The 144179-nt window shown below is 39.7% G+C and overlaps 1 pseudogene; it reads left to right on the forward strand.

Annotated features, from left to right (window-relative positions):
• The first annotated feature begins 68277 nt into the window (after window positions 1-68277).
• On the forward strand, window positions 68278-117606 carry LOC112413130 (ribonuclease H1 pseudogene; annotated as a pseudogene).
• The last annotated feature ends 26573 nt before the right edge of the window (window positions 117607-144179 follow it).

Raw genomic sequence — 144179 nt, forward strand, 5'->3', positions numbered from 1 at the left:
CTCACTCAGACACTTAATACTCTTTCCACCCTGCAGGATTTTGATGCTACCTGTTTAATTTTTACTACTCCTCAATGAGATAGACATATTTGGCCTCATTTTTTAGAATAGAAATAAAAACTCAGTGTGCTGAATTAACTGAGACAAACCACTTAAAGTACCTAACTCAATGCCTGATCTATAAGGGTCAATAAGTGTTCTGCGATATTAATGACTATTATTTTCAAACAATTTAATTTGCCTAAGGTCACGTCACTTGTGAGTGACGGAGCCAAAATTTGAATGTAGATTTATTTAACAGCTAAGCTTCATATTTTTGCCCCTCTACCCCACTTCTTAAGTTAGAAGTGTATCTATTTTTAAGACAGGACTGATCTCAAAGTGAAAAGATGGAAGGAGGGTATCAGAAGGGACTTTCTAAGGAAGGGCTCAAGCAGTGGTACCCAGGGGCCTTTGGAATGATGGAAGGAGGCAGGGCAGAAGCTGCTGACTCTTGGGGCTTTTTGACAAGGTGGTGAGTAAGGTCTAGGAAGCAGGCAGGGAAAATTAGTTCCAAAATCTTAAAGATGATGGATTTCTAAGGTAAGAAACATTATTATATAGAAGTCTTCTTGTCACTAATACTCTATAACAATAGAGAGTGATTCTATGTGCTTTGCGTGAAGAAACCAATAATTGTCACAAAAATCAACTGAGACCACATCAGTAGAGCACCAGGCATCGTCCCTGTCCCATCATACTTGCTCCATAACATATAACTGCAGCCATAGAAACAGGAATAACACTGAGAGCAGTTCCTCGGCAGAACCGGAAGTGGAATTATCAGCATACTATAGGGAGGGGGATACTTTTGGGGGAATCTTTGTGCCTATAGAATAGGAACCTCACAGGAGAGAATGTGAAGCTTAGATTCCTGGAATATGTCTTCAAATATAATCAGTCTTCTCAACTTCCAGAAAAATTCTTCTTACCATAGTCAGTCCTCAATCCAGAGATTCCAAGGAGTTCCCAGAATGCTCTGAGAAATGGGCAATATTGTTAGAATAATTGTATGATACTCAAGATAACCATGCTACATGAAATTTTAATTTCACATTATTCTTTTATTTACAAGGATGGGAGAATATGTCTGAGTTCATTAAAACATTTGGGTGCTGTCCTCTGTCACAAATGTGCAGGAATATATTGCTATAAATACATTTGGTAAGTAAGTGAGAAAAGTATTAAATGAAAAGGCATCTCAGTAGGATTGTGTGCAGGGGTCAGGATGCCAAGAGAGAACATTTAAGGAGGGGAGGTCAGGATGCTGTAAGCCTGAGGCAACCATACAAAAATGGACCAGGTTTCTCACTGGTCAGCTAATTGGAGGTTGAGGGGTTGAGCGAATCAAGTTGGTCTAGGATCCGGGACCGAACTGGAAAAGGAAAGACGGAGCATTACATTAAATAGTATTACATTAAATAGTTACAGTGGAAAGAGCCCTGATTACGACTTTGGAGTTCTAGTCCAAGATGTGGGATTACTTATCTCTTTTAAAGGAAAAGGATGACCTTTTGCTTCCAGGGTTTTAGCGTTCTCATCTATAAAAGGAAGGGCTAACAGACATAGAAAACAAGCTCATGGTTACCAAAGGGGAAGTGGGGGGAGGGATAAATTGGGAGTACGGGATTAACAGATGCACACCACCATATATAAAATAGACAAACAACAAGGATTTATCATAGCACAGGGAACTATATTCGTTATCTTGTAATAAACTGTAATGGAAAAGAATCTGAAAGAGAATATATAGATATATATATATTTACACACACACACACAACTGAATCACTTTGCTGCACACCTGAAACATTGTAAATCAACTATACTTCAATAAAAATAAAATAAAATAAAATAAAATGAAGGGGCTAGATTAGATGTCACTTAGTAAGTAAACAGACTCTCTCTGAAGATCATTCCAGTTCTAAATCCCCTCACTGTGCATTAAGGTAAATCAAATTCAGTGAGCATCCTGTATGCAGAAAATACTCTTTTTTTCAAATAATGATAGTATTATTCGGTCAGATGGGTAGTAGCACCCATTCATCCAGCCCCTTCTCTGTACTAGTATTCATATGTACAGATGTTCTCTCTAATCCATTTAGCAACTCAATTTGAAGGAAGAGGCTCAGGTATTTTATAACTTAAGGTCAAAGTGGATTCAAACTCATCTTTAAAGACTTCATTCTTTCTATTTCACCCTGTAGCCTAAACTCCTTCATCCATTTGTTTTTAATAAACTTGGATCTTTCAAACAGCAGAAAGTCAAAATGAAGAGGGGGGACATTATCAGAAATCCAAGGAGAAATTGAGCAGTAACAGAATTGTCAGGGGAGGTTCATTAAATAAATAAGGACATAGCCTTCGGTGCTCACCAGATGGCTCCCACCCCCTCCCATTCAGATTAGCATTTCTTTACAGTGTTATTGGTCGGGGGCGGGGACTAAGATGCATATTGCAAAGTACAAAACATACCTACAGATATTCCATTTGAGCCTACAGAGTAGGTATTCTTACCCCATCCTAAAGATGAAGAGACCTAGGATCAGAAAAGTCAAGACTTACTCAAGGTCATAGAAATAGGACTTCAAAGAACATCATCTTCCAGCTATTCTGATGTCCTTTATACTATTTCAGCAACAGAAAACTGTGCATTTAAAAAAGATGGCGCAGTGGTTGGGAGTCAGCCTGCCGATGCAGGGGACACGGGTTTGTGCCCCGGTCCGCAAAGATCCCACATGCCGCGGAGCGGCTGGGCCCGTGAGCCATGGCCGCTGAGCCTGCGCGTCCGGAGCCTGGGCTCCGCAACGGGAGAGGCCACAGCAGTGAGAGGCCCGCGTACCTCAAAAAAAAAAAAAAAAAAAAAAAAAAAGATGAATGTGTACTAAATATATTTCATTAAGGATTGGTATGAGGGGAACTAAAGGACCTTCCTCAAGGTCAGGAAATTTGAAAGTAACCTCCTATTCCTCGCTCTCTGCACCACAATTTATCCCTTGATAACTCATGACTCATGTGGAAATTACCAGGGGCTTTTTTTTTTTTTTGTCCACAGGTGTTCATGGACACTTACTACCAATTTCCCCCCGTTCTCATTGCTATCTTTCCTTCCATATCTAGTCTCCAACTGTTTTGAGCATCAGCCCTGAAGTAGGCTAGAGAAGAGTCAAATAACTGTCCAGAAGTTAGAATTATAACTTCAGTAACCTTTTTTTTACCTTATTTGGGGTTTTTGAAGCTAAGAAGGTAAGTTGACTCAAGAAAAGACTTTAAGCAACGAATCTTTTTTGTTCTTTGATTTTAAAATATTATTATAAACATTAAATATTTAACAGGGGTAGTTTCTAAGTAGAGAATGTGTCTTATGATTTTTTTCATTAAGAAAAATATGTATAAGCCTTTGTTTCCAAATGTTTTTGTTTGTTTGTTTGTTTCTTACTAAATCCAAGTAGGCTGTACTTGGATCATCCATTGTATGTAAAATAACCACTTATAAACGAAATCTAGAAAGAAGGGTACTTCTCACTGGCTTGGTATCATGATTGATGGTGATTGATCTATAACCACAACGCTCTTATCAGAAAAGTCGATTCAAAACAATCCACCAAAAATGTAAATGTGATAAATTACAAAATGTAGGGAAAAACAGACCCACTTGGGTCCAAGGAAAAGTGATTAGAAAATGGATTTTCTGAAATAAAAAAAAGCAGCAGGTCACGTCAGTGTGTCCTTCCATCTACTAAGCCACAGAGATAAAGAATCCAATTGATGCTGAAAAAGATAACTGGATAGAAACAAAGATAAGTCCATCGATCTGAGTCAAACGGAAACAGAATTAGTGCTTGCGTGGAAATGGACAAGTCCTGAAGAGAACTAGCTGCTTGTATGTATATAGGCATAAATAGCTACCAGTTTTGGTGAATTCTGTAAAGAAGACCCAACGAGAGCAGGGAGATACTTGAGTTGCAAAAGGGTCCTAAAAGATTAACAGCAATTAAAAAAAAAAAAGATTAGCAGCAACATGGTGAAAAGTTACATACTGCATCAATAAACAAAGCAAGAATTCTAAAATAATTAAAACTATATTTTTTCTCTTTAAGATCCTGCTTATTAAAAATCAACAGACCCATTCCCAGTTACCACAGCTAGTAGATCTTTCCAAAGGGTGGTGAGAACTATTTTTAGATAGGTAGAGCAAACAGCTAGACTCTGACCTGGCTATAAAGAAGAAAACAGAATGTAAATGGACTAAAGGTCACGTGGCAAAGGAGGCAATTCTGTTTTGTGGTCTATATGTTGGAGCCAAGAGTAAGTTTCTGAAAGAATTTCACTGCTGAAAACTAAAGCTCAAATTTGTATATATGGAGATGCTAACTAGTGACAACTCAGGGACAGCTGCATGAATAGAATAATGGAGAACAGAAAAATTATTTTTCTGATGTGACTGCGAGTGGTTGGAAAAGTACATAAAAAGAACTTTCCCTAGAATGAATGAATGACTATATATGTGTGTGTGTGTGTGTGTACACACACACACAGACACACACACACACACACACATATATGCATATTTTTTAAGGAAGTAAGAGAGATTCAAGTTATTCAGAAAAATGCTAACAGCAGCTGTGAAAAGTTAAGCTAACCTGGATACTCAGGGCAAAATTGTAGGAAGGTTAATTTCTGGGTGATGAAACACTGAGAATGCAGCTATAAGTTAAGAGGGTTCAAGTAACTGACTGCAGGGATTTTTTATTTTTTAAGTCGGAGTCAAGATTTGGGGCCTGGAAGTATAGACTGAAAGGGTTTTCTCAAGAACCAACTAAAAGAATTAACGACAGCTGACCTCAGGTTACAAACAGACAAAAGCGAGGAAGAAGAACAAGCTTTATCCCTTAAAGGGAGGCAAAGCTGGACTCTCTAATTATCTTGTGTCCCCGTAACTTTCTGTCTCTAAGAGTGAGTGTCCCCCCACCGGCCCCCTTGCAGGCAGGTCATTTCTTGTGCTCTAATGGTTGGCTAAGTGTGATGCTCCCGACGAGACAATAAAGAGAAAAAGGACCAAGGGATTAGGAGGCAATCCGCGGAGCATGACATACTATTTAATGGGTTGTGTTTATTGCTTGCTTGTAGGTGGACGCCGGCGACACAACTTCCTGGAGGAGGCTTCTGGGCTGGGTCCAGATGTTTATCATTGGGATTGTCAAAGTACCTAAGAGGTACCATGCATTAGACTATTCCAAGCAGAGAAGGGAGATGGTCAGCAGTCCTGAAAGGCTGCCCTGTATGAAGAGCTGGGGTGGGCGAAGCCAGACCATAAAATCTTGGGGCCCCTTTCTAATGCCATTGACCTTTCACACCACACTGTTTCTGGCTTCCATAACCCTCTAACTGTATCTTTCCTGTGGCCCTTACTCACTTGTGACTTTATCATTATTCGTACGGAGTGTGTAGCTCTCCCCTACACTGCGTACTCTTTAATGGAAGGATCTCGATTTGGCTTATCTTTATATCCACCTTAGCACAATACATGGTCTCCATTGGGAACTCCATGAATGCTTTTTCAATGAATAAATGATTTCTATGAATTGAGGTCTTTGAAAAAATTTCTCGCTCAAGGGAAGAAATAGTCTTCTGCAGCGGCTGTGTGTTGGACTTGAGTATGCACTGGATTTCGCTCAGCATCTATTGTAGGATCCAGTCAAGGACAAACGATAAGAGATGCACACTACCAGATTCAGGGCAACAGCTCTGGTCTATAGCACACCTGATTTGGGCTCTAGGACTAAGAAGGAGGCTGTAAAAGAGGACAAGTTTTCTTCCTAATCATTTTGCCAAATAGCTGTTGAAATGCCAAGCAAACACCAAAAACTAAAATACAGTAAAATAGGGGCTTCCCTGGTGGCCCAGTGGTTGAGAGTACGCCTGCCGATGCAGGGGACACGGGTTCGTGCCCCGGGCTGGGAAGATCCCACATGCCGTGGAGTGGCTGGGCCGGTGAGCCATGGCCGCTGAGCCTGCGCGTCCGGAGCCTGTGCTCCGCAACGGGAGAGGCCACAACAGCGGGAGGCCCGCGTACCGCAAAAAACAAAAACAAAAACAAAAAAAACAGTAAAATAAAATTAAATTAAATTAAGATAAAATACAGAACCACATGGGCAATGCTCAAGCTTCTTTTCTCCATTCTTTTGTCTTTATATTGAATTCATTCTAAAAAGATACAGCATGTCCTTGTACATTTTATATCTGAAAGATTTGTGTCTTTATGTGAGGCAAGGTTAAAATTGTGCTAAGTTAAAAAACGATGAAGAGGATGGGAGTTGAAGGGCCTGGAGATGAAATCCTGAGGGGCTGCGTGTGTGCTTTTATTATTCATTACTTAGTTTTCCTATCTATTATTAGTTATTGCTTCAGATCAAATATTTGTGATTTAAAGAGAAAAACGTGTTGGGAAGAAAACGTTTCTGGGAAGAAAGAGCTGCAAGGCCCTTAAACACACTGACCAGGTGAAACTATCCATATCCTCAACGGTCCCACAGCAAACTAGATTCCACAAGGAAATGGAGGGGAAAGCACGCTGGTGATGTAAGGATGCTTTTCTGTAGGTCTTTAGACCTCATCGTCCAATGCTCTTGCGAAGAATTATCACATCACAATTTAGAGTTGGAAGAGATCTGAGGAATAATCCAGTTTAACTGTTTCACTTTACTTTTGAAGAAATGGAAGCCGAGTATTTAGATTATTTCTTTGTGTAACATGACCAGTGTCTATATTGGAATCAGAACTCAGGTATATATTCAGATGTAGTTTTCAATGCTACCAAGGGATCATCCAGCCATTGGATTTTTTTTTTAAATTGAAGCGACAATTTGTATCATTAGAGAAAATTTGGAATATATAGAAGTATAGAGAAAAGTAGTAGTTTGGGATTGACATGTACACACTGCTATGTTTAAAATAGACCTACTGTGTAGCACAGGGAACTGTGCTCAATATTCTGTAATAACCTAAATGGGAATGGAATTTGCAAAAGAATACATACATGTATACGTATAACTGCATCACTTTGCTGTACACCTGAAACTAACACAACGTTGTTAATCAACTATACTCCAATATAAAATAAAAAGTTAAAAACACATTACCTGAACGCCCATCACCCTAATTACTATTGTTATCAGTTCCTCCTTGCATTTATTTGTTTTGCTGACACACTTTTACATTTTTTTCTTTTTTCATTATTCTTTTCATATTGTGCTTTGTTATCCTAATACTTTCTCAGAAGTATTCCCCCCACCATGATTCCATGACTGCATAATATCAAAGGAGAGTATAGGCTATATTTTATATAACCATTTCCATAATGTTGGGCATCGCCTCCATCTTTTTATGTTCGTAAATAATAGTGCCCCAAAGACCCCTATTCAGAAAATGCTTTGTACGAAAAGATAATATTCTTAGAGAAGCTTTCCAGAATAGTAATTGCTAGATTAGGGGGTATAAACATTTTGAAAAATCATAATACATATGGCAAAAAAGCTCACTGTTATATATAGTTTTAAATTATTGTCTTTGTTGTAGTCATATCCTCTCAGAAACAAATAACATTAAAAAAAAAAAAAAATCCTTCCTTAACTGGCCTGCTCACCCGTTTGGGAAAGTTGACTGTCAGCAACAGGCCAGGTATGTGCCCAACAACTCTTTTCCTTAAAGAGGTAAATTTGGTCAAATTTACCTCTTTAAGGAAGTCGTGCCCATTAGCCTGAATCCTGCAGCTACTACATGGGCCTGAGGCCTCTCTCAAAAAACGAAAAAGGAAGCGGTAGGTTTAAGTTATTACGGCAGATATGACAGCAAGAACTGGCCTGTAAGACCACGTAACCAACTGCAGAGAGGCTGGTGGTCGTCCAGGAGAGCATCCTTTGCAATGATGCAGGACTTCGCCAGTGACGGCAGGCTTTTCCTTGCTTAGGGGACCACTTTACCTGGGATGAGATGGTTTGATAAAAAGAAAACAAAAACCAAACATGCAAGAACCTCAGGATTCTAAAATTTTACAGCTGGAAATGCCCTAGATATCAGCAAGCTCTGGTTCATCGACGATATTTAATAAAAACTAAGGCTTGGACAGATTTAATGGCTTGTATAAGTAATGCAACCAGTTAGTGCCAGAACCTCTTCAAAAAGGACATCTCAAACACTGTCTAAATGAAAAATGAAACTGTCTCCCAGATTCTATAGGAGCAGCATTAACATCTCTGTGTTCAGAAACTGTGTTTTCTGACAAGAACACAGTTTTCCTTTTGTATCATCACTTTAGATGATGTTTAGATTGGGGGTCATTCCAGGACTGCATAAAAGAGCAATGAACTGGGATTCTTACCCAAATGAAGCCCCAGTCTATGAGCCAGATACTTCAATCCCCTAATCTATAAAATAGTCCTGCTCTGGCTACACCATTAGGCCAAAACAAGTTTAAACTCGGGAATGTATGTGCAAGTAATTTGAAAACACCAAACTTTACTTGAATGTAAGGAATTCTAAGTATTGATATCATTTTCCCTATTCATAATGTACCAGCAAGGCTGGTCAATTTCAAGTTAAAAGAACTTCAGGTTGGGGCTTCCTTTTTAGAGGTGGCAGTGAAATTTAATTTTCATGTATATATTTCAGGGCTCCAGAATCCTGACTTCAGAATTTAATGATGGAACACAACTGAAAACTGGATTCTCCAAAATAAGCAAGTGAAAGAAAATGTTTTAAAAATCCACATCAGGGAAACAGGGTGCCAGGTACACACAGCTTCACTTCCTTTACTAGATTTTGGGGAATTTAGCATTTAAACATTTTCAAGTACAAGCCTCTTATTTTATAAAGAAGAAACAGAAGCCCGGAGAGGTGAAGTGTGATTTTACTTAGTTATTGGAGGTCTGTGGCTATTTTATTCAACTTCTCTGGTAGTTGAGGAGATTTAAAAATAATTGGCTAAATGACTAAATGTTAAAAGGGCACAGGAGGTGTTCTGGGTGATTGCTACTTGAAGTTAGATACAGAGATAGGTAAATAGTTGGAGGATAGCATCTCTAAGCGCTTCTATTGAATACAACACACACGAAGCTCTTTGCTTATAGACAAGTGGCTATCCTAGTATATTAGGCTGTTTTAGAAAGCACTTGTTTTGTTCCCTCTGTGGACTGTGGTTGAAATTAGATCAGAAGACATGTTGTTTTTGCAAACCCGTTTTCCATAATATGGAAGTTTCTTGTTTATACCTAACCTTTCTTTTAAAAGGAATTTTTTAGAAAAAGGGTCTTTAGCACTATTAAAACAGGAGACAAGCTGAGTCAACTTGAAGGATAAGAGCTTCATAGGTGTCATCCATGATATTTTTCCATTATCTACCCATCAGAGCCAGCATTTTGAGAAAGTTCTATTTTAATGAGAAAGGAGAAATAAGAAAAGCATCATTGAGCTCAAAAGGATTAATCACAGAGCCCTGTATTCAAAATTCAGCAATTCTTGCATCACTCGTGTATACACACACACACACACACACACATATATTCTGTTCTTTCCTTTTTAGCTCGATGAAAATTTACAGTCTGATAAGATATATCATCTGCTAACATCTAAACAGAGGTTTCATGCTGGGGTGTGTTTTGCCTATATGAATAGAATCATTGGCTTTTCTTTATTTCTTGGAGAATTCTTAAAGTGGAGACAAAAGACACAAAAAGAAAAGAGGAGGACAGTATATTATATTCTGTATTCAGATGGAGAACTGAGAATACCTCTTTTTATTACAGTATGCTCTTGAAAATTATTTAAAAGCAGAAACAGTGAAAAACAGGGTTTTTATTCCCCAAGCCTGCAGTGACCCCCTTTTTATTCACAGGCTGGCAGAGCAAAATGCTGACGGAGTTTATAAGTGGATTTAGAGAAAATGATGAATCAGGCCCTAAAACTAAAAGATCCAGCCAGCAGAAAGTGAAATCGAGGTGACTTTTTCAAGCATCAAATATTCCAGGTTGAAAGGCATTCAGGTTCACTTAGTCTGCTCCCAAATTGTAAGCTTTGACAGGTACTTAAAAGTCCATCCCAGAAAGTGTTTCAACAGATCATCTGCAGTTAGTTCGTCATGCTCACAGCCTAGACCAGCTGATGACCCACAGCTCACTTCAAGTTAAATGTTTAGTTACTTTCACAGACAGCCTGTTTGTTCATCAGCTCCATAAGGAGTGAGACAGCTGTATACGGATAAACAGTCTCCAAACTGTTACTAATCACCATGTGCAAGAAGTGAAATACATGGTCTGATTCATTTGAGATCATGTTTTCTGATGCTTTTCATTTGTTCACTCTATATGTTTATTGGGTCCCATCTATGTGTCAAGTACTCCTGCCGGGGCTGGAATTACTGCCATGAACAAGCAGGTGAAGTCCTTCTTTCACGGAGTTTACCTTCTATTTCAAGGGTTTTTTCAGCACCATTAAGAGAAGGGGCAGGAGACAGACAAAAGACAAATCAGTAAGAGCAGTGACAAACACTGCATAAAATTAACGTGAGGTGCTCTGAAGGTCAAGGACTGGTCGCCACACTAGGCTGAGGTCAGAGAAGCCCTCCCTAAGGGTGTGATATTTAATCTGAGATCTGATGACAGACGTCCCCTTCTGCAGATCTGAGGGGAAAGCATTCTAGCTATAGAAAATAACAAGTGCAGAGACCCTAAGGTATAACAGAGGAACAGCAACAAAGGCCAGTGATGTTGGAATACAGAAGACAAGAGGGTGAGTGATGGGGAATAAGACCAAATACGGGCAGGATAAGGAGTTTCGATTTTATTATAAAAGGAGGGAAAAGCCGTGAGACTTTAAGTAAGAGAGTAACGGAACTTAATTCATGTTTTAAAGAAATCATTCTGGCTGTTCTATGGAGGATTCATTGGAAGGCGCAAATGTAACATCAAAAAGATGAGTTTGAGAACCATTGTGAAACTAGGCAAGAGGTTATCATGGTTTGGGCTAAGGAGAAGAAGTAAAGATAGAAAAAACTGGAAGGATTCTGGGGATTTTGGGAATTAGAAATTATAGGATATGTGGATGGATTAGATGTGAGGGTGGGAAGGTGGTGAGGGAAAGAGGAATAACTCCCAGAGATCTGACTTGAGTAACTGCTATCTACCTAATCACTTGAGTAATTACTTGAGTAAATGGGTAGATAGCAGGGGTATTTACTGAAATGTACAAGACCAGCAAAAGAGCTGGTTGGGCGGAAAGTGGTGTTTTGACTGTGAAATTGGAGATGCCTAGTTGCACATGAACCTATGAGTCTTGGGGTTCTCAGAGGCAGGAGCTCGACCTATAGACCGTCAGTATGCACATGGTATCTGAAAACATTTGACTGGGTGTAATAAGTGAAGAGAAAGAGGCCCTGGAACACTTGGACATTTGGAAGTTCAGTAAAAGAGAAAGAATAAAGGACACTGAGAATGAGTGGTCGGTGACACGGAGGGAAAATCAGGAGAGAGATTTCCTAATGGAAGACCTGGCGGATCCTTCCCTCCCCCTTAGCTGTACTTACGGGGGAAACAAACAGAAACTCCAGAAGAAATGAGAGTTTCTTAGTAATGCCAGTCCTTACCAATAACATTACTCATTGGTTTCTCATGGATGGCATCTTCTGAGAGAAGGGAGAGGAAGCCGTGATATTAGGAAATGATTTCATCTGCAACGAAGATATAAAAGGTATGCATGATGAAAACATGCATATACACGATGGGAATATCACACCAAAATTCACAAAGCAAACCCTACAGGAAATCAAAGAAAACTGGGCAGAAATATGTTAGTGGTAGGAGCCTTTCATTCCCCTGCCTCAGCCTATGAGTAATCAAGATTTGGCTTCTGACATCTGAAACAATGGGCATGAAGTCTCTTGTTATTTTATTCTCCTTTGAGCTTTTGATCCATGCTTTAAAAGTTAAAGCTATGTAAGGTCAGAAAAAAACTGTCTGAACCTGGATCCAATGCACCTTTTAAATCCCCTACATTCTGAAGGCCAAACCTTCTGTAGCTAGGAATAGTGAACATTTGAATAATTTGCATATACCACATTAATTAACCATGAACCCGCACATATATTCCTTCTGTGTATGTATGAATACACTAACTACAAACCTCTCTCTCCTGCTCACTATGCCTTGTTTGGTTCAGACAGAATACAACAAAACAAGAATTTTTCCCCCAAAACCCTCCTGAATTTAGGGGTCCCTTAATCTGTATACCACATCCTGGTTGCAAAGTGATTTGGGTCAGTTACCATGCAAATGAATAAAGGAACACTGCAATTCGAAAGAAAAGATTAAAGTAGAAACATTTTCTTTTTTGCCAGGCGTTGTTTATTCTTTAACCTAAGAGGAGTCATATTACATACATATTTTAAAATTAAATTCACACAAAGGAAATCTGAAGAGAGATTTTTAAATTTCCTTTTAAATTAAGAGGGAGTCTTCTAGTCTAGTTTCTATTGTTTGGGCTGGAGAAAAAAAGACCAGCAATGAGGCTGAAATGATATACTTTCTTCAAGGATGCAAAAAGCAGGAGTGCTCCAGGAAAGGAACCACTGACAAATGCGAACGTACTTTGCAGAAAAGAGTTGAGAGCTATACACCACTAGATCCCATGTTCCATGCCATGTTTTTGCTTACCTCCGAATGTGGAACAGAGTCTGACAAACAGTAGATGCTCTAAAAGTAGCTCAGGAGTGAAAGAACAAACGTAACCCCTACGTAGGCTGCCCTGTGACAGACTGCAGTTGAGGAGAGAGACACTCTTCTTTCAGCAGCAAATAACAATAAGGAGGCATATATTTCTCAGGTGCTTTTAAGGAATAAAACCCATTCTCTTTGGGGAAGAAGAAGGGAATATGAGAAAACCACAGTGCAAGTTATGAAGACTAGAGGTCAGAACACAGTGCTGAATTTGTACGAAACAGAAAGATGCAAAAAGCACTGTTTTTCACTCAGAGAGTTTGTTTGTTGTTATGGAGAAGAAAATTCTGTTAAGCCTACATAGGAAATAATTCTAAAAATAACATAGCTCTATGAAAGAAAGCTTGAGACAATTTCTCCTTCAAGGACTGGCATCTGATAAAACAATTAGTAAAGATCAAGGGCATTAGTCATAAGTAGATCCCCCTATTCAGCTGTTGATGTGATCTTTTAAGGGTTTAAAGCAATACATTGTCATCTGGCTGATTGGGTTCCTCAGCTGTGATGATCAGGTTCCTCTGATTATTAACCTAATTGCTATCTAAATCAAGGAAAGCTATTCAGTGATTGCTTCTTGATTTTTTAAAAAATATTTTGACTCGTTAATGCAGTATCTTTTATTTATCTTGTGTCTTGAGCAATGCCTGCTCTGCTTTTGTTTTGATTCAACTTGGACATATAATTTATCAGTAAAAACCTTAAAATTAGCAGTACGTTATTATTTAAGGGTCAAATTGGGCTGTGATGAAATTCACAGAACTCAGAAAATCAACAAATCACCCATAGGGAGTTGATTCCGCGAGGGAAGGACTCTACTGTAATCGAATTTCAGAGAGAGAGAGAGGCTCTTGAGATAGTACACAGCCTTTATTTTATAGGTATAGAAAGAGTGGGTTAGCATTGAATGTGCACTTATTTGACAGATGTTCTTCTGGTTGTATTATGTATGGTACCTCATTTCGTGCTTACAGTAAATCAAATGAAAAAACTGAACATTCATAAAGGCAAGTGCTTTACTTATGGTCAATCATGTTGTCTAGTGAAGCTAAATCAGGGCCTCAATATATTTTCTCTGCCTTCTCCTATACTGTTCTTTCCACTACTGAGCACTGCCAGTGGCATTCTTTCTTGAATGGAAACCCGATCGAGGTCATGGGTGTTTTTAAAAAAGGAGTTTAGATCAAGAAAAAATCTTAAAACAGTGAAGTTTCTTCTATAGGAAAAGGTTTTCAGCGAAAAGGAGGGGGAAGGCTTCCCTGGTGGCGCAGTGGTTGACAGTCCGCCTGCCGATGCAGGGGACACGGGTTCGTGCCCCGGTCCGGGAGGATCCCACATGCCGCGCAGCGGCTGGGCCTGTGAGCCGTGGCCTCTGAGCCTGCACGTCCAGAGCCTGTGCTTCGCTGCGGGACAGGCCACAACAGTGAGAGGCCCGCATACCGCAAAAAAAAAAAAAAAAAAAAAAAAGAATGGGGGGGGTGAAATACATCCAGGTATTAAATAAGAATATAATAACAAAAATTAACCTTTCAATGATTATTTGTTCTGTGTTCCCTCCTATAGTTTTTGCCCCAAAGAGTCACTTGTGGTTCACAGGCTGAGGACAGCTTGTGGTCGATGCATCAGAAGAGAAACGGGAGGAAAGAGGGCAGGATTCAGAGTCCAAGACTTGGGTCGATGCCAATTCTTTCTCTTACTGAGATTGAGGTATTTGACAGGTTTTTAAATTTCCCTTGTAATTTGGTTTTCTTCTCTCTAAAATAAGGACCTATCTTACAGGGCTGTGGTGAAGATCAAATGAAATAATGTAGATTTTTTTTTCATAAATTTATTTATTTTTGGCCGCGTTGGGTCTTCGTTGCTGCACGCGGGCCTTCTCTAGTTGCGGTGAGCGGGGGCTATTCTTCATTGCGGTGCGCGGGCTTCTCATTGCAGTGGCTTCTCTTGTGGAGCACGGGCTCTAGGCACGCGGGTTTCAGAAGTTGTGGCACATGGGCTTCAGAAGTTGTGGCACATGGGCTTCAGCAGTTGTGGCTCATGGGCTCTAGAGCGCAGGCTCAGTAGTTGTGGCACAGGGGCTTATTTGCTCCGTGGCATGTGGGATCTTCCCAGACCAGGGCTCGAACCCGTGTTCCCTTCATTGACAGGCGGATTCTTAACCACTGAGCCACCAGGGAAGACCCTGTAGATTTTTTTTTTAAAGGCCATGCATTGGTGGTTCTTTACCCTATCAGACCGAATGTCCTCTTTTTATAACAGTTTGTAAAGCACTTTAACTATCTCAAAATGAAGTTTGTAGATGCTGTATCTTATCTACAAAGATACCTTTTTAAATAATCAAAATCATGCCTGTGACATAGAAGAGAAATAGGGGAAAATTTGTAATAAACAATACAATACATATCCATAATTCTTCCACAGGTCTACCACCCAAATGACTCAGAAATTCAAAAACATTTTGTGACTCGTTTGACAGCAAACCCTGACATAAACACACGTGAAACTGATGTGGTCTTTATTTGTCCCAGTTAATGTGAATAGCCAGAAGCTTTTTCTGCAGAAAAATTAATGTGTTTGATGATAGGTGCTCTCCTGGTTTTCACTAATAAGGTTACACAATATGCACAAGACATGCACCAGATTATCTGTAAAAACTATATAGAATTCTAAAGTGCATCTAGCCCCAAGAGTTTTAGAAAAGGAATGTGAACTATTGTTTTCAGCCTTCAAACCTTTTTAATATCTACGAGGTAAGTACTAGTCTTATTCCCACTTTACATATAAGGAAAATGAGACACAGAGAGGTTAAGTAACTGGCCCAAATTCACACAGCTAGTGTGTGGTAAGGAAGGATGGTAAGAGAATGCAGGCAGTATGTAGCCACCGTGCTTTTGCCACTGCATTATACTGTATTTCAATAGGTACATGCTCCAGAATGATTGCTCTGAAAGCCACAAAGAAGTAGTCAGATGCTCGCACCTCTACCTGTAAGACTTATACATTCTCACATTGTAGGGGTGACTTAAGTAAGAAGCTATTGGTGTGATATGATCCTCTGAAATGGTGAAATATGCAGTAAATTTCTTAGCAAAACAGAATACATTTTTATTTGATTTACATGTTAATTGCATGCCTAAAATTCAGTATAAATAATTTAAAATGATATATAAAACAGAGTTAGGCACTTAACATAAATGATTTTAAATAAGTTTAAAATCTGTTGGACAAGTATCTGTTGGACATCAAGCATTGGGTGGGATGCAGGACAATTCTTCATTGTGCCGTAGCTGTCTTGCCCACCCTTGGCCCTGCCCATCTAAGGCCAGAAGTCCTCCAATACTTGCCAATAAAATAAACCCAGAAATTGCCGAAAGATCCCTCATTGGTAGATACTTCCCAGTTTAGAACCACAGCTGTAAACCATAAGCCATTTTATAAGTACCAGTTACGGTTATAGTACTAATATTAATCAAACCATTCTTTCATTACAACTTTGAAGACTGGGTCAACTAAAATCTGCTAGTAGGACATTCAGACTTTCAATTCCATCATACTACAAAGAAAAACGCAAATTTTGACCACATAGATTTTATTGTCTGCTATCTTTGCTATTTTTATAGTTTTATATTTGATATTTGTTTTGTTTTCTAAAAGATTCTGCCTTTCTGACAAACAACTATAAATAATATGCACCACACTTTAAGTCATGGGCAAGAAAAACCCCAAAGGAAAAAATTATATCATTACTTTAGGTAGTCTACTTGTCTACATATATATGGAAAAGGATGAAGAAAGGAAGGAAGCAGAGAAGAAAGGAAGACATCCAAGAACATGAACAAGGTATTCTTTTGCTTGTTTTATTTATGAGCTCTCTGAGCATCACTTCCCTTCTTTTTACTTCTGGAAATCAAACTCATCCTAAAGACTACTCGAATGCCACCTCTTCATGAAGTCTTCAGTCTGATGTCCGCGCCCATCAGAATTATTCATTCTCTGGTCTTTGTGTTTCCACGGTACTTTTTCAGTACATACAGCGTAAATAAAATGTGTCACATTGAATATCTGTCATAGTTCTTTGTTGACACTGCTCTCTTATCTCTTGCATTGTAAATGTCTTGAATTTAAAACTTTCTTATTCATTTCTTTATCTATCTCATGACACCTTCTAATAGAAACATAGAGAAGAGAGGGTGAAGTGTCTGTTTCTGTGTGTATGTTGGGGTGGGGCGGGGGATCTTTCTGACTGAGATAGAAGAGAGGGGGCCAACTACCTAACTTCCTTAAGTTAAGGGGAAACTACAAAGGACTTATTTTTCATTGCTCTGGTCAATAAACGTTTGGCAAATAAATAAATACGTAAATTGAAATTGAGTTATTCTTAAGGGATTATACCACCAACATAATGTATGTTTAAAAATACACACAGGAGCACCTGTCTAAGATTTCTGTGCCACAGTGACTTTCTGAGGGTTTAACTAAGATAAGCTTTCACCTTATCAGTGTAAATGAAGTAGGAGACTCAGAGAACCTGGCAGAGGCCTTGGGACTAGGTCTGCCTCTTCTTTTGCTAATCTCATTCACTATGACTTGAATTTAGACAAACCAAGAAACCCTGTGTCTAAATTAATCTGAGGGCCACTTGCAAAGAGATGTTGCCTTCCTATCCACCTTACACCTAGTTAATGCCCAGGCTATATTCGAGATACTTTTCAGGGCATGACATGCTTTACGCATCAGGAATTAAACCCTTACCGAAGCCATTGAACATACAGGCTGTTTTCTTAGAGCAAGTTCAAATTTGCAAAGCCCTGACGTGGAAAACATGACGGTGGATTATATCCAGTGTTTGTTTTGAAGGTCAGCACGAGTTTCTCTGTAGCACACGCTGCAGGGCAGGGATGCAGGGGCTGGATCTGTAGCAGCCACAGCTGACCGGAGGATGGGTTGCACGGGTGCAGCTGGTTCCTAGCAGCTCTAGAATGAACCTCGTTTCTTAAGTTATTCTAAATGTTTTAGGTTGGTGTTATTTGTTTCAGGAGTTGAATATCAACAACAATGTTTGAAATGACAAATAATTGCTATGGAAGGACCATGTGTTGCCTAAAATTTAACCAAACATTGTATCACAGAAAAGCCTTCTGGGCCATATGGTCCTACCCACCTCCTGAAGGACATTTGTAGCTCTCTCTTTCCTATAAACAGTTTAAAGTAACCATGATAAACATTCTGGTGGAAAGCTAAACTTGCATTTGCTCCTCTCCTGTTGATTATTTGCGATAATAAGAAAATGTTTATGCACAAAGAGGCGAAGTTTACGTGGGCAGCCCTAATGCATATACTCCCTTATGCGGTGATTTACTGCTCGTTTATATTGAGAATGAGAAATGATGAACACAATTTTCTGTACTGACACAACATTTCAATAGCTCCTGTGTACTAAGCTCTAAGACTTAGCTCATAATAAGACATTAATTCCAAACAGAACATATTAAGGAGAACGACATATGTCACCTCAGTTATTTTTTTTTTCCTTCCATGGTTGACCACAATACTTTTTCCAAGGGGAAAAAAAATATCATGAACATTTTCTTTCCAGAAGCATTCTGAATTTTCAAGGAAAGACCTAGAACCTCAAGAAATTCTTCAAAGTCATGGCAATGTTTAACTGAGCTATAGGTACTGAATCTGGGTCTTAATACCTGAAAAACAGTACACACACACAATAGCATAATTTTCTTATAACTTTTTGGAAGGTTCTACTTAATAAAAGTAGACACCAGTGGAGAGTGGCATTCCAAAACTGGATATTCTGTGCAGATTCTACCTACTCTCTTCATTGTTACTAGCTATGGAGATACTGTCTATTTGGGATAAATTAAAGGGAAAGTAGTAGGAATTAGCTAAAAGAGATTTAAATATTGTATCAGAGAAAACACTATTATTTCTATCTTAAATGGTTCAAAAAGCATCAAAAGAATACCGGAAATGGGGCAAACATACTGTATACTCTTGGACTCACAGTAGCCTTTTACATATTGGAATATCATCATCTATATTTCTGTTCTTCCATCAGATCTTTTGAAACATGTGATGGTTCATCGTTGCCAGGGGATTGAACTCAAAACTTCTCAGGATGACATATAAAGATTTCTATAATAAAGCCCCAATCTGTCTTTCTAGGATTAGCTATTCCTACTTCCTCTAGCCTCCAACCTGTGCCCCCGAGACTCTAGTACCTGTCCTATTTATTATCCCTTGGATAAGACATACCCTTCCATGCCTCGTACCTTTACCTATACTGTCTTCTCATCTTAGAATGCCCTTCTCCCTTTTCTATATCAAGAAATACTATTTCTCAAAGTCCAACTCAAGTATCACCTCTTCTGTGAAGCCTTCTCCATCTCAAAGTCCCAAGCATCCCCTCTTCAGTTTACATCACGATGTGTTCCATTTCCATTGTAGCACCAAGCATAGCCCAGTTTTGATTGACAGTCCGTTCCATATGTGCCTTCCCTCCAGCTAGATTCAGAGCTCATTTAAGGCAAACACTGTCTTGTTATCACTGTGATAGGTGCTCAGTTAAATGTATATTTTCAGAATTCTCTTGACCAGAAAGAAGTCTGTTTGATAGGTGAACATCCAAACTTTAAATTCCCCCAATAAGCAAATGAAACAGAACAAGACACAAAACACAAGATTAAATTAGAATTTAAGGATATAAAAACTATTTCCCAATGACCCTGATCCAGAGTTAAAAGTTCAACCAAATAAACCTTAAGAGTCACTGAGGGTCAAGAAGCAAAGAGTTGCTATAAACAACTCAAACTATTTAATCTCTGTCTTAATGGAGCCAGAACCACAGTCCTCCCAAATTTCCTAGTTCAGTTGCCAGAGACATGAAATTTTGTTTGAGGCACAAAGAACCACTGGATAGAACATGAGTGTGCTAAAGGTAACTATCGAAGAGAGAAGGAAGAATCTATTCCCCCAGAAAAAAGAGACCTCTCCCTGCTCCTGTGCTGGGAAGGAGGGCTCTGCATCTGGGTTTCCATTCCCTTCTCAATGCCCTTCTGCCAGAAAGCAACAGCTGGGGGCAGTTCAGGTTTCTGGGTAGAAATGAATTGAGCCCATAACATGGTTTCTGGGGCAGGAGAGAGAATAGCAAGCTGGGCATAAAAACGGCGTAATCAAGCAAGGAACCAGATGGCCCTGGTGGTGAGATCTAAGGGCGAATTAGACAAGAGATTTCTGCAGCAAGTCAAACAGGAGTTCAAATGGACATCTTCCATGTCATTCCCTCAAGGTTCCACTTTGGGGACATTTGAGAAAATTATAATTACTATAATATCAAGATATAGAATGGTACTAAAACATGTCATGGTTTGAAAGGTCAAAAGAGATCTGTGCATTCCATTATGTTTTTTTAAAAAATCTGTTATTTTTGTTAAAAAGGAGCTGAGGGCAACCCCGAGATGTAAGGTTTCCCAATTTTTCTCCAAATAGTTCTGGGAGACCTCCTACCTTCTTCACTCACCAACCAACTCCTCTTTACTTCAGAAAGTGCACAGGTAACCCAGATAAGTGACTAAACCACTGCAACCTGCTATCACCCCATTTCTTTCCTGAAGTGCCCCTCCCTTTCCTGACACACAGCCTGAGACAAAGATCTAAGACACTATGCTTTCTCATTTGATCTTCATTGAACGCTACGTTTATTTACATCAAACTTTATCAACCTTAACTCACAAGGTTGTGGTGAGAGTTGAAGGAGACGAAATATGTAAAATAAGTGGTGTCCACCCCACATTAGGTACTCATACTCAACAAAATCATTCCATTTCTGCTTAGGCCCCCCGAAAGCCTAAATGGTCTATCTTTGCTCCTAGTCACATACCCAACATGTTGCCAGATTTCTTTTAGACATTATCCTATATAAAATTCAATCACAGCTCAGTTACTTTGGCTCAAATGATCCCTTCTTGTGCCAGCCCAATTCCCATCCCAGAACTTTACGTGCCAGCCATCTTGAACTGCCTGCCCTTCCGAATACACGGTGCTCTGGCGTGACCACACACTGCGGCACTGGTGGTTTCTTCCCAGAACTATTAGCTCCCCCTTCTGTTTTTACGTGGCACATTCCTCCTGAAGATTTAATGAAATATTCTTACTCAGTGATACCACTGTATCCAAATATATATTGCCACATATATTTCCACTCTTTGCTTTTATATCCCGTCTGTTAGACTGTGAATTCCAGCACATCTTTGTTGGTACACTGCCTGGTGTATAACAGGTGCTTAATGAATAAATGAATGAGGGAATTTTCCTATGATCTGGGCCAACAAAGTTACACTGTCTATGATTACACTGCTTTTTTTCAGTCTTATGCTTTTTATTTTACTTATTTTTTAAAATTTAGTTTATTGACGTATAGTTGATTTGCAATGTTGTTAATTTTTGCTGTACAGCAAAGTGATTCAGATATACATATACATATATCCTTTTTCATCATGGTTTATCACAGGATATTCAATATAGTGTCCTGTGCTATGCAGTAGGACATTGTTGTTTATGTATTCTGTATATAATAGTTTGCATCTGCTATATGATTATATTGTTTTTAACATCTTTAAAAAATGCCCCACACCTAAAGAAAGATAAGTGTCAGCAATTTTGGAATTAAGTTCTGTTGTTCTTGTCTTTTTTAAGGCTAGAGACACAACCAAGTCCTTACTGAGCTCTTGGCATTTTCGTTTTATCAGCAACTAATTGCATTTTGAACAATTTTAATTTTAAAACCACTTTCCTTAATACTCTTCTTTCAACTTGTTATTTAGAGACCCACCTCTCAATCCCACTTACGTCCTTCAAAAATACCATACACACACACACACACACACACACACACACACACACACACTCTTCTGAAGATTCTCCCAAAATAATTCAATGTGCTGATGACCTTCAAGGTGAAAGCAGAGTAAACAATGAGCACTGTTGGGGAAAACATGTTCTGTTGTCAGCTTAACTTGGGGTGGGGGGGATGAGGCGCCCCGTGGCAGAAGAACTCTCTGGGGAGGGCTGGAGGTACGGAGAGCATCTACCGTAAAAGCTATAACACCGCCACCCCCCATCACTTGTTTACAAAGAAAAATAAAATAGCTAATTGACGTAGGATGTGGGTGAGCTTGGTTTTCGTCTCCATCTGTTTTGCCTCATCTTGCGGTTGCCTTAGGAGCACATCAGAGCCAACCATCTCCAGTGCTTTAGGGGGTAAAAAGAAATAAAATCAAATAACTCAGAGACTCTGGATCCTCCTCTCAGACTCAGGCCAGCTAAAAGAGCAATTCCAATCCCCTGAAGCTACTATTACGTAAAAATTATGAAAGTGTCGAATTCAAGATCTTGAGAGATTACGCTAATTTAAGCCTTGGGTGTTTTATTCCCAGTGATTAAATAAATAACCTGGTTAGAAGTCCTCTTGAAAGCAAAATCTCAAGCGAGTGGCATCAAACATTAATCAATGGCAAAAGAAATCTAGAGTAGGAAAATTTCAAATTCTCTTGGTGGTTTATGTGTTTGATGTTTTTTTTGTCCAGGTGTGTACATCAACATCAACTGCTGAGAAAAATAAATTTATTTTCCTAGCTTAGACCCATGTAATATTGCATGACTAAATGTAGGAATGATTTAACAGTTGCTTCTGTGGTGTTAAACAAAATCATTTTGTTTTTTCATTCTAAAATATGGTAGAGACTCAAAGTGAAGAGAACATAACTAAGCTCTGAAAAGCCTGCCTCATATCATCTGATTAAATATCTAAATTTTAAAATAATGTTCTACTGAAGTTAATAATCACCCATAAAAATTTCAACCCCTGAGATTTACATTTTGGAAAAAGTCTTCATAAAGATTTACAGTAAGAAAGACATCCTTTCTTTTCTCATGCAATCCATTGTAAACCAACTGTCACCTTAAACTTTAGTTTTTCAGTTTCAGCAAAAATTGGAACTGACTGAGAGAATATGTGAGTGAAGCATAAGATGGATGTATCTCTTGGTATTCTTGTACATTGATATCCCAACATCATCTAGTTTCCTCTTTATACAACAAAGTATGATGGAAATGCTTCCCCACAGTGATTAGCACTGTTGTGATTTCATGCCTGCAGAAGGCGTGTGTCAGAGGATTTGATCAGATCATTTCCAACAAAAAGCCAAGAGTGCCTCATTTTTCTGGCAGCTGTAATTTCCTAGGGTCTTTTGGACTTTGGTGTTCCTATCATGAAGGATATAGATGAAACAATATTATTCAATAGGTATTTTTAGTTTACTGAGAACTAAGCGTCCTTGGGCATGAGTTAAGAGAAACTCTTTCCAAATTTTGCCCTGTGGTTTATTACAGTATACAACTTAAGTTCATCTTGCCTGATTGTCCCTCTCAACCCACACCTGGTCAGGGTGGAGAAGTTGGTCATACAAACGAGAAGGTTCCCAAGCCTTTTATTCATTTCTTTCCTCAAGTACTTTAATAAACCAAGAAGAGATACTATGAAATAGTCAAGAGGACAAGCTCAAAGTTTCGATTTTCATTGATGCTGCCAACATTGGCTTCTCTTTTGCCAACAAGAACAGTCTTTCTATAAACTCCGATCCTATCCAGATAATGCCCCTTCCTAGTCTATTCAAAGGAAACCTGACACTCAGCTACTTTTAAAGGCACATCCTACCCACATCAGAAAAAGACAAAATAAGTCCTGATACAAGAGTGAGAGTGAACAAACTATTATTTCAAATCTGATTCTGTGCATGGCAATTCCAATTTAAAAGTTTTGCCTGAACACTCTATGACATAAATCACAGTAAGATCCTATTTGACCCATCTCCAAAAGAAATGGAAATAAAAACAAAAATAAACAAATGGGACCTAATGAAAGTTAAAAGCTTTTGCACAGCAAAGGAAACCATAAACAAGATGAAAAGACAACCCTCAGAATGGGAGAAAATATTTGCAAATGAAGCAACTGACAAAGGATTAATCTCCAAAATATACATGCAGCTCATGCAATCAACATCACAAAAACGAACAACCCAGTCCAAAAATGGGCAGAAGACCTAAATAGACATTTCTCCAACAGAGGGGATATGGGGATATATGCATACGTATAGCTGAATCACTTTGCTATAAGGCAGAAACTAACACACCATTGCAAAGCAGTTATACTCCAATAAAGATGTTAAAAAATAAAAATAAAATAAAATAAAAGTTTTGCCTGACAGTAACAGTTCTGTATATGTGCCACGATCTCAATAAATATCTGGTAGTACGGAAACAAAGAAACAGAAGTTTAGTTCAGAATTCAACAAATTAGTCTGTTTATTTGAGATCTGGTTTCCTTTCAAGTCCCTATTCCGGGGATATGGAAACAAAAGAATAACACATTTGCCCAAACTGGATTTTATTTTATTTTTTTTATTATTATTTTTTTTTTTCGGTACGCGGGCCTCCCGCTGTTGTGGCCTCTCCCGTTGCGGAGCAACAGGCTCCCGACGCGCAGGCTCAGCGGCCATGGCTCACGGGCGCAGCCGCTCCGCGGCATGTGGGATCTTCCAGAACCGGGGCATGAACCCTTGTCCCCTGCATCGGCAGGCGGTCTCTCAACCACTGCGCCACCAGGGAAGCCCTTTATTTTATTTTTAATTGAAATATAGTTAATTTACAATATTAAATTAGTTTCAGGTGTACAGCATAGTGATTCACGATTTTTACAGATTATACTCCATTAAGAGGAACTAATAATAATACCATATTTGCCTTTTTAGCCATAGAAAGGGGTACTTCCAGGACCAAAGCAGTCTTCTTGGAGAGTAGATTCACCTGAGCCGTTCCTCGTCTCTAACAAAGCCTAGTCTCTGCGGAGCCCAGTGATTCTCAAGTGCGTGGAGCCAAATTTAAAGCAATTAGGGGGACTGGTTCAAGATGGCGGAGTAGAAGGACGTGCTCTCACTCCCTCTTGTGAGAGCACCAGAATCGTAACTAACTGGTGAACAATCATTGACAGGAAGACACTGGAACTCACCAAAAAAATACCCCACATCCAAGGACAAAGGAGAAGCCGCAATGAGACGGTAGGAGGGGCGCAATCACAATAAAATCAAATCCCACAACTGCTGGGTGGGTGATTCACAGACTGGAGAACACTTATACCACAGAAATCCACCCACTGGAGTGAAGGTTCTGAGCCCCACGTCAGGCTTCCCAACATGGGGGTCCGGCGATAGGAGGAGGAATTCCTAGAGAATCGGACTTTGAAGACTAGCGGGATTTGACTGAAGGACTTTGACAGGACTGGGGGAAACAGAGACTCCACTCTTGGAGGGCACACATGAAGTAGTGTGGGCATCGGGACCCAGGGGAAGGAGCAGTGACCCCACAGGAGACTGAACCAGACCTACCTGCTAGTACTGGAGAGTCTCCTGCAGAGGCAGGGGGTGGCTATGGCTCACTGTGGGGACAAGGACACTGGCAGAAGAAGTTCTGGGAAGTACTCCTTGGTGTGAGCCCTCCCAGAGTCCACCATAAGCCTCACCAAAGAGCTGGATAGGCTCCAACAGGGAGGGAACCCAGCCCCACCCATCAGAAGATAAGCAGATTAAAGTTTTACTGAGCTCGGCCCACCAGTGCAACACCCAGCTCTACCCATCAGGAAGCTTGCACAAGCCTCTTAGATAGCCTCATCCACCAGAGGGCAGACAGCAGAAGCAAGAAGAACTACAATTCTGCAGCCTGTGGAAGGAAAATCACATTCACAGAAAGATAGACAAAATGAAAAGGCAGAGGACTTTGTACCAGATGAAGGAACAAGATAAAACCCCAGAAAAACAACTAAATGAAGTGGAGATAGGCAACCTTCCAGAAAAAAAATTCAGAATAATGATAGTCAAGATGATCTTCACTATCGGAAAAAGAATGGAGGCAAAAGGACCTCGGAAAAAGAATGGAGGCAAAGACAGAGAAGATGCAAGAAATGTTTAACAAAGACCTAGAAGAAGTAAAGAACAAACACCTAGAAGAATTAAAGAACAAACAAACAGAGATGAACAATATAATAACTGAAATTAAAAATACTAGAAGGAATCAATAGCAGAATAACTGAGGCAGAACACTTTTTTCTCAAGTGCACACAGAACATTCTCCAGGATAGATCACATGTTGAGTCACAAATCAAGCATCAGTGAATTTAAGAAAATTGAAATCATATCAAGAATCTTTTGCAACCACAACACTGAGATGAAAAATGAATTACAGGGAAAAAAAGTTAAAAACACATACAAATGGAGGCTAAACAATACGTTACTAAATAACCAAGAGTTCACTGAAGAAATCAAAGAGGAAGTCAAAAAATACCTAGAGACAAATGACAATAAAAACACGAAGATCCAAAACCTATGGGATGCAATAAAAGCAGTTCTAAGAGGGAAGTTTGTAGCAATACAAGCCTACCTCAAGAAAGAAGAAAAATCTCAAATAAACAATCTAACCTTACACCTAAAGGAACTAGAGAAAGAAGAACAGACAAAACCCAGAGTTAGCAGAAGGAAAGAAATCATAAAGATCAGAGCAGAAATAAATGAAATAGAAACAAAGAAAACAATAACAAAGATCAATAAAACTAAAAGGTGGTTCTTTCAGAAGATAAACCTTTAGCCAGACTCATCAAGAAAAAGAGGGAGAGGACTGAAATCAATAAAATTAGAAATGAAAAAGGAGAAGTTACAACAGACACCGCAGAAATACAAAGCATCGTAAGAGACTACTATAAGCAACTTTATGCCAATAAAATGGACAACCTGGAAGAAATGGACAAATTCTTAGAAAGGTATAACCTTCCAAGTCTGAACCAGGAAGAAACAGAAAATATGAACAGACCAATCACAAGTAATGAAATTGAAACTGTGATTAAAAATTTTCCAAGAAACAGAAGTCCAAGACCAGATGGCTTCACAGATGAATTCTATCAGACATTTAGAGAAGAGCTAACACCCAAACTCTTCCAAAAAAGTGCAGAGGAAGGAATACTCCCAAACTCATTCTATGAGGCTACCATCACACTGACACCAAAACCAGACAAAGATACTACAAGAAAAGAAAATGATAGACCAATATCACTGATGAATACAGATGCAAAAATCCTCAACAAAATACTAGCAAACAAAATCCAACAATACATTAAAAGGATCATACACCATGATCAAGCGGGATTTATCCCAGGGATGCAAGGATTCTTCAATATACGCAAATCAATCAATGTGATACACCATACTAACAAACTGAAGAATAAAAACCATATGATCATCTCAATAGATACAGAAAAAGCTTTTGACAAAATTCAACACCAATTTATGATAAAAACTCTCCAGAAAGTAGGCATAGAGGGAACCTACATCAACATAATAAAGGCCATATACGACAAACCCAAAGCAAACATCATTCTCAGTGGTGAAAAACTGAAAGCATTTCCTCTAAGATCAGGAACAAGAAAAGAATGTCCACTCTCGCCACTATTATTCAACATAGTTTTTGAAGTCCTAGCCAGGGAAATCAGAGAAGAAAAAGGAATCCAAATCAGAAAAGAAGGAGTAAAACTGTCACTGTTTTCAGATGACATGTACTATACATAGAGAATCCTAAAGATGCCGCCAGAAAACTACTAGAGCTAATCAATGAATCTGGTAAAGTTGCAGGATACAAAATTAATGCACAGAAATCTCTTGCATTCCTATACACTAACAGTGAAAGATCAGAAAGAGAAATTAAGGAAACAATCCCATTCACAATTGCAACAAAAGGAATAAAATACCTAGGAATAAACCTACCTAAGGAGGTAAAAACCTGTACTCAGAAAACTATAAGACACTGATGAAAGAAATCAAAGATAACACAAACAGACGGAGAGATACACCATGTTCTTGGATTGGAAGAATCAATATTGTGAAAATTACTACACTACCCAAAGCAATCTACGGATTCAATGCAATTCCTATCAAATTACCAGTGCCATTTTTTACAGAACCAGAACAAAAAAATCTTAAAATTTTTATAGAGACACAAAAGACCCCCAATAGCTGAAGCAATCTGGAGGGGAAAAAATGGAGCAGGAGGAACAAACTCCCTGACTTCAGACTATACTACAAAGCTACAGTAATCAAGACAATATGGTACTGGCACAAAAACAGAAATATAGATCAATGGAACAGGATAGAAAGCCCAGAGATAAACCCACACACCTATGGTCAACTAATCTATGACAAAGGAGGCAAGGATATACAATGGAGAAAAGACAGTCTCTTCAATAAGTGGTGCTGGGAAACTGGACAGCTACATGTAAAAGAATGAAATTAGAACACTCCCTAACACAAAAATAAACTCAAAATGGATTAGAGACCTACATGTAAGACCAGAAAGTATAAAACTCTTAGAGGAAAACATAGGAAGAACACTCTTTGACATAAATCATAGCAAGATCTTTTTTGATCCACCTCCTAGAGTAATGGAAATAAAAACAAAAGTAAACAAATGGGACCTAATGAAACTTAAAAGCTTTTGCAAAGCAAAGGAAACTACAAACAAGAAAAAAAGACAACCCTCTGAATGGGAGAAAATATTTGCAAATGAATCAATGAACAAAGGATTAATCTCCAAAATATATAAACAGCTCATGCAGCTCGATATTAAAAAAACAAACAACCCAATCAAAAACTGGTTGGAAGACCTAAATAGACATTTCTCCAAAAAAGACATACAGATGGCCAAGAAGCACATGAAAAGCTGCTCAACATCACTAATTATTAGAGAAATGCAAATCAAAACTACAATGAAGTATCACCTCACACCATTCAGAATGGGCATCATCAGAAAATCTACAAAGAACAAATGCTGGAGAGGGTGTGGAGAAAAGGGAACCCTCTTGCACTGTTGGTGGGAATGTAAATTGATACAGCCACTATGGAGAACAGTATGGAGGTTCGTTAACTAACTCAAAATAGAACTACCATATGACACAGCAATCCTGCTACTGGGCATATACCCAGAGAAAACCATAATTCAAAAAGACACATGCACCCCAGTGTTCATTGCAGCATTATTTACAACAGGCAGGTCATGGAAGCAACCTAAATGCCCATGGACAAACGAATGGATAAAGAATATGTGGTACATATGTACAATGGAATATTACTTGGCCATAAAAAGGAATGAAATTGGGACATTTGTAGTGAGGTGGATGGATCTAGAGACTGTCATACAGAGTGAAGTAAGTCAGAAAGAGAAAAACAAATATTGTATATTAATGCATATATGTGGAACGTAGAAAAACAGTACAGATGAGCCGGTTTGCAGGGCAGAAATAGAGACACAGATGTAGAGGACAAACGTATGGACACCAAGGGGGAAAGTGGCAGGGGGGGTGGTGGTGGTGTGATGAATTGGGAGATTGGGATTGACATACATACACTAATATGTATTAAAACAGATAAGTAATAAGAACCTGCTGTATAAAAAATAAATAAAATAAAATTCAAAAAAGAATAAAATAAAGCATTTAGGAATCCATATGAAACACCCTCAATTTTGATGAATTCTGAGATGGTTTGTGACAGTCAACTAGGATTTCTCTAATTGATCTCAATAGATACTAATCCTGGACTTCATGGGAAGACAAGAAAAACGAATCTAGGCCATTCTAACCAAAATAAATGAATTAATGCAAAGCGAGGAGAGAAATTAGAAATCAATTGGGCAATGTCATTGCTGCCCACCATTTGGGGTTATGTTCATTTTCAATCAGGGCTAATATTTAGGCCTTCAATTGCACATTTGAAGTACACATGTCACCCAGAAGGTGAAGCAAACAGAGTGAGGTTGTAGAGAAGGGCCAATCAGGTGGTTCAGTAATCCTCAGAAACAAAGAGATGGACCAGCACACTGTTGGGGAGATTCTTTAGTAGACAGGGCACATGAACAGATGGCCTCTTTGTTGGCTATTCCTATGTGGTCGTCAGGTGATGATCCAACTTGTTACTGCCTTGCAAGAAACAGCCAGGGGTGGCTACTTCTTCTCTTTGAATCACCCACTATTATAACAGCAGCAGCTAGGAAGTGCTTCTTTGTTTGGCCTTGCTCCAGAAGTCAACTGTAGACATTTAAAGCTTCCAGGAATCTTTGAGGTGAGTTAGTCCCACCTCTTACTTTTGAGGCGAAGTGGACAAGGCCCAGAGGGGCAGAATGACTTTCTAATAGTGGCCTCATCTGTTAGATATGCTCTTTTTAATCACCGGATTTGCACTAGTCAATAGTATCTCTTCTACTTTTGACAAAATTGTCAGACTTCCAAAAAAATATGATGCTCCTTAACATGGCGTTGGGGAATAGACCGATGAAAGTACGTGGGATTACGCAAATATGGGTTCACCCTTTGGAAAACGCTTGAATTATGTCAATCCATTAACAAGTCAGCTGGTTTAATGACTTGGCTGATGTTGCATTGGCTGTTTTACAAAGTAGAAAAATAGAAGATGAAGATGTGTTTCATCTACTCAAAATACCGTGCAAGTAAAATTATTCATATGTGGAAAACATAAGGAAATTGTATTGTGTATCTAATTTAATCTCCAGGCAGTATGAAAGCATTTTGCCATTGATATGGCTCCAAGACAGGCACACACGGAGAGTCCACGATGTCAAAAATTACTAGGCTATTTTCTAGAGCCATACATTTTTTTTTCTTACTTTAAATTTAAGAAACGTCATAATGATGTGCATTCTGGAAAAGCATGACTTCCTAGCAAAGGCAGGACCAGGTTTATGTAAGTGACAAAGAATCATACATACTCCTGTCTAGGAAAGTTTGGTAAATGATATGTAGATTGCTAGTAGCTATTGTGGGAAAAAAATGTACATCAGCCCACAACACAATCTAGAATCCTTACAAGGAATTTGTGTTCATGCAGAGAAATCCTGGTACAAAATGGGAAACTTTGTAAAATCCGTCCTTGCGTTCTTTCTCCAGACATCGAACCATTGCTGTTTTGCTGTATTAGCTGCCACTTTTCCCAATTTCCCTCCTGTTCAAGCTCCCAAGTCGATTTCTTTTTTTTTTTTTTTTTTTTTTTTTTTTTTGGGTTAGGGCCCAGCCGCTCCGCGACATGTGGGATCTTCCCGGACCGGGACACGAACCCGTGTCCCCTGCATCGGCAGGCGGACTCGCAACCACTGCGCCACCAGGGAAGCCCCCAAGTCGATTTCTTAACCAGGTCCACCTGGTGGCATCTTTGCACATGTAACAATCCACCCATTCCTCTCTCCCACTATTCCTTCACTTATCCTTCTTATCGTTTACCAAACTACCATCGTAGTTTGTCACTAGAGGAAGTACATCATCAACTTAACCACTTAGTGTGATGGGAGTAGATACGTGAATGGCCTGGGAAATGTTGAGCCATGGGTTTACGAAGAGGTGAAAGGCAGAGAAAACCTTGACCATTTAGTATAAAGACAGACGTATGCTTTCCTGCTTTCTGAGATGCATTTAACATATTCAACAATCCTCCACCAAGTATTATTATACTTAACTGAATATAAAAGCTCACTTTATTTCAACTTTGGAATCCACCACCTACCTTCAATAGACTAGTTCAAGTTTAGCTTGGCAACCCTCTGAAAAGAGAGTAGGTTCAATAGAGCCTGTTTTCAATGGCATGTCCTCAATAAATCTATTTCTAATCTTTGTGTTTTCTTAATCGATGTATATACTCTTTTGGGTACACAGGGAAACAAGCCTTTTGGCCCAATCACAAGCTTTGTGATACACTGTTGAGGAGGATTTTGAAATTTTGCTAAGAATTTTTAAAAAGGTAAAAAATCCCATTTTGGAATCTCTCAGGGGCAACTTGGGTTTTACTCTGAAAGCTTTCCTTCCAGGGACTTGCACTATTCTGCAGGCCTGAGTGAGATATTTCCCCTTTTCCCTGCAGTTGAAAGAAGCAACAATAGGACTGCTTTGTGAGACAGAAAATGATGAAGCCTTTCCAAACGAGGAGGGCATGGAAAGTGCCAAAGAGCCAGAGGGCCAACGCAGCAGAAAGTGGATCTGACTTCCTTCAGCTCATAATGAATGCAGTTCTTTTGAGTTGAGGCTCAGGTAACCCAACACAAGGAAGACAGTCTTTGAATTGGTGCAAAGGGGGGGTGGGGAGGGTGTCAGAGTATAGTGGGGAGAAGCAGACGCTTTCCTCTCTTGTGTAGCTCTGTCTCTCCTGTTACACCAGCTGAGTAACAATTGTGTGTTCCACAGTGAGAGTGGGATGGAAATGGTGAAGAATTCACCTGCTGTACGCTTTGGGAATGGCAAAAGAAATTCATCCTTACTTGAGTGAAACATTAATGGGATCAGACCTTTCTGACATCTGTTGTGGAGAGGAAAAGTCACTACCATTTATTAAGCACTGACCTTATAATACCATGCACTGAACTAGGAGCTTTAAATATGCTTTACTTTGAATTCATACAACAATTCTGTGATACAGTCAAGGTTTTTACAGCTTAATTTTTAGGAGAAAATTAAGTATCAGAGTTGAAGGTCATACAGTCATAAAATATAGTCTATAACTCAAGGTCTTGGTGCCTTTTCCATTAGTCTAGGCTTTGAGGCCAACTGTCAGCATTCGATTTCTAATTTCTGGTTGAAAAACCAGTTGGCTGTTTGAACGTTCTCTCTCGAGACTCCAAAGGAAAAGCTGCTTTCTGAAATCCTTGAGCACCCTTGAAATCAAAGGAATTGTCTCGATATTGATATCAAAAAGTGAGAGGAAGGTTTGCAAATTCCCAGGTGGATAAGCTAAGTTGATTCATACACGAACCCGTGTCCCCTGCATCGGCAGGCGGACTCGCAACCACTGCGCCACCAGGGAAGCCCCCAAGTCGATTTCTTAACCAGGTCCACCTGGTGGCATCTTTGCACATGTAACAATCCACCCATTCCTCTCTCCCACTATTCCTTCACTTATCCTTCTTATCGTTTACCAAACTACCATCGTAGTTTGTCACTAGAGGAAGTACATCATCAACTTAACCACTTAGTGTGATGGGAGTAGATACGTGAATGGCCTGGGAAATGTTGAGCCATGGGTTTACGAAGAGGTGAAAGGCAGAGAAAACCTTGACCATTTAGTATAAAGACAGACGTATGCTTTCCTGCTTTCTGAGATGCATTTAACATATTCAACAATCCTCCACCAAGTATTATTATACTTAACTGAATATAAAAGCTCACTTTATTTCAACTTTGGAATCCACCACCTACCTTCAATAGACTAGTTCAAGTTTAGCTTGGCAACCCTCTGAAAAGAGAGTAGGTTCAATAGAGCCTGTTTTCAATGGCATGTCCTCAATAAATCTATTTCTAATCTTTGTGTTTTCTTAATCGATGTATATACTCTTTTGGGTACACAGGGAAACAAGCCTTTTGGCCCAATCACAAGCTTTGTGATACACTGTTGAGGAGGATTTTGAAATTTTGCTAAGAATTTTTAAAAAGGTAAAAAATCCCATTTTGGAATCTCTCAGGGGCAACTTGGGTTTTACTCTGAAAGCTTTCCTTCCAGGGACTTGCACTATTCTGCAGGCCTGAGTGAGATATTTCCCCTTTTCCCTGCAGTTGAAAGAAGCAACAATAGGACTGCTTTGTGAGACAGAAAATGATGAAGCCTTTCCAAACGAGGAGGGCATGGAAAGTGCCAAAGAGCCAGAGGGCCAACGCAGCAGAAAGTGGATCTGACTTCCTTCAGCTCATAATGAATGCAATTCTTTTGAGTTGAGGCTCAGGTAACCCAACACAAGGAAGACAGTCTTTGAATTGGTGCAAAGGGGGGGTGGGGAGGGTGTCAGAGTATAGTGGGGAGAAGCAGACGCTTTCCTCTCTTGTGTAGCTCTGTCTCTCCTGTTACACCAGCTGAGTAACAATTGTGTGTTCCACAGTGAGAGTGGGATGGAAATGGTGAAGAATTCACCTGCTGTACGCTTTGGGAATGGCAAAAGAAATTCATCCTTACTTGAGTGAAACATTAATGGGATCAGACCTTTCTGACATCTGTTGTGGAGAGGAAAAGTCACTACCATTTATTAAGCACTGACCTTATAATACCATGCACTGAACTAGGAGCTTTAAATATGCTTTACTTTGAATTCATACAACAATTCTGTGATACAGTCAAGGTTTTTACAGCTTAATTTTTAGGAGAAAATTAAGTATCAGAGTTGAAGGTCATACAGTCATAAAATATAGTCTATAACTCAAGGTCTTGGTGCCTTTTCCATTAGTCTAGGCTTTGAGGCCAACTGTCAGCATTCGATTTCTAATTTCTGGTTGAAAAACCAGTTGGCTGTTTGAACGTTCTCTCTCGAGACTCCAAAGGAAAAGCTGCTTTCTGAAATCCTTGAGCACCCTTGAAATCAAAGGAATTGTCTCGATATTGATATCAAAAAGTGAGAGGAAGGTTTGCAAATTCCCAGGTGGATAAGCTAAGTTGATTCATAACGCCAAGTATGTGCTTCTTGTAGCCTGGATGTTTGCTACCACGGAGGTGGTTACAAACAGCAAGCAGGCACCATCACTGCCAATTCATCTGCATCTGCTTTTGTCATAGAAACCTAGCCTAAAGCGTGTACCAGCCGTAACTGTCAGGGAAAGGGCCTAATTTTAAATCTAAAACTATGTGCTTAATCTCTGAGTCTGCGAGCACTAAGACCTTTTCTCTCTATTTACTCAAGGCCAATATTTTAAACTGAAAAACAAGACCATTAACTAATCAAAGAGTAAGTATACTGAAAAAAAAAAACTTGCCTGGATTTAACTGTGATTAATGAATGAGCGGCCTTTTCAGAATGTGAGAAGAAAGGGTCTTTTCTTATGAATACACACTTCGAAGTCAAATTCACCTTATGAATTTTTTTGGTGTTTGAAAAACCTTCCATTTAAAACTGGCATAGCCGTGTTCAGGCATGTCTGAATGCATGTAATATCTTTACATTATTTCACTAAGAGAAATACCCAGCCCTTTATTTTAATTAATAACATCAAATAAAGCAAAGATGGCATACATCCTGGTGAACTTCTACTTTTTATTATCCTCTGTCTAAATAGTCATTGAATCACAGTCTTAATGAGGTTGTAACATCACAGTTCCTCACCATGGAAACAACTATGATGACACATGTTATCCTGTGGCACTCTTAGTCATCATTCAATTCTCTCTGCTAAGCTCAGCCGAATCAAATTCACCTCCACCATCTCAAGTTAAGAGATGCTCTCTCTAGTAAAGATCATGGCAACCAAAAATAAGGACGGTTTTTAAGGTAATCAGACACTAGTAAAAATAAAAACATAGAAACAACCATTTATAGTCCTACCTTTTCACGTTTCAGTGGTTAAATCTAAGTATTGTCCAAATGTACATTTCATTTTCATGTATTTATAAACACGGCACAGTAAAAGAGCCTTTCAATTTTAATATAAGTAGTTTTCAACAGTGCTTACTTATCATGACTTTTTATTAAGTTCTGATGAATTTTGAAAGCAACCTTTTATGTCCTAAGAAATAGCATGGTTTGCTAAATAGGGTTTGAGAAGGAAAAGTCAAGATTGGGAGAACGTTCTGACTGTGTTTTGGGGAGGGACATACAAGTTATTTCATTTTATTTCTTCGCGTGCCACAGTCAAAAGCAAAGTTAAGTCCTTATTTCTCGTTTCATCATAAGGCAGGGAAGATTTAGAAAACAAAACGATCATGAGCTTCCTGGATGGAAATTACCAAATAAAATTTTAGATGTAATCAAGCAAACGTAAGTGCCTGAAGCAAATAAACCACAGATTGAGTTTTGTATCCTTATGACTCAACACAGAGTAGGTACTCAACAACTGTTATCGGAAGTGACTTTATAGCGAAAGATTGGAGCAAGAAAAACAATTAGCCGATTTATAATTTAGGATTCTGTTTTCATCGTTACTGTGAAGGTTAAATTTGCATGACATAAGGGGAGAGAGCTCTCTGAATACATATAAACGATTTTACGTTATCTTGGACAAGCTTTTCCATAGGTATCTGGTTGCCAACTAAGTGTAAAAAATTATTTTTATCCGAATCAAAAACCTTTGCTCTGGAAAAGACTTGGTAAAGAGAATAAGCTACGTACTGGGAGAAAATATGTGTAAACCACATCGGATGGAGGACTGCTCTCAAGAATATATAAAGAACTCTCAAAACTCAACTGTCAAAAACAATCCAATTAAAAAACGGGCAAAGGCAGGGAGAAACATTTCACAAAAGAGAACATACAGATGGCAAATAAGCACATGAAAAGAGGCTCAACATCAGTAGCCATTAGGGAAATGCAAATTAAACCCCAAATGAGATATCCCTATACACCTACCACAATGGCTAAAATAAAAAGGTGACACCACTAACTTCTGGGGGGAATGCAGAAACACTGAATCACTGTCACATTGCTGTTGGGGATATAAATTGGTACAGCCATGTTGGAAATTTTGGGGCAGTTTCTTTTAAAAAAACCCCACTAAACTAAACATGCAATTACCATATGACCCAGTAATCACACTCCTGGGCTTCTTCCCAGACAACTGAAAATTTATGTTCGTGCAAAAACCATAGTACATGAATATTGATAGCAACTTTATTTGTAATAGCCCCGAGTTGGAAATCACCCAGGTGTCCTTCAGTGGGTGAATGGTTAAACAGCCATCCTGTGAAATACTATTCGGCAATAAAAAGGAATGAACCATCATACAGAGTAAAGTAAGTCAGAAAGAGAAAAACAAATATCATATATTAACGCATATATGTGGAGTCTAGAAAAATGGTACAGATGATCTTATTTGCAAAGAAGAAATAGAGACACAGACATAGAGGACAAACCTATGGGTACCAAGGGGGAAGGGGGCGTGGTGGTGGGATGAACTGGGAGACTGGAATTGACATATGTACACTATATGTATAAAATAGATAACTAATGAGAACGTACCGTACAGCACAGGAAACTCTACTCAGTGCTCTGTGGTGACCTAAATGGGAAGGAAATCCAAAAAAGAGGGGATATATGTATATGTATAGCTGATTCACTTTGCTGTACAGCAGAAACTAACACAGCATTGTAAAGCAACTACACTCTAATAAAAATTAATAAAAAAAGGAATGAACTAGTGATATTCACACAATCTGGATAAACCTCCAGAGAATTATGCTAAGGGAAGATCTCCAAAGAGTTATGCTGAATGGAAAGAGCCAACTCCCCAAAGTTATAGACTGGATGATTCCATTTATATAACATTTTTGAAAGGACAATATGAATGTTTGCCAGGGTTTAAGGTGGGAATGGGCAAGGGAAAAAAAGCAGATGTGGCTATAAAAGGGCAACAGGAGGCATTCTCGCAGTGACGAAATGTTCTGTATCTTGACTGTAGGAGTGTTAATATCCTGCTTGTGATATTGTAAATAGTTCTGCAAGATGTTAACATTGGGGGAAACTGGGTAAAAGGTACACAGGATCTCTCTGTGTTATTTCTTATAACTGCAGTGAATCTATAATTATCCCAAGATACAAAGTTTAATTTAAAATGTAATTTTTAAGGAAGGTGCTATTTTAAAACTTACTAACTTAGAGTTTCTGCAAGCAACATAATATCTAAAAGAGTTAACTATCAAAAGTGCCTATCATGTTTCCAGAGTGGGATTTGCATGCTGAGAAAATATAGCTCATGAAGTGTAATAAAAATATCTAAAGAAAATGAATTTCAATCCTTTTCTTTTTTTCTGGTTGCTCCACGCAGATTGTGGGATCTCAGTTCCCTGACCAGAGATTGAACCCGGGCCATGGCAGTGAAAGCCCAGAATCCTAACCACTAGGACACCACAGAACTCCCCAAGAAAATGATTTCAATCAAATGTTTCCTTTTGAAAACAGTATTCAAAGCCATAACAATAGTATAAGAAATGATGATGTTACAATAGAGAATGTGAGTAGTTAAAATTCTGAAGTTTCGTCTTAAGGATAATCTTCACCGATAAGAACCCCCAAATTACAGGTTCTTGTTCACAGGGCAGTAGTAAGGTGTTTTACAAGCTAATGCTCTTCCATCCTCTTTCCCTAACCCTTGGCTTTGTGAAACACAACCAGATGAGATGAAGGGAGACTTCTGGTGCAAATAGAGAAGTCCCTGTGGGATTCTCAAAAATATATTTAACCACCCAGTGAAAGGTTCTTCAGAGTTTATTCTATAGCCAGGCTCTGTGCTGGGCATGGGGGAGACAAGATAAACTTGGCTCAGTCCTTCCTGTTAAGAAATCCACACATAAAGGAAGGAGAAATACTTCCCTAGTAACAGACTTTTCAATACAATGCAATAAGGGCAGTGACCAAAAAAATCACTAAGGGGAGCACACAGGAGTGACACTGAGTTCAGATCAGGAGCGGGGGCAGGCTGGGGAAACGGAAGACTTTCCCAGATGAGTTAGGTCATGAGCAATGCATCAGTGTTAGCCGGGTTAAACAAACACATACCCACGAGGAGTTCTAGAAAGAACCTGGAGCCTCGATTTGGATAAATTCCAAGTCTGAGTGAGCTTAAAAGGTAGAAGGTCCCCTGATATGACTAAAAAAGGAAGCTCAAATTTCTCCCATTTATTCCTGTACCCTATTATGCTTATTGGAGCACATCCATGAATATAGTTCCAAACATTTCTGCTACCTGCCTGGCTAGGACACACCGTGACAGAGTTGTAATGAGGGTGTTGGTGCTGGGGATGCCATAACACAACAGAATTTCTTTAAGTGTGTGTGTGTGTGTGTGTGTGTGTTTAATATTTGGTCATCTGAGGTCCAATGTTGGTACACCGTGACGTTGACACCCTCATGCATTTTTTTTTCGTAGTACTAAGCACACTATTAAGTCACTGGACTCTCCAATCAAAGAAATATACTATCCTTATATAATGATTTATGACGATTCACACAGACCCAATACTTCATCTTGACTCGACGATAGCCTAATCATTGGTGGTTTTCCATCCAAACAGACCTTGGCATAACTCTGTCCAAGAAAGAATATTATCTCAGTGATCAGACTCATGCTTCCTTGAGCAACGTAAGATGAAGATGGAAAAGATAAACTCTGAATCTAGAGGTTCCTTTATAAATCGTTGTTTGGAGAAAACAAAAGGTACTTGAAAACTGTCAAGCCAACTTCAGCTTCTAATCCTTTTACAAAGCAAATTATCTGTTGAAAACTTCAGAAATGAAGATTGAGAAATAAAATGAAAATAGACACACTTAGTGATAATATCAGGCTAGGACTTATTCCAGCACTCAAAGGATGGAAACTGATAGATAAATAAACATTACAAAAGGAATCTTCATTTTGGCAACAAAATAAACCATTTTGTCAATAAAAAATATTTTGCTGTAGAAGTAATGGTATGTGTCTATGAAAATAAATAACAGCTGGATTTTCCTGTTAGGATGTGCTGAAACATCCCAAAGTATATCCAGAATCATTAAAAATGAATTATTTGTGAGCTACCTTGACTACTAATTTCTTAGAACTTTGAAGTTACTTGATTTTATTTTATGCTTTTCAATTAAAAAAATATTGCCTGACTGTGTTTGTGCTGTGGAAAGAGAACTTTTCATCTGAATGGCAAATGTACAACACTGAGGTGTGTAGACTGTTCCTCAGACACATTGACCGAACTACATTCTAACAGCACGACTATAAATATAATAGTTCATGCTGCAACAGCACAAGGGACCTAAACGAAGTAGGTGGACTCTGCCAGGTGACAGAGAACTGTTTTGGTGAGTCATCTGGGGCTACCCCCAATAGCAATCCCACACAAAGCCATCCACTCATTGACTTGAGCTAATACCATATTTGTCAACTTTATTTTCCTTCAGTTTGGCTAAATAAAGGTGATTTTAAATCCAAGTCTCCCTGGTTATTGGGAAGAAATCTCTTCAGAATACCTTTGTGATGCATGGCTATCTTTGCTCACCCAGCCAACAGGAAATCAATGAGACTCTGGGTTTCCATGATGACAGCTCCCAGAACTGGGCCATAAGTGAAACCAGAAAGGGTCTGATTCAAGAGGCTTTTACTGACAGACCTGTCTCCCACCTTGCCTACATGCTGTTTCTTCAACCATCCCAATTAAAAAAAAAATTTTTTATTGAAGTATAGTTGATTTACAATGTTGTACCTTAGAATGGATAACAACAACATCCATCCCAATTTTTAACTTATCAGACAAAACGTAGGCTTAGCGTCTCCAGAAGGCCACTGTTAAAATGTACCTGGGAAAAAATGATTCCTGGAAGTCTACCTTGCCTTATCCCTTTAACTTATGTTGTCACATTAGGTCACTGTCACTTTGGGAGGCCGAGAGTATCAGGAACTGAGGCTCTGGGCTAAGTTTCAATGGTAAACAGGGAACAAACAGAATGAGGTAAAAACTCAAGGAGCCTGGGTACGAGGAAGGCTTGCTCCAGGACTGGATCCAGGAATATGTCCCGATCTGGGCTTCTGGAGGCTTTAAGAGTCCAGTATATTAGAGGACTCTCCATAGTTTCATTCCCATCTGTCACATGTTAACTGCATAACTTTGTGATCTTCACTTCTCTGAATTTCACATTTTTTTCATTTGTAAAATAGGTGGCCATACTCCTCTTTATGCTTTTTAATTAGGAGATAGCACCGTGCTCTTAGCATCTCAGGGTAGTGTCTGACACATCATGGTCGCTCAAGACTAATTCTTCTGAATGAATAAAATGTGGAAAATACCTAGCACAGTGCCTGATTTATAGAAGGTTCTCAGTAAAACATAGAAATCTAAGTTTTACCGATGAGAAACATTCTGAAAATGGAACCTAGCTACAATATGTGTAAAAGGCCACTCATCTCTAAGCCCGAGGAAGAAAAGGCATCTGTGCTATAGGAAATTTTTCTTACTCTTGACCAAGTTTACCACCCTTCATGATCCTAGTGCCATTAAGACTGAAAATGGGCCAGTCAGAAAGAGGGGTGAATTCTAACATTCATTGTGAGTTATATAGGTGAGAATTGTTCCTTCGCGTTGCCAGGAACCGGAACAATGCAGTTTACATGACAGAACATTTTCCACTTCTCTGCTACACGCATTGAGCATTTTCTATTTTGGTCCACTATGAATCTCTAATTATTCTCCTTTGCAGAGTTGAGAAATCATAGGAGGAGATGACATTGCTCAAAGAATGAACCCTTTCCTGAACAAGGACAATTGGAAAAAATACAAGCCCCAAAGGGAAAAATACCTTCCCATTTCCCAAGGCACACGAAGAAGGCTGAAATTAGCTCATTCTCTAATAGTTTCCACAGCTCTGCTACTGGACATATCTCATCTTTCCACCACGAGCCTGGTAAGAATTGCCTACATTGTTAATCTCTTTCCTACCCATTTGGTCCCTTATCAATCTTTCTTTTTTCTTATCATTCTTTAGCTTTTTTTTTTAAACATCTTTATTGGAGTATAATTGCTTTACAATGGTGTGTTAGTTTCTGCTTTATAACAAAGTGAATCAGTTATACATATACATATGTTCCAATATCTCTTCCCTCTTGCATCTCCCTCCCTTCCCTCTTGCATCACCCTCCGTATCCCACCCCTCTAGGTGGTCACAGACCACCGAGCTGATCTCCTTGTGCTATGCGGCTGCTTCCCACTAGCTATCTACCTTACGTTTGGTAGTGTATATATGTCCATGCCACTCTCTCACTTTGTCCCAGCTTACCCTTCCCCCTCCCCATGTCCTCAAGCCCATTCTCTAGTAGGTCTGTGTCTTTATTCCTGCCTTACCCCTAGGTTCTTCGTGACCTTTTTTTTTTTCTTAGATTCCATACATATGTGTTAGTATACCGTATTTGTTTTTCTCTTTCTGACTTACTTCACTCTGTATGACAGACTCTAGGTCCATCCACCTCACTACAAATATCTCAATTTCGTTTCTTTTTATGGCTGAGTAATATTCCATTGTATATATGTGCCACATCTTCTTTATCCATTCATCCAGTGATGGACACTTAGGTTGCTTCCAGGTCCTGGCTATTGTAAATAGAGCTGTAATGAACATTTTGGTACATGACTCTTTTTGAATTATGGTTTTCTCAGGGTATATGCCCAGTAGTGGGATTGCTGGGTTGTATGGTAGTTCTATTTTTAGTTTTTTAAGGAACCTCCATACTGTTCTCCATAGTGGCTGTATCAATTTACATTCCCAACAACAGTGTAAGAGGGTTCCCTTTTCTCCACGCCCTCTCCATCATTTATTGTTTGTAGATTTTTTGAAGATGGCCGTTCTGACCGGTGTGAGATGATACCTCATTGTAGTTTTGATTTGCATTTCTCTAATGATTAATGATGTTGAGCATTCTTTCATGTGTTTGTCGGCCGTCTGTATATCTTCTTTGGAGAAATGTCTACTTAGGTCTTCTGCCCATTTTTGGACTGGGTTGTTTGTTTTTTTGTTAATCAATCTTTCTTAATTGCAGGGGTTGGGGAATCTTTTCGAACCTCCTTTAGAGACTTGCATTTCTCTCGCGTTCTGACACCTCATCCCAAGACCCTTCCATTTGATGCCATCCTGCCTGGTCCTCAAATAAAGATGATAGGCAACAGAGTCCTAATATGTCTTTCCCAGCCCAGCAGAAGGAATTTTCACTCCCAGGGCCATGATTGCTCAAGTTGATACAGCTCTGAGGGCAGACGACATATACTTATGTGCTACCACACCTGCTCTGGCCTCACCTTCTGGCATCCCCTCAGGAGTACAGGCAGCGCTGTAGACTATGACCACAAATATAACAAATATTTCCCCCCAAACACAGTCTTCCCACTCTTCCCACTTCCCTTTGGCCTACGAACTGACAACCACTTAAAGCGCCTCCTCCCCTAAATGAGATTTGCCAAGAATATCCGGGGTCAGCCCAGGAAGGGCAGACGGCACAGCTGACGACTGTAATATTAAATATCGTGTGACACGGTGGAAAACACAAGGACTTTGATGTCAGGAAAAACCGGATCCAAATCCTTCATCTGCCTTTTCACTATATGGTCTTGAGCAAATCATATACGCTAAGGGTCTGTTTCCTTATTTGTAAAATGAGGATAATGAATGATACCTATTTAATAGAGTTGTTGAAAGGATTAAATAATAAACGTAAAACAAGATTAGAACCTGTTTAGTACATAATTGTTCTCTATCAATATATCAAGAAGTATCAATATATTGAATTGTTATCAATATGTGTTATCTGTTTTGATGCCTCTCCTCTTAGCCTCGAATATTCTATCACTATTTAGTGAGCTGGGCCCAGGGCTCCCTAATGAGAAGAGTTATACCAGGTGCATTTTAAGAAGCCCACCTTCCCCATATACAACCTGCCAAAATACATCTACCTTTCCTGGTAAGAGAAGAGGACAATTCCACAGTTAGAAATTCACTGCTTTAAACTGGGTTTGGTTACTTCACTGCCAAAACTGGGTTTGGCAACACATTCAGCTGATAAACGGTAACATCTACCATTTGTGAAGTAACACCTTCTAGGTACTTGTGGCATGTCCTATCTCAGCCTGCTTAATAATCCTATAGGGTAAACATTATCCCCACTGACAAAGTTCAGACGTTTAGGTTTGTGACGATAATCAGAGCAAAAATGGTAAGTCACCTAGTCAAGTTTCTTTTTCTTTTTTTAATAAAAGAAGTGATGGAATATAAACAATCTGAGATAATGATAGACAGGCTAAGAAAGTACAAAATAAGCCTAGATCGGGGTATATGGAGACCCCCTTTCCAAGGTGGGCTCTGACCTTGGAAACAGGTATTTCTGAGGAACTCTAGGAATATTAACTGTCCCGTGAGGTCTTGCCTCTTGAGAAGCAGTAAGGGGTGTGAGAGTTTTGGTAAATACGGACAAAAAGTTGTCACCAATGCAAAGGGATACACTGACAATTGAGTGGGGAGTGGGGTAGGGTTCATGTTCCCAGGTACATATTCCTGGGAATCCTGAGAAAAAGTGCCAAGCCAGGACATGGGGACTCTTGTTTATTGGCAATGAGGGAGTAGGACAGAATCCTGGTGAAAGTTATGGGCTCTACCCCAGGGCTCTGATGTCTATTTGCTAATCAGAGCATGTACTGCCTACCATCGTAATCATTGTTCAGTCATGTTTCCTGAGTGACTTTACGTATTCCACAGTCAGCTTGATATGGAATAGAAGCAGTAAGGGCTTGGTGGAAAAAAAACATAGGCTCCAGAATTAGAATGACCTGAGCTTAAATCACAACTCCGCTGTGACCATGTAACTCATTCTATGATCATGGGCAAGTTATTTAATTTCTCTGAGCCTCCCATTCATTACGTGTGTGTGTTACAATTTTGACTTCACAAGGTCGTGTGAAAGTTGAATGAGGTAATATACCTGAGGAGATACAGCTGATGCTCAGTCAATACTTGTGATTTTTATCATGGAGACATCTCTAAACTATGAGCTGCCGGAGGGCAGGAACCATGTCTTATTCATCTTCACATCCCTGATGCCTGTTGTAAAGTGATGCTCAATGAACAAATGTTGACTGATGTTTAATCAACCTTGGAAAAAGTGATTCTGATGTGCCAGAAAAAAGTTAAGAAGGACCTAGAGATGATCATAGTAAGTGAAGTAACTCAGAGAAAGACAATATCATATGATATCACTTTTATGTGGAATCTAATAAAAAATGATACAAATGATCTTATTTACAAAACAGAAACAGACTCAGAGATCTTGAAATCAAATTCATGGTTTCGAGAAGGGGAAACATGGGAGGAAGTGATAAATTAGGAGATTGGGATTAACATATACCCACTATTATATAAAAAATAGATAACTAATAAGGACCTACTGTATAGTACAGGGAACTCTACTCAATACTCTGTAATAATCTATATGGAAAAAGAACATGAAAAAGAATGGCTATATATATGTAACTGATTCACTTTGCTGTACACCTGAAACTAACACAACATTGTGAAGAAACTATACTCCAATAAAAAATTTAAAAAACAGAGTGTACCAAGATACAATCAGACCGTGCATGTCTAGAGTAGTAAATGATGCCTTTTCTAGTAAGCAGAATGCCTTCTTTAGTCAACGCCTCTGTAGCTGTTTTGCCATTAACTCATCATTTACAGAAAAAGAAAAGCACAGTCCCCATTTTCAGTGATGAAAATAATATGACAATGGAAGTTGCCAGATACTGTAAAAAAAAAAATGACTTGGGTTATTGGGAGGCACTTCAGCCCTGAGTTTGAAGGAAATTTTCCTATAGCAGACCCTCCACATACCCGTCTCTAACCTCACGCAGCACCTCCAAGCTCCCACCACTTGCCCAGGCTCTGCACATGCGTTCTTTAACCGTTTCCAGGTTTGTGCTTGGAAAAAGCAGAACATATCATTCATTGCCACTCACAGATATGTTATCGGATGTCTCCTTGGGCACGATGAAGCAGAGGGAATATTACAGCATTCCCTGTTTCCCTGGCAAGAGAAATAATTCTATCTTCAAGAAATTCAGAATTCTTAAGGGTATCTTGAAGAAGAGTCAGGCTCTCATCACTTGAATGAGAATTCACGTGGACTGGGAATCTGGTCTCTGGTGATTTTGTGCGGTTCATTGAATGAGTCAAGATCAGGTTGCAAAACCCACCAACAATAATAGTAGCACTGTCCTAGGGCTCGAGACACACTGATTGAAAATGCAAATTGTGATAGCACAGTCAAGAAGGGGACTATATGATTTCACTAAGCAACTTCCTTGCCCAATGGAACCTACAGTGCATTCAACTTCCATACATACACGTCACTCTCAGACTTAACCTGTTCGACCTGCAAGAAAAAGACTAGGAAAAGCAAAAATTATGCACAGACACTGTGTAGATATATATTTTAAAATAATAACCTTTAATTAATTTCCATTTATTCTTTTAAAATGTACATGGCATCCATAAAGAACAATGATAGGACACAGAATTCCGGACACGCAGGAAGTGGATGGATGGGAAACCAGATAACAGATGTAGTATGTCTGACGTCTGAGAAGAAATGGCCACATTGTTTGTAAGAACTTCTTGTATTGCAGTTTATGATATTTCATGCATGGGTATCAAAACAAACAAACAGAAGGAGAAAGAAAGGGAAAAAATGATTAAAATGAAGTTCTCATTTTCTTGTGTTGGAAAACAAAGCATTACTTCTGCCTGGATTATTAATTGTGCGTCTCTAGGCCAAGTCGTGTTCTAACAGTTTCCCTGGAATTAGAAACATACATATCCGCATAAGTTATTGCCCAAGTACCTAGGTATTTTACTGGCATTAGTAATCAGCAGATGGCAGGGGAAGCACTGCCAGTGGGCAGAAGGCTTCATCGTGTTTGAGCCAATGTGGGAAAAGGAGTCCATGACCGTGTATCATGAGGCAAATGCTCTGTCCTAGGGAACCAGAGTCTCAAAACATCTACCTTCACACTTTGGTCCACTTCACCAAGCCTGAAGCCACTGCTGCTTCTGACCAATTTCCCTGTTTGGGTTCCATCATTCTATAGAACAAAGAGAAGAGAAACTCTGGATAAATGTCCTTCTATATTGCTGATCCCATTCATATTGTAAAACATATAACTTGTTACTTTAGTTATTTGGGGAAAAAAACCCCACATTTCATTCCACCTTCATCCTCAGATCACTAAGGTCCAATATTACTCTGTGGACTTGTATAAAGTTGTGCCAATGCTCATTTGGGAAAAACTTAACCCCCTGAATGGAATAAATGAGCTTCCGTATGTAATACTAATCTATGCTTCCCAATAGTGGATGAAATATGACTAGGTCCTTTCCCCAAAGCAAAACAAAAACAATTAACTTACCTGGTATGAGAGAGTCTGTAGAAATTTCTCTAAGTCTTGAACCAGCTGCCCCATATACAGGGCAGATCCAACAAAAAGACATCTTCGGGTGAGGCCAGGGATCCAGGAAAACCCATTACTGTTGCTGAAACAAAAGCTGAGTTTCCATCAGGGAGGGATGTGGTCATCGGGAATTACCAGGGTGCTGTCACAGCACAGATTCTGTGGACCTGCTAAGTAGTAACACCTGATCCCTAGTTTTGGTAACTTACTGGAGGAAACCAGCAGCTAACAGAGCAGGAGGGAGCTCTAGTCCTTTTAGTGAAGCGGGTACTCTTTTCATGCATAACTGTGGAACCCTAGAGCAGGAAAACCTCTAATTCTGTGGGTGGTGAAAGTCCTAAAACGGGTCTAGGGTTGAAATCTGCATTTAAGCCTAGGGTTGAAATCTGCTAACAAGATCAGATAACATATCCCAACAATGAAACTCTTGCTTCAGAACTAGTGAAGCTGATTTCCATAAGCACTGTTTCCAGGTTGATGTTTTAAGAGGGATCTATAAGGGTTACAAAAAGAAATCACTCAAACAAAGAAATGATATTGGGCTTGATGGAGTGATGGGTTTTACTACCATTCTGCTCCCCTTTGTGGGAGTGGAATTATATTTACTCAAGACACTGAAGTCTGACTTGGATTGACCGTCATTTCTGCCGAAACAGTCACGGGAGTGGCAGTGATTCCCAGGTAGAAGTTTAAGTCATAGCTTGCAGTTCACCTTTGTCTTTGCTGTAATAAACATCAGTATTAAGAGACTCCTCCATCACTGTGGGTCCCTTAGAGAAAATGACGTGGAGTGGAGCTCCCAGCTAACAATCACTGGGCATGTAGCGTAACTGGAAAATAAACCTGAGTTGCTGCAAACTGCCAAAATTTTGGAGCACTTTGCTGTCATGGGACAATCTAGCTTACTCCAACTGAGACAGATAACAACTTGGAAGAAAACAACTGTGTGTCTGAATCTGTCTTCTTTCCTGTTGTGTATATAAGCTCATCAATATAATTAAACATTTCTCAATTTCCTTAATGTTGAGCATCTTTCCCCAATAGATGATTGAAAGAAAGATTACCCTGTCTCACACATTAGAAGTATCTCATAGTCAGTTGATAAATTGGGATTCATCAAAACCTCATTGCTCATTTTCTTTTCATCACTGCCGAAGGAGCTAGCAAATTGAAGGTAATCAAATGGATTAAAAACAGGTCTACCAATGTGCTGTTACCCCCAAAATGCACGTGCAAGAAAATCTAATCATGTATGTCATACAATCTTAAAGAATGGTAAATTGACAAGGTTGTTGGGCTGAACTGGCTTTGTCTCTTTCCCTCACTCACAGCTGTTTTGCTACAGAGATCTGCCCATGAGCCACTGGAAAGACATCTTTAAAGCTTTTTTGGTAAGAAGAAGCTCTCAGTGGCTGTGATCTCAGTGGAAGAAAAATCAGGGCTACAGAAAACCAGAAACAGCAGTAAGTGAAGGGAGAGAAGCCATTATACTTAATGCCATTTCTAAAGAAAAGGAAATATTTAATGACTTCCTTGTGATTTTTTTAGGAAAAACGATCTATTGGAAAACAGTGTGGTAGGAAAAAGTAGCTAATGTCACAATGCCTTTCCTAGTTTTTCCATCGGCTGAAATAGTTAAAGTTACCCCAGATGGGGAAGCACAGCAGATGGGGGCATTCCGATAACTTATAACCCTGGATAATAAAATGACCTAAGACTCTATTTAGAGAAATAGAACAGCTACACTTGGGCTGTTTACAGACTCAGAAATATCACGATAAGCAAATGCAGGCAGTTCAAAGGAATGATGAAAAAAAAGGATAAGTGGATAAATAATGACCCGATGTTGCGAAAAGGCAGTGTAACTCTTGCATTGTTAATATAAACACAGATGACCTTGCATTTGCTCAACTTTCGTCTTCAAGACAGGAAACAGCAACTGATCTTTATCGGGCAAGTAGAATCTTCCACTTGCTTCTGCTGGACTGACAGGGTGTATGTCAGAGCCCAGTAATGTCACTATCTCTTCAAAGCCCATGCTGAAAGCCTGATAGGGGCTTGAAAGGGAAGCTTATCCTGGGGATAGGCTTGTGTGTCCCAGAGACAGTATGGCCAGAGTCACAGGGCTGGAAGGCAGTGTGCACGTGTTGGGGGTGAGGGTGGTGATCAGAGAGAGAAGAGCCCCAGATTACAGTTCCGTGTACACAGTCACCAATTCATCATTTTCACAAACTTAAACATCCTCTAGGGTAATGTTTATTACTGAACAACAAATAAACACACCCCAAGAGCAATTGTTTTGTACATGAGGGTAGCTAGTGAGTCCTATATTCTGGACATACGATGAACTAAAACACTCACAAAGAATTGTTTATGAATTACACAATGTTTTGCGTCAGAAGGGTTTCAAACATCTGAACATCTTTTTCTCTGTTTCCGATAAAAATGAATCGGGTCTTTTTTCTTTTACAGTGTGCACATAAGCACCCACATATCCATCACTGACACACACACACAGGTAGTTCACGGCAACCTATGGCGACTGATGAACATTTTCTCCTAACTCTTCACGGGAAATCTGTCGCGTTGTTATTTCATAAACTTGCCCCCTAAATGAAGTCACCTAAATTGACCTTTCATTTCTGGATGTACGGTCCATTTGGTCTGGGCTCCAAAACAGATCCTCTCAATATGAAATACATTCTTACTGTTCTTACTAATTAAACATTTCTCACCTAGCATAATACTTGCAGAAAACACCTTTATTTTATGTTTCTCTGTAGCCATTATATAGTCTTACTCCTGTTTCCTTAGACATGTGAAGAACTGATTTTTCTCAGGTTGCACCCACTGTGACCTGGCCAGAGACACTGTTTCTCACGGAAGGGACTTCAGTCCCACATCTTCTAGCTCCCGGTCCTACCTCTGTGTATGTATCCACACAAGAATGATTTCTAATCAATACACGTGCATACACTTTTCCTTAAGCCTCCAGACTTTAAGTAGTATGAACTTTACATGCTGGTACCAGCCACTACCTATTCAATCAGAAACAATGCTACTATCATCTAAATTAAGGGTTGACAACTGTTTTCTGTAAAAGGACAGAGAGTACAAATTTTCAGCTTTGTGGGCGATACAGTTTCTGGGTCTCTGTTGCAATTAAGCAGCTCTGCCGTGGTAGCATGAAAGCAGCCATAGATGTAAATAAATGATTGTTTCCAATTAAACTTTATTTACAAAACCAGATGGAGGTGGGTGGTTTTGGTCTGTGGACTGTAGCGTGCTGACCCCTGATCTAAATCAGACACCCTTAGCCATGCTAACAACTGCAAGTCAGTTGTCATCCTGGTGAAATCACACTCATTAATGGTCTTCACATCCCCCCTGAGACTTATTTAAGAAATGTAAAACTTCAGTACAGTAGAGTTAAAAGTTGCTAAGACAGTAAATCTTAAAAGTTCTCTTCCCAAGGAAATAAACCCACATCCCCCTGGCTTCTCTTTGTTGTATCTATATAAGATGATGGATGTCAGCTAAACTTTACTGTGGTAATCACTTTGCAACATAAATTAAGTCATGCTGTACACTTTAAACTTACAGTGTGTGTCAATTACATCTCAATAAAGCTAAAAAAAAATCAATACGTAGATAGAATTACGACTCTCTAAATAGGTCCCTACCAAAACTATAATTCAAAAACATACATGAACCCCTATGTTCATAGCAGCACTAATGACAATGGCCAAGACACAGAAGCAAAACCTAAATGTCCATCGACAGAGGAATGCATAAGGAAGATGTGGTACATACATACACACACACACACGTATACACGTACACGCGCACACACACACAATGGAATACTACTCAGCCATAAAAAAGAATGAAATAATGCCATTTGCAGCGACATGGCTGGACCTAGAGATGATCATACTAAGTAAGAAAGAGAAAGAGAAAGACAAATACCATATGATATAACTTATATATGGAATCTAAAATATGACACAAATGAACTTATCTACGAAACAGAAACAGACATAGAAAACAGACTTGTGGTTGCCAAGGGAAAGGGGATGCAGGAGGGATGCACTGGGAGTTTGGGATTAGCAGATGCCAACTATTACATATAGAATGGATAAACAACAGAGTCCCACTATAGCACAGGGAACTATATTCAATATCCTGTGATAAACCATAATGAAAAAGAATGTGTGTGTGTGTATATATATATATGTAACTGAATCATTTTGTTCTACATTAGAAATTAACACAACATTGTAAATCAACTCTACTTCAATAAAATAAATTAAAATAAAAAATAGGTCCCTACTACAGCTATTAATCAAAATGACATTCCATCTTCTGCCCCAAAGCACTTATTCTGTACATATTGGCTACTGATGCAAACGACACCCAAAAGAGATGCATTTAGATGTTTTCTTTTAGCCTTTTCTTTGCAGCTCAGATAGTATCATTTCATTTAACGTCCTTCATATTCAGTAGTACCTGTCTAGTCAAGACGGGCAGAAATGCGATTGATATATAGTAAATCATAGCAATGTAAAGCTGTAGAGGGGTAAATCATAACAATAGCCACTTCTTAATAAGTATCTACGATGTGCCAAATATTACGCCAGGACAATCATACAGGACCTCGTTTATCTTCACTACATCTTACGGATGAAAAACCCAACACCCGAATATATGAATTGAATCACTCAAGATTCTAAAACTAGTAGGAGGCAGATCTGGGACCTAAACCTAGTCTCCTGACCCACTCTATGCGTCAAAATGAAGACGTCTCATCTTGATTTCCATCTACTTGATCTTCCTGATTCCTCACCACAAAATTGATGATCAGTGCTTCTGAAACCTAAAAAGAGTACCTTGCATTAACATTCAAGATGAGGGTATTTGGGGAAGCCATAGTGAAGTGGATTGGGCCAGTGGACCTGGGAAGGAATATGGCATCTTTTAAATGGTAATAATGACCCAGCACCTCCTGGCTGGTCTGGGACTTCTCAGCTCTAGAAGCCAGTGTGCACTACTCACACCGTCCTTCACTGTCAAGTTTATGTAATGTATTGCGGATGCCACAGGTGAGGAAATGAGAGGAAAACAAAGGACACAAAAGTTGAAGCAATAAACTGCAGAAGACAGTGCTCACTGTTAAGCACAGAAAAGAATTTCAGAAACAGAGTAGTGCATGTGGATGTACTGCCCAGACCCAACTAACCAAGTTAGCTGCGTGTACCAGGGTCACTGCTGGATGGTTATCTAGAAAGAGGGCTTAAGAACTGGGCAGAAGACATAAACTTCTAGAATTCCAAATACCAGGTTTCCCAATATTGGCTCAAGATAACGTCTCATTCCTCATTATTCTACTATCTTAAAGGGATTTGAGGAAAATACGTTATGGCAGGGTTCAGAACAGATTAGCTGACAGTCAATCAAAAAGCTTTGGGTAGATGGACTTACCAGAAGGTAATTCAGAGTAAACCAATCACAGGTGTCTTCATAAAAAAAATGAATCCAATATTTGAAAACAAAATTTTAAGCAAAGAAAAATGAAAACCATGGGTGTGTGTGTGTGTGTGTGTGTGTGTGTGTGTGTGTGTGTGTTGAGGGGTTGGCCTCTGGTGCAAGCAGAAGAGGGGAAAGTCCTAACTTTTGTATTAGAATAATGCTGACCCTATAGCTTTGAATATATTTGAATCTTTGCCCAAACATGTGTTTGCTTTCATGTCGACCAGACCTAGTAAATTTTGGCATAATCTGTCAGTGAAAAGAGAAACATGTTGCCTTGTGTGTGGCTGTGTGAAAAAGATGAAATGCTTCTGATGAAGTGTGAGGTCTCCTCAATTACCTGTCCTGGTCTTGAAGACAATAACCTTTAAAACATGTCAAAACTGTGAAACTATTACTGCCGAAGACAAAGGCCACCCGACGGAGCAGTCTTCTCGGTTGTAGAGTAGGGCTCCTTCCAAGATGCTTCTCTCGAGTGTGGTCTTTGGGTCAGAACAATCTCTCCTTCGTGAAGAGTGCCGCTAACAGCTTGTACTGGGTCATTCGGGGCATCTCCAAAGGGTTTCCCTGATAATCTAGCACATCAGGAGTGTGAATGAGTAAGTAATTTAAACCACGTGAAGTTTGGCTTCTTTTTCAAAACTACAGGAAAGCCTCATTATATCATAGTTGGTTATTACACAGATTCAAACAGTGTGCTATGAGTTAAACCAGGTCCCTGAAACATAACAACTGCATTCAGTTATAGTCTGATACGCCATGCCTAGAATGTAACATAAAATCATCAGACATTCCATTCCCCTATCAGTCCTGCGAAGATCAAAGACATTGACAATACCCAGTGTTGGCAAGGCTGGGGGAAGCCGGCAGTCTATTACAGTGTAGGTGGGAAGGAATCTGGTGTGACTGTTCTGGTGCGTAGATGGACAAAATGTTTAAAGATACATAATCTCCAAATCTTTTCACTCTCTAATTCAACCTCCAGGGACTTATCACAGTGGGAAAATTGGTCAAAAGCTCAAGGTTCATCAGAGCACTGTTAAGAGAGCAAAAATATTGTAAACACCCACAGGAGATTAAATGGTTTAACGAACAGTATATACCATCCATGAAATATTTTGCAGATAAAAACAATACTGATATCAGACATGAGAAATCACCCATGATATTGTTATTTATGAGGAGTAGAAGAGGAAAGGAACAAAGAACAAGGTTAATATGTAAGTGTGTAATGTACATAGCATATAAACACTAGCTGCTTCAGAGTAAAGGAATTTGGAGTAATGCTTTACTTCTTTCTACTTTTTATGTCTTGATTTTTCCATGTATCTGTATTAATCTTTGTAAATCAGTAAAAAACGAATGAAACAAACAATCAATTTAGTTGTTTTTCCCTCTCCAAGCACCTGCATGATAAAGATGCCCCACTGTGTATGTTAAATGATTTGCTTTTTCCCAAGGAAAAGCTCCATCACAAAATACAGGCGCACAGGAAGAGGAAAGGTTTTTTGTGTCTGTGGCCTGTTGGTAGGCACTTGCATTAGCTACTCTAAAGATAGAGGAATCAATAACTTGGCCCTAATAGCTTGTTAATCATCACGCTGAACTTAAGGTTCACTTTTATAAAATAATCTTGGAACGGTAATAGCCCTGCTGTTTCACGTTGCTTTTCTTTCCAAGGGCTTTATTAACGTGACCTCACTCACCATGCGGTGTAACTGTGAGCTCTAGCCCCCAGCAATTACCTTCCATTTTAAAGCTCCAGGCTCAGAGAAGGGCAGACGTTGGCCAGAACCCACAAAGGCTATAGCAGAGGTGGACAAGTAAACTTTATTCCTCTGCACTTTGGCCACTGTTCCATGGTCAGGGTTTTCCATTTGCTGATCCACTGACCAGGGACTCAGCGTTGGAGCATCTCACACTTGGCCCCTTCCCTGTATGACTCCTCACAAATAGTAATTTTGATTCAGATCGATCGATCTCTCTTTCTCTTTCTCTCTCAATTCTGGGAGGCCTATGGTAAAGGATTTAGATGGGTCTGGTTTGGTTTGGGAAAACTGTTATACTTCGCATAGTCAAAAGATGAGCAAAGGCATCTGGTAGCGTAACGGTATCAGAGAGCTCTATGGGGGTGAAAAACGTGACAAATTCCTACATGCCCGTAATGCCATTTTGAGTTGGGGTTAAAAAAAAGAAAGAGGAGTATGGCCACCCATCCATCAAGCATCAGAAACTCAAGGATGGAAGGTGCACCTAGAGAGCTTTTTGACGTTAAAGCTACAGCTAGAGATACCAACTCTTTGCCAGCAATTCCGGGCGAGCCCCCTGGGAAAGGCTGGTTGTAGAAAGTGCTGGATCTTCAAGAGGAAATATGAAAACGGAAGTGTTTAGAGTGTCTTCTTCTCTTGAAACATCGAAATAAAATGTTGATAAATGCTTCCTCTTCTACTGAGAGAACAATAAGCAAAAACAACCCCTCTCTCCCCAGGGCAAGTGGACCCACCACCTCCATGAAAACACAGGACAGCACAACCCTCCCCACGGGGAGCCAAACTCTCCTTGCCTCTCCCGGATGAATGTCCACACCTGAAGTTCTCTGCATGCATCCTGTTAGCTGGTCATAAAGAGGGAGCGTGAGGCAGTGACATGGATTCTGGACCCTGACCCTTATAAGAAGATCGCTTTCCGGTGGGAAGCGTCATCAGAATCAGGCGTCCTGAGTTCTCTGACGCCATTGACTTGACTACGTGAATGGTGTGCTTTCATGCTTCTATCTCTTTAGTACAAGAGAAGAAACTCAAGATTATCAGGGTGTGAGGACACAATGAGAATTTACTACACAGATTTCCTAGACGGTGGAGGGAGAGACCATGTTCAGTCTGTATATATATAAGAGAATAGATTCGAGGATTCTAATAAGGTAATTTAGCCAAGCTACATGTTGTAGTGATTCTAACCTCTTATTTACCATGGCATGCAATATTATTGGAATTGATGTTTTTAAAAAATGTTTTGAACGCTCCAAAAGACAAATGTGAGATGTATAAAAATTGAGTTGAACCATTACCCCAAAAGATGAATAGTCTTAAGTAATTCAATAGGCTTAGAACGAACTGTAAATTTGTCTCTCTATCCCAACCATCATCCTTGGCTCCTTTATCTCTCTCGCCTGAAGGGATTTAAGAACTTGGTCTAATAGAATAAGTCGACTGGGGGTCTAGTTCTGTTTTTACATGAATGTAGGCCAGCCACTCTCAATGCCTCTTGGAGGAAGGCAGTGGTACAGAAAACACATTGTATTAGCTGTTGTTTTGGTGTCTTTTTAGAGAATACATTCACCATCCAGAGATCCCTAGCTCTTCTACCATAAAAATGGGAAGCTCAGGTGCAGCAGCCTCTGCAGAAAAGTATGTAGATATTAACAAGGTCAAATACCACAAGATCTTACTCATTTATATTCCCTGGGACTGAAGTAGAGCTAAAGTTGAAAGCTGTTCTTTATCTCGCTCACCTCTGCTTATCCAAGGCAAGTACATTAATCACACTGTTTATTTATTTGTCTCTTCCCCCCTTTTAGTTCTGATCTTTCATAAAAACTCTAAGAAATTCATTTCTCAAGTGCTTAAACATATTCTCAAAAAGCACAACCACACAATGTCCAACAACTCCTTCTATGTTGGGAAGGACATAAAGTTTCAGGAAAAGAAGTACAACTATATCAATAGTCCACCTTCATTGTAAGATGTGTTCTGTGTTCAAATATGTTGAACTATGAACAGCATATATCAAAATCAAGGACATCTAGTGCTTGGGAAAGCTCATCAAATTTCAACACGGATGGCGCAAAAACATTTTACTTTTAAATATCTGTACTTGTCAACTGAACCGCAATGCGGTCCTTTAAGGACAGTTCTGGAGTAATAGGAATAACTGCTTCTTAACATACAGAATTACAGACAAATCAATAGCTTTACATTCAACACACTTCTCTTTTAGCGACAATTATTTTGGGTGTATATATTTCCATCTGATGATCTGTTATATTTGGGGGAACTTTATTTAAGAAGGCATCTTACATGGGATTTATCCCAGGGATGCAAGGATTCTTCAGTATACGCAAATCAATCAATGTGATACACCATATTAACAAATTGAAGGAGAAAAAACATACGATCATCTCAATAGATGCAGAAAACGCTTTTGACAAAATTTAACACCAATTTATGATAAGAACTCTCCAGAAAGTAGGCATGGTGGGAACCCACCTCAACATAATAGAGTCCATATACGACAAACCCACAGCAAACATCATTCTCAGTGGTGAAAAACTGAAGGCATTTCCTCTGAGATCAGGAACAAGACAAGGATGTCCACTCTCACCACTATTATTCAACATAGTTTTGGAAGTCCTAGCCACAGCAATCAGAGAAGAAAAAGAAATAAAAGGAATACAAATTGGAAAAGAAGGAGTGAAACTGTCACTGTTTGCAGATGACATGATACTATACATAGAGAATCCTAAGGATGCTGCCAGGGAACTGCTGGAGCTGATCAATGAATCTGGTGAAGTTGCAGGATGCCAGGTTAATGCTCGGAAGTCTCTTGCATTCCTATACACTAACGAGGAAGGATCTGGAAGAGAGATTGAGGAGGTACTCCCATTTGCCATTGCCACAGAAAGAAGAGAATGCCTAGGAATGGACCTACCTAGGGAGATGGAGGACCTGTATGCAAAAAACTGTAGGACACTGATAAGAGACATTAAAGATGATACCAACAGATGGAGAGATATGCTATGTTCTTGGACTGGAAGAATCAATATTGTGAAAATGACTATGCTACACAGGGCAATCTACAGATTCAATGCAATCCCTGTCAAATTACCAATGGCATTTTTTATGGAACTGGAACAAAAAAATCTTAAAATTTGTATGGAGACACAAAAGACCCCGAATAGCCAAAGCAGTCTTGAGGGAAAAGGGCGGAGTTGGAGGAATCAGACTCCCTGGCTTCAGACTGTACTACAAGGCTACAGTGATTGGGACAGTGTGGTACTGGCACAGGAACAGAAACGTAGATCGGTGGAACGGGATAGAAAGCCCAGAGATAAACCCATGCACCTGTGGTCAACTAATCTATGACAAAGGAGGCAAGGATATACAATGGAGAAAAGACAGTCTCTTCAATAAGTGGTGCTGGGAAAACTGGACAGCTACATGGAAAAGAATGAAATTAGAACACTCCCTAACACCATACACAAAAATAAACTCAAAATGGATTGGAGACCTAAATGTAAGACCGGACACAATAAAACTCTTGGAGGAAAACATAGAAAGAACGCTCTTTGACATAGATCACAGCAGGATCTTTTTTGATCCACCTCCTAGAGTAATGGAAATAAATTTTAAAAATGGACAAATGGGACCTGATGAAACTTCGGGGCTTTTGCACAGCAAAGGAAACCATAACAAGACGAGGGGACAGCCCTCAGAATGGGAGAAAATATTTGCAAATGAAGCAATGGACAAAGGATTAATCTCCAAAGTATACAAACAGCTCATGCAGCTCAATATTTAAAAAAAACAAACAACCCAATCCAAAAATGGGCAGAAGACCTACATAGACATTTCTCCAAGGAAGACATACAGACGGCCAAGAGGCACATGAAAAGCTGCTCAACATCACTAATCATTAGAGAAATGCAAGTCAAAACTACAATGAGGTATCACCTCACACCAGTTAGAATGGGCATCATCAAAAAATCTAGAAACAACAAATGCTGGAGAGGGTGTGGAGAAAAGGGAACCCTCTTGCACTGTTGGTGGGAATGTAAATTGATACAGCCACTATGGAGAACAGTATGGAGGTTCCTTAAAAAACTAAAAATAGAACTACCATATGATCCAGCAGTCCCACTACTGGGCAAATACCCAGAGAAAACCATAATTCAAAAAGACACATGCACCCCAATGTTCACTGCAGCACTATTTACAATAGGCAGGTCGTGGAAGCAACCTAAATGCCCATTGACAGACGAATAGATAAAGAAGATGTGGCACATATATACAATGGAATATTACTCAGCCATAAAAAGGAACGAAACTGGGTCATTTGTAGAGACGTGGATTCATCTAGAGACTGTTATACAGAGTGAAGTAAGTCAGAAAGAGAAAAACAAATATCGTATATTAACGCATATACGTGGAACCTAGAAAAATGGTACAGATGAACCAGTTCGCAGGGCAGAAATTGAGACACAGATGTAGAGAACAAACGTATGGACACCAAAGGGGGAAAGGGGCGTGGTGGTGGTGGTGGTGGGATGAATTGGGAGATTGGGATTGACATGTATACACTGATGAAAAAAGAAGGGTATCTTACAAACATCCTTTTAATGTCTAAAACTGCCCTGTCCCTGATCACAGGTGGCTACTGGCTACTGACAACTTGAATGCAGTTAGTCCAAACTGAAATGTGCTGTAAGTGTAAAATGCATATGGGGTTTCAAAGACTTAATGTGAAGAAAGAATGTAAAATCTCTCATTGATATTTTTTATATTGAAAATTATTTATATTTTTACATGTTGAAATACAATATTTTGGATACACTGGGTTAAGTAGACTGTATTATTAAAATTACGTTCACCTGTTTCTCTTTACCTTTTAAAATTTGGCTATTAAAATTTTTTAATTATATATGAAACTCGCACTATACTTTTATTGAACAGCACTAGGCTAGGAGAATTCAATTTGCATGGAGGTACTTACAGATGAGCAAATTTATCATTCTGATCCAATAACTGCAATATTGCTGAGCATTAAAAATAAATATTACAGTCATTTTAAAATGCTTCAAAAACATTTGGTTTGAGAAACTTAACTGTCAGCAATGATGCATATATCTCATTTTCTTGTATTCCCTCTGTTGGCTTCAGTGGCTGTGAGCTTATCACTAGGATTTATCTTAAAGTTATTATTTAAGTTCTTCAAGATAAGTACAATAGAGTTGATTTGGAAAAGGTGACAAGAAAAACACACCAATGACTAACAACAAATACCGTGGTGAATATACTTTCCAAAGCGTAAAAGGAAAAAAAATTCCTAAGAGGAATGGCATCAGAACTTCGCTACAAAGTATTTTAGTAAAAAATTAACCCTTTAGCTAAAGGATGTGTAGCTTCTTCCATTTTCTTTGCTGTGGCCAGAACAAATCTTGAGAATATACTAACAGGTTCTTCTCTGAAAAACCAAGAAAGGAAGTTCAGGTTTGACATAAATACACTACCATGTGTAAAACTGCTAGCGGGAACCTGCTGTATAGCACAGGGAGCTCAGCTTGGTGCTCTGTGATGACCTAGAGGGGTGGGATGAGGGGAGAGTGGAAGGGAGGTCCAAGAGGGAGGGGATATATGTATACATATAGCTGATTCGCTTCACTGTACAGCAGAAACTAACACAACATTGTAAAGCAATTCTGCTCCAATTTTAAAAAAGAATAATGTTCATATATCAGATAGAGACGTATGTGAGGGGTTGTATCCAACAGAGCGTTGTGTATAATCATTGAATACGAAAGGTTCACGGAGTCTTCTGTGTATCTGCATGTACGTTAATATTGTCATGGTTGTTATGATACCAGACAGGTCTCCTCCTAGGTCTCACCCTCAATGTACATTTCATTCGATAACATTCTCCGGAAAACCAAGAAATACACCCCTCAAGGAGGACTACAGAAGATCATCATTTAGTTGCTCCCTGTTAGTCACCAATTCTCGCAGTCTATTCTAATATTTATTAAACTGGGGAGAGTTCACACCTTCCACTGCCAATTACCCAGGAGCATGTTTGATCAACACTCCCAGGCTGTCTAGTTACCTGAGAGTGACTAAATAATTATGGAGCAGCTGACACTAGCGCTGTTTTTTTCCATCTCATTTACATCTTGAGCAGAATGCACACCCCGACAGACTGAGCTGCTCAAGACCCCGCTTTTCTAGTAATTCTAATAGTGTTTCCTCGTCCTGTCTTCCTGCCCAAAGACAGTGTAAGCCAAGGCCCTTCCCTTTTTACCTTAACTGGAGGCAGAGATTCATTTGCATGACTTAAAACCTCACACCAGAATATTCATACTCAGGATCATCTGGTAGGCTGGCTACAACACAGAGAGCTGGGCCCCAAACCCAGTGTTTCTGATTCAGGAGGTCTGGGGTCAGGCCAGAAGATCTGCAAGTCTAACAAGTTCCCAGGTGATGCTGCTGCTGGTTAAAAGACTACACTCGAAACCCACTGCCTTAGACACCTGTGCTGTTAGTGTTCTGCATATGTCCTCATGCAATGGGGGAGGGAAGGAAGGAAGGAGGGAGGGAGGGAGGGAGGAAAGAAGGAAGGAAGGAAGGAAGGAGGGAGGGAGGGAGAGAGGGAAGGAGGGAGGGAGGAAGAAAGGAAGGAAGGAGGAAAGGAAGGAAAGAAGGAAGGAAGGAAGGAAGGAGGGAAGGAGGGAGGGAGGAAGAAAGAAAGGAAGGAGGGAAGGAAGGAGGGAGGGAGGGAGAAAGGAAGAAAGGAAGAAAGGAGATAATTATCCAAGTCTTACTAGAGTCTGGTACCACATTTAACACCTTATATCCCAAGGTCATTTAATACTTCTGATAACATGAAGATAGGTATTATTATATACTTTTCCAGGTGATGGATATGAGGCTTAAAGTGGATAAGTAAGTACCCAAAAGGGTATATAGTCAGTAAGCAACAGTCATCACATGAACCCAAGCAGGTTGATTCCAGAGCCTTCACCATGATGCCGCGCTGATCTTCTGGCAAAACTTACTCGTGAAAGTGTCTAGAGCGTGTACCATCATCCTGATCCTTGCCCTGTCAGAGATCACAGTGTAGTCTCTCTGCTGCCAGGCTGATTATACAGCCACCACCAGAAACTGAAACTAAATAATGAGGTTATGTACAAGGGTCCGCCTAGAGTTCTGTTAACTTGTACTTGGCCAGCCATAGTTTTCAACAGGGCGGGCAATTTTAACACATCAGATGCACAAAGTGCAGATTGTGGTGATGTAGGGATTAAACTGAGTGAGAATGAACGCTGCAGGGGTTGGGGAGTGATGCAAGGAAAATTGAAAGGAAAAAAAGTTGTAGGATATTGGAATAAACATGGAAACTTGGGTACGTGTATAAAGGTAAAGGTTAGAGAATTTGCAGCTATTTCTATGAACTTTATATGGTTTTAAGTACCCATGCTCATGTATTATTTTCCTGTTAGAACTACCAGCAAGTCTACTAGAGAATGAACATAGGGCTAACTGTTCCCTTCATATAATAGACATGATGATTCAGATATAAGGAAGAAACTAGAAAAGAATCACTAAAGAGAATGTCAAATTCAAAACATTCAACTAAATGTAAACTGAGTGTGCATTTTGCGAATTCTTTCCCTTCACATTTCCTTTTATAAAGTAAAATCTGCCTTTTATAGAACATATTCCCCATAGAAATACACTACAGAAAACAGACCCAATAAAGTAGAGTTTTGTTCAAATACTTTCCTTCGATAGATGCTTTAATTTGCTGAGGAACATATGACTGACTGTAGTTTATCTGTTCTGGGAACCCACCAAGACTTTCTGCAAGGGCGTTTCTTCTTATTCTTCTCCTGCTATATAGCTGTTCTTTCCAATAATAAATGATGCCCAGGTTGTCATGGGATTCAGGAGAGAGAAAAGAGGGGGATTATTTATGCACCTGAAGGTTTTAGAGATTTGGCCTCAGCTCAGCTTGGATCCAGAGGGACTGCGAGGTAAGGCGTGGTCTGTTCTTATTGGCGGAAGTCCTAAGATGTTCTAACAGGCTCCCGGGCATCACTGCTTTGAGGGGCGCAGAGCGGCTGAATTAGTTTCAGGACCTCTGGAAGTGCTGTCACTGTTGGCTCAGTCCTTTGTTTGTCTGCATTAGGGTTAGAGCTGAAATGTCAGGAAAAACACAAGATCCCTCTGTTCCGCTCAAAGCTGACTCAACTGGTTCAGACCACCTCCATTCAAAAGGAGAGTAAGGCGTTCGTCCTCCTCGGCTTGTTAAGGCAATAAATCTCCCTAGCATATGTTTTCCTGTTTCTTGCCATTCTAAATACCTATTTCTCAGAACAGTTTGTAAAAGTTTTGGATTGTCTCTAACTTGGGCTGTCCTTCCAGTTTGCGAAGCAGAAGGATTGGGTTGAAGGTTTTCACAGGCAATGTGAGTCATAACAGAGTTGCCTGAAAACAAATGCCTTCCTACCTCACCTCTGACAGAGACAGAAAGGGATGTTTCAGAGACTCTCTTGGCAGGATATATTTTTTTTAATTTTTAAATTTTTAATTTTTTTCAAAAGAAATCATCTTTTTTTAAAAATTTAACATCTTTATTGGAGTATAATTGCTTTACAGGATATTTTATTTCTGAAACCACCTCAATCTGATTTTGCTTCTTTTGGTAGCAGTTTCCTCTCTTCTGAAAGTATTGATTTTTAACCTGGATTTCACTTTAAGCCATTTTTCAGAATCTGAGGATCACTGAATGCTCGAGTTCCACAAAATCCCTGCATTCAAACAGAACTGTATACAGAAGCCCGAGATGTAGGCCACGTTAAGTGTTAAGGTACTTTGGTTGAATCCAGGTAAGTTGTCCAGAGAATCTAATCCAAACCTGGCCTCTGGAGGACTTCCTAAGGAACTTCTAGGGCTTCGTAGGACACAGTGTGAAAACCAGTGATCTTGTCCAGGTTCTCCATTTTAGTGATGAGGTACCTAAACTTAGTGGGTTTTATTCCATGGTCACATGTTAAACGAGTGGCAGGTTGAAATTAGAAACTAAGGCTTTTACTTCTTTTTAGGCCTTTCCACAACACAGCACAGCAATGTCGTGAATAGGCAAGGTACGTTTACAGATCTAAGGTTGTCTGTGTTAAGAGAATTATTTTGGTAAAAAACGAAAAACAGGGCTTCCCTGGTGGCGCAGTGGTTGAGAGTCTGCCTGCCGATGCAGGGGACGCGGGTTTGTGCCCCGGTCCGGGAGGATCCCACGTGCCGCGGAGCGGCTGGGCCCGTGAGCCGTGGAAAAAAAAAAAAGAAAGAACAACAGCACTTCTTGCTGTCTTGGATCAAACTATGGGAAAACATCCCACCTAAGCAGAAATCACCCTGCACACCTTGATCACCTGTGTACAGGTAAAGAAAGGTGTCCTGCTCCCTGGGAGTCACTGAAGCCTTTAGCTGGGACAGGGACTGACAATGGTAGGTCCTGGCACATGGTCGGCCCTCTCCTCCCTTTCTGGTGTCCTTCTCCACAAACTCTCTGAAGACACTTTTGTCTGTTTTCCCATATGACAGTCAGTTTATTTGCCCAACTAATCCTTGCAAATGGAATAACACGGAATAAGGTTGTAAAGGGTTACTCTTCAGGGAACATATTTTCTAATCATTCTTAAATTAAGAGTATTTTAAGGGCCAGAGTTTCAGACACTATGGAAGGAAATGGGAGTGATCAATTTAAAGCAGCATTTATTATTTCTTTTAAAAGAGATAATCATATTCAATGTCAGAAACTTGGAAAACACAGAAAAACAAAAATTACCACATTCACCAATCCAAAATAATTCCTGTTAACATTTGATTTCTTCCCTTTCATTATTGCAATGTACCTACATACACATTCTTTTTCTTTACAAAGAGGGTCCCCTCCTGGATGTAATGCCTTGTAACTTTTTAAAAACAATTTTTAAACTTTAGAATAGTTTTGGATATACAAAAAAATTGTGATGGTAGTAGAAAGAATTCCCATATACCCGAAACCCATTTTTCCTTCTTATTAATATCTCGCATTTGTATAGTATATTTGTCACAATTAATGAACCAAGTTTGACACATTATCATTAACTAAAGTCTATAATTCATTCAGCTTCCTTTAGTTTTTACTACTTTAGTTTTCCTGTTCCAGCTTAAAAACATGTTACAAACCTAAGAAAACACGATAACTAAATGCAATTCCAGGATCCCATCCAAAATACCACATTACATTTAGTCATCCTGTTTCCTTAGGCTTGTAACATGCTTTTAAGAGTCATATATTGTGAACGATTACCCAGGTAAATAAACAGTCTTTGAAAGCACGGTTTGTAATGAATGCAGTATTTCACTGAGGAACACTATCATAGATCATTTAACCACTTACTTTCCAGCATTTAGGTTGTTTAAAAGTTTTTACTATTAGAAATGTTTAAAGATGTACCATTATACTTACACACTCATGCTTAACACTTAGGGTATATTCTTAGAATTGGATGGCTAGGTCAAAGGACGCTTACGTGCTTAAGGCTTTGGAGACACAGTAAGAGAGAGTGTGTCACGGACATGCAGCATGAGGACTCCGAGGGGAACGCGGGCTCCGTCCAGACACAGGGTGTAGCTCTGGGCAAGTGACTTAACCAGTCTGAGTGTAACTGCCTCATGTTTAAGATAGAGTAATAATAATAATGATAGCAACAACAACAGTATCTATTTCAGAGGGTCTTTGTGAGGATTAAGCCTGTGTGTATTAATCAGGGTTCTCCAGGCCAATAGAACCAATAGGATGTGTGTGTAAACATATTTTTAAATATCTAAACATTTAAATATATGTATTTTATGTATTATGTATTTAAATATAGAATATATATTTTAAATAAATAAATATATCTATATATATATGAAGAGATTCATTATAAGTCATTGGTTCATGTGATTATGAAGGCTGAAAAGTCCCAAGGTCTGCCATCAGCATGCTGGGGACCCAGGAGAGCAGGGGGTGTAGCTCTAGTCTGAATGCAAAGGCCTGAGAACCAAGCAAGCTGACGGTGTAAGTTCCAGTTCAAAAGCCAGCCGGCTCAAGATTCAAGAAGAGCCCATGTCTTAGTCTGAGTCCGAAAGCTGGAAAGGATGGATGTCCCAGCCGAAAGCCATCAGGCAGTGGGAGTTCCCTCCCACACAGCCTTTTTGTTCTATTTAAGTCTTCAATCGATTAGATGAGACCCACCCACATTGGGGAGGACAGTCTGCTTTACTCAATCCACCCATTCAAATGTTAATCTCATCCAAAGTCACCCTCACAGATACACCAGAATAATGTTTGTCCAAACGTCTGGGCACCCTGTGGCCCAGTCAAGTTGACACATAAAATTAACCATTACAGTATGTAAATAGCTTAGCATTTAGTAACTACCTGCTCACAATTCCCTAGCAAAGATCAACTATAGAGGCACACAATACATTGAGCCTTCGCTGAGTTACTGATAAAGAACATTCCTTTCTTTTATTTTAGAACTTACACTCCTTGGATACAAAAGTGGAATGAATCGAGGTACACAGCCCCAGCCTCCGAACTATGCAGAATAAGCTTTCGATACTCCAACAGTGGATCCTGGAGCACTATGAAACCTGGTACAAACATGATTTTTTTTTCTGCCTCATAAAGGTTCACCCTACAATGACTTCTCTCTACTTTATGTCCCACGTTGTTAAGCTTCCATAGCTAAAGAAAAGCCCAGATGGGAGTTACAGGCCCTGGGTTCTCATTCCTTCTGTGGCTTTGAATAGGTATGAACATGTGGGTAAGCCACTCGTTTTCTCAGGGTCTCAGATTCCTCATCTATAAATAGAAAGTGTAGACCACGATCACGCTAGCTTGTTCACGTGTACATTTCCATGACTCTGTGCAAATATATAGATTTCCTTGAATACGCCCACAACCAGAGAATAAGCAGACTGTGGAAGGCTGGTGTCCCATTACAAAGCAGATCCCTCAGCCCTATAGCAATTGGGTGGGCAGATGGGGTAATCAGCTGGTTGATTCAAAGTCCCAAAGTACTGAAATTCTCCCTTGAAGGCAATACACTCTGGAGTGAAGAACAGTGAACGAGAAGACCTGTGATGATGTGCTGAACATGGAATTCCTCAGGCAAGTGTCATGCACGTTTCTAAGAATTTTGAATGCCTGTGTTACTAAATTGTTCTCCAGAAAGTCTATAAAAGGTATACTCAGGAGGGCTTCCCTGGTGGCGCAGTGGTTGAGAGTCCGCCTGCCGATGCAGGGGACGCGGGTTCGCGCCCCGGTCTGGGAAGATCCCACATGCCGCGGAGCGGCTGGGCCCGTGAGCCATGGCCGCTGAGCCCGTGCGTCCGGAGCCTGTGCTCCGCAACGGGAAGAGGCCACAACAGTGAGAGGCCCGCGTACAACAACAACAACAACAAAAAAAAAAAGTATACTCAGGAAATAATATTCTTGAAAAGCTGCTCTCCTCAGGATGGGAACGGGAGGCATCACTGATAGCTTGGCCAACAGTCCTGTCTCCTGGATGTCTTTCCCCAGACAGAGGAAAATGAGTCCTACTGCTCTCGCCTGGGAGGGATGGTTGGAGGGCGGGGACAACCGAGCAATCATTTCAGTAAATAGTTCAAAGCTCCTCAGAGACAAGGGTTCAGGGGGGAAGGCTTGAGGAGCCCGCAGAGCTAGCGGTGGTCCATGGTGCTGGTGAGACCCGGATGAAAGGAGCATGGAAGGGCCCCGCCCCCTGGGAGACATCCGTCAACGATTTTATTGGGCATTTCCATCACCCTTGCAATTTGCTCTCATTACTTAGTTAATCCTCACTGAGTGCTTTCCTGTGAAGAGAGTCAATGTCATCACCCGGTTTGCACAAGAAGAAAACAGAGACAGAGGGAAGTTGGCTATAAAGCCCACCTCTTAGGAAAAAGCTAAGGGGGAAGGAGGTGAAACAGGGAGTTACCTGTGACCCGCTCTGTCTGCCTCCCCTTTGCGTTCTGGGAGACAGCTCAAGTGCTCAGACTGCTCTAAAGAAACAGCCTTCCACTCAGGGACTTTATGCTTTCTTAGTATGAATTAAGGATTAACAGCCCTATTTTTCCAGGAAGCTTAACTGAATCTCCTTCCCATCTTAGAGACCCTTTCCCCTTTCCCCATCCCCCATACACACACTTTCCCGAGGCTTTGGAGAAATTCCCCTCCTGCACAGACCACAGAAGCTAATTTAAGGTAATGAGCTCAGCAGGGATCTAAGTGCTTTCTCTCAGCCCTTCTTCAAGCAGCCACAGAGCTTCAGGGTGTCAACTAACAGCTCAGGGATGTTAAGGGTGACGACTTCCATTCGGAACCAGTCAACCTGGCTCTGTCTCACAGTTGTAAACTGTTCCTGAACCTCTGGACCGGACTCCACATCCCAGCCAGCTGGCTCACACTTCCCGATCACTGGGCTTGAAAGGAATGAGGCAAAGATGGTGAATGGTTCAGCACAAGGTCATCGTCAATGAGTTCAGTGAGAAACAGCCATCACCTTGCGAATGAGTCAGGGGTAGCATCATTTTTCTATCAATAAGAGAACACGTCATTACCTTCTCATAATAAGAGTCCTCCATTGCCCCTGGCCACCCCAAGTATTTTCAGTGACCTCCAAGTAACATCATCTCACAAATGACCTAAGTCCATGATGAGTTATGGCGGAACACCTCTGGGCTTCAGAGTCTAAGGAGCATTCACTGAGTTCCAATAAACATTTTGCTTTCAGGCACACAAAGGAAATGCACCAGGACGACTCCTTGTACTAAAATGAAGCATTTGAACGAGGTGATTCCTTTGATTCATCCATCCATCCTCACGCATTCTGCAAGACAGTTTTATCAGCTAGACTTCTCCTAGCAATGCGCTGAGACCCTTACGGTCAGATTCTTCTTCTTGGGGCTACTGGAATATTTTGATGAAAAAAACGTCTCATAGTGTTTCCAATTCCCCCATGATCAGAATTTAGAGGAACATACCTCATGGTTGTCACCAAGGCTGGAAGTAAGTACGCTCACCACTTCTCCCCTTGCCCTACACTTCGGACAAGGCTGCAGCTGGAGATATGGTTGGAGGTATGTTAGAAGGGATAGGGAGAGAGACAAAGAAGAGACTGGGTACATCAGCCTCCATCCTGAGGGCTAAACAAAATTAGGGTGACTGCATGAGAACACGGGGCAGGGCTAGTTCTTCCTCTGTGTTTAGCCTTCAGCTCCGCTGATGATACACATCCCTCTTACTCGAAGGGTAAGATTTTGGAATTAATTATTGACTCACCTAATAGATCCTTTATGCTAAAGGACTAATGAATTCTAGCCTGTACTTTTCAGAATGAATTCAGTAGATAAGATTAAGACCCATCCAGCTTAACAATGAACATGGATATATAGTTGGCAAGAAAAAGAGTTAGTGTCTTCTTTGGAATCTTTGGTTTGCCTCTCAGAATATCTGTAACGCTAATATTTGTACATTAATTTTATGGCTTACAAAGCATCTTCCTATATATTACCTCTGTTAACAGTTTTAAGCATCCCTGTGAAATAGGTAGAGGGGATATACGGTCCTCACATTACAGATGGGGAAGCAGAGATACCATGCAGTTACTCACCTGAGCTCATGCCCAAGGTGATGGGACTCCAAGACTAAGGACAAATCCCACATCCTTCCCTTTACATCACGGCACCTATGGATTTCAATTTTTGAATTTACACTGAACTCCATTTCTCTCCATGAATTCCCGTTACCGAATTCAGTTTTAAGATTGCTGTTCACCCCCTGCCACAATGATCTGAGCCTGTTCATTTGCTGCTAGAATTACTTCCAAAAATGGTTAACCAATTTCACAGTCAAGAAGTGTATTAAACACAAATACTTATTACCAGCAAGGAGGCCCTAAAGGAAGTGCCAAGAAGAAAGATAAGACTTGTGTATGAGTATGCTTAATAGTAAAACATAAATAAAATTGTAGGAAACATCAAAATTAGGCTCCTCTATACCTACTACGTATCCACTTGTTTTGTATTATGAAATCTGACTAAATCTGTATAAAATAATCCATTAAATAAATATATAAAATGGTGCACACAACCCAGATAATAGGTGATGACGTATATTAGGATTTATGCAATGCTGTCACATACCATATAATAGCTAATTTTTAGTGAGCATTTATTATGTGCCGGGAACCTAAGTGCTTTACAGTATTAAATCATTTTAACCCTCACAACAACTTTTGAGTAAGACCCTATAATTATCCCCATTTTACAGACGATGAAACAGAGGCATAGGTGTGTTTAATCTCTTGCCCAAACCACACAGTTCAAATCTACCCAGTCTGGCTCCTGAGCCTGTGCTCTTAAACATACAATATGCATTATCCCATTTAATTCTTGCACCAACCTAGGAGAGAAGCATTATTATGTCCTTAATTTTGTAACTAAGGGCACTGACGTTTAGAGGATTGGGGTTCCTGACCAAGAACGAACACAGAGCCAGTAAGCTGAGGAGCTGGAATCCAGGGTAGCCTTCTCTAAATCCTACAATTCAGGGCAGAGCATCTCAACCCAAAGACATAAGGCCCAATTGCCCTGGCTGCAGAAGGGCTATTTTATGATTACCTGAAATAGCTTATTCTCTATATGTCTCTTCCTTAACTCTAGACAATGACAAATTCACATTGTACCTACTACCTTTCAGATTATTCTTAGGAAGAATTCGTGAGGGTATTCCTCCCACTCAGAAATCAGATTCTCACATGAAAGTACATTTTAAAAAGCCTACTAATGAAATGAGAACTATAAAATGTTTAACCTAAATGCCAGTAAATTGAAACTCACATCCAGCAAATATAATCAAGAGGGCATTATGCAGATTAATATGTGATACTCATCACCGTAAAGTGAGATTAGAAAATTGTATAGTAATAGCTTCATAAATTATTGCCCACACAGGCAATAATTACATGGGGTACGTGGCATTACAAGCTATCGTTTTTGTCTTTACGTGAAGCTAAGTGCGAGCTTTGAGGAAGTAACTGGCTGCCGGGTGAAAAAGATGAAAGAAAATCCAGCATTTGTGTTAAAATAACCCTAAAAAGGACATGTGTTGTACACCCACCAGAGCAGCCAAATACTCAACTACCTACATACCAGACACAAAATCATTGCACAGCCTTTAGGGGCCTTCTTCTGCCTGCACTTTTGTACTTTTTGAATTGTGTACCATGGAAAGACAAAACAAGTTAAAAAGAAAAATCAAAGTCCCCCCTCATCATAATCCCCAAAGCTCCCTTCCCCCTTTCCTTAATGAACTCTAACTCTCTGAGATGTTGATCTGATTAAAATAATTTCCAGATCTGTGTAAATTATCCAACAACACAGAAGTGTTGTGGGTGGGTATGATCTATATCTCAGAAAAAAATCTGAAGTCTGTGGAATGTGAGAGTCTAAAAGAATTTTTGAGCCGGGAGTGATTCAAATACTCTATTCAAGATGAAGCTCTCCTTATCAGAGTCAGACAGACCTGGAGGTGAAACCTAGTTCTTACAAGTTTCTTAAGTTTTCTGAGACATGAGTTTGTTTGGAAGAGCAGGGATTGTAATTGCTACCTGGCGGGATTGTAAGGGGGAGTAAATGACGAGATGGATACAAAACACTCCGCACGGTGCCTCATACATGGTAGATGTTCAGTGCTTACTTGTCTCCTTTCCTTCTATGCCATTACTCTCCTCAAGACTAAGGAGAAGTAATGTAAGTAGCATCAGTAGTGTAAGGATATGCAGACGCGTGCTTTCCCTTAATTTTTGTGAATGGCGTTGCAAGAGATTGACAGTTGATGGGAGGGACTGACCTTTAAGACAGGCAAAGGACCACGAACGGCAGGGCCACAGTGTTCCCCTGTTAGTTTAGTTCAACATATTTTATTGAGTGCCCATAGTATGCTAAGCATTGTAAGACATAAGGGTGTAGCCGTGGACAGAACATATGAACATTTTTGCCCTCGTGAAGCTTATACTCTAGTGGAGGGAAACTGATAAGAAATAAAATAGATGAGTCGGATGTAGCATTGTACTATTGATAAGTGCCGAAGAGAACACTATAAAGCAGTGAAGGAGCATAAGGTATTCCAGAGAGTATGAAGAGTATTGCAGTTTTAAACGAGGTGGTCAGCTAAGGCCTCACCGATAGGGAGATGTTTAGCAAAGACCTGAGGGAAGTAAGGGAAATGAGCCATTGCATTTGACCTTGGAAGGGCAACGTTTTCATGATTCCTCAGTAATTCTTTGAATCATCTTTGCAGTACAGACACACAAAGATACTACCCACAAGCTCCTGATTTCACATCATGTGGTGATTTAGTCAGACGTGAGCACTGGAATGCAATGTCTCAAAAATTCCAATTTAACATGTTCCATGGCTCCAAACACATGTGTCAAAGGCCTCAATATGTCTGTTCTTCTCATCTCCATCGGCTTGGAGTTTCACCAGGGGTAGCCTAAACAGTATCACTGTTCTTGGAATTCTCCCAAGCTCCTAAGTTCAAGCCTGAAACTTGTTTTGTTATAGACCCCTTAAATCACTGGTGGCGGGGGGGAGAATCCCTGCAGTACTGTGAGAAAACTCTTCGGTATCCAAGAGGATATTACAGTCATCAGTAATACGTTCACGAGAGTTAGTCAACCTTAGTTTCAACACTTGTTGTGATGGCGCGATTGCTGCTTTTTTTGTTTGTTTAAGATTTTTTTTGACATAGACCGTTTTTTAAAAGTGTTTATTGAATTTGTTACAATATTGCTTCTGTTTTATGTTTTAGTTTTTTGGCCCCGAGGCATGTGGGATCTTAGCTCTCTGGCCAGGGATCGAACCCTCACCGCCTGCATTGGAAGGCAAAGGCTTAACCACTGGACCACCAGGGAAGTCCTGAGATTGCTGCTTCTGATGGCAGCTCATTCTGTTCTCTGACTGCTTTCATTATAAGAAATAATCACCTTTTTGAATAAAAGTCTGACTTACTCTACCTTTAAAATTTTACTCTTCTAGGTAATTAATGAATAGTTAAACATACAATATTTTTCATGTTGAATGTCCTCTATGTTGAGGGTTGAGGGCATATTTTGTTAAGTTTAAGGTGATTAATTATGGAGGAGACTGAGATCCTGGCCTCGACAAGCTTGCACTCCATTCACACATCAGGAACATGTGTCTACCTCTTCGTCTACATAATTGTTCATAAAATACTGAAGACAATGACCATGCTTCTTCCAAGTCTTCTCTCTTTTTTTTTTCTTTTTGCCATAAATATCTCCAGAGTCCTCAACCTTTCCGATTATCAACATTATACTTATATAGAGGAAACTCCCAAAGAATAGACAAAATGATATGCAAGAAATCAGAATTCAGAAATGATTCTCTTGACATTATTAACTTGCCACTGATCTATTATGCTTTCTATATAGACATTTGAAGCAATGCTACAAATTTATACTAAAACTAATATCCAGCATTTCGTTTTTCACAGAATGGCACTTTGAGTATTTATGCCCTTTAATAAGAATATGCCAGAGAGGTTGGCATTGGTTCTTACACACAGTTTATAGTGGTGCACTTCTATAAAACCCACACACATAATTGGAGTGTGTTAATGTGGCAGCAGGGAGGTGATGTGAGGAGGAGAAAAGAAGGCTGTCTACAAAGTAAAGTCTGCAATATACTTGAATGTACTTAACTTACAGAATGAATAGCTATTCTCTTTCCAAACCTTGTAATTCCAAATGCACAAGAGATGGAAAATGTAACACTTCTGGAAATGATATGAAGAATACTGACTTATAGCTTATAGTACCTGATGCCCAGTTATAAAATGAATTGCAGGAGAGGAAAACCTCTACAAAATCTTGTGACTTTTTTTGTCTTTTAATTGGCTCCAAAAACACTTTTAGAAATCACTTTGGAACAAAGATCAAAATAACAGATTATCAGTTAAATAGTGGAGAATTTTAACTATTTGCCCCAGAAATGACAAACAAGAGGTTCTAATTACATTTTTAGGGACACATTTAATTTATTTATTAACTTATTATTGAGATGTAATTTACATATAACTTTGTGTAAGTTTAAGGTGTACAATATGTTGGTTTGAAAAAGACATAATTAGCCTTTATAGTAACTTTATATCAGAGGTTTTAAACTCCTTTATATTTTCTCATTACACCCCCCCCCCAATATGTTTCTTCACATGCAAATACATCTCCTACAATACACAATAATATACAAACAATCAGGGCAAGATATATAAGATTTGTCCGTTTCTGTTATTGTTTTAGATTTCTGGCTTTACCTTCTTGAAGTCTCACTTCAGTCCACAAAAACAGCCAATAAGAACTACACCGCTTTACTTTTGTACATTTGTATTTTAGTAAGTGAAGACAGAAATAAAAAAGACTTCTAGCAACATAGAAAAAGCATTTCTACTATAATGCAATACATGTAACTCAAAAAACCTCCTTTTCTGCAAAATCACACACAAAATCACTAAAGACAGAACCTATGAGAAAAATCACAGCAAGCATAGATCACTTCAAACCTATGGAAATTTATAACCAGAGTACAAACGAAAAACAATTGGTAGCCAGGGAGATAATGTGGACTGCCCAGGCAAGCAGCTCAGCATGGCTGGTGGCAGCCACAGCGGATGCTATTTAAAAAATAGTACAGTGGAAATGCAGGTTACATGTAAAATAAAGCAGCACTAGTGGGTGCAGAGATAAGGGGTAGAAATGGAGTTTTCAGCCAGTGGGCCTGCTATCAAGGTGGGCACAGGAGGAAGTGAAATCTGCTAAACCTTCTGTACACTACAAACTGTACAAGGCTGAGCTGCAGTGCTCTGTAGAGAAGGCATTGAATGGAGAAACTTTTTATTTCTTTTTTTTGCTAAAGATTATAATTCTACTCTAGTAATCTGGCTTCTCTTGCCAAGAACAATCTATAAATAAACCAAAGGAAACTCTGTAGTTTACCTGTTTACCAATCCCATACCAACTAATTCTCACTGCAGAATCAGGTATTTGTGTGTTATGGCAGAATAAAATACATTAAAGAAACCAAACTTTATAGAAAAAAATTTTAAATGAAGGGACAATGATAAAGGTAAAAACAACATGACGAGTATGGAATTTGTAAGGCACTTGTCTTTAGTAAATTCATGCTTTTATTTCTAAACATATTTATATAAATGACACTTCAGTTGAACACATCAAAATAATAGTATTAAGGCCAATACCAAGAAAAAATATGAACTTGTTTTCACTGCAACTCAGAAAGAACATAAAGAAACTGCAATAGACATTACCACTGAGGTGAATGCCAGCCAGGGAGAGGAAGATGTATCTTAGGACCAGAATGCACTTGCTAACCAGTGGGTCATCCACTGATTTTAATAATGTTGGAAACTAATATAGTAGTAATATATACTATATACTGATATAGTAATATATTGATAGTAAACTAATATAGTTTCTAGAACAAAGAGTCAGAGGCTCCAAAACAAGATGGTACCAGTGTCCACAGAAACAAGTAGAGGAAAATGTCCTCCCATAGGCTGGTATTGGCTACACCTTACACATTAAATTATGACTTAAAAAAAAATAAGTTAAATTGGATCCAGCCATATGCTGTCTATAAGAGGCTTGCTTTAGATTCAAGGACACAATACACAAAATAAAAGGATGGGAAAAAATATACAGGGCAAACAGTAACCCAAGGAAAGCGGAAGGGGCTATGCCAATACCACAAATACACTTTAAGACAAAAATCATTACTAAAGATAAGAATATTTTTTAATGAAAAAACGATAAAACCATCTGCAATTATAAACATATACGCATCTAACAAAGAACTGAAAAATGCATGAAGCAAAAACAGACAAATCGAAGAGTGAAATAGACAATTCAAAAATAACTGTTGGAGACTTCAATACTCCACTTTCAACAACCAGGCAGAAGATGTCAAGGAAATAGAAGATCTGAACAACACTATAAACCAGATAGACTAACAGACATCAACAGAACACTCTACCTGACAACCATAGAATACACATTCTTCTCAAGCACACACAGAACATTATCTAGGGTAGACCATACGTTAGTCCATAAGATAAGCCTCGGTAAATTTAAGAGGGCTGAAATCACACACAGTATTTTTCTGGCCACAACAGAATAAAATTAGAAAATAATAACAGAATGAAATTTGGAAATTTTATAAATAGGTAGGAATTAAACACACACCTAAATAACCAATATGTCAAAAAAGAAATTTGAAGGGAAATTAGAAAATACTTTGAAATTAATAAAAGTGAAAACACAGTAAACCAAAACTTATGGGATACAGTCAACCTCAGAGGAAATCTCAAGCTATAAGCACCTTTATTAATAAGAAAGGAATGTCTCAAATTAATAAGTTATTCTTTCACTTTAAGAAACTAAAAAAGAAGTACAAAATTCAAACAAGTGGAAAGATAGGAAATCACAAATATTCGAGCACAAATAAATTAAACAGATACAGAAAAATAATAGAGAAAACCAACCAAACCAAAGATTGGTTCATTGAAAAGATCAACCTTTAGCTATACTGACCGAAAAAATAAAAGAGAAGACTCAGATTATAAAATCAAGAATGAAAGAGGGAACATTACTACCAATCTTACAGAGAAAAAAAAAGGCAGGGGGTGGGAGATTATAAGGTAGTACTCCGAAAATTGCATATCAACAAAATAGACAACCTAGATGAAATGAATAAATTCCTAGAAAGACACAAACCAGTGAAACTAACCCTAGAAGAAAAAGAAAAACTGAATACACCTACAAGTAAAGACAGTAAATTAATCATCAGAAAACTTTTCACAAAGAAGCCCAGTCCCACATGGCTTCATTGGTGAATTCTACCCAACCTTTAAAGTGGAATTAATATAAATTCTTCCCAAAAAGAGAAGAAGAGGAAACACTTCCCAACTCAATGAGGTCAGTATTACACTGGTACCAAAACCAGACAAAGACATCAGAAGAAAGAAAACTACCGAATAATATCCCTTTTGAAATAGATGCAGAAATTTTCAGTTAAAATACTAGCAAACCAAATCCAGCAAAACAGAAAAAGGATTATACACCATGATCAAGTGAGATTTATCCCAAGAATACAAGATTGGTTCAGCACACAAAGTCACCATATTAATACATAATACACCATATTGATGTAATACACCATATTAATAAAATTAAAGCCACAAACCACATGATCATCTCACTATATGCAGAGAAAGGATCTGTCAAAATCCTATATCCTTTCATAAGAAAGACACTCAACAAACTAGAAATAGAAAGGAACATCCACAACCGGATAAAGAGCGTTTACCAAAAAAATCTACAGCTAATACTTAATAGCAAAAGACTGAAAGCTATCTCCCTAAAATCAGAAATAAGACAAGGGTCTCTGTTCTCATCACTTCTATTCAACATTGTCCTGCAGGTTCTAGCCAGGAAAATTAGACAAGAAAAAGAAACAGAATACAACATTCAGGTTGGAAGGGAAGGACTAAAATTATATCTATTCACAGATGACATGATATTGTATATAGAAAATCCTATAGAAGCCACAAAAGTACTATTAGAACTAATACTTGAGTTCAGCTAGGTTAGAGGATATAAAATCAATATGCAAAAACTAACTGTATTTCTCTACATTTGTAATGAACAATCCAACAATGAAATTAAGTAAATAATTCCATTTATGATCGCATCAAAAAGAATGAAATATTTAGGAATATATTTTACAAAAGAGGTGTAAGCCTTATACACTGAACACTACAAAACACTGGTGTAAGAAATTAAAGAACACCTAAATAGACAGAAAGACATTTCATTTTCATGGATTGGTCAGTTGATTTTCAAAATGCTGCCAAAACAATAAAATGGGGAAACAATTGTCTTTTCATACATGGTACTATGTGTTTTTTTATCTTTTTGATATGACACCAAAAGTGTCACAAAAAAGATACATGTGACAAAATAGAAATAAATTAGACTTCAGCAAAAATTAAAAAGCTTTTGTCCTCAAAACATACAATCAACAAAGTAAAAGACATTCCACAGAATAAGAGAAAATGTTTACAAATCATATATCTGATAAGGTACTTGTATCCAGAAAATGTAAATAACTCACCACTCAGTAATGAAAAGACAACCCAATGTGGTGGGTTGAACTGTGTCCACCTAGAAGATGTTGAAGTACTAACCTCTGGTCCCCGATTTTATTTGTAAACAGGGTCTTTGCAGGTGTAATCAAATTAAGATGAGGTCATATTTGATTAAGGTGAGCCCTAAATCTAATAACTCGTGTCCTACAAAAAGGCCACGTTCAAGCCACACACATACATTCAAAGAGGGAGGGAAGGGGGGGGGAGAGAGAGAGAGAGAGAGAGAGAGAGAAGGGCCATGTGATAAAAGAAGCAGAAATTTGAGTGATGCAGCTGCACGCCAAAGAACACCGAGGATTGATGGCAATCACTAGAAGCAAGGAAAGAGGAAAGGAAGGATTCTTCCCCAGGGCCTTCAGATGGACCATGGTCCTGCCAGAATTATGATTTTGGACTTCTACTCTCCAGAACTGTGAGAGAAAGAATACATTTCTGTTGTATTAAGTCAGCCAGTTAGTGGTAATTTGTTGTGGCAGCCCCAAGAAGCTAATACAGATTCTGACACTGGGAAGTGAGAATACTCTACCAAGTACCTAAAAATGTGCAAGTGGCTTTGGAAGTGGGTAATAGGTAGAGGCTGGAAGAGTTTTGAAGTGCATTATAGAAAAAGCCTGATTGACTTGAAGAAACGGTTGGTAGAAATATGGACGTCAACGATGATTCTGGTAAAGGTTCAGAAAAAAGTGAGAAGGACTACAGCTTCCATTGTCTTAGAGAATATATATATCACCATGAACAGAAGGCTGCTAGAAATATGAATGTTCCAGGTGATTCTGGTGAGATGTCAGTCAGAAAGGAGGAAGATGTTATTGGACACCGGAGGAAAGGCATTCCTTGTAATAAAATGGCAGAGATCTTGGCAGAGTTGGGTTCTACTGTTGGGTAGAGGTAGAACTTGTAAGCAGTGAACTTGGGTATTTAGCTAAGGAGATTTCTAAGCAGTGTGGAAGGTCTGGCCTTGTTTCTCTTTGATGCTGATAGTAAAGTCATCTATGCAAAAAAAAAAAAAAAATTTATGTGATCTACAAAAAAGATACTAGAGCTAATGAGTGTGTTTAGCAAACTTTCAGAGTACAAGATAATCAAAAATCAAGTGGATTTTATATAATACAAATTTAAATGAATAAGTCAATACCATTTATAATAGCATCAAAAACATGTAATACTTGGGGTAACTGACAATATATGAGTAAGATGCATACATGAAAATCTAAAAAAAATACTGTTGAAAGAAGTTTTAAAAAACCAACATCCATTTGGAGATAAGACTCCATATTAACTTGCTGGTTCTCCCCTACTTGATCTTTAGATTCAGCAGACTTCCAATCAAAATCCCAGCAAAGGGTTTTTTGCAGAAATTGACAAGCTGATTCTAAATAAACATCTTCTGAAAATACTTCAGAACTAGAAGAGCCAAAACAGCTTTTAAAAAGAACAATGTTGGAGGACTTACTTTACCAGACTTCAAGATTTATTAGAAAGCTAAGGCAATCATGTCAGTGTGGTATTGGCATAAAGATAAGTAAATAGATCTGTGGAACAGAAAAGAGATACCAAAAATAGACCCACATGTAAATAGTCAATTGATTTTTTACAGATTCAAAGGCAATTCAGTGGGGAAAAGGTCATTTCACAAAAGATGCTGGAACAATTCAAGAGCCATATGTGGAAAAAAAAAAAAAAAAGAACTTTGACCTATATCTTGTATAATATATAAAAATTAACCTAAAATGGATCACAGACATAAAAGTAAAGCCTAAAACCATAACCCATCCAGGAAATAGGAGACAATCCTTGTTATCTTGGTAAGGCAAAGTTTTCTTAGATACAATACCAAAAGCACGATCCAAAGAAAAAACTTGACTTCATCAAATTTAACATTTTCTCTATAAAAAAATATTGTTAAGGAAATGAAAAAGTAAGCCACAGACTAGAAAAAACATATGTAAATCACATACCTGAAGAAAAAAAAACCTTGTATCTAGAATACATGAAAAACTTTTCCAGCTCAATAATAAGAAAACAACTCAATAAATGAGCAAAATACCTGCATAGCCACTTTACCAAAGAGTATACAAATAAGAGGTTCAACATCATGAGTCACTAGGAAATGAAAATTTAAACCACAATGAGATACTACAACACACACATTAAAATGTCAAAAATTACAAAGGCTGACCACACCAGGAGTTGGCAAGGATGTGGCTTTACTGGAATTCTTGTCCACTGCTGTTGGAAATGTAAAATAACTCAATACCTTGTAAAATAGTTTGGCAATATCTTAAGACGTTACATATACAACTACCATATGACTCAATCCCAGCTCCACCACTTCCTAGTTGATCTTACACGAGTAAGCAATTGGCCTACGTTTGCTATCATTATTACTAACAATAAAATATCCTGCCCTATTCCAGAAGCTCACCCAGGCTGTGGTACCCACATAACCCAGTACAGAAGCTTATACATACAGGTGGGAAAAGGGAAGAAAGTCAGTAGTAGGAAGCATTACGATTGGAAGGGAGGACAATCATAGTTTGAAATAAATATTCCCTAAACTCTCTACTGCTGAGAGTGACAGCAATTGTAGAGCCCATACTTCTTTTTTTTTAAATTTAGGTCATGGTGTTTTGTTTTGTTTTGTTCTGTTCTGTTTTGTTTTGTTTTGTTTTGGCTGCACCACAAGCAGCAAGTGGGATCTTAATTCACTGACCAGGGATTGAACCCGTGCCCTCTACAGTGGAAGCGCAGAGTCTTAATCACTGGACTGCCAGGGAATTCCCTGTAGAGCCCAAACTTTATAGCCCTTCTATTCATCTCTGATTTCATACCATCTTAAACCATCTTCTTAGCCCGACAATATTTCCTCTTGTGTAAGGAGCCGCTTCAGGGCTCACCCATAACAAAGCACAGCAGGGCAGAAACAACTCTCCTCATTGTTATGTCACCCAGTCAAAAACGGCACTTTTGTGGGGTTATATTGGTGCCAGACAGAATGGTCTAAATCTCTCAAGCTCACATGAAGGCTAAACTGAAGTCAGATTTTGTAAAGGAGAAGGAGAAGAGGGGGGAGGAGGGAGAGAAAGAAGAGGAGAGAAGAGGGGGAGGGAGAAGAAGTAAGTTCAAAATGTTCCATTAAGCTTAGTCTCTGGGAATTGACCATAAGGTGAAGGATATGTGATCCTTGAGGATTTGGAATGTTTTCTTGGTAAATCACTCTGTGAAAACATCCCCAAATTCCAAAAGAAGGAAAAGACTGAAACAAGAGAATATTCCACAATGCCAGATCTACTTTTTAGACTGCTGTCAAGGATGAGGCAAAATCTCACGGGACCTGTAAAATGTGGTTTATGTCAGAGACCTATTTTTCTCTGCCTGTCTCAAGTGACTAAAGGTTAGAGACACAGAGGACATAGATAAAACAGGGCTTAAGTGATATAAAGGAGTAAGTGGATCTGAGGACGGAGACTGCGGGAGGTGGATGACAGGAAAGAACTGCAACAAATTCAAGAATATTTGGGGAACATTCTATCCCCTGGTTTACAAACCACTTACCCAGCAACGAGGTAAGGGGCATGCTATACCTCTGTTTTCCCTGGAAGTACTGTCACCTAACAGATGTAGCTAAAAGCAGAAGCACATAGTTCATTCTAGACCATGATTAATTGATCACACTGTGTCTGACACATTGAAAGGGGTAGGAAAATAGAGGCAGGTAGAGTGCACCAGGAGCAATGAAAGGGATGTGGAAGCTTTAAGGGAGGCAGAATAAAAACTAAAGAAGGCAGACATTAGGACAAAGTAGCTGGTCGAATGGTAAAATAGTTGGATAAAGGAAATTAGGACGACATTGAAGACTGAGTGGATAACACACTACCACAAATTTCAGAGAAGAAGATGGTTTTCTCCCAGTGGGGTAGGAAATTGTGAATTTAAACAAAAGCAAATAGTCTTATACCCCATAAGAGTACAATGATATTCTGTGGACTATGGGAGAAGAAAACCATGACACATTTCAAGCATAAAGGATAAGAAAGTATAAGTATAGTTAGCTTAAAAAAAAAAAAGCAAAATACATCCTGAGCTGTAAGGTGTGTGGTCAGGGAAAATTACCATGTTTCCCAGAAATCCCTGATTCTCAGTAAAAACAATCAGTAATGAAATGGGCAGAGTGAAAGGAGAGCCTTGCTAGGCCAGTGCAAAAGGGCACCTCCCTTATAATCTCCAGACCCCTGGGGCTCTCTCTCTCTATCTCTCCACACAAGCATCATTCTGCACTTAAACCACAAGGACTTGCTGATGGACCTGTTTCCCGTAAAAGCTGATCCTTTGTTTGCTTTAATTAAAAGATTTTTACTTAAGACTCATTTTATCACTCTCAAATCACTGAAAACATGATGAGGTCAAGAACAAAATAACTGAACAACATGTAACATTAACAGGGAAAAAACTGTTATCAAATCTATATTACCAAGTAGATCCTAGGAATCCCCTCTGCTAGGGAATATCCAAAAGGAAAGAAATAACTTGAATAAAGATACAGGAATCTTTCACATAAAACAGGGCTTAATGCCTAAGGCAATTAAAAGGCTCTACTTTCGTAAATATATTGATGATGATGATTAATTGGACATATTAAAATAAATCAACATCAACAACAACTCCTTTATTTAAGTAAATAGAGGACAGAAAAATAGAGAAACGTTAGATTTGTCAAATTGGACAGAACATTCCAAAAGTACTCTACAACATGTTTGTACTCTTTTCATGTTGGTGAACTACACGTCACCATTCTTGCTTTTACGGAATGTAAGAATCTTTCAAAGTTCACATTTGCTTGTAAATGTTTCCAAAAAGGCTTTAACTAAATGAAAACTATTTAGAGTAAGAATGTGTTTCCAGTTTCAGGCTGTCAGGAGATGGGTTTACAATGACTCATAAAGTCACCATTCTGTTCTATATGGTTCCCTTGTATTCAGTACCTATTAATGCTGCAGCCTGCCAGCTTCCTAATGGCCACCACCAGCCTCCCAGCATTCCTAAATGTTATTTTAATTTTTTTTTTTCAAATGACCATCTCACTTCCATCATTAGCATAATGTTTTACTAAAGTGGCTCTTGGCAGCCAGGGCCCAATGGCTCTCTTCTCTTTTATAGACTATGGCTGGTTTTCAAGTCTTAGTACTTCCTAATGATCTGTGACCTGTGTCTTGACATCCACATATTCTGTCCACATTTTTAAATGACTATTTTAAGTTGGCCAGATTATCCTTTGAACTTGAGAAAATTATGTCTCAAGCATCAGCAGCTGGATCTCTCCCTTTCTTCGTCATTCTGTGGGCTATTGTTTTTGTCAACTAAAATGTGCACACACACAGACACACCAAGCTAATGGACTTATTTTAACAAGGGATTTATTTTAGAGTATTAGTAAAGAGAGATAAAATGGCTTTGTGTGTGTGCTTGTGTGTAAGAAATCTGTAATACTGAAAAAAATCTAATATCCAATTTTATTTCACATATTTGACATTTTGTAATAGTTATCAGAACATCTTGGTAAGGTATTTCTTTACAATTGATTAAGGGAGTATTAAATTCTCAGTTTCTGAAAATTCAACAAATACTTACTTAGCACCTACTAAATGCCAGTCACTTTGTGGGATGCTGGTGATACAAATGAGCACAAGATAAAAACAGGCCCTGCTCTTTAGGAGCTCCTAGTATAGGGAAGGAACTGGATAGATAAACAGGCAATGATCACAGTGCCATGACCATCAGTACCACGATGGAGGAAGTGGGCATTGTGGGAGCAGAAAGGTGGGTGCCTGATCTAAACACAGATGGTCAGAGAAGGTTCTATGGGAAAAGGACTGCCACCTAAAATGAAATCTCAAGAATAAATAGGACTTATCTGAAGGACGTTGGGTGGAGGGAGGAGGTAGTAAAGTACTTCTGGAATGAGGGATCCCAGGGACCCTCAGAAATTTTGCTTAATAATAATCAGTGACACATCCTCTCTTGGCTTTGGATGAAGGCATATATTGAGAAAGTGATTAGATCGGATCTTGGTCTAATAACCTAACTACTTATGACAAGAGTGAGGCTTTTCAAATGTACTTTATTCATTATAGATAACATTCATATCCCTTAAAAGTTCTGCAACTTATTCTAAGGAATAGATTTGCAATAGTTACGTAGTTGAAGCTGCTGCAGCAAATACATCAAGACGAACGATGTTGAGATGGTTCATGCTGATTGAGGCTGAGGAGAATGCTTATTGGAAATTTCATTTCGTATTTCTCATTCACTGGGTTATACCTGTCTTCCCAGGTCTATTGGGCATTAAAATCATCCTCTAGGAGTTTTTTTTTCCCCAAAAGTGGCTCAATCACAAGCTTGGAGAGAGAGTAGGCTTCCTAATGCCAGCTCAATGTAGATCTACGTAACGATGAATGTCACCAAGCTAACAGCTGCTGTTTGAGCACAAGAACACAAGTGGCAAATTCACTCTCCACTTTTTTTTTTTTTTTTTTTTTTGGACGTTGTGGCCTCTCCCGATGCAGAGCACAGGCTCCGGACGCGCAGGCTCAGCGGCCATGGCTCACGGGCCCAGCTGCTCCGCGGCATGTGGCATCTTCCCAGACCGGGGCACAAACCCACATCCCCTGCATCGGCAGGCAGACTCTCAACCACTGCGCCACCAGGGAAGCCCTTCATTCTCCACTTTTATTTCAATTTACACAGACCTATGCAGAAACACATCGAGACTCAGAAAGACCCCAGGATCTTTATCTTGGGAACTTTTCAAAGTCAACCATGACATCCAGCTCTTTTTTCTTTTCTTTTCAAACATTTGTTTCATCATGTGACCGTGGAAAGCACTGGCAAAATGAAAACAAAATTAATTGTAGTAGGAACAGTGTGTGGGTTGGGGCATGAACTTCCTTAGGGTTAAGAACCTGTAGGGACACTCTTCAGAATAGGCCTAGTAGGTAAATATCACTTAATCTGAGAGGTGCTTCCCAAAAGGATTCCTGGGAATCACACGTGGTCATAAGCATGGGCCTTGGTGTGGCTCAGAATATATCCAACCGCTACGGTAATCCAAGGAGCTTCTCTTTGAGATCAGATGGGCCCAGGTCCAAGGCACAGGGGTGCTGTGTACACCTTTTCAAACTTTTATCTTTTTTGTCAGCTGGACATTATTTAATAATACATTAGAAGGCCAATCATTGTTCTTAAAATACAGCATCTCAAGTCAATCTCAAGTCAATCCGATTAGCTCTTTCTCATGTTCTGTACTTCAAAGCCCTTGTTGATGACCTCACAATAGTCCCATCAATAAATCTTATCGATAAAGCCATGCTCTGCATACTTCATTGACAGAAGAATAAGAAACTTGTTTTGCTATATCCTCCTCTTATTTTGTGGACCATATCTTTTCTTGCATTTAGAGATAATTGATTTTTTAAATCTAGAAATTACCTGTATTCCTCAAATTTAAGCTCTACATGCGATAAAAAGTCTCCCTGAAGTCCATCCACTCTTAGTGAGGTCTCAGTTTCTAACTCATAGGGCATGTAACTGTCTGTGCCACTTCTCTGGCTCTTGGCCTGTGGTATTTTAAACTAGCATTTTCTTTTGTATGCATGAGTTTTGTTTCTACAATTAAATTGTCAGCTTCTTGAGGGCAGGCAGTACATACATCTGGATTTCCTTTGTGTCTTCTGCCCGCAGTACAGTTTAATCACAGGGAGATAACTATTTGCTGGTAGCAAAAATTGTAAAATTTTGAATCTGTGTTGTTCTAGGACTAGGTCAAGAGAAGCGAGTAAAGAGAGATGGTAAGGAAAAGACAAAATTATAATATGCCATGAATTCCATTGTCTTTATTCTTCCCTATTTCTGCTGGGCCCTGCAGAAGTCCTGTCTCTGTCAAAATCAGGAGGACACATTTTAAGTGTTCAAGTAGACACACTATTTTTTTTTCTTGTGTGATATTGTGATTTTTTTTCAGATATTGAATTTTATTTATTTTTTTATCCAGCAGGTTCTTATTAGTCATCAATTTTATACATATTAGTGTATACATGTCAATCCCAATCTCCCAGTTCATCCCACCACCATCCCCCCCACCCCCGCCACTTTCCCCCCTTGGTGTCCATACGTTTGTTCTCTACCTCTGTAGACATACTATTTTTATAGGCACTAGAATGTAAACTCCATGAGGGCTGGGGTCTTCTCAATTTATTCCTTGTTGTATCCACAATGCCTAGAACAGTGCCTGGTACATAGTAAGCCCTTAATGAATATTCGTTGAATAAATACAAAAGACTGAAATAAGACTCTTTCATTGAACCCCCAAAGAATCACTCAATGCAATACTTAACATCATAGAATGGCTGAGCATGTAGAGGTTTTAAAGATAATCTAGTCTTATTTCCTTAAATTACAAAGGCAGAAATTGAGGCAACGGAGGAAGGAGACTAGATTTCCTAACTCTTAGTTCAGGTCGCTGATTTAGTTTCCCTTTTACATAAACGTTAATGGACTAAAGAGACAGGTTTCTTATACCATCTTCTTCCAGTGGGAGCTACAATTGCCTGTGAAGACATGTGCCAGTATAGGTACAATGAGGTACTAGGCACGAGGAAAAAGGAAAGAAGAAAGGCGAGGAGGTTATTTTGGAGACAGAATTCAAACTTCCCATTAGGTAATATGAATCGGTGATCCTTTATTGTTCTTTTATTGTTTTCAATTAGCGACGTTTTGATTTACTGTATTATTTTCCTCTCTGACAACAGCAAGGTGGAAAAGACTGGTGTCAAGTAGCTGATTTCATTTGTGAACAGAGTGGGTGCTTTTCCCTGAAGGCGAACATGATCAGGCTGTTTATTCTTGGCTGTTTTGCTTCTTGTTATCTTGCTTAAAAAGAGACGATAAAAGCTATAGATAGATAGGCACCAAATGGTTTCCTCTACAACGAGGGTTATGTTCAGAAACCACTACACTCTAGACTTGGAATAACTATTGGAAATTACTCTCTAGAACGGGGTAACTTTCAAATCCCATCAAGGTGAAAAGGTAGGCAGAACAAAATAATCTAGATTCATAACAAGCCTAAGGTAAAAATGACTTAGGAAAAAAATGATGGTCTTCTTGGGTTTTCAGAAAGAGTGTCCTGTCCATCTTACATTTGAAAGCTAATTTTTTTCCCCAGGAAAGAGAATCAAAATGTGATAATGTATCTGCTTTAATCTCTACTCTCCAAGGTTAACATAGAGAGTTCAACTATTGGACAATGATGTTAATCGGTAGCACAGAGCTTGGTCCAAGAGCAAACTAAAATGGCAGATCTTCAGACCAGGCTTTGGACCTTGCATTAGTCCTACCAGGAGAAAACTCCCTGTGAAGTCTAGACTGAGCCATGGGCTGAGTAGTCCCCATTACCTCTGAGCGAAAGAATCCCTTCTAACTTTCACTATTATGACCAGTGCATTCATTGTATTGATTGTTTGTCATTGGTATTGCTCTCCTATACTCGTAGCATCACTTACAGTTTACAACGCACTTCATATACATCTCATCCCGTCGGTGAAAACAGAACAGGAATCATTATCCAATTTTCCAGACGAAGAAAGTGAGGCTATGCCTTCACATCGCACACCCAGCTCACGTGGTTGGTAAACAGCTGACTTCTAATCTGGAAATCTTTTTTCTACCCTTCACTGTCCCCAAGTACCATGGTTGATTCGGTAGGCTGATACCCTGTGATGGACCAATCCATTACCAGATCGTGTCTAAAACCACAAAGGGTGGTTTAGTGAAAAGGCACTGAGTCTAAGTTCTGACTTCGCAATTTTCTCTCTGTTGCCTCAGACAAATCACTCAATTCCTGCTTCCCCGTTTATGAAATGAGAGATTTCCACCAGCGGTGGTTCCCTAACCTGACTGTGTATCACAAACATCTCAAGGACTTTTGTAAAATGTAGATTCCTGGGTTCCATGTTAGCCTGTTGAATTTGCGGCTGAGACTTAGAAATCCATATATTCAAATGTTTTCAAAGGCTTCTCATGAAGCCAGTTGGGTGGCTGAAAATCACTAGATCCCTTTAGCTTTAACAGTCTGTTTTTGTGGGTTTATTATCCATTAGGTAGGTCTAGTTTGTAAGGGCCATCAGTCACAGATGAGGGAGCAATTCACCATCCTGGGAAGTGGATGGAGTCAGGAAGGAACTTTTAAGCTAAAGTTAAAGAAGAGAGTTCTGTCATATACACAAGGAGGGAAGGGAGAAACACCTCATGGCAAGCTGGGGGAAAATTAAGGAGTACGGTTTGACTAAAGCATGTGCTTTATCCAAGAAAATGACTGGAGTGAGAACAGAAAAGGACACTGATACATGTAAGATTACAATTTTACGAGTTTTAGGTCAAATCAAAAGGTCCTTTGTGCACATCTTTATCAGCTATCTTCTTCACTATGTCCATCTCTAAGTGAAAAACAAAAACAAACAATAAAATTTTAAAAGTCACCACCATTAACCATAAAAACCAGATCATGTCTGGTTCAGCCTGTGGACAAAAAAGGTGGAAACCTCATCTAAGACAATGGCAGGATTTTTTTTTTTTAATAACACTGAATACAATCTTTAGAACAACAGACAACTTTCCTTGGCAAAACTCAAAAAAAAAGAAAGAAAAGAAAAAGGTTGACAGTTACACCCATCTGACTCTGATTTATGGCTCTGGAGATAGTCTCAGTTCCTGCCTTGAAGTGGCTCAGGGGCAAAAATGATAACTTTATCTCCATTTGGATACATCCATTTAGATAATCTCCATGCTAAATCTCAGTGTGTTAAGTTCATGGGTGGGAAGAAGGAAGAGGTAGAAGTCTGGTGTCACACTACCTCACCAGGTACGACTAGGAAAGCCCTCTGGTGGCTACCCTCAGTGACTAGTCTAGGTGGAAAAAACATGTTTACCTGTTCCTCGCCCCCTCCCCTACTCGGATTTTATTTTTTTCTTTTAAATACATAAACTCTTTCATTCCACCAACGTGAGCTTCCTGAGGTGTTCGTTATCTACTCATTTATGGCTGAATATCCAGTGTCTAGAACAGTTGTATGGGATAGATTCAAGAAGTATTTGTTGAATGAATCAATTTGAGTCACAACTTGGAGCACTTCTCACCATGGTAGGGAGAGCTCTGTTGGTTTACAGAACTAGCTTTTCAGGTCAGGCTGTGGACATTCTGCAACCAAAACTTATTCCTTGGTAGCTTGGTATCTAAAACTTAGGTGGCAAACATTTACAAATAAGTCAGTTAAAATCTTCAGAGGAACTTTCTTAGGTGGATGTGCAAACCTTACTCTTATCTCCAAATAGGCTCTCCCAAGGGTGGGAGTTCTAAGAATTGTGGGTAATTGAATCACTCTGGCATTATATCCCAGTTAAAGAAACTCCACTTTTTCAGCCTAGTACCTTTCTTTAGATAAAATGCAAACTCTTTTGTTACAGAAGGCATTGTCTTCTGAATCAATTTTCAAACAAGCACAAAGGTATTTTGGCTTTACGCAGGTTGTATAATTTAGTTATGAAAAGTGAATTGTAAACTATTTTACAAATGTTCATTATTATAATTATCTACTCCCCAACTGATCCATCTTTCTCTTCTGTTTGTTTCTTCTGACAGAACTGGATTCTGCCACCTATTAACTTGGTCACCTTGGTGAGTTATCTGTTCTGTCTCAAATTTTCAGTATAAAAATGGAAATGATAATGATAATCCCCACCTGATAGGGCTGCTGTGAGGATGAAATGGCATAATTCATGCAAAGCTTCTAGAATGTCTTTCGAATTATAAGAACATAGAGTTAATTTATTGTTATTCAACACACCACCAGCCACCCCCCGCCACTTTCCCCCCTTGGTGTCCATACGTTTGTTCTCTACATCTGTGTCTCTATTTCTGCCCTGCAAACCGGTTCATCTATTTGCTGTTGAAATAGGAGGGTGGACCCAATTCATGTCTAGAATACAATTTCATCCAGGGAACCATCAAGAGCTAAGGTCATAATAGAAAAGACAGTGTGATCTTCACTGTTTTCAGGTCTTCAGAACAGTATCTGGCGTTAAGAGTCAAGTGATTTTAAGGCATCCCCGCTGCTCTTCTATTGACTGGTATTATATAGTCTCTTACTTTATAGAAAAAATATGTCAAGAAACACCTAAGAATGTTTGGAGATTTCATTGATCTTTCATTGGCTTTTCGACCCAGTAGGTGGCAAATAGCTATATGCCAAATGTAAAGGAGTAATGACACGTTCTCAACGATTAAAAGTCTTCAAAATCTATGTTCCTTCAAGGATCAGGATAAAACAGGAACAATCTCCTCCGTGCGGAAACACTCTCGGGTGGTATGCAATGGAGCTATGTTTTATTTCTTCTTCATTGGAGCTTTTATCCTAATGCTGGGTTATTGCTTTTAGGGTAAAATTTAGTGCCTACCACAGTGCCTACCAGTGTCACAGGGTAGGTATTTAATGCAGAAATGAAAGTGCCACTGCTATAGGGAACAGAGGCTGTTTCATCCTAAGAGCCGGCTTCATGAGCAAAAGTCCTGTACACATATAAAGGGCTCTGTGCTTACTTTAACGCTCTATCTCCATCTCGAAATTCTTAATAATTTTTGAATAAGGGACCTGGCATTTTCATTTTGCCCTGGGCACCTTATTTAGCTGCCCTGTTCATTCTTCTTTCTCCCTTATCTCTCCATGTCATCAATCGACCTCCTAAATATCTCTCAAATCAGCACAATTCTTTGAGTTTTCATTGTTGTTGCCTTCATTCAAGCCACAAGGGACCCTCATCTGGATTGGTATGAGACCCACTGGTTGTGCTGTTGTCCAATACAATTTCCAGAATCTACTCGTTTTAGAACATAAATCTGATTCTATCACTTGAATGATTAAGTTATTGTTCTAGGTATCACGCTAGGCACTAGAAGAGCAATGGTGATCAAAATCAGACACAACTAGAGGCAACTTCAAGAGAGGATTAGTACTGACTTCTTTCAGAAAGAATGGCTTGATATTAGCCATGATTAACTAAAATGCATTTCTCTCTGATTACATCACCTTGATAAATCCATTGGTTCAGATACTAGGTGGAATTGGGGAGGAGGGAAGAAGAGAAATAAACATTTAAAAAAGATTTCACTCTGAAGACTATACTAAGAAGCCAGGTCCCTCTGTGGCTGTTCTATATCACAGTGGGTAACTACAAATTCCTACTATGGAAAAAAATTCCAGGTCAAAACCATTTTGCTCTATGACTGTAGATCTAACTGATGAGTTGATGACTTGCTTTAGCGTTACAAACCCAAAGCTCATTCCTGAAGGAAAAAATCTGGATAATCTTATAGACATCCCCAAGGGCCACATGGGTCCCATCTGTGCAGAGGCAAAATGGTCTTCTATTTAGATAAAAGTACTGTAACCATTTACATTACTCTAATTTCACCCAGCCTCCAGAGCATTTAGCTCCATTTCTCACCCACAGAAAATGTCGGTCCTGGTTGGAAAGCAGAATCTCAGTATACTTGTTACACATCGCTTATCAGAAGCTTGGGTAAATGCAGAAAGAAAGGACACAGGGGAAGACTGTCAAAGTTAGAAAGTGTCCCTCTATTTCTTGAAACTCTACTGAACACACCGTGTACACTAGGCAAGTCCTTACAGAACTGCTTTAACTCAATTTTGCTTTAATGTTATGCCCTTGGCTTTTGTTCAAAGTTTATACTAGAAATCATCACATGAAATTCACTTCTGCATTTACTGTAAACGTGTGATTGAGGGCATTGTCCATTATATCACTCAATATGCGCTATTAAGTCCCATATGAGAAAACACTTTCAAAATTAATTTTAGGAAATAAAACGGGCTCCTTGTTAAACTGATATTCCAATTCCTTTCCAATAATGAAAGATGTATTAATTAGGATTTTTTTCTATTTTAAGTATCAGAGCCCTACTCAGACTTACTCATCAAAGAAGGGAATTTGCTCGCTCTCATTGATGGAATGACTCTTGGGCCATGGACAGAATCCAAGAGCTGCAGCCACCAGGCTTCAGGGCTCAGGGACAGGAGCCAGGACTCAGGACACGGGACTGGCTCTCTCTCCATTGGCCCGTCTTCTCTGCTTCATTTTATTTCTTTCTGTTAGAGACAGGCCTGTTCCTTGGGGCAGGGAAGATGGCCAATAGCTTATCCTGATTCATATTTTTCCAACTTAGTATCTAAACTTTCCCCCCACCAAAGTCTGTGTATCAACCTCTGGGAAGATTCTTATTGATGCCAACTCTCTGAGATGGCCTGATTCCCACTTCTGCATAATCACAGTGTCAAGAGGATGGGGTACCGTGCAGAAGGGTAGGTGATGCGGCATGCTGACTGACAGCCCCAGACAGAGAGTGGAGAAGAACCCCCATAGTCACCGCCAAAAGGAAAGAGGAAGTTGTTAACAGAAGAAGAGCATAAGAAAAAATGCAGGGCAGACAAAAGACAACAGCCAGAGCTGTCCATGAAAAGAGCTAGGTCATACAGTTTGTTTTCCTTTTTGCTCTGAGTACTAGGAAGCTTGCAGGCAAATATGAAGCCCAAACCAACAATTATACTGACGTTTCAGCTTAGATCAGTTTTATCTCTGATTTTCTATTTTATTTTATAGCTTTATTCTGTTTTTACAAGCCTTTACATGTCTTTTTGAAAAGAAATGACAAATAATTTCAACAAACCCTTGTGATTATCTCATGCAACAGTATTTTGTGTTAGTTTGCTGACTCTTAAGATGCAAATGTGAAAGCAGAAGTACCTTATTCTTGAAAATATAGCTAAGAATAAGGTTCATCGTAGGGTAGCATGTCTGTTAAAAGGGAAGGAAAAGAATTCCCTGGCAGTGCAGTGGTTAGGACACAGTGCTTTCACTGCCGGAGCCCAGGTTCAATCCCTGGTTGGGGAACTAAGATCCTGCAAGCCGTGCAGGCAGCCAAAAAAAAAAAAAGAGAAGAATAAGTAAAGCCTTGTCCTTAACGACTGACTGGACGACTGCTGCATCCCTAGGCCACGAAGGTACTTGGGGTGGAGGCTTCCTTACAATGAAAGGAGAAGCTGTTCCTTTAAAGAGTGTAAGGTACTTCATAAAAGAAGATGACAAAAATGTAAGAAGAAAATAAACTATAAGGTCTACAGTAAAGAGCTTTTTTTTTATGAAGTGCAACTGCAGAACTGCCTGAGGAGTTTTAGAAGAATTTCCACAAGTTCAGAGGCAGTGGATGGAGTCACCTGCCCCTGACCCTGGAGGTCTTTCCTTCCCAGGGGACACCCACCACCACTGCCCCCAATCCTAGGGTTTTCCCTTCTAAACTCTGGCCCACACAGGGGCAAAACCTCCCCTCCTGATCACAGCTGAAACAGGCTTGAATTTCCAGGAAACTTTAATAATAACTAAGCATAACAAAGAATGCTATTATCAAATATTGAACTAACTAAAGTTTTGCAAGAACACATTTTTGGCATGCGATCATTGAAAAAATGACACAGGCCCAGAGACATCTGTCCTTCCTTCCAGCCTTCCTCCTAACTCCAAGCTTTCCTCTTGAATTTTCTTCTCACCATAGGGGAATATCTGTCTGGAAATTCTGGTGGCATCCCTACACCTGAGTCAAACCACTCATTCCAACCCTGCCTCACACCCAGGGTTCTGCTGTTGAGCTCCTGGGTTCAGTCTCACTGAGGGACTAGGGGTGCTTGTTCCTTTGAGAAGATGCTCCGTTTTCCACTCTCCCGATCTTACAGAGACCCAGCCTCGTGGCTTACTAGCTTTGCCTTACAGCCTAAGATAAAATAACCCCTCAGCCATACGATACACATCATTCCGACCCCCCAAGAACTCTATCCGTTCTCTCAGTAAGGTTACTTTTCTTATTAGGACAGTGACGTCAGAGGAAACATGCCCAGTGTAAAGAAGGCCCTCTAGGCGGGACAGTGGGAAGCAGAGGTGGGGCATCACTCATTTCGTTCGGCTTTATTTGGTTTTCGAAGAGACTCCACGATCACGTATATGCTCCTCCTCCAAGCAACAGCGGGAACTAAACTGTCGCCATTTTCCTTGCATAAAACCTGAATAGTGAGTGGGACACAGGTTCTCGAGGAGAACGGTGTTTCTGCAACTCTTGGGTCGTCCGACAATCGAGTCTCCCCTCCTCTCTCTAAGGCGTCGCGGTGATGCTCTAGTCATTATGTGACGCGGTTAATATAGAATAACATTGGGTTGTGGGAAGTTGAAAGCAAGCAAGCTGGGGTATTTGAGAGCAACAGCTCAGATCACATTATCATGGCTTTTTTTTTTTTTTTTAAATGTTCTTTACTATTGGCCCCTGGAAAGTGACAGTACATCTAACAGGCACTTGGGAAACAGTATTTCTTACTGTTTCCAATGAAGTGAGCCTGTTCCATCACACAAAAGGTTTTATATTCAACTTGTTATCTATAAAATGAGAGGTTCAGACTGGTTGATTTCCACCTTCTTCCTTTTAGGCTCTTGCTTTATTTCACTTAAACAATGCATGCTTATTTTGGCAACAATAAGAGAACTTTAAAGTGAGGAAAAAGCGCTGCCCGTGATCTCACAATATCAAAAATATTTCTCCTAGAAAGTTTTTTGTTGTTCTCCACATGCAAGTACATGTTTGATGTCGTATAACTGATTTCGTTATATATTCTTTATCTTCTAAGCGTTTTCCATGCTTTTCTATCTTAAATATCATAATTGTCGTGCTGCACAGCATCCCATTAAATTAGCATAGATTGAATTACTTAATGGTCTCTCAACGTCAGACATTTGGCACTCATTTCTCTCTATTATACCTTGGGCATACAACTCAAAAAAATACAGTTTTCGAGTTATTTCCTTTAGATACATTTCTAAGAGCTGGGTCACTAGATAGATGGACGTGCATGTTTTCTGGCTCTTAAATCATACTGCCTAATTGCTCTTCAGATGGGATGAACAAATTTATGGTGTCAAAATCAAGAGGTGAAAACTCCGGTTTCACCACGTCTTTGTCACATAGGTATATTTTAATAGTTTTGTTCTTTTGGTGAACACATGGCCTTCACAAATGATCAGCTGCCTAGCAAAGATGATTCTGATTTTTGTTTTGTTTTTCTTTGCCTTCTCCCCCTCCTTCGCCCTTCTCCCCAGTTCCCTTGAATCAAGTCAGGGTTCTCACCCTAACATCTGTGCTACCCTGACATGTACCCCCTGAGGGCTTATCACGGCTTGTCACCTACTCACAGAGATTAATTTCTCCTTCAGATGTTTGTCCTTCACCTTCCGTTTTGCAAAAAGAAAGCCTCAGGATGTAGTGGTCTTGCCTCCCCTGAAAATGATCCAACACAGAGACCTGCTGTCACTTGCTTCCCCCCTCCTCTTTACACTTGTGGTTCCAGGGGATGGGTTTCTCTCTGCTTATGGTCCCTGCAGACACCTGACCTTTCCCAGTAGAAACAGTGGAAATGACACCAGGATTGGAGCGACTGAAGCTTCAGTCCTGGTGGCAGGTAATCCTCACAGCCCCCTGTCCTAGGAGGAAGTGAAAGTAGGAAGAATTTGCATTTTCCCCAAATTCAAATGCAGGTGATGGTGGAGAACTGTGAGCTCTATTTTACCTACGTCTGAAAACTTTTTAGACTGTTTATTTTGTCCACACTCTCCATCAACTCTCCTTCTCCCAGCCCCACACATGACCTGGCACAGGACTTTGGAAAAGGTTACACATACCAAATAGCACAGCTGGATTTGGGCAGCAAACTACGTAAAATTTGAAAATTGACATGGTGATGGTACATAATCCATCGGTGAGCCAGAGGAGGAAGGGCAGAGAATGTTTCATACACAGTAGGCCAGTAGCAGAACCCAGGTTAAAGGTCAGAAGCATCATATTTTTGGTAAACAGTATCTCTCCTTTATCGGTATATTGTGTTCAGCGGTAAGTAAAAGCGACTCAAAACAGAGACTTAAAACAAATTATGGTTTTAATTTTTCTACCAGAGTGAGAAGTCTGGAGGCAGTCGGGGGTTGGTATGGTGGCTTCACAATGAACTCTAAGACCAAGTCCTGCTAAGATGCAGGATGAAGAAGTCAAGTTAAAAGCTGCACCTTTAAAGTTGCTTCATGGTTCCAGCATGGCCTAGGATCCTGATCTAGTGTGAGTAGAAGGAGAATGGGAGGAAGATGAGGGATAATCTTCACATCAATATACTCAGTCTTCCTTCTTCAGAAATCCCCGAAGTTTCTCCCAACTCTCACTTATATGTCTTTGGCTAGGAACCTAGTCCCTTGACCATCCCGATCTGCAGCGGAAGTTGAGAAATGTCATGTTTTTAACCCGAGTACGCTGTTGCCCCCATAAAACCAAGGTCTGGTTTGCAAGAAAGCTGTGGGGAATAGATATTGGGTACAAAAATATCAGTCTCTATCAAAATTGGTGATGATTTATTGAGCCCTTATTTTAGAAAATCATCCTACTAGGGTAAGAATTCCTTATTGTGTAAAGCTCAATCCAAAGATCACCTAATCACAGAATGCTGGCATCGGGAGGAACCTTGAGAAGGTCATGTGTCCCAGTGCAGGAAGCCCCCTTATGGCGTCTCTGTCTGATGTTCATCCAAACTTTGCTGGAACAATTCCAACACAAGGAATCTCACTAGTCCACAAAGCACCCCCTTTCATTGTCGGCAGTGTTAATTATTTAAGACAATAACGGTAACGAAAGCATGTAATAACACACTGATGATACTTGCTTCTACTGAACCGCAATACATGCAGCACACCTATGGGTCCTGGATCTTCCTTTTCTCAATCCTTTTCGTAGAAGAGCCATTCAAATGACTGAAGTCGAGTGTCATGCTCTCAGCTCTGCAGAGTATCATTTGCTCTTGTAACACTTCATTTGCTACCAACATGGCTTGGATACATTACGTGCCACTTATTTTTTCCGCCATTTTCAAATGTGTACCATTATTTGCACAGAATACATGTTTTAAACCTATGTGTGTTCTTCTCCGAATTTGTTCTAAAAATATTTTTGCCAGGTCTTTGGTTTCCCCTCCTACTCACTCCTTGATTTTCAAGCTCACTTAAAAAAAGAAGAAGAAGAAGAAAAAAAAGATCATACTAACATCAACAAAAACTCCTAAAAATATTTCCACTCACCAGAGCAAGGTGATGCTTTTATCTGTTGTCATTTGCCAAGCCATGTCCTTTTTTCCTTCTTTCCTCGGAACCAAAACTTTTCAGTCTCCCTCATCTTTCACTTCATTTTGCCTCTTTTTTTAATTTTTTTTTTTTTTTTTTTGTGGTACGCGGGCCTCTCACCGCCGCGGCCTCTCCCTCTGCGGAGCACAGGCTCCGGACGCGCAGGCTCAGCGGCCATGGCTCACGGGCCCAGGCGCTCCGCGGCATGTGGGATCCGGGGCACGAACCCGCGTCCCCTGCATCGGCAGGCGGACTCTCAACCACTACGCCACCAGGGAAGCCCCATTTTGCCTCTTGATCTTCACTCTTGGTGTCTGTCCCCTACACCTGTCATTTGTCCCCTGCTTTGGGGTCAGAGCCCCTCAGTTCTGTTTAGGTGAGTCCTCGTAATCTTTACTTCTTCCTTAAGTTTTGAAAGAAGTAAAACTTCGTCATAGTTCCATTCTGATATGTTACAAAGATAAGCTTTCTTCATGTCAGACAACCACTTCTGGGTGGGAATCTAAAATTTCATCTGACAAAGAAATTAGGGGGAATGGGTTTTACCAGCATTATTGTATCAGCATTGGTTAAACAGAAAGTTATTCTGAAATTTGAAAATATGGCAGGGACTTCCCTGGCAGTCCAGTGGTTAAGACTCCGTGTTCCCAAAGCAGGGGGCACAGGTTCGATCCCTGGTTGGGGAACTAAGATCCCACATGCCACATGGAGTGGCAAAAAGAAAGAAAAGGAAGGAAGGAAGGACGGGAGGGAGGGAGGAAGAAAGGAAGGAAGGGAAAGAAAGAAAGAAAGAGGAAGGAAGGAAGGAAGGAAGGAAGGAAGAAAGAAAGAAAGAACAAAAGGAAGAGAGAAAGAAAATATGGCAGGCAACCTGTGGCTTAAATAAATCAGATCTCACGTCATCTTCCTTCCAAAAAGGACAGATGTGGGCACTTTCTCAAGATACCCTCAAGGCCCCTGGTTGTGCAAGGGAGAGTGGAGACCTAGAGAATATAGCAGTTCAGCAACCCAGCCACTTGATCAGGTTCCAGGAGAGAACATCCCTCTTCTAAATCCTTACTCTCAGCAGTCAGTATCACAGTGACTTTCTAAAGCAGGATTGTTCTTTATAAAGGTTGGCAGAAGCACAGGAAGAGGCTGAGAGAAATGCCAGGGGGCAAACATGGCAAAAAACAGGAGACCTTGAGTGCTGGCGAGATGCTTTCTTTCTCATCCAGGTTCTGCCCCGACCCCTCACCTCACAGGCAGTGACTGAGAGGGGAAGCAGCCCTGCAGCAAGGGGAAGAGAGAACACAGCTCCTCAGAAAGAAAAACCAAAGCCTGAAAAATAAGCAGTGAAGAGGGCACAGCCTCACGTCCATGGAAACTCGAAGTTCGCTTTTTAAGGACAAAAGACTTGATCCATTTCTTCCTGGGAACCCTGCCAGTCTTTCAAGATAGTCAATGACATGATAGAGTAACACATGGGAGAAGCAGCATAGGAGGCTTCACTACGGATTGTCTGTGTGTCTGCATATGTATCTCACAAACACGCATGCTACAAGTGTATACAAAAGAGAATAAGATACAGAAGAATCCTAACAGGAGTCTCTGAGGGCCATGTTAAGGGGTGATTTTAATGATCTCTATCATACCTTTCTATACCTTTCCATCTCTCTATAGTTTCCAAATTTTCTAAAGTAAGCTCATGTCATATACACACATACACATACACACACACACAATGGAATATTACTCAGTCATAAAAAATGAAATAATACCATTTGCAGCAACATGCATGGACCTAGAGATTATCATAGTAAGTGAAGTAAGTCAGACAGTGAAAGACAAATATCATGTAATATTGCTTATATGTGGAATCTAAAAAAAAAGATACAAATCAACTTATTTACAAAACAGATATAAACCCACAGACATAGAAAACAAACCTATGGTTACCAAAGGGGATAGCAGGGTGGGGAGGGATAAACCAGGAGTTCGGGATTAACATATACACACTACTATATATAAAACAGATAACCAACAAGGACCTACTGTATAGCACAGGGAACTCTACTCAATATTCTGTAATAACCTATAAGGGAAAAGACTCTGAAAAATAATATATATATATGTATATATATGAATCAGTGTGCTGTACACCTGGAACTAACACAACATTGTAAATCGACTATATTTCAATATAAAAATAAAGTAAGCTCATGTTATTTTTATAGTTAAAATTACTATTTGACAAGGTAGGAGTGGGGGGTGAATGAAACCTATAATACACAAGGAAAAAAAAACTTGATTTACCATCTATTGAGCCAGGAAGAATGAGAGAAAGAAGAAATCAAGAAAGACAAAACTGACAACTCTTTTAGAATAGGGTGGCATCTTCTAGTTCATCCACTTAACCCCCTACATTAATTAGTAGGTGAAGAAATGAATAGAGATACTTTTAATGGAGAGGAAATTAAGTTCAATCTTTCTCTTCCCTACTCTACTGTTCACCTGAGAAAATGACTGAACTAACCTAATTAAAATAAGCTTTTCCATTTTTTTTCCATTGGAAGTTGTGTTTTTTTAAAATGACTCAAAGGCCCGTAGCTGTATTCTGACATTCTAGTCCATTTAATAATTGTCAAATGCATAAAGTTCTGAAAAATAAGAGATTTGAGGAGTAGCTGGCCTCATCTGACATTAAAAAAATATATAAAATATAGTGACCAAAACGGTGTGGTATGAGCTTATGAGTAGAAAGACAGAACAACGAAATCAAACGGAGAGTCTTGTAAAAGCCCTACCTGTGAAAAAGAATGTAAGTATATAATAAACGTGCCATGGCATATCAGTGAGGAAAAATTAATCATTTAATAAACATTGTTGAAGTAATTAAGTAGCCTTCCACACCAGGGGTAAGCAAACTATAGCTTGTTGGCCAAATCCTGCCAGCTTCTCGTTATATACAGGCTTTATTGGAATTCAGCTACACCCATATGTTTACGAGTTATCTGTGGCTACTTTTTCAGTACAGTGGCAGAGCTGAGTAGCTACCCAAGACCAGGTTGTTTACTATTTAGCCATTTATGGAAAAGTTTGCTGACTCATGATCTAGAGGAATAAAAATGTTGAAAATCTACCTCATTTTTATAACCAAACAAAATCCAGATGGGTCAAAAAGCAGAATAAAAAAAGAAATCACAAAAGTATAAGAATTCATTATTTCAGAGGTATTTCTTTTTCTAAATAATATTGGAGTGGAAAAGGCCATGTGTGAAGAATGACAAACCCAACCACATAAATACTAAATAAAAGATGCAAGTCAAAAAAAATCCAAATAAAGACAAGAGGCAAGTGGCAAACAAACAACAGCTACAAAACATATGCAACTTATTGTGGTGAAAAGGGCTAATTTTTCTAGTCTATACAAAAACATCCTCTAATCAATAAGAAAGAGGCTATCTATCAAATAGAAAATGAACCAAGGCTATCAAGAGGCAGTTCAGGGACTTCCCTGGTGGCTCAGTGGTTAAGAATCTGCCTGCCAATGCAGGGTACACGGGTTCGAGCCCTGGTCTGGGAAGGTCCCACATGCTGCGGAGCAACTAAGCCCACGCGCCACAACTACTGAGCCTAGATGATAGAGTAACACATGGGAGAAGCAGCATAGGAGGCTTCACTACGGATTGTCTGTGTGTCTGCATATGTATCTCACAAACACGCATGCTACAAGTGTATACAAAAGAGAATAAGATACAGAAGAATCCTAACAGGAGTCTCTGAGGGCCATGTTAAGGGGTGATTTTAATGATCTCTATCATACCTTTCTATACCTTTCCATCTCTCTATAGTTTCCAAATTTTCTAAAGTAAGCTCATGTCATATACACACATACACATACACACACACACAATGGAATATAACTCAGTCATAAAAAATGAAATAATACCATTTGCAGCAACATGCATGGACCTAGAGATTATCATAGTAAGTGAAGTAAGTCAGACAGTGAAAGACAAATATCATGTAATATTGCTTATATGTGGAATCTAAAAAAAAAGATACAAATCAACTTATTTACAAAACAGATATAAACCCACAGACATAGAAAACAAACCTATGGTTACCAAAGGGGATAGCAGGGTGGGGAGGGATAAACCAGGAGTTCGGGATTAACATATACACACTACTATATATAAAACAGATAACCAACAAGGACCTACTGTATAGCACAGGGAACTCTACTCAATATTCTGTAATAACCTATAAGGGAAAAGACTCTGAAAAATAATATATATATATGTATATATATGAATCAGTGTGCTGTACACCTGGAACTAACACAACATTGTAAATCGACTATATTTCAATATAAAAATAAAGTAAGCTCATGTTATTTTTATAGTTAAAATTACTATTTGACAAGGTAGGAGTGGGGGGTGAATGAAACCTATAATACACAAGGAAAAAAAAACTTGATTTACCATCTATTGAGCCAGGAAGAATGAGAGAAAGAAGAAATCAAGAAAGACAAAACTGACAACTCTTTTAGAATAGGGTGGCATCTTCTAGTTCATCCACTTAACCCCCTACATTAATTAGTAGGTGAAGAAATGAATAGAGATACTTTTAATGGAGAGGAAATTAAGTTCAATCTTTCTCTTCCCTACTCTACTGTTCACCTGAGAAAATGACTGAACTAACCTAATTAAAATAAGCTTTTCCATTTTTTTTCCATTGGAAGTTGTGTTTTTTTAAAATGACTCAAAGGCCCGTAGCTGTATTCTGACATTCTAGTCCATTTAATAATTGTCAAATGCATAAAGTTCTGAAAAATAAGAGATTTGAGGAGTAGCTGGCCTCATCTGACATTAAAAAAATATATAAAATATAGTGACCAAAACGGTGTGGTATGAGCTTATGAGTAGAAAGACAGAACAACGAAATCAAACGGAGAGTCTTGTAAAAGCCCTACCTGTGAAAAAGAATGTAAGTATATAATAAACGTGCCATGGCATATCAGTGAGGAAAAATTAATCATTTAATAAACATTGTTGAAGTAATTAAGTAGCCTTCCACACCAGGGGTAAGCAAACTATAGCTTGTTGGCCAAATCCTGCCAGCTTCTCGTTATATACAGGCTTTATTGGAATTCAGCTACACCCATATGTTTACGAGTTATCTGTGGCTACTTTTTCAGTACAGTGGCAGAGCTGAGTAGCTACCCAAGACCAGGTTGTTTACTATTTAGCCATTTATGGAAAAGTTTGCTGACTCATGATCTAGAGGAATAAAAATGTTGAAAATCTACCTCATTTTTATAACCAAACAAAATCCAGATGGGTCAAAAAGCAGAATAAAAAAAGAAATCACAAAAGTATAAGAATTCATTATTTCAGAGGTATTTCTTTTTCTAAATAATATTGGAGTGGAAAAGGCCATGTGTGAAGAATGACAAACCCAACCACATAAATACTAAATAAAAGATGCAAGTCAAAAAAAATCCAAATAAAGACAAGAGGCAAGTGGCAAACAAACAACAGCTACAAAACATATGCAACTTATTGTGGTGAAAAGGGCTAATTTTTCTAGTCTATACAAAAACATCCTCTAATCAATAAGAAAGAGGCTATCTATCAAATAGAAAATGAACCAAGGCTATCAAGAGGCAGTTCAGGGACTTCCCTGGTGGCTCAGTGGTTAAGAATCTGCCTGCCAATGCAGGGTACACGGGTTCGAGCCCTGGTCTGGGAAGGTCCCACATGCTGCGGAGCAACTAAGCCCACGCGCCACAACTACTGAGCCTAGAGCCCGCGAGCCACAACTACCGAGTCTGTGTGCTGCACTACTGAACCCTGTGCGCCTAGAGCCCATGCTCCGCAACAAGAGAAGCCACCGCAATGAGAAGCCAGCACACCACAACGAAGAGTAGCCCCTGCTCACCGCAACTAGAGACAGCCCACGTGCAGCAACGAAGACCCAACACAGCCAAAAATTAAAAAAAAAAAAAAAAAAGGCAGTTCAAAGGAAAGAAGATACATTTCACTGTTAAACATGTGAAAAGAAGCTTGAAATCAGTCACAGCAAGAGGAATACAAATTGAAATATCTGTGAGATGCCACTTCTCACTTATCAGTTGGTCAAATATTAAAAGTTTGGTGGGCTTCCCTGGTGGTGTAGTGGTTGAGAGTCAGCCTGCCGATGCAAGGGACATGGGTTTGTGCCCCGGTCCGGGAGGATCCCACGTGCCGCGGAGCGGCTGGGCCCGTGAGCCATGGCCGCTGAGCCTGCGCGTCCGGAGCCTGTGTCCGCAACGGGAGAGGGCACAACAGTGAGAGGCTTGCATACCGCAAAGAAAAAAAAAAAAAAATTTGGTAACACACAATGCAGGAACAGGCATTCTCATACATTACTGGTTAGAGTAAAACTTGGTAAGTCTAAAGAGGGCAATTTAGCCTTATCTATCAAATTTTTAAATGCAGACTTACACCTCACAATTCCAATTCTGAGAAGTTCCATAGGTATACTAACCCACATTAAAAAAAAAAAAAAAGGTTACAAGTACAAGGATATTCGTTGCAAATTGTCTGTACTAGGAGAAGACTGAAACCGCTCAGTTAGCTACCAAAACAATACAATAAAATACAGCACACCCAAACATGAAAATATCGAAATACCGTGCATTAAAAATAATAAAAAAACTATGTATGTGTGATTTGGAACAATCTCCAAAATGTTTTGTTAAGTGAGAAAAAGCAGGATGTAGAAGTATGAACTTGGTGTCTTTTTTAATTTTATCTTTTATCTCGCACATGTATAGATTATCTCGGGAAAGATATAAAAACTGGAAAGGAATAAGCACAATTTGGTATATATATATATATATATATATATATTTTCCCCCTCCCTTTTAAAGGCTAAATAATATTCCACACACACACAATGGAATATTATTTAGCCTTTAAAAAGGAGGAAATCCTGATATACCCTACAACATGGAGAAACCTTGAGGACATTATGCTAAATAAAATAAGGCAGTCACAAAAAGACGAATAATGTATGATTCCACTTATATAAGATACTCAGAGTAGTCAAAAATCACAGAGACAGAAAGTAGAATGGTGGTTTCCAGGGGTCGGGGGTGGAGAAGGGGAACGGGTAATTCTTGTTAATGGGGATAGAATTTGAGTTTTATAAGACGAAAGACCAATGGAGATGGATGGTGGGGACGCTTCAAAGCATTATGAATATATCTAATGCCACTGAACTGTACTGAAAACAGGTCAGAGAGTAAATTTTATGTTATGTTATTTTACACAATAAAAAGTTTAGAAAAAAACCTGGAAGGGAACCAGGTGCTTAAGGAAAGGATGAGAGGAGACTTTTCATAGTATGTTTTCTTGGGCTTTTGTACAAATTGCATGAATTAACTATTTTTTGTTTGAAAGTTTATTTTTTTCAATCAATCAGTCTATGCACACATATAGGTATACATGTGTATTGTATGATCATTACTGCATTTTAAAAACAACATCACCAACAAAAAAGACCAGTCAGAAGTATGCCAAAGTGATAACAGCACTATAGGTGCTATTGGCTGGTGGGACTATAGGTACTTCTTTTTGTTCCATTTTTTTAAAAAATTTACATTTACAGTGAAATTCACCATTTTTGGTGTTCAGTTCTGCAAGATTAACGTGTACAGCTGTGTAACTTTCAAAATCAAAATATAGAAAAGTTCCATAACTCTCTATAGTTTCCTTATTCCCTTTTGTGGTCACCTCACCCCAGTCCCTGGCAATCACTGATCTATGTTCTGCTATAGTTTATTTTTTATCTTTTTTTATAACTGAATTCTACATTTGGGACTCATTTGAAGGGCTTGGGGAAAGAGAGACAAAGATGAACAGAGACAGAGAGACAGAGAAGGAGATCTTTTTTTATCATTTGCTAAAATGCTCTTTGCTAATCTTGTTCCAATAAAGGTCTATCTGGCTAGTGGGAAAGCTACGTTAGCAACGAAGTTGAGTTATTTATCATACAATTTATCCACCTATGAAAAGACTCCAGGACTACGGAGTTGGAGCCTAGAGCTCCCATTAGAGAAATGACACCAGTTTTCTAAGTTTTATAACCATATGTAAGTAAATCTCTTCAGAGTGGAAGGAAATTCTTCAGGGGATGAGTTACAAGAAGCCCTTGTGTTTGTGTGCTGATCAATGCATTTTGGGTCACTTACACAGCCATTATTTCAAAGGATGCCCATAGCAATGCAGGGAGGCGGGGAGAACGGGAGCCCTGAGAAGCTGGTTGTTGACCTGAATATCATCTCCACTGTTCTTCTTTTAAAACTTTTTATTTTATATTGGAGTAGAGTTGATTAACAATGTTGTGTTAGTTTCAGGTGTACAGCAGGGCGATTCAGTTATACATATACATGTAACTCTTCTTTTTCAAAATCTTTTCCCATTTAGGTTGTAACATAATATTGAGTGAAGTGAAGTCAGGCAGAGAAAGAGAAACATCGTATGATATTGCTTATATGCAGAAGCTAAAAAGAAATGATACTTTTTTGCAAAACAGTTTTGACAAATAAGTTGTAAATGAACTTATTTACAAAACAGGAACAGACTCACAGACTTAGAGAACAAACATGGTTATAGGGTCGGCGATGGAGGACAGGGAAGGATGGTGGTGGTGGTGGGGATAGCTAGGGAGTTTGGGATCGACATGTACACACTGCTGTATTTAAAATAGATACCCAACAAGGACTATATAGCACAGGGAGGAGCTCAACATCATCTCCATTGTTCTTAACCAAGCATCGCTTGTCAGCTTGTAATGAGACTTTGAGAAGACATTTTTACAATATGGAAAAAGTGTGAAGGTTCAGACGATGAGGCATATGTTTATGACGGGCCGAGAGGAATACAAACAATCAGGATTCACTCAGACTAATGGACTGAAGTCCCAACAGCGTGGGCAGAGTTAATTGCACACCCACCGTGTGAGAGGACGGGCGGGGGCTCATGGGGTCCTTGATTGGGCTAATGAGAGCCCCTCTGCTCTGGTCGAAGACCTGCCGGGCTTCCTCCTCTGGAAAGCAGGGCTTTGAGTGCTCCGGACGTCCTCATGAGCAACTGTTACACATGAAGTGCCTTTGCTGTCTTAGAAAAGAGTTAAATTTGTTCTACCATCATTGCTTTTTTTTTTTTTTATTGAGGTATAGCTGCTTTACGATATTGTGCTAGTTTCCACTGCACAGCGACGTGAATCAGCCATATGCATACATATATCCCCTCTTTTTGGGATTTCCTTCCCATTTAGGTCACCACAGAGCACTGAGTAGAGTTCCCTGTGCTATACAGCAGGTTCTCATTAGTTACCTGTTTTATACATAGTAGTGTATATATGTCAATCCCCATCTCCCAATTCATCCTGCCCTCCCCTTCCCCACCTTGGTATCCATACGTTTGTTCTCTACATCTGTGTCTCTATTTCTGCTTTGCAAACAGGTTCATCTGTACCATTTTTCTACCACTCCATCATTTCTGATTTTTCACTAGATCTTCCACGACATCTGTACCACTTCTGCTTCATAGACTGCATCTTTTCAAGTATTTTGCAAGATCCTTTGCCTTGTCATCTGAGAGTGTTTACTTGGCACGAGATTGTGAAAACTTCCACTACTCTTTAGGAGAGGCTCTTTACTTGAGATTTCTCTTAGCAGAAAAGGAAACTTAAAAGATCGTGCTTGTCCCAGTAGCTCATGGTACACCCAGAATGTATTTCACAGACACAGTGCAGTATTATAGCCATACAAAGAGCATTAGAGCCAAAGTACCACAAAGTGCATTGCAAAATATGAGATAATGACATCTCACGCCTAAAGCCTTAAAAAGACGAAGCAATAAAAACCTACTTGGATGAATAACACTTCTTCACGACACTGCATGTTCTGTGCATATCATGAATGTAGAAAATGTAAAAAGTATATCTGTGCTGTTGAGTAAATAATATTCAGTAAATATTTACTGGGTGGTATTTATTATGTGCTGGATAGCAATAGACACAACAAACGCGACGTCTACTTTCCCAGGGTTTATAATCCATCAGGGAGTCAGATATTAATCAAATACTCAAGTGATTACGTAATAACAATTGTGATGAGGGCTATGACACACAGGGAGCTGTAAGAACCATATGTTAGTGATGGTTTTGTAGGTCAAAATGACATAATACCAGCAATTCAATATCGTTCAATCTATAGTGGGTTAGAATGGGGACTTGAACCAAATCAGGAGGGGGATTATTGCCAGGGCAGACATCCCCAAGAAAGTGATATTTGAGCTGGTTGATATCTGGAGGGTGAGTGGGAGGTAGCTTTGTGATGGGACATAGGACACCTCTTAGGCACAGAAAGCAGCCTGAGTGAAGTGAGGGAAGGGCTTGGAGAGGGAAGCAGGGCAGCAGGAATGGAGCACAGACCGAGAGGAAGGGCAGCTTGCGATGGAGCTGGAGAATTAGGTATTGGCAAGACCATGCAGGGCTTTGAAGGCTATGTTAAGATTCTGAGTTTGGATTTTACCCCAAGACCAGTGGGAACCCATTTAAGGGTTGTGAGCCCTGAAAGAGGAGGGATGTGGCAACTATCTCAGGGTCCCTAAGGCTACTTAAGGAAAAGTCTGGAATCACTTAGGTAAAACAGCCAAGTAAGTCAAGACAAACGTTGGGGCCAGAGCTGGACCAAAAGGAGGGACAGACAAGCGGACAGTTTTGGAGGATGTTCACCAGTAAGAGATGTATCAATATCACTGGGCCTGCAATGGGATGAGAAACTAACATGACAAGAAGAATTTTCATGGAATGTGCTGTATGAGGCTGCGAGGGATGAAGGCTTGGTACCGCTACGCCATACGTGAGCACAATAACACACGTGTTGCTTACTGCACAGCCTGTTATGTAAGTGGCTTCTGGGTACATGCAGCCCTTCTGCTTGGATCGATGGGATATTCAAGTTCAAGGTCAGAGAAGACTCGCGCCAACACTGGTCATCCTTCTCCACCTCCTCCCTCATTAAACCCGGCCCCTCTGCTTAAGAAATGCCGAACACATTTCAAAAACAGCATTCCAAAATGGCACCGTGCTACTTGCCCATTCAGGGTATGCACCAGTCTCTCCAAAATAAGGGTACATGAATGGCAGTAAGTCCTTGACTCCTTGGCAATGGCGGAGAAGAGGAAGGTCAATCAGATTTTACATCTGAAGAGCCCCATACAATACAGCATGTTTTTATGTACACAAGCTTTGCCCTCACCCTACGTATGCAATAGTCTATGGAATCCTTAAGGACATTGTAACTCAGGGCAGTTGAGGTCATTTTTTTAAGGCCATACACCTGGTGGCAGAGCTAAGACCAAATCTGGGACTCTCTGAAATGAAGTTTGGTGCTTTTAGTTCTTGCATATGTCACAGAGGGGCCAAGAGCCAGCTTTATGCCCCAGTCATCAGTCAAACCCCCATGTTTCTGGCATGTAGGCTTTGTTTTCTATTCCAACCATCTGGAACTGAAGGCAGGCTGATCATATCATTAACTGCTGAGTCCTTGGGTATGGTTGAGGGAACCCAGGGGTACTGTCAGGAGAGGACCTGGGCCTTGCTGCGGGCAAACAACAGAACGTCAGTCAGCACAAAGGAACACACTGGTTTAGGTTTTGTAGGGCGTGAGCTGCATATCATTTCAAGAACTATGAAGAAGAATGCAAAATTATAAATACAAATTATGAGGGACAAGAGTGCATACTGATTTAAAATAATAAAAGAAAATCCACCAATTACAAAATCTAAAAATCTGACAAAACCACACACATGATAAAATTCACAAAAACAATCAACTGCCTGATACACATTTATATTTTTCTCCCTGAATATTTTTTGATTCCCTCTTTACCTGACAATAATTTTGTAATATTTTTTTTCTATAGGGAAAAATGAGAGTCAGTCTTTAACATGATTGATTTAAATTTGTTTTTCTTTATGATTAATAATTAAATGAGCTTCTTCCAACTTCACAACTTATTTTGACAATGCCCTATAAATCTTTAGGGTTGTCAAATTTCAGAAAACCTCTATTATATTTTCTTCCTCTATTACTTGTTACAGACACATTCACAGTTTATGGCACTATTACAGGTTTGTGCCCTATAAGCATCGAATTCTGATGAATTTAATTTCTTGCAATTCCCATTGCAAAAGCAAAAACTAATTTGGTGAATGTATAATTGCATTCACTGGCTTATTATGGATATTCTTGACAGAATAGAATTTCCATTTTGACTAGATATCCATGGAACTGAATCCTCTGGTTGTAATTCCACACGTCAGATGTCTGGTAGAATTTTCCACGGGCCAGCTTCTGGCTCCATACATTTCACGACTTGTCCTGTCATGGTTCACATCCCACTGCTGCTTGGCACACAAGGACACATTCATTCACAATACAATCTCTGGCCTTGCATCTTCTTGACATGATGCCATGTGAGTCAGCACAGTGGGTTTTAGCATATTTCTGGAAGCATTTCCTACTCTGAGATACCTTGAAATAGTAGACATCACACTAAGCACCAAATAAATGTATCTCCAACTCAATTTTCCCTCAGTTGCATTCCAAAATGCCCAGGGCCCTTCCAACTCCACCTACACATAGGAGAATATTTTGGAGGGAAAATCAGAATGGAAAGAGACCGCGGTCTTAATGAACTGTAGTTTAATGGCATTATCGTGCAAATTTGACATAACTGTGTAAGCATGTGAACACACACCTAGGACTCCTCGCCTTGGATTCCTGGAAAAGGCCATGTAAGGGAGGATTCTGTAGTTTAGACTTCATTGGCTTCATGGTAAATCCTCAGAGCACAAGGACCTCTGTCCTTCTAGGTTAAGCTGTGATAGGGCAATACTAATCCATGCATAGGAATATAAAAATTCTTGAAAATTAAAAAATATATATACTACTAATTGTCAAGAAGTTGACAAACTAAGGTCCCTCTGCATAGGTGATCATTTTCAATGTAAGTTTCCATCAGCCTCCAAGGGTGAATGAATCTCGATGACATGGTTTCCTTACCCAGTTATACACCCGTTTCCATTGCTTATTTTATCTTCGTACCGGGCTACAAGGTAAGCACTATTATCCCCGTTTTACAGATAATGAACCTGAGGATCTTAGACGCTTACGCAGGCTCATCCTGTTTGTAAATATTTTCTTAATTCATCTTCCACCCGCCAGACTCTCCAGCAAGGCAAGTGAAAAGAGGGCTGTTTACCCTCCTTGAAATCTTATATCAATAGTTCCTTCAGCCTAGAAACAAAAGGAAGCCCATCTCACCTCTGCCCTCTGCCCCAGTGATTTCTTAGATTTTGTGAACTTGAAATATGCTGATATTCTCTCTCTCTTTTTTAAACAGAAGATGGGGACTCTCTCCTTCACTCAGTCTTTAATTGTTTGATATCGGGGTTCTGTCCTTGGTCCTCTTCTAATTTTATTTAAATATTTTTATATTGAAGCATAGTTGATTTACAATATTACATTAGTTTCAGGTGTACAGCATAGTGATTCATTATTTTTACAGATTATACTCCACTAAAAGTTATTACCAGATAATGGTTATAATTCCCTGTGCTGTACAATATATCCTTGGTGCTTATCTATTTTATACATAGTAGTTTGTATCTCTTAATCCCATACCCTTGATATTCCCCTCCCCACTTCCCTCTCCTCTTTGGTAACCACTAGTTTGTTTTCTCTATTTGTGAGTCTGTTTCTGTTTTGCATATATATATGCATCTGTATTATTTTTTAGATTCCACATAAAAGTGATATCATACAGTATTTGTTTTTCTCTGACATTTCACAAAGCAGAATTTCTCCAGGTCCATCCATGTTGCTGCCAATGGCCGAACATCATTCTTTTTTATGGCTGAGTAGCATATATATACCACATCTTCTTTATCCATTCATCTGTCGACGGACACTTAGGTTGCTTCCATGTCTTGGCTACTGTAAATAGTGCTGCTATGAATACTGGGGTGAATGTATCTTTTTGAATTAGTATTTTTGTTTTTCAGATATATATCCAGGAGTGGAATTGCTGGATCATGTGGTAGTTCTATTTTTAGTTTTTTGAGGAACTCTACACTGTTCTCCATAGTGGCTGCACTAAGTTACACTCCCACCCACAGTGTAGGAGGGTTCCCTTCTCTCCACACCCCCTCCAGAATTTGTTATCTGTAGACTTTTTGATGACGGCCATTCTGACCGTGTGAGGTGATACCTCATTGTTGTTCTGAGGCCCTCTTCTGACTTTAAACACTCTCCCTGGGTGACCTCATTAATTCTCAAGGCTTTAGAAACCACCTATATGTTCATATATCCCAAATTTATGCCTCTACTGTTAGACCTCTGCTCTGCAGTTACCTATGAATATCTTTAGGATGATCTCTGCAAAATGGAGCATCTATGAGATTTTGAGATTTATCTCCTGCCGGGTTCTTCTTAATTCACTCTACTCCTGTTATGCCGACCTTCTTTAGTATTTTGTAGATAGTTCCTTTCCAGTTCAGATCTTCACTTGGTATTTCTTCTTCCTTAAACACTTTTCCACACCTTCCCCATTCATTTGTCCCTTAATACTCAGATCAAATGTGACTTCTACAGGAACACTGTCTCTGACTTCTCTCCCAGAGACAGAGTGGGGAGCTGCTCCCATGATTTTTCTTAAGTGTCATTCCATCAGTGAGTATTATTTTGGGCTGCAATGGTCACAGATCCAACCACAGTGGCTTAAATGCACAAAGGTTTTCTCCCATGTAAAAGAAGTCAGCTGGAGGCTGTCTGGGGCTGATATCCTGGTTCCACAATCACGAGAATCCTGACCTCCTAGTATCCTCAAGGTTACTTCATAATCCAGAATTGCTGCTGTCGCTCCAGCTGTTTCATTAGCCTTCTTGGAAGGGAGGAAAGCTAAAAGGATCCTTCTTCTGGCTTAGTCATTTCCTTATAAGGAGTCCTCTTGGAAATTTCACTGAATACTTACTTATGCTTGTATCTCATTGGCCAGAACTTAGTCATAGAGCCACATCTAGCTACAGGAGAGGCTGGAAGTTTTGGTTTTCTAATCGAGTACAATTAAAGGGTTCTGTTTCTAACGAAAACTGGGGAGATGTTATGCTGGGGTAGGTAACTGGCAGTCTGCCACACCTGTCTGTGTACACATCACACCTCTTTTTAAATTATCTGTTTAATTTTCTGAATCTCCCACTCGGCTGAAAGCTCCAAAGAAGGGAATGTGTTTTATCTATTTTTCTATTCCCAACACCTGGCGCAGTGGCTGCCAACTAATAGGCCCTTAATAACAATTTAGGAAATAGATGAACTAGTTGTGAGAAAACTATTATTGTTATTAAGCGAATTAACATATTCTATAAGGCGCTAGGAAGAAAGAGACTCTCTGCCTTGTAGAAAGGAGAAAGAGGAGGAAGGGCACAAATGGCCACACAATTACGTAATCATGTCAAATTAGATCTTGGTTTATAAAAGCAGGACATGCTGGAAAAAGACCTTCTGTTGAGTGAACTCAATAAAAGGGAAATGAATCTTCAAACATACGTTAACTCATGTCTATTTATGGTGAAGACAGAAAGTGAGTGGAAGACGATATATTATGGACATTCTTGAATGTCCATCACTGTTTTAAAACGTTAGCATTTCATTTTCAGCTGACGTTATTTTCTCTCTTGCTCTCCTGTCTACTTGTAAATACTTCGTTGTGCTCATAGTTTGGGATGATGTATTCTGAGGAGTTTTATAAATCATTTATTTTCTTTCTCACTTATTTCTTCTATTCTGACAAGTTGTAACTAATGCTCTGGTCCAGGACACAGAACAATGCAATTTCTATCCTCTGGCTGCATGAAAGCAAGTTCACAAGGCTTGGACTGGAGCTCAGTTGCCCCAGTGAGCACCATCATCGTGCTTCTCTTCCTCCTAAGCCAGCTTCACTGAACTGAGAGACCCTGCCATGATTTTAAACCAGAGTCATAAAAACCAGCATTGAATATTCCTGTGAGAGCACTGCAGACTCCAAGAATACATATTTACATGTTGACTTAATCTATTGGATGTTAGCTCTTTTCACCAAGAGACCTCCCCTTGCAATTTTCGAGGCCTCCTAATATCTTAATAGTTCTCTCTTCAAAAAATTGTTTCTCTTAGATATTGAAAGTGTGTGCTCCTGTGACGGTTATAATCTCTTCATTTTAGAATATATTCTGCCCCACAATGAAATGAAGGAAACGACTTTACTGTCTAATTATTTCCTGTGAGGTGTATTTTCCCAGCTAGACTCCAAATTCCTTGAATTTCAGGATGATGTTTCATGATTTTATATAGCCTGACAATAATGTTGACTACACAGTCAACATCCAATTGCTACTTGTGTTTTGAACCAAGGGTTGTAAAATGAGGATTATGAGGGATGTAACTTACGGTGAACATTTAAACATTTCTCTTCAAGTATTTGAATGCAATATACAATCTTCCCCTTCATGTCTTTCACCAACTGATAAAGCAAGCATTTCTGAAGTGCCCACCAACTCTCGGCATTGCACTTGGACAGCCTGGATTCACACAGGAGTCAGGCACTGCTTGGGAGGGACCAGACTGTATTCCACTTCTAAGGCCCAGTTTTCTCCTACTAATCATAATCTCCTTGGCATCTCTTACACACACACACACACACACACACACACATCCCTTGTGTCTGCCTTCCTTTGAACAGATACCTTCTACACCTTCATCTAGAAGACCATTAACCCTTTTCTGAGTTCACTGAACTTCTCTCTCTAGACTATTTTGTGATCACCCAAGTCCACTGTAGGAACTATGAAAATATGGAAAAACACAAAGGTTGAAATAAAACAACCTATAAAGACACAACCAAGAGGCAGAAAAACCTCTTTTTTGCTAAGCGTTTTGTGAATCTGTTTCTTTCTCCTCTTCCTTCCCTCCCTCCCTCCTTCCCTCTCACCTTCTCTCCCTCCTTCCCTCCCTCCCTCCCTTCCTTCCTTCCTCCTCCTTCCCTGTTTTCTTTTGGGAGGGTGAAACACTAGTTTATATGATTTGCCCTTCTACAATGGGGATGTTCTATTAAGTCATTATTGTTTTATAAGACCTTTTAATATATACCTTTTATATTTATGGCAAATATCACCTCCTTTGCTACCTGACTTATAATTTTATAATGTATTTTAACATAAACCTTTAAATTTTTAAAAAATAAATCAAGTCAAGGTTTCCCTGGTGGCGCAGTGGTTGAGAGTCCGCCTACCGATGCGGGGGACGCTAGTTCGTGCCCCGGTCCGGGAGGATCCCACATGCCGCGGAGCGGCTGGGCCCGTTAGCCATGGCCGCTGAGCCTGCGCATCCGGAGCCTGTGCTCCGCAACGGGAGAGGCCACAACAGTGAGAGGCCCACGTACCGCAAAAAAATAAAAAAAATTAAAAAAAAAATAAATAAATAAAGTCAATCATCCTTTTATTTTAAAAATTTTGTCTTCAATTTATGCTCAGAAAGGGTTTTTCTATTCAAGATCAGATAAATAAGTACATAATTTTCTATAGTTTCTTTTATCTTTTAAGTTATCAGATTAAATCCATCTCCCTACCCTCTGTCTCCAGGCAACAACTGAGAGAGCTTTCTGCATAGACTAGTTTGCCTTCTTTGGAATTTTAGATAAATGAATTATTCAATATGCACTCCTATTTGGTCTCCTTTCACTCAGCATAATTATTTTGTATCATTCATGTTGTAGCATTATGTCAACAGTTCATTCCTTTTTAGTACTGTTGTAATAAATAATGTAATTATAATGTAATTAGTATTGTATGTACATGACACAATTTGTTTATACAATCATCTCCTGAGGGACATTTGGGATGTTTCCAATTGTGGCCATTTAAAAATAAAGCTGTTATGAATATTTGTGTACAACTCTTTGTGTGGACATATGCTTTCATTTCTCTTAATTAAATACTTAGGAATGGAATGGCTGGATTATATGGGAAGTATATGTTTAACTGATTAAGAGGGCCGCCTAAATGTTTTCCTAAGTGGTTGTACCATTTTATGTTCCTGCCAGCAGTGAATGAGGATTCCACTTTCCCTATATCCTTTCTAACACTTACTATGGTCAGTCGTTTAAATTTTAGCCATTCTAATTAGGTATTTAGGATGATCTCATTTTGATTTTAATTTTAATTTCCCTAATCACAAGTGCTGTTTGGCATGTTTTTATGTGCTTTTAGTTATTCATATATTTTTGATGTACCCATTTTTATTGGGCATTTTGTTTTCTTTTTATTATTATAATAAGCAAATTATTACTTTATTATTATAATAAATTATAATTGTCAAATAATATCATTATAACTATAACATTACAGCTTTATAATTATAAATTTATTATAGTTTTATTACGTATACAATTATTTTACATTAAAAATCATTATTTTATTTAATTGTACTCTTAATTATTACTTTCTTTTAATTATAAGTATAAATTTAGTATAACTTTATCATTACAATAATTGTTAATGATTGGTAGCTTGGACGTTTGAATCTATTTCATTGGTCTATCTTTTGCTCTATCATGCTATTTTACTTCCTGTAGCTTTATATTATTTTTTCATGTATAGCACTACAAGTTTTTTATTCTTTTTTAATTTTATTTATTTATTATTTATTTTTGGCTGCATTGGGTCTTCATCACGGTGTGAGGGCTTTTCTCCAGTTGCAGCGCGCAGGCTTCTCATTGCGGTGGCTTCTCTTGTTGCAGAGCACAGGCTCTAGGAGCGTGGGCTTCAGTAGTTGTAGCACATGGGCTCAGTAGTTGTGGCTCACGGGTTCTAGAGCACAGGCTCAGTAGTTGTGGCGCACGGGCTTAGTCACTCCATGGCATGTGGGATCTTCCTGGACCCAGGCTCGAATCCGTGTCCCCTGCATTGGCAGGCAGATTCTTAACCACTGTACCACCAGAGAAGCCCGAGTTTTTTATTCTTAACTACCATTTTTTTGGTGAGAGGAGGACCAGGCTATCCTCATCTGTTTATTTCAGAAATTGGTAAAATCTTAAGAAACTCATTTTTTAAAAATCAGAATTGAGCTATATTTTTTATAATTTGGGAAGAAATGAGATGTTTTCAATATTAGGTATTCCTGTCCATTAAAATGGCTCCTTTTTTTCACTCGTTCAATATTGTGGATTTGTTTAATTTCTCGCCCATTTCCTAGTAAGCTAGAAAACTTGAGATCTTTAAGGCTTTAGGACTTCCCATTAGCTTATCCAACGTCAGCCAACAAGAATCACACAGTTTTAGAGACTGAAGCTGGAAGACACTGCAGATCATCATGTCCGATATCCACGCTGGCCTATGAGAAAATTAAGCCCAAAGAACTGAAGCACTTCCTTTATATCTAGAGTATGTTATGTCTCAGTGGTGGTCCCTGATTATTACTTTGGTGTCCCTTCTATTATATCACTCTCTCTCTCTTATATCTGTTTCCTAAAATTGGCCTCTGTTTTGCTAAGGCCAGTGACCTTGACATGCATTGTATACCCCAAGTTCACTGTGGTAAAAATACCACCTTCCCACAAGTCATGATATATGTGAGGGCAATCTACTTGTCCAGTGTCAAGGTAGCAAGACAGGTAGCTCATGTTAATGTAAAGAGGATGTTGCCTAGTGATATGAATCATGGGCTTCCTGGCCTGGGTGGGTTGGGAGTGGGGGGCCCTCAGATGGAAAGATGGAAACTTTAAGGCACTTCTGTAAGCTGGTCTTGCTACAGGGTGGAATTATAAGATGTAAAGTGGGTTTCTTTATCATCTTGGAAACATTTTTTAAAGACATTGAGGCAACCACAGAGGGGAGCTGGCAGGCTTTTCTAAATGACTAGACCGTACTCATTTAGTAGAGCGGATCTTCACCTTTTATGGGTCAAAGGACCCTTAGAGAATCTAGTAAAAAAAAAAAACCAATCCACTTTCCATGAAAAGGCACACACATTTCATACAAACCCTGATGGTTCAGAAGGGCAGAAAAATAAACGCGTACAAGAATCACTAGTGAAAGCAAACAGGTGACTTTGTGAGCCCTTGGATGAAGGTGAAGGTGAAAACGCAGAGTTGTGTGCAAAGCATGCTGCCTTCAGTGATCAAAGACACATTTTCTTATATGGGGGAATCTGTCATCATCTACAAGGACGGCTGCTGCTCCAGTAACGGGCGGAGGGGGGCTCGAGCAGGAATCGGTGTTTACTGGGGGCCAGGCCATCCTTTAAACGTAGGAATTAGACTTCCTGGGTGACAAACCAACCAAAGAGCAGATTCTTGCAGGCTGCAAAGCCATCGAACAAGCGAAGGCTCAGAACATCAGTAAGTTGGCTCTCTACACGGACAGCATGTTTACTATCAATGGCATCATTAATTGGGTGTAAGGCTGGAAGAAGAATGGATGCCCAGGGAAGGAGGGAAGGCATCCCTTCCAGCCCAGGGAAGGAGGTGATCAACAAAGAGGACTTCGTGGAACTGGACAGGCTTGTCCAGGGCATGGACATTCAGTGGATGCGTGTTCCTGGACATTCGGGATTTACAGGCAATGAAGAAGCTGACGGATTAGCAAGACAAGGTGCGAAGCAACCTGAAGACTGACCAGGTCCTTTAATTCTTGGAAAAACTTGAGCCAGTGGCTGTTTGTCACCTTTACTTACTGATGTGAAAAATAAAACTATAGGCTGGACCACTGCAGTCGATGGGCAAAACAAAACAAAACAAAAAGACCCATCTATGGGTTTCACAAGCCCTGCCACAACTCTTCCCAAGGGTTTCGTGTTCTCTTAGTTAAGAATTCCTGGGGAAGAAGGAAGTAGTCTGTTAACTATTTTAGCATCAGCAGGTAAGGAAAGAGAGAAGAAATAAATTATGTGTATGTGTGAATGTGAGGATGGGAAGTCTAACCTGGGAGGCATTAATCAATAGAAAATGATTTTTCTAAAAATCTGAGTGAACACGTCCCAGGATTAAAAGAAAAACTTATTTTTTACACTCCTGGAAACAGAGCTCAGGGTACGTCAATTTACTAAGTGGACGTGCGACCACGAAATGGGAGGAGGGAACTGAGACAGTAAGAGGTTAAGCATTCTCTTTGAACACAAACAACATTGATTCAATAAATATTTACTGAGCATCTGCTAAGGAAAAGGCAGAGGGCTGAGTGGTGAGGACAGAGTGCTCATCTAGAGAGATGTGGTCACTGCCCTCAAGGAAGACACACATGATAAAATCAAAGGGGCTCTAACAGTTATTTATTATAATACAGTACTATATTAGTTCTATTACTATACAGTATACTAAGACACCATTTAAATAGTCATTAGTGTTTCTTATTTTACAGATGAGGGAACAGTGGCCTAGAAAGGGTAAATACTCTTACATCCAGGATTAGAACCCAAGTCTCCTTCTCAGACTTTTTTTTTTGCGGTACGCGGGCCTCTCACTGTTGTGGCCTCTCCGGTTGTGGAGCGCAGGCTCCGGACGCGCAGGCTCAGCGGCCATGGCCCACGGGCCCAGCCGCTCCACGGCATGTGGGATCTTCCCAGACCGGGGCACGAACCCGTGTCCCCGGCATCGGCAGGCGGACTCTCAACAACTGCGCCACCAGGGAAGCCCCTGTGTGAAACTTTTGAAAATTGTAAAGCAGTGTAGAATTTAAGGAATGTTTCATTCAATAATTTTTTTTAAAAAAGAAACACATCTGTTTATCACATCCATTTTGAAATGAGATGTGCATCTTGAGAGCCTCAATCCTGTCACTGCAAGGAGATGAGTCCTGGGAAAGAGGAGAATCAGAAAGGAGATGGCTGAGGAGGAAAGCCAACATGGACCAGCAGCACTGGTGGAGCTTATGACCAGCAGCTACCACTCGGTCAGTCCAGGGGTCACCAAAGACCACCAGTTAGAGCTTCACATGAGCCTGGCAGCTGAACACCTCCAGGGCTTACCTGTCTATTCCTTTGCTACCTCCAGACACTGCTTATTTCACATAGAAAGAGCACTTCACTCATATAACCATCGCATATGTATCTTACAGCAAACCTAGGACCTCTCTTTCTCATATTTTTTAGTACCTTGTCCTACCCCTCACTTCTAGCCCTGGTTATCTAGAACTATTGCGTGAAGTTTCCAAAAGAAGTGCAAGGAGACATTAAAAAAAAAAAAAGAGGATAAGGAACTATCCCTTTATGCATACCATGTGTGTGGTACCTCAAAGACTCTTCAGAGTGGACCAGTTCTCCTATTTATTCTTTTCTTTTCAGTCCGTACAAACAGTCCCCTATTATAAATTAGGAATGTCTGGTATCATAATCTGGACAAAAAATTGTTTAGAAAATGTAGTCGTAAGTTCAATGATTTTCCATAAAGACAGATTATTAAGGGGCAGTGAGAAATTTGCATGTCCACGTTGCCTGCCAAGATATGTCCTGTCCCTAGGGAGGCAGAGCCATTAAAAGATGAAACACAGAAGTAAATCAATGGGATTCCGATTCACAACGTATCTTTAAAATAGAATGCCTAAAGGTATCTTGATGGTACTTTATAAATATCATCAATATAAAAGGGAGCTAATGGGGGCTTCCCTGGTGGCGCAGTGGTTGAGAGTCCGCCTGCCAATGCAGGGGACGCGGGTTTGTGCCCCGGTCCGGGAGGATCCCGCATGCCTGGGAGCGGCTGGGTCCGTGAGCCATGGTCGCTGAGCCTGTGCGTCCGGAGCCTGTGCTCCGCAGCGGGAGAGGCCGCAACAGTGAGAGGCCCGCATACCGAAAAAAAAAAAAAAAAAGGGAGCTAATGGGTATTTTTCAACTGGGGGAATTCAGAACAGGGAATATCAATACCTTTTACGCTTACTTGGTTCACTCACTAACTCATATATCCTACACAGTGTTATTTAACACCTACTAAATGCACTTTGCTGGGTTACAAAGATGCATAAGATTTGGACCTTGCTCCAAACAAAAGTCTGGTGGCCTTTTTTGAACCATTATTTTTCCCTTCCCAATCCCCCCAAGTTAGCCATCTTTGGAAAACAGAAGTAGTACAACATATGAACTGGATATATTTAAAATGTGACTATTAAAATACTTGTTTTACCTTGGAGTGCATAGTCCCATAAAAGGTATGTTATAGACAGTGGTTGTGTCTCAATCTAGTTTAACACAGAAAACTATTTCACCTAGTATATGCCCCAAATCTATACATATGCTACATGATAGGAGACAATGACATTGATATTATAGTTAGAATTTCAAAACACACTCTAAAACTTAAGTAACTGGCTGTATTTTTTTAGTATAAATTTTAATTCATTGTGACTTTAGAGTATATAAAATATTTTTTAAAAACAGAAAAAAGGGACTTCCCTGGTGGCACAGTGGTTAAGAATCTGCCTGTCAATGTGGGGGACACGGGTTCAAGCCCTGGTTCGGGAGGATCCCACATGCCACGGAGGAGCTAGGCCCGTGAGCCACAACTACTGAGCCTGTGCTCTAGAGCCCGTGTGCCACAACTACTGAGCCCGCATGCCACAACTACTGAAGCCCACACGCCTAGAGCCCGTGCTCCGCAACAAGAGTAGCCACCGCAACGAGAAGCCCATGCGCCGCAACAAAAAGTAGCCCCCGCTTGCCACAACTAGAGAAAGCCCGCGCGCAGCAACGAAGACCCAACGCAGCAATAAATAAATAAATAAATAAGCTTTAAAAAAAAAAATCATTCATCATAAACAATGTAGAAAAACCTGTTAATATTTTGACTGAAAAATAGATCTAAGGTATGAGGGAAATTTCACTCTAGTGGGATGAAAAGGTAAAGGGAAATATTTGAGTTGACCCTAAAGGGGTCAAAAGAGTGAGGCATTGGTTTCTTCATGTTACTTTCAAATATTTCCAGGGACATCCAGACACTCACTTTTGTTCATGACAAATTTTATTTTGTGGTCAAGAAAGGAGAAGAGAAGATGGAAAAGACCAGAAAGTGGTGTGAGAAGAGGTTTTCCTGAAATAAACAGGAAATAGGTGGAAGTGAGATGGAGAAAAACAAAACAAAACAGAAGGGGCTTAGACAGGATGTCTAGGTAGATATGAGAAGGAAATTGATTCTTGGAGCTAAGATTAACTGTGCAGCGATAACTAAAAGGGAAAAGGAAAGTAGGTGTGTGGACCACTCAAGCAACCTTTTGAAGTAATTGGCAAAAGATGGGATCACAGGATTCCAACCCAGTTACCAGGTGGCAGCTTGGATGCCAAACAACTTGGAAGAGAAAGAGGAGCATATGCAAATGCAGCCCACAGCTTAGATGTGACCTTAAATGGACAAATGTGTATCCATGAGCCTCTCTAAAAAGGCCTTCCTATATTCATGCTTGTTGAGTTTCAAGCTTGTGTTCTTTGAGAAAGCGACATTTTAAAAACAACTTTGTAGTCACGACCATTTCAGACTCATTAATTTCACCCTTCATCCTCATCACTCTCACAGCATGAAATCTTGCAAATACTGTTTTGTCTAACCTTCCTCAATCTATTTAATGCAGAACATTAAAACCATTTCTTGCGCATTAAAAATCTTGGTTGCAGATCTTTGTGTTTCAAAAGGACATGGAAAAGCAAAACTACACCAAACAAGAGAGGATTTCAGTTGCGTAAATTTCCCATAATTTCGTTACTATACGAGGTGTCAATGAAGAGAGCTCAGGAATCTGGGCTGCCTGAATCCATTTGTTATATGAGGTGCATGTGAGTTGACAATGAACTTCTACCAATATGTGTTGAAAATTTTGGGTTCCTGGGGGTCATATTCAAGACCCGGCAGGGGACTTCCCTGGTAGTCCAGTGGTTAAGAGTCCACCTTCCAATGCAGGGGATGTGGGTTCAATCCCTGGTTGGGGAACTAGGTTCCCACATACCGCCGGGCAACTAAGCCCATGCACCTCAACTACTGAGTCCGTGCACCAGAACTACTGAGCCAATGCACCACAACTAGAGAACTACTGAGCCAATGCACCACAACTAGAGAGCTCGCGTGCCTCAACAATGGAGCCCACGCACTCTGGAGCTCACACCCCGCAATGAAAGATCCCGCATGCCACGACGAAGATCCCATGTGCCGCAACTAAGACCCAATGCAGCCAAAAATAAAAATAAATAAATAAATATTATTTAAAAAAAGACCCTGCAGGATTCCTATCCATAATGAGTCTATCATCAAAACAGGGGCCTCCAGAAAAAGAGATCAGCATATGTGAAATAACACTAACTTACAAATAGATCATTAATTTATTTGAAGGGGAAAAAGTCTGCCATGGATTATGGTAATTAATTTAATTAATTGGAGAACAGATTGAGCTAAATATGAATGTTTTTTTCCAGAGATGCTCCCTAATGTTTGCTTAAAGCAAGACATGGCTTTTGAAGAACTGTCCTATTTCCATTCAAGGACTCTAGAGAGCCAGCTGTCTAGCTTTAGCTACCCATCTGCATGTGTGTACATGCTTATGTCCACTCAAAACAGTTTTGGACATACACATAACAAATATCAACAGTGTTTCATTCAGGACAATAGAATTAAAGGGAAGGAATAAAGGGTAAAATAAGGAGAGAGATTTTAGTTTTTCATGTCCTATATATCCTTCCATCCTGTTTGAGTTTTCCATGTGAATATGTAAAAAATAACCACTTAAATATAAAAACACTCATACATTGTGCTCCAGTGAAAATACAAAACATCTGGGCCTCTGTTCTTGCTTGATAAAACACTGGGAGGAAGAGTCTCTTTGGGGCCCTGACTCCGCCTACCCATGTAAGAACAGTTGAGGCACTCAAACTGTCCAATCGCTTTAAGCAGTAGCCATGGCAGTCTGAATTTTCCTCATGCTTTTGGAACTTTGAAATGACAGAAACAGGATAACTATGGGGTCACTGCTCACACATGAAGAACTCAGTATCAAGTCGAAAAAGATGGAGTCCTTTGTGGATCCATTTGAATGGTTAGCTTCCAGACTATGATTAGCAGGTCTTACTTACCATTTCCTGAGCAGCAGAATATATCATACATTAATTGTATAATAAATGTCAATGTCTACTACACTAACATCTAACAATAAACTAAGTGGCTTTTATATTGTGAATTGCCAAGTGAACTGTTGAGTTTTCTGCAGAGCTAAGATGTGGTTCTTTCCCAATATAATTTTGAAGTGCATGGATCTGGGATGCACTGATATGAGGGAGGCACATACAATACTTGCCACTTCTAAGAACTCAAATGGGTGCAGTTAAAATGGAAGTGATTCCAGGTACACAAGTGCCACCTTCCCATATTTTGAGGAGGAGCCCTGACCTGTATTTTTAAGTTCCTTTAGTAATTTTGATGTGTTTCAGGGTTTAGAAACGAATCTACCTTGTCTTGAAGGAATTCCTAGGCGTTACAGTGGCCTTTCTGTAAAGATCACCACCACCAGGCTGTTACCAACCTGGAGAGACTGAGTATTTTTTGAGCTACAATTTCATATAGTACAACTTTCGTCTAATGGACTCCTTTTGACCAGGATTGAATTTTAAAGATCACAGCGTATAGAATCTGACGGCATGAGAAAACTGAGCTCAGAACGGTGTGACGTCTGATGTAGCGTAAGATAACTGTTAAATTTTTCAACAAACAATTTCTTACATACATACCATTAGGGCCTAAAGAATTTTCCTAATAAAGCCAAAATCTGTACATCTTTGGTGAGCAAATCTGTCATGGGATGGTTAAAGATTTCTCATAAAAGTCTCTGATTCATGACGATGAAGCATCAAGTAATAAAAACAGATTCGCCACTACCACCTTCCCTTTTACTTCCGGCTGCCATGAGCTGCCAAGGTGATTGCTCCGCAAATCCGCCTGTTAGGCCATTGAGGCTGTGTGTATGTCATGCCTAAATGGACATTTAACGTTTCTCAAGTTCCTAGCAGGAAGGACATATGCAAAGGCATAAACAAACTAGAGCACTCTTTAAATTTCTGTTATGAAAGGTAAACATTTGCTAATCTATGGAAGACTTTATACTAGGTTTCTAAATTTGAGGATGTAAAAATATCAACTAATCCCGACCGTGAACTTCACGCAGAATTAGAAAATTAAATCTGATGGTATTCTCTATAAAACATTCAGGATCACAAAGAAGGTTTAACAAGTTGGATTAAATACATAAAATAAAAGCTGACAGGAAATTAAACCAAATACTAATTCTATGTTATCCTTTGACACATTTTCTGAGGTTTGTATTTGGAAGATGATATTTACAGACAGTCAAAACAAGCTGGCCAAATAGTTTCAAAGTCCTATGTGACTGACTCTTCAGCATAAGGCAGTCTAAACGGTTAAATGAACTTTTTCCTCTTCGAAACAGATGATTTTGGCATTGTAAAACTGTCACGTCTATCCACAACTTCAAAATGAGGTCGGGGGGGGGGGCGTTCCAGAAACAATTCCAGAAGACAATTTATTTTTCTTATTCTTAAAGATCTCATCACCATCAATTAGTATTCATTAATCATCCCAGCCTGCTCTGTAGAACTGAAACGCCTCCTGCCTGAATCGAAGCCCATCTACCTTTGATGTACACAGTGGTAACACCTCATTTATTCTGCATTGTTAGGGAATGAAGTGATGCATGTCAGAGGATTTTCTAGAAAACAGATGCTTGTTTGTTTTTTACAAAGAGACCTCTACTTTTATTCACCATGTTTAAGTGAAATCTTTCTAACATGTACCAAGATTCATCCGGATTCTTAAATATGTTACGGGAAACTTAACATAACATTAATCATCAGCATAAACTTAAGCTAAAAACTTCTAAAGTTGTTGTCAGGAGACATCAGTAATTTAACAACATTATCAAGAGGCAGCTGAGAGGTTGGAGTGGAATTTTCTGGGGAGGCAATCGAGCGCTGGCATTAAGAAACTAGGCTGCAGTGGACCTGGGCTCTGCCTCTGATCAGCTGTGCAAACTTCATCAGTTATTGAAGCTTTCTGCCCAGTAGCTTCCTCATTAAAATAGTAACAACAGCACTCACTTACTGAATTGTTGGAAAGATGAAATTCTTGCAAAAGGCTTAGACCAGTGACTAGCACAACATAAACAAATCTTAGCGCTTGTGATGGTTAGTCTTGCTTTCATTTTTTACTGTTTTATAGGAAATCTGTTCTATTCTGGGAAACCGGGTACCATGTTTGCATATAATAGAGCATAAACTGAGCTTAAAGCAGGAAGTCTATGAGCTATTTTGGCTGCTTCAAAATGGTCTTCATTTAGAACTTTTTAAAAATTGTAGTAAGAACATTTTATATGGGTTCTACCGTCGCGATAAGTTTTGAAGTGTACAATGCAGTACCGTTACCGATGGGCACAGTGTTGCAAAGCAGCTCCCCAGAAGTTATTCATCTTACAGAACTGAAACTTTACAACCACTGAATAGCAATGCCCCATTTTCACCTGCTCCCAGCCCCTGGCAACTGCCATTCTACTCTCTGCTTCTATGAGTTTGGCTACTTTAGATACTTACTTAAGTGGAATCATAAAGTATTTGTCCTTCTGTGACAGGCTTATTTCACTTAGCATAATGTCTTCAAGATTCATCTATGTTGTCACATCTAGTAGGATTTCCTTCTTTTAAAAGGCTGCGTAAAATTCCATTGTATGTATATAACACATCTTCTTTATCCATTCATCTGTTGATGGACATTTAAGTTGCCTTCATATCTTGGCTTTTGTAAATGATGCTGCAATGAATATGGGAGTAAAAAGTATCTCTTCAAAACCCTGACTACAATTTTTGGGGGGAAAATACTCAGAAATTGGACTGCTGGATTATATGGTAGTTCTATTTTAAATTTTTTTCTGTACTGTTTTCCGTAAAGGCAGCACTAATTTACAGTCTTACCCACCCTTTACAGTCCCACCAACAGTGGGAACTTCTCATCATTCTCGCCAAATTTTGTTTTTTGGATAATAGCCATCCTAACAGGTGTGAGGTAATATCCCCTTGTGGTTTTGATTTGCATTTCCCTGATGATTAGCGATGCTGACCATCTTTTCATGTACCCGTTGGCTAATTGTATTTGTTCTTTGAAGAAATTTCGATTAAAGTCCCTTGCCCATTTTAAAATCTGGTTGTTATTATTTTTCTCTTCTTATTTGTTTTTCTATTGAGTTGTAGGAGTTCCTTTTATATTTTGGACAGTAACTCCTTATCAGACATATGGTTTCAAATATTTTCTCTCATTCTCTTAACTTAGAGATTTTTGACTCTGCCCCAGAATGTGCAAATTTCTGGATACCTAACCCATTAAAAAACACCCACGCATGAACATGAACTCAAGTAACTTGGAGATGGACTTGGCTGAAACAACCTTTTTAAAATATTTTTTATGAATGATATCATTAATAAAAAAAACAAAGGGAAGGGTTAGGACAAAACAAATGGCATTAAAAATTGCAAAGCAGAGGCTCACATAGGATACATTACTTTCAAGCATTTTTGATATCAAATATTTTAAATTGATATACTAATTACTCTTTTATACATTCACTCAAACAGGCCTTTACTTTCACATGGTATAAATTACTTTAGCTGGAATTACATGGGTTACTATGACTAAAATGGCACTTAAAAATAGTTTGTAATAGTTTGTTCACTAATGCAGAAATACTTCTTTATGCTTTGGAAGTCACAAGATTCCTTTAAAAATGTTCCTGCCTTTCCCTTACCTATTTTCGAACACTGCAACACGGTTCTGTTTAAAAACTGAGATTATAGGACATCTAGCAGCTCCTGAGCTTAGGACACAGACAATAAACAAATGAGGTCAGCCAGCTTACTCTGCCCATGCCTGTATGGTTTGGGCAACTAGGCAGGAATTAAGGCAGCTTTAATTGAATTGCTACTCTTGGTTTTATCCTTGGGCCTCACAGACCACAGGATCTGTAGAACCTCAAACCTGCCTTAGAAATCTAAGAGTTTAAAGACCCTGAGGGCCAAAGACTTCATTCCTATGACCTTACACACTTATGCAGAACCAGCAGATGATGTAATGTGGGTTTCACCCATGAGATTCCCGGTGTTTCATTTTTTCCGAGTGAATAACTCCTCTCTGCTCTCTGCCGAAGGATGCTAATTGTCGATGTGGCTGCTAAATGAACAGGTTTAGGAAGTACTTTGATTTCTATGAAAGTAACATATTCTAGAAATACAAAGTGCATAGAACCCTCTTAAACATGACTCATGATTGGAGATATGTCTGGAATCCAGGTTTCTTCGTGCCCTCCTGGAACAAAGCACATGTATACAGATGAAGCTGAGCTTAAAACAGGAAGTCTCTAGACCTTTACCCACTGGGTTTTGGAGATACATGTAAAAATGTAGACACACTGAAGTAAATGATCTGAGCTGAATCTACAGCGTTTAGGTATTGTCCAGGGGTTGGCAAAGTTTTGCTGTAAAGAGCCAAACAGTTGATAAGTTATGTTTTACGGGCCATATGATCTCAGTTGGAACTAGTCAACCAGGCTGTTTTACTGCAGAAGTAGCCGCAGACAGGATGGAAACAAATGGTCATGGCTCTGTTCCAATAAAACTTTATTGACAAAACCAGGTATCAGGTCAGATTTGGTCCATTGCTGCAGTCTGTTGACTCATATTATAACAAAAGATGTATAGGGTGCATGGTCTAAGAGATTGAGTTAGAATCCCAGCTCTGACATTTATTCTCAGAAAGTTTAGAAAGTTCTTAAACTTTTGGAAAGCTCTTAAACTTTTCTGAGGCTCCATTCTTTGTGATAAGGAGATAACAATACCTAGTTCAGGGGCCTGTGATGAGGATTATATGAGACAATGATTGTAAAGCGCTGAGCTTGTTGGCTGGCACATCCAGCAAACTTATGTGGTACATATCAGTTCCTTTGCATTACTCCGTTCCTGCTTCCTTAAGACGTCTTCTACCAGAAGGAAGTACATCCTTGTACCAGGTTTACAGGACCCTAGCAACACCAGCATCAAGTCTGGTTACCAAAGGGAGGTAGGCAGACATGGCACTCCTATAAAATAGTCATGAGAAGATGAAGCACAGAACGAGGTTTTTTTTTTTTTTTTCCTACAGGATTTGGCAGATACTGTACCATCCTAATACCTTTCAATTTCAGAATGGATGAATTGGGCCAGAATCGCCCCTGTCATTAAGCCTGCCTAAGCAGATGACACAGCCCCAAACAGGACAGAATGTGTGTGTATGTGTGTGTGTGTATGTGTCTGCATGTATGTGCACATGTATGTGCATTGTTTTAAATGCTGTACACTATGAAATATGACACGAATATAATATTACACGGCTAATAAACGTATGCGCACTGCAGAGCAGTGCCACATTTCTCATTTCCCGCGCCCATATATCTAGTTCGACGACGGAAGTCCTAGGACCACCCCCATCTCAGCCTCCAGCAACCAAGGGAAAGGAGAAAACCAAGTTTTCTTGAAATCGTTCCTGCCTGACTTCTAAAAGCCATTGCCTCAGACCTCACCAAGCACATTTTTTAGATAACATGATTCCTATTGAGATTACAAGCTATTTTTAAAAAATAGAAATGGTAAATAAAAACTTTCTCATTGAGGGTATTTTTTATTCCCAAGCTTACAAACAGTATTTCATGAAACCTCCAATGACTAGGTGAGGTTGACAGGAAGATAAACTCCAGAGTCAGGCTGCCTGGGTTGGAATCTTCCCTCTGCTACTGAATGACTGTGACCACAGGCAAATTACTAAACCTCATTTTCTTTGCCTGAGAAATTCCTATTTCATAAATTGGTTGTGAAGATTAAATTAGATAATGCATGGAGCGCTCTTAGGGTATCTAACATATGAGAAGTCCTCATTAAGTGTGAGTTATCGTTACTGTTATCATACCCACTTAAAAGACATAAACCACAAAGCACTAAGAGTCATGTGATCTTCTGGATGTTTGCCTGGGAAGGTCCTGCTAGGACCAGAGCTCAGACTTGGTCTTCCACACCACCGCGTGAGGACCGCTTCTGCATGCAGTCTATCAAATCATATGACCTTTGTAAGTCCACGCTACCATATTTAAAGTATTTCACTGATGAAGATGCTCATTCTCATTAATTTTAAACTCTAATTCAAGAAGTCAGAGAGAGAAAGTGAGTGCCTGGGATGTAGGGACACAGGAGAGGAAACGATGAATTCGTTTTTTTTTTTTTTTTTTTTTGCGGTACGCGGGCCTCTCACTGCTGTGGCCTCTCCCGCTGCGGAGCACAGGCTCTGGACGCGCAGGCCCAGCGGCCATGGCTCACGGGCCCAGCCGCTCCGCGGCATGTGGGATCTTCCCGGACTGGGGCACGAACCCGTGTCCCCTGCATCGGCAGGCGGACTCTCAGCCACTACGCCACCAGGGAAGCCCCTGAATTCGTTTTTATGGTTACTATTAGATTACCATTTGAATTGTCTCCGTCCTTTTTATTAACAATATGCATCCAGGATGCACATCCAACTTTTTGCTTTCAAACTTGTCACATCCGGGTAGGCTGCTTAGGGCGGGAGCACACGCAGATAACGGCAAGAAGAGAGACGAGGTTTCTATTCTCCTCTTTGAAACACCACGACTCCGCAGAATGACAGTTACCTGGCCGCCACCTCTCAATGCCAGTCACTCTACCTGACAGCGGATTTGACTTTTTCATCTACTTCATCAGGGATCTATTCCTTATCTCGTTTCTCCCTTCTTCAGTGGATCTGAGCTCCGAACTCCCCTGGAAGCTCCTTTGACAGGATTGAGCTCCCAAGGGCTTAAATAGAGACTTGAAGTCAGATGAAACCATTGCGGTGAGATGCTTAATACTTGAGATGCTAATAATCTTAAATAGAAACATCCTCCGGATTACAGAACGGGCACCTTGGCAGCATGCTTGAACTTTTCCAAGTATCATTCCACCAGGTGATAAAAGATTTCATTGAAGAATGACAGCAACTATATATTTATAAAATGCCCCTGCATTTAAGGATGTGAAGACGCCCCATAAACTATCAGTCATTTTTCTCTTACTGAAAAGTCTGGGACTCACTGAGAATGAAATTTTTCCAAGGTCTCATAAAATCAGCACCAGATTTGAGAAGTCCAAGTTGTCTGAGAAAAGAATCCAGTGCAATCCACCTGACTGCTTGATTTCCCACCATCCTTTTCGTGTCCACATAAATGTTTCAAGGCTAACTTTCCTGACGAGCATGAATGTCGAGCATTTATCAGACACATTGGATAGTTGTAGAATATTACATAATTGTATGGCATGCACCAAGATAAGACTGTACAGCAACCCATCTCAACCAAAATAAAGAAGGTGGACTTCACCTCACGGTAACTCCTGTTAAAGGGGAGACAACAAGTGGGAGAAATTCTAATGATGTGTTACACTTGCCCTAAAATTTCAAGTGACACATTGGATGTCTTAAGGCAGACATTGAGTAATCTTTAAATTTCGGGCACTGTGTATTACAAGCCTATTAGGAACAAATTAGGTTATATATGAAAAAGTCCTTATAAAGCATAGTACTGACAGCCAGGAGAAAAAAGCTCTAAATTTGGTCATACTAATAACTAGATCTGCGACCCCAGGTAAGGCATTTCAATCACCTTTCATAAGCCTTCTCATTCCTGAGATGATGAATAGCCTAGGTGACACCTATAGATCTTTCTAGCTCTGGCACTGTCACAAGAAAATAGACTTGGTAGCTTGCAGGATATCAGGCTTGGCACTCAGGACTGCTATGTAATAGGTGATGTGTCTTTTTGTTACCTCAGGCTTTCCTTTCTTTACTGTTTCAACTTTTCTTTCCCTCAGTAACCCTCTTTGTTTCTTCAGCCACTCAGGGTCCTACTCTCAATTAGAATTTGATTCCAAGGAAGGGACAGAACTGATCCATTACGTGTTCATATGAAGTTAAGGCCATGTGGTCCTTATTTAAAGGCATGAGAGCTTTAAGTCTGAAATCCCCCTAATTTCGTGTGGCCTCCACCTCAAATGTGGATCATAAATCCAACCACATCTCTGTGTTCAGTGACACCACTTTAGTTTTGCCGCCGTCATGCTTCACCTGGACGCTGCCACAGAGTCACAATTGTTCTCTCTGCTGCCTCATCTGGTCACACAGCAGCCTTACTGCCCTTCACAAGGTCCATTCGATCCGCTAAGCCCCTTGCTGAAATCCCTCAAATGACTTCCCATTGTATTTAGAATAAAATCTCAACCCTACCATGGCCTACAAACACCTGTGTAGCTTGAGCTCAGCCAGTCTCTTCCATCTTTTCCGTTCGTTCCTTGGGTCACGGAGACTTTTTTTTTTTTAATTTTTTGAGCACACTGGACTCATTCCTGCCTTTGGGGCTTTTCACTTCTTATCCTCTCTGCCTAGACCCCTCCTGTCCTATAAACCTCAGGTCCACCTGAGAGGAATGTTGACACAACCTCATTAGCGAACCCCCTGACTGCACCTGGTTATTCTTTCTCTGCCCCACCACTGCTTTGTTGTCTCTCACTGATCAGTGCTTGAAATTATCCTATTAATTGTGTATTATCTGCACCCCCCTCACTAGAATATAAGTGCGATGACCTTGCCTCTCCTGACCATCATTCTATTTCCAGTGCACTGATAAGCGTCCAGTACAGAGCAGGCCCTCAACAAATGTGTGATGAAGGAGAAAGGTAGTAGATAACAGAAGAAGGAAAAAAGTGAAATAAAAAAGTTTTTATCCTCTAAGACCAAATGAAGACAGTGCTCTGAATTAGGTGACTGATCTTAAATGAGGCTCTTGTATGGGCAAGCCGTGATGTCACTTGTTTTACACTTAGTGATGGCCTCCTTTGGGCGTAGTTTCAGGTGTGGGGATATGTGTGGCGGGTGAAGGGGGCATGCCACAGTGCCCTTGTCTTCCTGGTTTTGTACTTTTCTGTATCAGATGCTCAGGGACATGATCTGGCTACGTGTGTTTCTTTGTGAGGCCCACAGGCCTCTCAGCATGGTGACGAGACGGTACCCCTTGAGCTGTATTTCTCTCAGATATGTGTCTGAGAGGAAGTGTTATGACCAAGGTCCAAAACAAGATAGTGACAAAACAAGGAGAGAAGTATATCTTAGTACCAATCGTACAGCAATTGCACCAGAGCTGGGACTATAAACTCGGGCTCTATGAGCCAGTCCATCACACATAATCTTATTTATGGAAAAAACTTACGGAAAGCCTACTTTGTGAGCCACTGACTTCTTTATTCCTTCTTGCATATAATTTGTTTCCCAGTCCTGGGGAGCCTTTCAGCGTGGAGGCTTTCAGAAGAGTCTCCTTGGTGGTTTTTAGGTCCTCAAACATTACGCGTATTTTATTAAATATGAATAACTTTATACTTCTGGCCTACAGAGGAAAGGCTGGCCCCAGGGTAACAGTGGATCGGTGAAGAACTGCCACTCAGAGCTTTACGGGCATTGCATGTGTGAAGACATGGCAGAATAACAGGATAACTGTTTGGACTTCTTAATCACAATTGTTTTCTGGAAAGGATTTGATAAGCTCACCCACACTGGATAATAAATGAATTGTAAGATTTTGGAAAGACTTGCGTTAGCGACATGAGGAAGGCTCCATTGCCTTAAACCGTAAGAATAAAGCTGTAATGGGAAATTTTCAGGCAATTAAGGAAATAGGTTTATATGTCTAGAGGCAGAGGTTTCTACACAGCATTTCTGAAAGTCTCTGCAGACTGCCTCCTACTTTTCTTAACATCTATCTTCTTATCTGGAAAATGGACATCATAACACTGAACTTTCAGGGCTGTTGTGAGACAAATACATTTAAAGTGCCCACCAAGGGGAGTGGAGCTGACACCGAGCTCCACAAAGGGCCCTGCCTGTTGGTGTTGGAGGGCTGTGAGCTCAGCCCGCTGTGGGGTCTGGGAAACTAATTTCTTTGTGTTTTGCCCTCCTTTATTCATAACATTTACCATGCTTCATCATCTTTCTAGCTTAGGGCAGAGAACAGAAAACAAAAATATCAAAGTATCAAAACATCAATTTTAACAATTAGTCTGTTGGTCTGGGTATACACTCCACTCTGTGAATGCCAAGCAGATATCTATTCTACTTCCTCTCCATTTTTACATGTCTTGCTTTTATAAAACCGGGCCTTTTCAGTTACCAGATTCTAGGGAGAAATAACTGGGAAAGGCCCTAGATCTTACATGCCTAAAGGCTCTGGAATGTCGTGGCTTTTATTTTTCTTAGCCGGAGGGCATACAAATATTTAACTGTGAATCATCTGAGCTGGGACTTCCTTAGAGTAACAGTGGCAGGACTTGGAGAGCCTTTCTTTTGTCAACGTCTGGATAATCAGGGACCTCAGAGGATATTTACTCAACTACTGATCAGAGCCCTTTGCTCCTCCTTTTCCGAGGAAGTGCCCTCTGGAAAGTCTCAGTGCTCCCAGATTATTTTTTCTAAGATGCCAGTGAGCTTTTTAATATTAGAGATTCCTGGGCAGTTTTCATGATGAACATTTTAATTTTTTCTATACTCATTCATTCAACAGATATATTTGAACAGCTTCTACATGCCAGACACCGAGAAGACTACTAGGGAAAAGGATGAAAAAGACAAACTCCAAACCCTAAAATTAAAAAAATAAAAAAATATCACAGTCTTAGAGGTGATATAGATGAATTAAAATAGAAGACCTAAGTGCTGTGACTTAGCATAGGACAGATTCAATGGGATGAAATGAATGAATGTTACTAACCGTGCAGGAGAGCGATCAGAGAAGATTCGAGAAAGTTTTGCAGAGGAAGAAGCATTTCAGCAACGGAAAAGATGAGCAGAAATTACCAGTGGGAACTGTGGGGATAAAAAATGTTACTCCAAGCTGAGGGATGACGAAGACCTAGTCGTATGAAAGAACCTATGTGTTTACAGGGCTGGCAATAGCTTAGTGAGGGCAGAACTGATACCGAGAAGGACCCTGTGGGCTCCTGGGCACGAAGCCTTTTTTGTCCCGCCCATTTCTTGTCAGGCAAGACTCCAGCCTCCATGACCTTCCCTGAGTCCCAAAGGGCAGATTCGAACAGTTGCTAATCAGGGAGGAGCAGCCAAGAGACCACCTGAGGCGAGATTCAAGGGACCAGAGAAGCTCATCAAGTTTAGGAGACGGACCACCTGAGACCCTGCACACACCCTAACCTTGTCAGCGACCCCACCCATGAACCGTTGTTATAAAGCCCTCCTCAAATCCTCCAGCAATGGGACACAGTTTTCGAGGCAGGAGCCCACTGTGTCCCCCTTTGCCCGGCAAAGCAATAAAGCTATCCTTTTCTACTTCACCCAAAACTCCGTCCCCGAGATTCAGTTCAGCACCAATGCAGAGAGGCTGTGATTCTGGCATCAGAACATGCATTTTGTACACAGTCAGAGCAGGGAAACAGGCTGGGAAAAATAGGGACCAGATCCCAAAGCTCAAGGTTTCTGAGGAGTGAACCGTGTGTGGATAGAGGTGTTTTAATAGTGTTTCAAGGTGGGTGGCTTTAAGCAAACATTTTATACGAAAAACTGCCATTTTTCATCAGTCAAAAAAATAAGGACACTTGTTTAACTTTGAAAATATGTATTACATGAAATTTTTAAACTGTAGGTTCTTCTCCTACATTTAAATTATAGTTCCCTTACTAAAACTGTATTTATTCAGTACTCATTCAGGGTCACACTCATTTCATAAATTAAGGAAAAACTAAGTTTAGTTTTTGTAAGCATCTGACTTCTATGGATAGGACTCCATTTAAAACAATTCAATAAATATTTATTCAGGGGGTCTCACTGTGCCCAGCACAGTGTCTGAAAGACATAGCAGGAGTCCAGACCCTAAACCCAAGTTAACGTCATAGGACAGGAGCTAAATGCACTGTGGCGTCAATGTCATGTCCCTGGTGAAAAGAATGAATGAGGGCTTTGCCTAGTGACTTGGAGGGACTGTGGAGTGAGAACAGCAACACACACAAAGTTACACTTAATATGATCCCATTTTTGAAAAACCAACAATTTCCATGAATGTAAATGAGACATGAGGCCACGAGAGAAGAAAATAAATGGATTTTTTTCACACATCGATTTTTAAGGCATCTTACCAGGACAGGCAACTCTGGGAGGAGGAGGGCAGATAAGGTGCATGATTTAAAAAAAAAAAAAAAAAATGATGATGATATGGTCCCATTTAACTATCTGTGTGGGTATGGGTGGGTCGTACATTAAACAAATGCATGAAAGGATAAAAACCAAAATTTTAATGACGATTATTTCATGCTCAGGGTAATAGGACTCTAGGTAATCTTTCCTTCCTTCAGCATATTTTAGGCATTGACTTAATTTTCACAATGGGCAAGTACTATTTATATAATAAAAAAGCTATTTTTACCACGAGAGGTAGGGAGTTCACAGACCAGCTAGCAAAGGACAGAAAGGCTGTGTGGCACAGTGGCTAACTGCATATACTGTGGAGCCTGACCCCCGGGGCTTGAATCCTAGTGCTTCTTATTAGCTATGAGACCATAGGAAATGTAGTCATTCCCTATGCCTCAGTTTTCCGACCTATAAATTGGTCAAAATAATAGTACCTACCTTCATGGAGTTTGATGAGGATGACACAAATTATCATTTGTAAATCACTTAGATTAGTGTCTGGCACACAGGAGAGAGTACACAGGTGTTTGTTACGTGAAATAAATAATTGTAATAGAGTGTCCTAAGTGCCATGATTAAAATCTCCAAGGAAGACTAGGGGAGCACACAGAAAAGTGACTGGTTGGACCTGGGGTCTTGGTCTAGAAGGGGGTCAGGGAACCTTCTCAAAGTAGAATAAAAACCTGGACGAATGGTGAGGTCATTTAACATTCTACTTGGACTTAGCCAGAGAGAGAACGGGAAAGGAGATATCCCAGGGAGCAAAGAGGACAAATCAATGTCTCAGGTGAAAGAGACGCTCTCGTGTCTGTTTTTTGTTTGTTTGTTTTACCAACAGCGTGAAAGAGAGCAAGGTGTTCACATCTAAAGAGTGGGATCTAAATGTGTTGGCTGCCCCATCAAGGGCTGAAGAATTGCCATCCTTCTTTTACCTCTACTGCATTTTTTTACTTCCTTCATCACCCTCCTGCCTGAGATGTTTCAGTTCCATTTGATATTGTCATCATTCATTGAATGAGCTGATCGAAGATACTGATCAAAGGCTTGTGCACTTTTTGAAAAGCCCACATACCTGTGTAATTTCCTAAGACAGATATTCAAGGTTGGGTCATCATGTTTCTGTAAGCATACGTCAAGCACTAGTCTGCGATGATCATCTCTTAATCATATAGTGCTTTCCCAACCACCTCTTAATCTATTTACTAACTCACTACTCACACTTCCTTCCGTTACCTCAACATTTATTCTCATTTTGATGCCTGGGGCATATGATTTTTGAATATAGATAAAAGGTAACGTTCTCTTTGTAAAGAGTTGTGTTTTCTAAATACTAAATAATAGAGGGGCAAATTATTGGCTATAAGTAGGTTGTAAGGATGGTGAGTAATGGCTAGGAAGAAGGAAGAAGAAATGAAAATTGGGAATGGTTATTAGTGAGAGAAGCTGAACAGAGAAACCTACTCACAGAGACATCTTTTTTTTTTAATAATACATTGCATTTTTATTACTAAATTAAAGAGAACTATCCGTATGACAGGGAAAAATCCACATGGATGATAGCTTATCGTTTTCTTTTTAAATTTAATTTTATTTATTTTTTGATACAGCAGGTTCTTATTAGTTATCTATTTTATACATCTTAGTGTATATATGTCAATCCCAATATCCCAATTCATCCCACCACAACCCCCTGCCCCCCGCTTTCCCCCCCTGGTGTCCATACGTTTGTCCTCTACATCTGTGTCTCTATTTCCACCTTGCAAACAGGTTCATCTGTACGATTTTTCTAGACTCCACATGTTTGCGTTAATATACAGTATTTGTTTTTCTCTTTCTGACTTACTTCACTCTATGTGACAGTCTCTAGGTCCATCCATGTCTCTACAAATAACCTCGTTTTGTCCCTTTTTATGGCTGAGAAATATTCCATTGTATATATGTACCACATCTTCTTTATCCATTCGTCTGTCAATGGGCATTTAGGTTCCTTCCATGACATGGCTATTATAAATAGTGCTGCAATGAACATTGGGGTGCATGTATCTTTTTGAATTATGGTTTTCTCTGGGTATATGCCCAGTAGTGGGATTGCTGGGTCGTATGGTAGTTATATTTTTAGTTTCTTAAGGAACCTCCATGCTGTTCTCCATAGTGGCTGTATCAATTTACATTCCCACCAACGGTGAAAGAGGGTTCCCTTTTCTCCACACCCTCTCCAGCATTTGTTGTTTGTGGATTTTCTGATGATGCCCGTTCTAACTGGTGTGAGGTGATACCTCATTGTAGTTTTGATTTGCATTTCTCTAATAATTAGTGATGTTGAGCATCCTTTCATGTGCTTCTTGGCCATCTGTAAGTCTTCTCCGGAGAAATGTCTATTTAGGTCTTCTGCCCATTTTTGCATTGGGTTGTTTGTTTCTTTAATATTGAGCTGCATGAGCTGTTTATATATTTTGGAGATTAATCCTTTGTCTGTAGATTCATTGGCATATATTTTCTCCCATTCTGAGGGTTGTCTTTTCAGCTTGTTTATACTTTCTTTTGCTGTGCAAAAGCTTTTAAGTTTTATTAGGTCCCATTTGTTTATTTTTGTTTTTATTTCCATTTCTCCAGGAGGTGGGTCAAAAAGATCTTGCTGTGATTTATGTCAAAGAGTGTTTTTCCTAAGTTTTACAACAGACACCGCAGAAATACAAAGCATCATAAGAGACTACTATACGCAAATCTATGCCAATAAAATGGACAACCTGATAGAAATGGACAAATTCTTAAGAAGGTTTAACCTTCCAAGACTGAACCAGGAAGAAATAGAAAATATGAACAGACCAATCACAAGTAATGAAATTGAAACTGTGATTAAAAATCTTCCAACAAACAAAAGTCCAGGACCAGATGGCTTCACAGGTGAATTCTATCAGACATTTAGAGAAGAGCTAACACCCATCCTTCTCAAACTCTTCCAAAAAAATTGCAGAGGAAGGAACACTCCCATACTCATTCTACGAGGCCACCATCACCCTGATACCAAAACCAGACAAAGATACTACAAGAAAAGAAAATTACAGACCAATATCACTGATGAATACAGATGCAAAAATCCTCAACAAAATACTAGCAAACAAAATCCAACAATACATTAAAAGGATCATACACCATGATCAAGTGGGATTTATGCCAGGGATGCAAGGATTCTTCAGTATACACAAATCAATCAACGTGATACACCATATTAACAAATTGAAGGAGAAAAACCACATGATCATCTCAATAGATGCAGGAAAAGCTTATGACAAAATTCAACACCCATTTATGATAAAACTTCCCCAGAAAGTGGGCATAAAGGGAACCTACCTCAACATAGTAAAGGCCAGATACTAAAGACCCACAGCAAACATCACTCTCAATGGCGAAAATCTGAAAGCATTTCCTCTAAGATCAGGAACAAGAAAAGGATGTCCACTCTCGCCACTATTACTCAACATAGTTTTGGAAGTCCTAGCCAGGGCAATCAGGGAAGTAAAGGAAATAAAAGGAAAGGAATACAAGTTGGAAAAGAGGAAGTAAAACTGTCACTGTGTGCAGATGATAGTATACATAGAAAATCCTGAAGATGCCACCAGAAAACTACTAGAGCTAATCAATGAATTTGGTAAAGTTGCAGGATACAAAATTAATGCACGGAAATCTCTCGCATTCCTACACACTAAGGACAAAAGATCAGAAAGAGAAATTAAGGAAACAATCCCATTCACCACTGCAACAAAAAGAATAAAATACCTAGGAATAAACCTACCTAAGGAGGTAAAAACCTGTACTCAGAAAACCATAAGGCACTGATGAAAGAAATCAAAGATGACACAAACAGATAGAGAGATACACCATGTTCTTGGATTGGAAGAATCAATATGGTGAAAATGACTATACTACCCAAAGCAATCTACAGATTCAGTGCAATCCCTATCAAATCGCCAATGGCATTCTTTATAGAACTAGAACAAAAAAATCTTAAAATCTGTATGGAGACACAAAAGACCCCCAATAGCCAAAGCAATCTTGAGGGAAAAACGTAGAGCTGGAGGAATCAGACTCCCTGACTTCAGACTGTACTGCAAAGCTATAGTCATCAAGACAATATGGTACTGGCACAAAAACAGAAATATAGATCAATGGAACAGAATAGAAAGCCCATAGATAAACCCACACACCTATGGTCAACTAATCTATGACAAAGAAGGCAAGGATATACAATGGAGAAAAGACAGTCTCTTCAATAAGTGGTGCTGGGAAAACTGGACAGCTACATGTAAGGGAATGAAATTAGAACACTCCCTAACACCATACACAAAAATAAACTCAAAACGGATTAGAGACCTAAATGTAAGACCGGACACTATAAAACTCTTAGAGGACAACACAGAGACTTCTATAATGACTATTTTATGGACTTTTTTGGCTTAGCTGAAAGGCTTGTGGGATTTTAGTTCCCCGGCCAGGGACTGAACCCAGGCCCCGGCTGTGAAAGTGCCGAGTTCTAACCACTGGACTGCCAGGGAATTCCCTGGATTTTTTAATATGCCACAAAAATGCAAAAGAAATGGTCACGCAGTGCTTATCTGTCTGAAAAAGAGGACTAACACAAACTATAAAACTAGAAGAAAAAAAACCTTTTTCCTCAATGGACCTGAAAGTGCAGAAAATCATTCTATAACTCTAGATGGGGAGAGAAAATGTACATTGAAGATAATAAATTTCATCGGTAGCCAGATATAAAAATACCCCGATTTCAGGGACTGCCCAATATTTTAACACCACAGAATTTGATACTGAAAATAATGGTATGCGGTCCAGATCCAACCTTCAAGAGCACTTATTTCCTAAACTGCTGGAAATGTTGCCTGATGACAACTCATAGCTTACCCCTCCCCCAGGACCTGCCCTCAGCCTAAAGGGGTCCTCTTGCCCAAAGCCACACCTTTCCCCAGTGGGCAGCCCTAATGACTGGACAAAGTGACATGCAAAAGCCTAGAGGCTGACCTCCCTGTAATTCAGGACAACTCTGAAGGACCGTCCCAGCTCCGGGGCTGGAAGATTCGGCTGAGGACTCTGTCATAAATAAATTCCAGTTCATCCTCTTCCTTTTCAGGCTTCCCGCCCTCGAGGGCGTTCCTAAGAGCACGCCCCAATAAACTCACTGCACTCATATCTCTCTCTGAGTCTGTTTCCTAAGGATCTTGATCTAAGGCAACTCTCTAGACCCATTCTATCATTTTACACCTGAGAAAACTCAAGTGTCTGAAAGGTGAAGTGATTTGTTCAAGATAGCGCAGCTGGTAAGTAATGGATTTGGGAATAGGATTTTGACTCCTGAACCAATTAAGTGTTCTCTTCACCTGGAATATTGGCCCTGACAGCAAAGATCCAGAAAATAATTCCTAAAGGTTGTAGCTTTGTTTCACAGCATGTAAAACATAGCTCCAAATCAAGTCTGAAATATTTTTGTGTCCTTAATATTATTTACCTGACAGGTTTTTTCTGTTGTTTTTAATAGACGGATGATAGAAATGCGTATGATCAGGCCACCCAAGAGGGCTGTTCTCTTGCTCTCTGTACACCTCCTGCTCGACCGGTGCCTGCTTCACCCACACCCTACTCACCTGACTGACCTTCCTTCTTAATCGTAGAGACATACTTGCCCCCTGCCCCAGCTAGTGAGTGTTCTAACCTTTAGAACATCTCTACTATGACAGCTTATCAAAGGCAGGTGAGGGGCGTGCCCCTCTGCTGGTTTCCCTGGTAACCAATGAGCCAACCTGCAGTCAATTCCCCCTATAGCTGGTAGCCTCCGTCTCCTCTCAGGAGCAAAGACCAGTGCCTTGTCCTGCCTGCTGTCTGCGCACACAGTAGGGTGTTGCTCCAGGACCTCGCTTCAGACATGTAAGATCCCCCGTCCATTAAACCCCTGATGTCACTGTTGCTATCTCTGGGGTCTTTCTTCAGTCTTGAGGTTGGGCAATTACAGGGCTTGCAGACCTGCGGGGTGTAGCCCAACAAAGGGGAAGTTCACGTAAGTAGGATTATGTTCCTAAGACTATAATTTCCAGGAGGGACTGCTTGCCAAGTTCTACAACAGCAGTGGCAAACCAGAACTGAGAGCCATCAACCTAGACTTGGTTTTTTCATGGCATGGACCTGTCAATGACTCATTCATCAATCAATTTGTCTCCTATTTTTAAAATATTATTGAGTGTGCTCAGATCGTTAGCTTCAACGTGTTTCTTAAAGTGTTTTAAAACTTTTTTATCTGTTACTTTTCTGCATGGAAAGTGTATACCTAGACCTGTGGACAGAAATATTATCTAGATACGATTAACATTTTGGAAATCTAGCTGTCCTTTCAGGTTTGAGTTGTATTACAAAATCATTCTGATATTGAGGTTGAGAAGTGCAAGGATAATTGGTGATGATCTCTAAATTTCAAGGGTTTTACCAGCTCAGAAGTTGCTCTCTCCTACCTCCCAGTAAAGCTTTGGTGCTACGTTCATGTTCAACCTTCCTCCGCACTCAGCTACAGACAGAGAAGCAAAAGCCAAGGAGCAAAGAGGAATTCGTAATTGCACGATGACTGTGCTCTTCCCGTTGCTTGGCCCTTTACTGTATTCAGTGCACTGGGTAGATCAGGTCTTGACTCTCCTCCAGAACTCACTCTCAGGACCCTGTTGACAATCCTTCAGGAAACCACGTTGTGCTACAAAGCACCAGTCATCTTGGTACATTCAGCTTTTGTGATTGTCCTGCTTTTGTTGCTCGTACTCCCCAGAGATGTGGGCTTTTCTTCCAAATGAATTTAAAATGCAATAACCTGATATAACTTTAAATGGCCTGGCTTGATGCCACAGAGACATTTGGAAAGATAAAAAGTAGGCGTTTGGACCTCACTATAGGCAATGTTTTCTTTTTCCAGAAAACAAAATGATTTTAAACTGGGCCATAAAACCAAGTATTTTATTACACATTATTTTTTTTAATGTTTGACAAGATATAACAAATTTGAACTACATTACCCTCCCCAAGTGATTCACAAGGACAGCCTACTGATTCTCAATGACATTCTGATCAAAACAATTGCCTTTGAAAGGCATCTGCCGTGACACATTCACCATTGCAGCCATTCAAAGCACTCTGAAGGCATTGAGTCACGTATTTTCACAATACGTCTGCGAGGCAAACGGGTGGCCAATATTATTATCCCTCCTCTACCTAAGGGGACAACCATGTTCTCCAAAGATGCTGTCTCCATTTGGGACATTCTATCTCTACAGAATACTTCTTTCTGTGGACTTCTTGAAGCCATTCTGTGCTCAGGACGGCTTCATCCTTTTCACATTAGAGATTTGGAGAGAGGTAACAGGTTTCCAAAAATCCCAGGTATTTCACCCTCAATTTCGTTTTCTAATCAAGATCAATTTGGTGGCTTTTTTTTTCTCTTCCAAAAAAAAAAGTATTACAGTATTATGCTTACATATTACAGTATTATGACATCAATGACAGGAAACCCATGGCCTCATACTTGCCCCATTTCTACCGTGTTTTAACTGTTAGAAAGGGCTTCAAGACGATAACCTGAAATCTGCCTTTCACATTTCATTCTACCTTCCAGGAAAACAAAAGGACAAGGAAGCTCCTCACCTATTTGAAGGCACTTGGTATTCCTCTACTTCGCTATCCAAAGTTAAACTTCCTCCGAGGATTCAACCATAACGCATATGGATGGTTTCGAGACCCTCAATAACCCAGTTATCCTTTCTGAGCAGGATACCAAGTGTCAGAGTCTCCCTTAAAATACATTATCCAATATTGAAACCAGTCTTTAAGATACAGTCTAAGCAGAAAAGAGCACAGAGAGGCTATAACTTTCCCTGGCAGAGACACTCTAAGACCCAAGATACTAAAGCAATGTGACTGATTTCTTTTTCCTCTGTTGCCTTTAAAAAAAAAAACAAACATGTTACATTACACGTCAGACATTTCTGCCGCCCCGTCACCAGAGCATCTGGGCATAATTATGCCATGCAAGTCAATATTGCTAGCACATGGCAGAAAACTTGGATCACAGCATTTGTTCTCCTAGGTTGCATCACTTTTCTTTGCTGCTTCTCTATTCTGCCTCAGGTTCAAAGGGGCAGAAACCAGGGAGGAACGCTCTGTCTTTCATGTGTGTGCCAGCACCACACTGCTCTCAGGAGCCCAGTCCTGTGAAATGGGAGAGTCAGAGATGCTTTGGCCCAGTGCACAGCTGGAGGACTTCTATCTGATTCATTATTTGATCCCATTGACTAGCAGAATATTCTAGACCTCTGCGATGAGGTTCTATCTACGGAAAGAAAAACTTCAGCACAGTTTAGGATTGTTGAGATTTCAAGTATTCATCTCATGGCCAGAGTTGTCTTGCCATAAAAGATACTGTTTGAGCATGGTTTTCTTTATTTTAACTAATCTCTTCTTTATAAAATTCCCTACAGTGTCTAAAATAAAAGTGTTTGGAGATGTGACTTTAGCACTTATCCATTTTATACATAGTATCAACAGTGTATATATGTTAATCCCAATCTCCCAATTACTTTTAATTTTTTAATTTTTCTTTAAATCGAGGCCCAGTGAAATTAAATGATTTATTCAAAGTTATACAGATATGCAATAAACGATTCAGGACTCTAATCGATATTCCCTAATAGCTCCATCACCACGCCCTCTCCTATAACAGGGGCTGCTAATGACGACTTTCTTTACCTGACCCTTTACAAGTGCTAAAAAGCCTAATAAAACTTTCCAGTAATAATTCAGTCCTGCTGGGCCCCCTAGAGGATGATTAAAAACCTTAATAAGATATTTTCCCATGTCTCCTTCTTAAAGTCTTAAGT

The sequence above is a fragment of the Neophocaena asiaeorientalis genome, unplaced genomic scaffold (assembly GCF_003031525.2).
Source record: "Neophocaena asiaeorientalis asiaeorientalis breed wild unplaced genomic scaffold, Neophocaena_asiaeorientalis_V1.1 scaffold14, whole genome shotgun sequence".
NCBI lineage: Eukaryota > Metazoa > Chordata > Mammalia > Artiodactyla > Phocoenidae > Neophocaena > Neophocaena asiaeorientalis.